Raw genomic sequence first — 144,179 nt, 5'->3', positions numbered from 1 at the left:
CAAGATTACCTATGTACGTCAGGAAGTGGTCGCTGTAGTTACTGTGGTCCCGTACTGACTGATGTCTTTTTCCCCCCAAAAAATAAAAATTCTGTTATCCAACTAATATCCACTAAGTGATGTGTCTCATTGGTCTGAGCCTTGAAATCCAGTCCCAATGTTTCCAATGGGAAGGAACATTAAGTTGTGAACATGAAAAAGGCTCCCTTGAATATTATCACAACTTCTGTAATTAAAAACACTTTTCAATTTTTCAGGGTGCTGTGGTGGCTAAATGGAACTCTGCTAGACTGAGTCAAGTTCTCAAAGGGACAGGCATGAGATGCAATAGTTTTTAGTCTGCGCTAAAGACACATTTTAGCAGCATATGGTGTTTTGGCTGATGGAAAGAAAACAAGATCACACACACATACACACACACACATACACACACACACGTGCGCACACATGGATACAGCATGCAGATGAAAAACAAATATTTTTGTAGGATGAGGAGTAGGCAGTCTGTCAGATCCATAAATACTCATTTAACCAGAATAGAAAGTAAACAAGTGGATGTATCATTACTTCTAAAGGGAACAGTCCTGTTTTGGAGAGAAAGGGGTGTTTTGGAGCCACTAGGAAATGGTTGAGGCTTCAGTACTCTTATTTCCCTTTGAATTTTGATGGCTTTCTGGGCCATGGAGTGGCACTGCATTCTAGATGATTTTATTTTGTGTCTCTGTTGTCAACCTGAGTGCAGACGTCAGGTCAAATGTCAGGTTTATTGCACCATACTTTAGGATTATAGGATTAATTGATTGATTGAACTTTTGCATTGCACTTATCATGAGATCTCAAAAGTTGTTTAAAATAAATGAGAAAACCTCAGGCAGACGCTGTAATCACCACCTCAGTCATACAGACTGCTAATTATACAACAACTGAGACAAGGACCAATTAAGAATTGAATTTGCAACGCTTTTGCTTGTTTCTATGCTGTTTAATCTCCATGTAGCAACATATAAGCCTAACTGCAGAGCACTACCTGAAAGAGTCACAATAGTAAACATTTCAGAGTCAGTTGTATTTCCGCATACATTTAGTGCCATTTACATCACCACTCCCACGGATCCTGTGCATGTTCCAAACAGGATGTCATTTATATCTAACAATCACTCAGCAAACCATCAGCCAAATTAGCTCTGCCAAGAAAAGCTGTTATTTTTTTTCTGTTTCCCTAGAAACCATTCTGTCATCTCATCAACTGCGTCACGCATGAATAGAGATATGTCTGTAAAGGCGGGGATCGGCTGTCGACACCACACACACCTTCCATTCATCAACACTAAGAGTGGCCGGAGATGCCTGCCCCCTGATATCACATCCTGAAGTGGACGACATATATGTGGTAGTGCGTGTATGTGTGTGCACGTGTGAGTTCATCTGTGTGTGTGTGTGTGTGTGTGTGCGTATGTGTTCTATGGCAGAAGGTGGTTTAATGAAGCAGTGGAAGTTTTGACCACATTGTTCCACAATGATATAGCTGAGCAGAACTGTCATTACATCAACTCCCAACAAGTCAGATAAGCCCCCACTGCATTATAAATGTCTATTATGACTTATAAATGATCACCAACAAGTGGTCAAACCTCATAGAATTGTCACTATGAGTGCCAGTCGGATTGGAGTGATCAAACATCAGTGAGCGATCAACAGTCACAGAGGGATCCACCTTTACAGAGTAATCAGACCTTTCAGAGCAATCAAACCACACAGAGCAGTCAACTCAAGGACAAATTAGTGCTCATAGTGATTAATGTTCAGAGAGGCATTAATCCTCACATGGCAGCCAAGCTGAGTACAAGTCTATGCTCTTTGTTCAGATGCCCTCACTACGTCCAGAATGCACCATGAGACTGACGTTTACCACTTACATGTATGTGGAGTGTGTTTGCCTTCTGTTTAAAGACGTTTGGCCTGCAGACCTTTCTTTGTGAATACAGAAAGGGTGCAGCGCTCATGTCTTCTGAAACAACAGCACGGATTCCAAAACACTGAGCTTTCTGGCGGGATATGCACAGTTTTTGAGGATCTATTTTTTGTTAGTTTGTGACTCACTGTTTTCCTGCTAATGCAAATATTAAAACTTGGAACACTAGAAAACTGCTTATAACCACAAGGGTTTTTTTTTTCTCAGACTAAAAATGCAACCTGCTTTCCATTACTCCCTTGCAAAGTTCCTCATGATCATAAACCAGACCCTTAAGTTCATGCGCAGACTATGAGCAGTTTTGCGAATAAACAGGTTAGTTAACTTTGACAGAAACTTTGCGGAGAGGGAGAGTGTGCAGAACCGGTCTGCGGGAAAGGCTTTGATTCAGAGCCCTCTTTGAGGCTTCAACATTCGCATGCAAACCCCAATTACGAGAAACCCACCTCCCGAGCAAAGACGCGTCATCTCCCTGATCAGATACAGGTTCAACACCAGCAATGGGTCAAAACCATGCGCAGTTGTTCCCAAAGGAACTGCAGCCTAGCAACACGACCGCAGTCATTCAGATTGCGTGTCCATGCGTCACCGTTCAGCATCCCTTCTGCATCCTCGAGTTTCTCCATTTCGTGGATCGTTATACGCCGAGCGCCTCCAGCACCATGTGAGCATATTATCTGATTGGCATATAGTATTTATACAAAGAAGCCGATTGTATCTTAACTTGATTCAATCTATGGTTTAACCAGTATAAACAGATGGGTGAGGCCAGTCTCAGTGCCATAATTTAATGGCAGACGTTTTAATTTAAAACAGAGTTCGGGATGGCATTACAGCCCGACATGCAGACTGAAGCCCCAGATACACAGAGAACAATGACTATGAGCCATAACAATAAACAAAAACTATCATTTTCATTTGCATCAGATTATTTTTTATGTATATAGGTTTTATTCAGCAGACCTGCCTGTCATTTCCTTTTAAATTGCGTTCCTTGTCGTGGTCTTTGCACTATATATTTTTTTTACTTGGCTAAACCTACTATTTATTTAGTTATTTATTTTCTGGAAATGGAATTTACTTGGATTTAAACCATTTAAACTGTATGTACTTCATGGTTCTATATGTTAGTGTTGTGGTGTGACTAGCTCCATTCATTTGTAACAGTGATTGTTTTAATTTCCCCTTACAGCTGTTTTTTTTTTTCATTCTCAGTATGACTGGAGGTTGAGAGAGCACATCCTGAAACAGGGCAAACTGAAGTTGCTTCTTCCACTGACACGCCTCAACCATAGGTCACCTGCACCCGAGGCATTTCCACACAACGCAGGCCAGCTGCATCATCCCAGATCGGGTCACCCCATGCCCAAGTGAGCCAAGCATAAAATGGGCACGCTACTCCTGTGCACGTCTCTATGTCTTCATTCCATGCTTATTTTAAGTATGTTAGCGCAAATCTTGTTCAGATACAATGAATATTTTAGGTGAGAAATTAAACATTTCATTTCCCACACCACGTTAAATCCTCGTGTAATCAATATTTTTCACAACAACTTTTGTCAATGTGGTCTCTTCTTAGCTGAAATGACAGATACAATGATCATGGTTTCTTAATCCATGGTAAATTTCCAAACAAATCTGAACTCTGACTGTGCACATTTTATCAGTAATGAGATATAGGTAGGTATAAGTGGTGCCACAAAGCTTCAGCCCTAAAGATCACCCTGGATGAGCAGCACTATCAGCGGTAGATGATATTCCATCAGCTGAAATGAAAACCCCCACACTGGATCACTTTAGAACAGCACATCCAAATGAGACAGGCCAGTGGGAACTAGGCCCCTGTGAGCACAGACCAATAGCGTGGGGATTGAAAAAGTGCTAACTGATTGACAGTGTACTGAGAGAGTGTAGGATGACAAGTGTGGAGCTGCAACCAAGATTGCACAGTCTGGAACCACAGCTGGCTGAGCTGGTGAGGTTGATTCCATTTTATTACATGCAGCCAGAGCTGGAGCATGTGCAGTTAGGCACGATAGGCTTAGGTGAACCACAAGATGTGGTGAATGGCATTGTGAAAGCCATCTAAGATGAAAGGAAAGAATACTAGGTGGTGGCAATGTTTGAGCTTGACTTGTTTTGTTTTTTTTTCTGGTGCCTACACTGACACCATTAGGTCTTATTCAGCTTAAAAACATAAAGTTATGGAAAACCACCTTGAACTAAACCTGTGCAAACTAGCTTGATTTCAGCTCAACAGTGGACTAGGGGTGTCAAAGAGCGGAGAATGAAATTGAGTTGATGGCAGCACTGGCAGCACTGGAACTTGTGTGCTCTTGGTCAAGAGAAAGTTGAAAAGTGGTGAGGACTTGCTGCTATTGGCTATGAGCCAACAAGGAGGGAGTGCAGGCTGACTGCAATTGGCTGGGAGCCAACAAAAATGGGAATCCTGATGTGTTCAAAAAAAGTTCTTCTGGGGATTCCTTGAGCCACCACACACCCATCATCTAACCACATGTGTGGATATGTGAGTGTCACTTTGTGCTTTAGCAAAAATGTGTATTTGCGTGTTACCATCAGGAAACACAGAATTTCTCTCCCTCCATAGCCTGACAAGAATGTCCCGCTAAGGAATTTGAGGTCTATTTACAGCTCATATCCTTTCATAGATGAACAAAAACCATTCTTCCAGGAGTCACACTTCACCAGAGTAACCACATCATAGCCCCTGCCATCGCCCCCTGCTGGTACAGTCCCTGCCTGGCCCCCGCCCCGGGAATGTGGGTTGTCACAGTGGCCCTGAAAGATGATGGGTCTGAGGGGCAAAATACAAAAACAAAGCTTATGAAAAAAAAAAATCATGAAATTACATCATACTATTCCCAGTACCATTGAGTTTCTTGGCACAATTAACATATGAGGAGATGGTGCCTCCATAACGCACCTTCTTTATTAGTAAATAAGGTAAAATGCCAAAATTCATTTTAGTAGTTTATTTTAGTTATTACCGAACTCACACATTTGGAGCTTTCTGTAGTCTCAAATTCAATACATTTTATAATATTATGTTAATAAAATAATAACATGAAATACATGAATGAATATGAAAATTAAAAATTAAATACATCAGATGAGTCTCAGTGGAGCCTTTGGAATTAATGTTTTATATATAGTGCCTAATAACATAGTGTCACAGGGACATGCATAGTAACATCTCATGCTCATTATCCCAGAGGTCATCTGGTCAGCCCCCCCCCTGGAAGGAGCCCTCATTACTATGGTCATGGCCCACTTACTCTGCCCAAAATGACAGTCAGTGGTTTGAGGTTTTCGCTTTAAATCAATGGGAGCCATTCAGAAGTTTAAGAGGTCAGCAGACATTTGGTCACGAATTGTCTGTTGTGTATGTTTGTGTGTTTCACTTTTTCGTGAGCCTGCTTCACTGGTGTCGTCTGTAGATTCTGATGAGGCTGTCATGTAATACAAAGACATATTTTTGCTTATGCTACTAGGTAGTACCTGTTTCATATTCACTATTTATTAAATCTTAGCATTAAAAAATTCCAAAAGGTATTATAAAGTTATGTGGCAAAAAATACAGTTTCATCCAAAAAAAAAAGAATATTGAGGAATTTTTTTCTAATATTTTGTTGCAAAACAAAAAATAAATAAACAATTGCAAAGAGACAAGGGAATTGTGTTCTCCCTCTCCTGTGTAAAATTCAGAGGAGAAAAACAGATGGACAGAAAGTAGACAAATCCTATCTCTGTGCTATTTGTCTTGTTTTGTTGGTTTTTCTTCATCCACATACACTCACTCTGAGGGTTTATTGTCACACTGTATCCTGGAGTAACTGTCTCTAGGCCTTGGTTGGAGAAGACCTGTGATGCTGGTGCATTTATAACATAATATTAGCCAGGAAATCCCTGCCACGGATGTATCGTTTGGTCTGAATGCGCTTTTCATGAATTAAATTACATTTTGGAGGTAAATAAGAGAAAAGCACAGACAGAAATGCATGCATTACACTGGCATGTGAAATTTCATTTGCTCATAAAGGAGCTGAAATTGGTGAAGGAATGTCCTCTTGATTCAGATATATGGCAAGACCGACTACTATTGCAGATACAGTTACTAATCAGTTCTGTCATGTTCCCTGATGCATATGCAAAATTTGTAACAGAAGTATTTCACATGTGACACTGTTTTTATGAATCCTCACTATATCTCCTCCAGGCATCTGTGTTAGGTTTCAGGGAAATTGCATTAAGCGGCATATTGACTGAAATATGCACTAATCTCTACCTATCAAAGCATGATGAAAATTTAGCTTGAGGACCTTCATGAAAGAGATTTGCATCACAAGCAGTCAAGAAACTAAAATGCATTAAAAGAAATTAAGGAAAGAAACATAAATGGAAATCTTTTTTTTTCCTTTCAGAAAACATGGTGTGGCTTTTATATTGGTGCCATAGCTGCTAACCTGAAGTGAATGCTCATGACTCAAGTAAATCATCTCATCAAGTGGAATTGTATTGCATTTTTAAAATCAAAGCAATCGAAAAATTCTTATTGTGAGGTAACCAAAAACATTGAAATGTTCTCAATTACGTTTAAATATTCTCTGTTACTCCTAATTACTTTACCTCCAACCCTGTGACAAACATAAGGGCTATACATATTCAAATAGAATGACAGCTTTTAGAATTCCACCACAGGAAGTCAGTATCAATATTGATTCAGCAGAGATGAAGATGAGTGTCTCATGAGATAGATAGATAGATAGATAGATAGATAGATAGATAGATAAATAGATAGATAGATAGAGAGATAGATAGAGAGAGAGAGAGAGAGAGAGAGACAGAGACAGAGAGAGGGAGAGAGAGAGAGATACTTTATTCATTCCCTTGGGGAAATTCAGGTATGATGCATTTACTAAAAGAACATATTTTTATGTCTGCTTATGGGGGGCTGGTCCTCTCTGCAGGAGGCATGAGCGGGTGACAGTGAGTAACCACACAGGAGTGACCACTACAGGGGAGGGGAAATAAAACGGTAGCAACACACAGAAGCGTCTGCTAAAGGGAGCAGGCTGCGGGGCATTGGGTCACATCTGGGTAGATTAGCGCTAACAAGCAGCGACTGATCTGGGAGGCTTAGTGCTTTCCAGAGCACCCGGCAAGGAGATTACCAGCTGCAAACATACACAGCGGCTTTGCCTGTGCCCTGCCCATCCCAGCCCGCGGCCACACTTCCCAACACCTGGATCGAAGAACAGCGCGACCCCACTCGCGTCAGGAACACACCCTATCCAATGGCATGGACTTGGACCGAAAAGCACTGGCAATCAACAGCGCCTAATCTAAACAGATGCTTCAGCACCATCAGGGTGGGTAGGGCTTAGGGCAGCTCTGGACAGAACACAGGGAGCAAATGGAAACAAACAGAGTGGCTCCAGCTAATTTACCAGCCTGCGTGCTGCTGCCTGTTGCAACAGGTAAAGAATCTGAACGCCAGAGCCCCAAGCAGAGTCATGCGCCTGCTACCGATGCCAGTGCCACTGGCGGAGTAGTTCATTATGCACCCGTGCCAGTGCCCCTGGAAGAGTTCTGTGTTAAACATCTATGCCTTGGCAGGGTTGCTGGTTGGCAGGTATCTTCACCCAGACTGGCTGCAGCTTTAGTTTCCCAATTGAAAATGGTTATGTGTAATGGATACCACATGCCGCTCCAAATTATGATCAGATATTCACTGTGTCCACGGGTTGCAGCAGAATACGACTGAGCGCACTGAGGCTGACCATGTTTAGCCAGGGGTGAGCGGCACACATGCTCACAACCCTGACACTGAAACTGTGAACTGGTGAAATATCTCATAAAAGGTTTATAAGGTTCAAGGACTTTTTAATGATCAATGACATCTACTATGATTTTTTTTAATGAACTTTTCAACATACTCAGTTCTTTCTGAGCTACACCTACTACCACATCTACTATGGATCATTCCTAGGTTCATACTCAGTTTAAGGCTCTTCTGAATTCTTCATGGGAGATCCTTGTAAATATGAAGTAAAGTTACTGAAGCATGAGTATTTCCATGGACACGCAGGATCCCTTCTCATTACCCGACACTGCAAGAGGGACAGAGTGTATTACACAGTAATTCTGAATTATTCTTTTATGACAAAAGCAGTCAAGTCAGCTGAGGGTTAGAGTCAATGCGCAAGAAAGCTGTGGGCTCAATACCCAGATGAGGTGCACATGACACAGTGCAAAGACAGAAAAGGTAAACATTTCAGTGTCAGGTTGACCATTTGGCAAATATTTCAAAATGGATTCCATATCAATGAAAACCGTTTACCATCCTCTTGCACCAAAAAGCCCAAAAAGGATGTTGCATCTATAATCTGCTCTGCAGGCATGTTCCTGAAAATACCAGCGTACAAAGCCAATGGGAGTGCTAAAGACAGAAGTAACACTGTGTAGAGGCTTAGCTGTTCCCAGGCCTATGCAGAACTACGCAGAATGACCACTGAAACACTGCTCAATGTGAACGACACCCCAGCCCCACACACACGCATACACGCTGGCATGCACATACGTCCACATGCTCCCACGGACTTGTTTTTCCTTTCAGCGTTGCCGCAGGTGTCGAGCGCATTAATCACGATATTTACAACAGCTGACAGTGCATTGTCCTCTTTTCAGCACAGCAACATCTGCAGACATACAGCAGATCTGCAGCCTTGTTTGGAAGTGGTTATGCAAACCACCAGAGAATGCATGTCTGTTTCGATTGATTAGTGCCACTGCTGTTCGCATCGTCATTGTTATTATGTTCTATTCATGATCACCATCACTGCCGTCATGGTCAATTATTTTCTGTATAATTTCATTAAATTCTGTCTGGTTGTGTCATGACTCATGCACACACAACCCCTGTCAGCCACGGCACCGGCCCATGATGACAGCTAAGTCAACAGTGTCCATGGTCCATGATGACGGCAGTCCATGACGACAGTAGTCTGTGAACAGTTATAAGTAGCATTGGTCACATTTACTGCTCTCCAATATAATATCCTGCAATCCACATTCATACACACCCACTTACATACATACGCATATGTGCACACATGCGCAGATGTAGTAAGTGCACCTGCCCAAAACATAATTTAACTTATTTGGAGAAGTGCTTGAACAGTAAAACCGCAGTGGGTAAGCTTCTCATTACACCGCATTAAAGGATTATTCTGACCATGTGATGAATTGGCTTTAGACAACATTTAATAAACAAAGATTGACATTTTTATAACGGGGCAGTCAAGCACAATAATTTGACTATCAGCTTACACAGGGTAAAGGCTAAACACGGCTCCTCGACCAGATGCCGTCTCTCCAGTCGGCCTGGCAACGACATTTAAATACGGTTTAATTTTCATGTTATGACAGGTAGAACCCGGAATCAGATGTAGAACCACAGAGTAGAGTAAAGAGACCTGGAGGGCAAAAAGAGGAATGTTCTTGTTACCAAGGTTTTGGACAATGACTACGACAGTATTGTTTATATTATGTCAATGTGTGTCAATGATCCTGTTAATGATGTCAGTTGAAATTTGAGTTTTATGTATTCCTTTAGACCACGCTTGCTGTTTTGTTGGTAAACTCTGGTGACCGAGGATTCTATCCTGTGACTTTAAATGTGTGTGTGTGTGTGTGTGTGTGTGTGCATGTGTGTGTGTGCGTGTGTGTGTGTGTGTGTGTGTGTGTGTGTGTGGGTGGGTGGGGGGGGGGGGGGGGGGGGCTGGGGGGTTCTGGGGTGTAATGAAATGGAATGTGGGGCAGTGTGATCAGTGATGGATGAGTCTGTGTCAGAGGTCAGAATTGTCAGGAGGTCAGCAACTTATAGTATAACATGTTACCTATTGTAGTATAGTCCCAAGACCTCCAGTAAAACAATGACTAAAAAACAGAGAACTTCCTACATCCCACAATGTCATGTAAAACCTCTTTTCAGTTTAAATCCTACCTTTCTTTTCACTGAAACTAGATATGCAATTGTTACTAGTATGGTACAGAAAATGAAAGCAACCACATAAAAATGTCAGAATGCTGCTCTCCAGTAAGGTAGTCTGAAAGTTTAGCATTATCCCCCCCCCCGCAACAAGTCACTGGCATTGGAGGGTTGAATACCAATACTGATTTGATCACCAACCAAAAATTCAGGAGTCTTCGGAGAAAGCAGATGCATTGTTGTGATACAGGTCAACACACACAATGGTACAAGATTCAGATGTTGGAGCTATCAGCATGTGTTTCCATGTTAGTCTAAACATTTGGTGTGGAGAAATACTGGTCCAAAAGGGACCAAAGAGAGAGGAGAGGACAACGTGGTTTCCTTACACCCGCCTCTTGGTCCAGCTCCACTTTTATGGCATAAAGTGGAAGTACGTTGTCCTGCCAGATCCTGGGTGAATTCCTTGAGGACCACACAGTCCAGTTTTTTTGATTCTCACGTCCAGGATCCAAACAAAGGGGGACTCTTTTAGCTCGTCATATGACTTGGAAGCGAGTTTATTGGCCTACCTCGAAATAACACAAGGAGGACTTGCCAAAACCAACCATGAGCAAGCTTGGGTCTCTTCACCATGACTTACATTTGAGTCACACAGAGGAAAGACTGCCATGTGGGATGTGAAGCCCTCTTTTTCCAAATAAGTGTGGGTTTTTCAGCAGAGCAGGTTTAGTGTATAGCATACATCAGTGTGACAGCCTAATCTCAGATTAGGGCTCCAGTGTACCTATTGTCATGGTGCCTCTTCCCATGCATTTTAAGCATGCTATATTACATCTCCAATGTTCGAAGCATTCATATGGGTTAAATCCCTTTGTCCTCGCTAAGATACCCTAGCGGTCCTGGGTTTTGATAACCACATAAAAAGTAGCCAGACAAGAAATCATTTTCCATCACAGCTCCACCACACAGCACATGTGGTTATGATATTTTGGATAATAACTGCATATGAGAAAAACCATGACCACTACCCCCAACCAGGCACATTAGATCAGTGTTAATATTTTACCTACACTTATTGACACAATAATAATCCAGCCAACTGTTTTCAAGACTTTTAATAATGAAGTGGCACAAACACTACTGCACAGCTTCTCTGTCAGCAAAGACAGGATTTAACCTTGTGACTGGCGGCAGCTATTTCCACAGTCCTTGGAGTAAAATGAGCCTGCTTCTTATTAGGATTGAGTTATAAGCACAGAGTTTGGCAGAATGCACACGCAGACATACACACGCGCATACACACGCACACACACATGCTCACACATCTGACTAGCATAGCATCAACCAACCCAAAAATACAAAGTTGCAACTAAAAAAAACTTGCGTATTACACCAATTTAAACAATTAACAAGTGGGACAGGTATTAATAGCTGGCACCTCTCCCCTCTCTCTGATGTGCTGTAGCACACACACAAGTCACACAATTCAAAGGATGTACCAGATATTGAGCCCACAACCACCTGCTGTCAGGGCAACACTCCCCACACGGCAAAGGATCAGACTTCAGAGCGGCAGTCAGTGAGAACGAAACATTTTCAAGAGGCTGCATAATACGACAATAATTCAGCCTTTCAAGTTCGCCACCACAGGCAATAACCTAGAGATCATTGATAGCTTGGTCAGGGGTGCTGTGGTCACACACAGCTCCCTTAGGGCAGATAAACATCTCGAAGTGGCGACAGAGTGGGTTTTCAGAACACCACATTTGTCACAGAGAAAAGAAAAAAAAATACTAAAACAGGATTGATTGTGCTTAAAAATAGTCCTTTTCTTCCCACAATTTGCTTCCTTTGGACGCTGCACTCTTAAAACTTGAGTGACGTAAGAAAGTTATGGTTTTGGGTTTGAAGCACAGAGCTTGCCATTTAAAGCACAGAGCGTACTTTGTTTTTCGCGTTATCATAGCCGTGTCGACTGCACTAAAGCGGCGGGGATTTCAGCATGTGCTACAGCTCTGTCGAATTCTGCTGAAGCACTCTGATTAATGGCCTGTCATCCTGTTACTGTGATATGAGGGAACGCTGGCAAATACTCTATTTGCATGGTTTCTATTTTGGTTGGCAGGATTAAAAGTTACATAAAGTATAAGAATTATTAAATTATTATGACATATTGCAAACCACCACTGCATAAGGTTGTCTGTAAGAAATAATGTCTTGTAACAATATCCTGCTGGTAGAAAAAGAGCAAAAAATATTAAACACTTGAAATATTGAGAAAGTAGTTTCTGCAATCAGTTTTTTCATCTCTATTAACCAAATGCTACTTTGGTAAAATTAAATTGAAATGTGTATGACAGCGATTTACATAAAATAGTCAATATTTCCAGGAATTAAGACTTTTGTTGTTCAGGCATTGACTACATTATTACATTACATGTATGCTCCTCAGGTAAAGTGTTCAGTTCAGGTCCGACATTTAACTCTGCTTTTACCTCTTTGTCAATAACTAACAGGCAGCTGAAGCACTTCATTTGTTTGCTGGTGATGCATGGTGAGATGATTAGCCTTGGGTATCTGCTTGCAGAGTGGCTTACAGATAATGGGACACTGTCCTCGAGCACCACCACTCTTTTGCATAATGGACTCCCAGCGTATCAGGAATGTAAACAGCACATGCATTGTCAGTGTTTCCCCCTCCGGTAAAGCATTTCCTACTGTGTTTATACAAGCTTGCTACCACTGGAACCAGCATGGTTACAGTTATTGGTTATTATCACCCAACATGCCAGGGAGATCACAACAACGCTGTGTCCTGAGCACCATTATTACAATGATAAGTGACATTGTTAAATCCCACAGGAAGAAATGTGTTTTTTATCAAAACAGGGTGCCATCATTACATAAATATTGGACTCTGTTGACTATTTAATGAGCACAGTCACACCCTCAGGGACAGGCTTAAGCAAGGTTTTATGGGCACATCTTTCTCCACGTTAAAATTAAAGCTGCATGTTCCTCTGGATGGGTTTCTGACAGAGTGCTTCAAGTGAGACACAGAAGGTACCTCCAATGGGTACACCAGCAGAGCCCCACCGGTGTATCAAACATTACATTACATTACAATACAGGCATTTACCAGACGCTCTTATCCAGAGAAACTTACATAGGTTACAATTTTTACATATTATCCATTAATACAGCTGGATATTTACTGAGGAAATTTCTGGGTTAAGTACCTTGTCCAACGGTACAACAGCAGTGCCCCAGCAGGGGAAAAAACCGGCAACCTTTCGGTTACGAGGCCTGCTCCTTACCACTATGCTACACTGCTGTCCCATATACCAAACCAAAGGCCCTCAGGCCACAATTCCTGCACTCTGACCATCTCTCTGCACTGATGCCTGCAGACACTGGCAAAATGTCGCAGGCTTATTTCCTTGAAAGGTTGTTTAGGGACAGGGAACAGAGCAGCAGATGTGAGCGGAGCTGCAGTCAAAGGCTATGACGTTTTACAGGAGCCAGTAAAACAGCCATTCTACCACTAGCAGCACTGCGTTCTGAAGGCTATATAGCATTCTGCAGATATTTTGCACTGTATACCAGCAACTCTATTCAAACTGTGAGGTGTTTTCTAAGTTTACTTCAGTGTCTTGTCTGTCTCTACTTTAGTCTCTTATTTGTCTTCACAGCACACAGATATGAATGATTTAGGCGTTTCCTCTTTGTTTTAATTAAGGGAAAATAAACTGGTATTTTGTATAACACCCTGTGGTAGAAGATGTATAATCTGGAATAATCTACAATATTTTCCAGTGACAGGATGAGGTTTTCAATGAAAAGGTCTTGTATCTTTTAATGCTGGAATATCAAGCTTTCCAACATGTACAGATGCACAGACAATCCCTACCCAGGTAAATATACAATCATCATCATACATATTCACCAGTATGGAAGCAACCCATACACATTCAACTGTGCTTATATTATCCCCACAAATACACCAGAACAGAGACAATCCCCCACACATTCACTGATATGGAGCCACACATTTCTCAGACTGTACAGTAAGCCATAATTTAGAACAGTTCACATTCAAGCAATCAAGTCACTGAGACAAATAATTCAATACAAAAGAATGATTTCATCGAAGGAGTCCTTCAGAGAGCCCTTGTACATGCACACACATGTTAATGTGTGCGCGCACACACACAGACACACACATGCACACAGGTCTTGCCCAGTCTCTGATAAACTAATGGGCACATTTTAGGTCAATGTGAGTGTTTTTTGACAAATATAGTAAAATGACTAATCAATCATCTTAAATATCTTAGACGGCACATTAGTTACGAGTATGTGTCTGTGTCTTTTTCTGCATGTGTGCATGTCTTAATAGCTGACTCATTCAAACAAGTGAAATAATTTATTTAAGGGGCCATTTACTGTAAATGACATCTTGGTTTACTAACTTCATGTAGGGCTCGTCCACTCATCACACCTTAAACCTTATGGTAAACAGAGTACACTGTGAGGATTTCTCTCCCGGTGACAGCAAGAAGGACTGGAAATGTTAAACTCAGTGGCTTTTTATCTGTTGGCAGGGGTGGACTGCATGGGTTCTTGTACTAAGTAAACATAAATTCATACTGCTTGTTGAGTGGTTACAGTGATATCCACTATTCAATAATCTGAAGTCACTCTTGGCTCTATCTGCAGTGGCCTTTCAATGTGACACTTTGAAATTCATTGTTCAGTATAAGTCTACCCACTCAACACACAGTAAAAAAAGATATTTATTGCCTGGTGTACCATGTGTCTTTCCCTGCTTGTACAAAAAGGCCTTTGTCCCGCGGGTAAATTATCCAGTGTATATAGGCCAAGTGATCACAGTGGGAATGGGACACTGTAGCCAAAGGTTGGTCTATTTTCCAGTAAAATCTGGATAAGAGACACATCTCAGTGTGACAGGGGACCTGCAGAAAAAGTGTCCAGGACAGGATATGAGTAATGCTCTACTCTGTGCCTGTGGATGTGCCATTTCTCTCACTTTTGAGGACACATTGATCTCATCTCTCAGAGTACAGATCAGAAGAAAGGATAAGGACAAAGCATAAGAACATGAGAAGGGAAGTCATGCGGTCCAATTCAAGCCATGCATCTTCAATCTAACCTCTGTGGTACTTTGCATCCTCCATCCAGGCATCTTCAAACTAACCTCTGTCAGAGTTTGTTTTTAAATTTATGAAACTCAGACAAACTGAAACAAGTTCACTGGTCTCTGACATGAATGGAAAATACTGTATCAGAATAAAAAAAAAAGAAAGAAACTGAATAACAAATTTTGTATCTCCAACTTTAGGCTTTTGAGACGTAATTACTATGTTCTGATCTGAATCACTGTGAAGGAAAACTAAGTGATACATTTATGTGTGTTGGTTTGAGTACCTGCCACGGCACTGCCAGACAGTCAGTCTGTAAAGCACCCTAAGAAAGATCTGGGAATAAAAACAGGTGCATAGACTGCCAACAAAACTTGGATCACTAAAGATAATTACTGCCTTCCTGTAGCAGAGGGCAAAAGGCAAAGGACCAACTCAACAATCACAGTCAATCTTCTTCTCATGCACATTTGGATGCATGCAAACACACACACACACACATACACACACACACACACACACACACACACACACACACACACACACACACACACACACACACAAACAAACAACCACACATATATGCACATGGACAGGCACGGGCAAAAGCACACATACACAAAAACACAAAACGTAGGTGCACAAAAGCCGAAAAAGGCAGAGAAAACCTGCAGCGACCACACTTAACCTCTGAACTACATTTCAGTCAATGTCACGCTGGTCACCAGGTGTTATACACAGGAAAATGTAGATCCACAAAGTAATATATACAGTGTTAAAATAAACAGAGCATATCGTTTTAAATTTAGGAAACATGGAAATATCAGAAGTGATAACTTGGCACTTTTTTGACATGCAATTTGTTTTATCAATGGAAAAATCCTTTCTAGAAATGTCTTCCTGGAAGCAATCAAATGACAATGTGACAATTGGCGCTGCATAATAATTTACTGAGTTAGACCACGAGTAGGAACTCTAGTGTATTGAGCAGGACCAGCAATTGGAATACACTGGCAAAGTGCTTTTGTCACTTGCCTGGCAACAAGCATATAAATATTTCTCCAGCCTCTGTGTTGTACCATATGGCAATGAGATGGAGTAATGAACAAATCAGGTTCTATGAATTCACAGAAAAGACAACTGGCATAGTTTGGGTATATGCCCAAACTAATTAGCAGCGATTTCAGACTTGCACCTTCCTGGTACTTCAGTCATTTTCCAGGTGCATGCCAAAGATTTCACCTTAGTGCTTACATGACTTGTTCGCTACAATGTTTTGAATGTTGCTCTGCTAAGAGACATTGTACAGTTTTCTTCAGATTTTTAAAAAAAAATCTTTTTCTTTTGAGTTTTTGCTCACCATTGTGTTAGGACAGGGTTTTTCTTTTAGCCAGGCAGGGTCTGGACAGTTATATCAGCCAGGTGGGAGTGGCTGGCTGGCTCCAACCAGAGACTATTCTCTAGAATGTTCATCAGTTTAGTAAAATACTCACATTTCACATTTAAACCAAATCCCTTGTGAGGAGCTGCATTTTAAGCATTCAGAAATCGAACGTCACTTTCTCAAATGAAGGCTACTGCCTTACATTTTTGGGAGGCTGACTGTTGCCAAACGAATTAATCTTGGATGAGTAAACCCATAATAAGACAGCACCACAGTCTGTCCCGCTAATGAAGGATGGCACATCCCTGCAGTGTTCTGGTGAATGCTGACCGCTGAATCACTAACAGCTGTCTGAAATCTGACAGTTAATGGCAGATCAATGTTAATGTGCCGATTCCCGAGTGCTGGCGCTGTCTCACGGTGTTCTTCTTTTACAGCAAGCGCTGAGAAAATTAGAAGTACAGAATGCACTCACAAATTGGCATGCATGAACACTCATGCACACATGCTCATGTGTTCACAAACAGACAACATACACAGATGCACACGCACATTTACACATGCGTAAAAAAAACTCGAAAGTAACTTGAAAGTTCTACCAAATATTTCTTTGTTATTGTATTGACTCCAGTTCGAGGCATATGCCTTTAGATAATGGACACAGATAATTACAGTAATCTAAAGCATCCATAAAGCACAAAGACTTGAAGATGCATTCAGTGAGAACACATTATTTTCAACAAATACAAAAGAAAGGCAAGTTCAGGGAAAAATAAATGACTCTCTCATGTAGGCACATGCACAGTTATGGAGGACTCTTCCTGTCCTGTACGAGGAGCACTGAACCGTAAAGGAACCCCAAAGGAATCTTTTCTGTCAAACTGAATGTATGTTCACATATGCCACACATTTTGAAGATGGAGGAGTAAATGTCATCATAACTCCTGCTTAATTTACGAACTCGCTCTAAAAAGAGAAACAAAATCTCTTCCTCCACAACACTGCTTCCCGAGTGCCAAAAAATCATAAATAAAGGGTGTGAAAACATGTCTAATATGACAGTATTTGTATTATATTTGTGCAGCATTTGACACCAATGTGGTAATGTGGTAATGGTATAAATGCTTAGTACATTATTAATGACTGCATTACTTTATTAAGTAAAATCCACTGTTGAAGTTGAGTCCAACATGAGTAAATGTTTGTGAATGTGTTATTAAGGAGAAGTCTAAGGGCTGGCAGAATGAGAAAATTCCACACAAGGTTGCAATCTGTACTGTTGTTGTGAATTACAAAGCCTCATCATGACAGTGCATATTGTGCGGAATTTCTGGCAACCCTCGCTTTTTATTTCGAAACACATTTATTAACATGTATTAATAATATTGGAAACAAACATCAATAGTGCATTTTATGATGATATTATCGTGCAGTTATTAATGTGTTACTAAACATTTATAACCTTAACATGGTCTTAACAGTTTGATGCAGAAGTCTATAGTCCTGGTTGTGTTCTCTGTCGAGTTGTCGGGTCAGACAAACCACACATGGCATGGCATGGCACGGCCTTCATTTTTCCATTCTGAGGAAACACAAAGTGAGTACATCAGGAATGTGCAGTGGCACAATGCAGGCTGAGTAAAATATTACCTCAAGAGTGCTTTTTTGCTTTTATGATGCCAGGTTGTAATTAAAGGCAAACATCGTGAATGCACAAAAGCTCATTTTGTTTAACAGTGTAATTTGAGCACCGTTTTATTTCAGCCACATGGTGGTACAGTCATTCCAATAGAGCATTCATGAGAGTTTGAACTGCCTTCCTTCCCGTTACGGGCGACTATTCAGTATGCAAACAGGCAGGTGTCTAAGAGATGCGAGGGGAAGCCCGCTGCTGAGCCATCGTTTTACCGCCCGAGGGATGATGGAGTTAGATGATGGGAGGGGTTTGTGATGAATCCGCATTTGTTCCCCGCTGCATTATTTCGCTTTGGGGCATGCTTTAACTTTTACTCAATTATGTGCATGAGGACAGCATCCTGAGCGTCGAGCGTGAGCTCGAGCGACTGCGGTTAATCTGATCACTGCGTTTGTGTCTGTAATTAATCTGAGACATTGGACTGGAGCGCAGCCAGCGGCATGAAGGCCATCTGCTTTCAATTCACGTACAGCCTGAGAAAGTGCGATTTTTAAAAGTGCAGAAAGAATATTTAAAGAATCAAATCAGAGGGGTCAAAAATGAAGCATCCAATACAGACATGTCGACACAAAATAACAAAAAAAAAAAAAAAAAAAATCAAGACAGCTTTGAAAAAGGACTTTTGCAATGTCGTTTTCAGTTCCGAAGGCTTTCTTAAACAGCATGTGGACAGTGATTCTGTCCCACAGTCATTAGAGAAGAACAAACGGTGAGACGCCACCAAGTTTATGAGATGATTAGTGAATGACTTTTAGTCACGTTGCTGTTGAGAGCAGATCTAGAGACAATGACTAAGAGACAGGGCAAAAATCAGACAGATTAGTGAAGGCTGACAAAAGCGATACACAACCTGTACTCAGCAATATGTTAGGGGCGTATTATGCATGCAAGGGGAAACAAGTTAATAAAACCAGTTCAACTACAATAGAAGTCATCCCTGATGGGAGCATAGAATGTGGGAAGAATGAAAAAATGCCATGAGAAGTTATGCATGAAAATCCATTTTTCCACGATACTGGAATATAATGAAATACAGACAGAAGATCCAAACAAATGAAGCAAATGAAGTACATGAATCAACCTAAATCTGAATTGCAAATATGCAAGGCACCATCCATGTGTCAAACAGTGCAAAGAATGCAGTTTTCATTTGGCAGACACTTACCAAGTGCCAGATGTGTGTATTTATACAATTTAAGATAATAGACTACTGTAATTTACAGTCATCCAAAGCAAGTGATTATCAAATATAAGATCATAGCTAATCATCAAATAAGACAAAAACAAAAATTAGGTATTAGTGATTGACAGCTGTTGTGAACAACTCAAAGCAAGGTATTTACTATATGTGAGTATTACTATACATGAATAAGGCTAATAGGATCATAAAAAAAGGTACAATCAACAGCTAGATGATTTAGATAAAATAAAAATAGTAAAGTTTATTTTTAGTTTTAGTTTAGTTGTTAGGCCTTTGCACAGTTACAAACACGCTATACCCCACACAAGAATAAAAGAGGGACAATTTCCCAATATCTACCATACAGTTTAATGTATCTTAAAAAAAGGAGTAGCACTTTCAATGGTATTTTATTCATGACTTTGTTTAATTGCTTTTTCTCTTCAGAATCAAAGACATGCACAGTGGCTTTGGAAAGTATTCAGACCCCTTGACTTTTTGCACATGTTCCTGCATGACTTAATGTAAAATGGATTAAATATATTAATTTAGGTATCAATCTACACACAATCTACACATTTACAATGACAAAGTAAAAAACATTTTTCTTAGAATTTTTTTTGCAAATTTATTAAAAATCAATTAATAATAGATTACATTTATAACACAACAAAATGTACAAAAAGTGAAGGGGTCTGAATACTTTCCAAAGCCACCGTACCTTCACAAAGGTCTGATTCTAAAATAATGCTAATTATGTTCACTATTAAAAAGGCCGACCTTTGAATGAAATGAACGTGTGCATGTAAATGTTAAACGTGTGCATGTAAATGAAGTGTGTGTGTACATTCTTTAATTCAGCCAGTGTGGAAAGCAGGCCACCTCTGTATGGTTGTGTCATAGCCATGGCATGAGCACATCTAATGGATGCGCGTTCTTTTTTTTCCCCACACCACAAAACAAAACAGGAAGCTGAAACCTTAGGGGGAGGAGAGACGGTTCAAGAGAGACGGCTTTCTGTGGGCTGTTTGTTTTTCGTGGGGCAGCCGTTCCCTGCTTGTACTGCCATCAGAATCAGAATGAGTCGGGAATGCCGAGAAAAAGAGCGGACCACCTTTATATAGCAACATTCATTTATATGGTAATAAGACCCGCCACACATCTGCTGCCCATTTCCTATGGCAAAGTGAAAAAAGAAAACAAAAGGTAGGGCTGCGTTCCAAACAAAGCGGTCAATGCATACGGACTCTTTATGACAGACCTTTGTTAAGGAGGCCTTTGTGGGTGGCCTCTGTGGGTAGAAGTGGAGTAAGCATGGCATTAAGAACGTAGATAAATGTCATCAGTCTGTAAATACATTACATACACTACTATTTTACTGTATATTTCACAAAGTGATACCAAAAACAAAACAACTGAAAGTCAATCATAAAGACAAAAAAATTATGCAAATTAGTAAATATTCCACTTTCAGAATTGCATTTAACATCCCAACCTATACTGCAATGAAACATGATAACAATTCAATTTGATTACAAATGATTACGAAAAATTGTAAAATGTGCTGCCATTTAGTCGTATTTTAGTAACTATATGGTATGATATCCTGTGGTATACTGTGTGACAACGACATTTCCTGTGTTATGAAAATAAGCTCACGTTTTCTAACTAAAATAATTCCCAGAGCAAGGTACTACTGACGGTAAAATAGTATCTTATTATGTTATTAAGATATGTTCAACAATTGCAGTGGTGTCACTAAATTACTAGTAAGCATGTGGTAACTGACTGCAGCTCATGAGAACAATGATTCAAGCATTTTCTGTGCAGTAAATAATATTACTGGGTGTAAGAATATGCACTCCTGACAAATGGAAAAAAATTCTTAAAAGCAGCAGACAAAGCCAACATGTGCAGCGCAATAAAGCACTAACTGTAGCTTTAATACAGTGACGTGCTGCCACCTAGTGGCTAATTCACACCTACCTGTGGGAGTAAATGCTGAAGGCAGAGGGTTGGAATCGGCACAGGCAGATACACAGCTGTATACGACGTACACACACAGCACAATGGAATACACACATCTAACCTAACTTCATATATAGTAAAATATAAACCGAACTGCATTCCATTACTGTTGCTTTCTCCAAAGCAGCCATCCGCAGTTCTAAACCCATGATCATATTAACAAAAACAGTACACACACGCAGACACCTCTTAGATGACGCATGTTTTCTGAGAAGGCACAAACACAGGGAATTATGGAAACCATATTTTAGAAATTGTGTAGAGAGTATTGCTATGTTTCCATCATTACACAGAGATATTACTCTGAATGGCACGAAGACACAGATAGTCTCACTGGCTCATAAATGCACAGAACTTCTGCGACGGTTTCATTCCACACTCTAAAAACAGAGGGTCATTGAATTCTGTATGGTGAAAATATTTAGCTCTAAGAACTGATCCTCTACTGTCTCTATTCATCTCTGTGTCCCTCCCCCTCTCTGTCTCTCTGTTCCTCTTTCTCCCCCTTTCAGTTTCAATATGCTTGTCCATGTAACACGATGCACTTCCTGAGAGGAAGTTCTGCAGAATCGTGCAGTTTATCAGCGAGGCAGCAGCCTTTCCGATACACTGCTACTCAAATACAAAGCAACCTTAATACACTGTAGCTTTTCCCACTGCACCACTGACACATAACACTTCCCAAAAAAAAAAAAACTTCAGTGCTGAAACACACAAGCGCTGAAACATTGTGGCGCTATCACAAAGTGCTAACTATACACTGAAAGCATGACTCATTGCAGCTGTGATACTGTAGTACTGCTGCTACCACAGGGTGAAAAAAGCTGACTGCATTTGTGGTTGGTCAGAGTGTTGGGGCATCATCTCCCTGCAAAATTTGAATTAAAGGAATAATAATAATAAATAAATAAAGTATTCTTCTCCCTCTCTGCTGTAATAACTACATCAATGATACTACTGCAACTCCACATTGCTACCGAAGCTCACTTTGGGTATCCCCCCCCCCCTCTTGAACATGGGTGAACATGTTAAAGAAGGTCAAAATGTCAAAGCAAAAGTAAAACTGTGTCAATCTTCTAAGATGTGGGAAGGCAGGTAACCAGCAGTTTGAGAAATAGCAGCAATCCACATAATAAAATACCCAGACTTTCTGCAGAATGTCAGAGAAAAAAAACATGTAAAACAATTAGGTCCATATCAACCCAATCAAGCTGAGAGGAAAGAATTAGGTTAGGCAATTATAGGCATCATGGTATAAGAAAATTAAGTGACTTAGTGGCAGCATGACAAGGAATGTGATGTACCGGTTGCCATTTGCTAGTTCTTTGGCAAAGAGTTTGCACAGCCTAAGCCTTAACAAAGACAGAGCAATTGACTTGGAACATCTCAGACATCAAGAGATAAAATGCCTGCAAATGTTATTTAAAGAACTAACCATGTTAAGCCTAGAATACACTGAATTAATTATGAAAACTGTACGGGAGTGTACCTGTTGATTTGTCAATGATTTATGAGGCATGTTGGGATCAGTTGCTGATGCAGCTCAGATTTTTTAAATCAGGGAGTTGTAGCTGTAGTTAACTGTCAAATCACACCATGCAGCTATGATTACTACAATTTGTTGTAATTTGTTTTAGGATAATTAAGGACAAAACATGACTCCAGGACATTAAAAATCAACGCACTGATGTTTCCTTTCAGTTATTGTGTTTCTTTTGTTTGTCATGGTAAATGTCATGGGTGTATCAAATGAATAGTTATGCCATTACGATTGGTCACGTTCATCGCGATTGTTACGATTGTTCATCACAAGCATGTTTCTTCTTTGGTTCACTGCCTCAACTTGCTACAAGAAACAGCTGGCAGGAACCATCTGCAGGAACCTTAAGTTGTTGAGAGGCCATTTTTTATTGCCTGCTGTCAGTTTTTGTCATAAATTCAGCTTGACATGATTCAGGCGAAAATGTTCACAATGTAAATATGCAAAGATGCACCTCACACATTACAAGATCATATGTATCCTCAGCATGCAGATGTAGAGTTTTGCTACAGATAACTAGTATTAGTAATAGTAGTAGCAGCAGCATTACATGTTAGTGAATAAGTAGAATATGTAGAAAGTAACTATGTAGAAAATCGGACTTTCTGTCTGCTTTTGTTTCAAAGATCATGCCAATTATTACAGTCTAATGCAAAAAACAACCATTGACAAAATTCAGTGAGCAGGCAACCTCAGTTCATTTGATGTGAAAGCATGTAACCTTTTAAATTTTTTTGTCACTACTATCCGCCCAAGCTCACTGATCTGTATGTGTTCTAGAGGTCAGGTTCTGACATGACTAGGAAGGAAAGAGCTGCTGTGAAGAATATGGCAGTACAACTGGAGAACAAATACCTTATGAGTGCAAAATCACCACAGAGTGAAGTACAGAGTGATGAATTTTTAATTACATGCTTTCAATATTTGCATTCGTTTACTTCATGTTTGTATTAATTGTAAAATGAATCATCGATCACTTCTAAAACAGAATGATAAAAAATAAATTATAAAATTTTAGGTAACACATCTTCTACATATCCCACACAGTATATTGGGGCTATAGTTTCCATAGTATTGAGCACACAATGAAAATTTGTTTTATATTATTTGATTTCTATAATTATTTACTATTAAATGCATAAAAGTAGCCACTGTTGTATATCTCTTTATATAGCTTTCATAGATGTCCACACACTGAAAAAATAATAATATACTAAGAGCATACATACACTTGCTACAATTGCCAGAGCATACACATACGTGCAAGTAGTTCCTGTATAGGATCAAGATGTTTAGTACAAAGCCACGCGAATGACATGTCACCGCCACAACCCATTCAGATGGACAGTGAATGAGTTCACGATGACGGCTTGTTTTATGTATCCTCATAACTAGTATGCTGAGTTGTTCAATTGGAAAACGAGGCCTTTAATATTGTTAGGCGTCACTGCCTATCGATCTACGCCGGGAAGAGGGTCTGACCTCCCGCCCACCCCCAAAGCTGATCACGGAAATAAGCTGGGAGTTTGCCGTCTTGCCAGTCGGACATCATTATCCGCATGCGCAATTCGCCGTCCCTGCTCTATTCAGGCGATTGGCACGGGCGTGCAGCACTGAGAGCACACTGGAGAGCACGCGTGCACTATCTCTATTTAGATATTGTTTGCCTTTGTTATTTTTGCCAAACTCGTGGCTTGTGTTCAACTACCAACAAACACTTAAATTTATTTTGCAGTTTCACAGCAAGACAGAGTAAGTGAATCACGTTTTACATGCTCGCGCACCGGGTGTCACTAAGCGGATTTTAATCGCCATAAGGTAAGAACAAACTGCTTCATTAGAATGACCCTTAGCCTGCATAAGATTGGATATCAGTTTTATCATACTGTTATGATCTACTCCGTTCTTATCTAGTGTCAATGCGTTTATTTACATACAGAAGCTATCAGGAAATTGCTTTCTTAAAGAACTGGATTCTACAAGTGAAGTGTTTTATATCCCTGATCGGTCGGTCGTAACATAATCATGTGTTTAAAAAAAACTGCAAAGAAATTGACCAACTCCATCACATGTTTTAATGTGGACTGTGTTTTCATTGTAATTTCGAATGGTATTTTCCGGGTGAAGAGGTCCCACTACAAAATATTTAGTCACCGGCAGGTTGCCAAGGCAGATGCTCCAACAGCCGGTGCGTGGCTTAATGGTGTCGGGGATTCTTTTCGACTGATGCAAAACAAAAGTTTCTGTTATTGCTTAATTAGCATGCATAAAAATACACCAGCATTAAGTTTATCAACGTAATTTACAAACGTCGCTCCAAAGAATGGCCCTCTAAATGTAGGTCGAGCAACATTTGCATTTAAGCTCGTAGATCTATTGGAATTAAGCCTCTTGACAGCTCCGCGAGAAACCTGCTGACACACGCGCCCCGAGCCTTTGTGTTCAGCGGAGCCCGGTGCACGCCCGGTCTGTTTCGCCCGGTCTAGCTTTTTTCTTATCTCCTTTACCGGTTCGAACATGACTTGTTGTTTCATATAAGCTTTTACTTTTAACATTTTTTGGGGGGTTTGCGAAATCTTCGAAGTCTCGACCCCCGTGTTAGTGCCATAGGTTGATCAGGATTTAGGATTAATTGCTTTATTAGATTCCTTTTTAAGGATGACGAATATATTAAGGCTGACACTGTTTTTCATTGTTTACTCTTGAGTACTACAAGTAAAATGAATTATTCATCTGCAAAGGAAACTGAGACAGCACAATTCATTATACATTAGCATTACTATTCTTCTTAAAGGGAGGGAGGCAACAGAGTGGGAATAGAGCTATTATGCCATTGCAGGTCCGTAATTATGATAGTGGACGGTATTCAGAACTGCTGGTTTGGTAGTTGACCTCAACGTTAATAACAAATGTTCAAATGCGTCTCTTAATAATGATTTATTAAGATTTTCCTGTTATTTTAAGGTGAAATAAAGTTGCATTAAAGTTGCAAGTAGGGTCATAACCAGTATGTTTTGTTTGTACAAGGAATGTAGCATTAAAATGTAGCATTTAAAAAATGTAGAAAATTTTAAAAAAGTACATAGTACAAAAGAGTACATACTGAAAGATACTCAGTTTAGTGATGTGCATCTCGGTATATGTGTGTCTGTGCGTACGTGTGTGCGCGTGTGTGCATGTGTGTCTTGGGGGGTGGGGGGGGGCAGCTCCTGCAGATCTTTGATCACTTATCCGATGTAATTAACTTAAACTGCTGTTACCATTACAGAGTCCTCAGACGGGCTACTCTATACACCACATACTAAATTTCACTTCTACACTTTCTTGGTTTAGCTTCTTGGTTTCACTTTCTCAGATTAATCTGTAATTCAGATCAAATAATATCTTTGATTTTATTGTTCAGTGATGGTTGTATTTGATTATCCTTTTGATGGAAAAATGAGTCCTTTGTCTCAGTTCATTCAGGTAGACCTCAAGAAATATCTGGATACAATTATGACAGAACCAATTTACATATTATTTCCATTGTAACAACACCATCACCAAATCCTGATTAGATTTATGTTACTGTGTTGCCGAGGCCACATTACGTTCACACTGCATCTCGTGGATATATAATAACTACTGCACAGATGCAGTATTTTTATTCCATTACGCTTAGTTATGCTTTATGTGTTATGCTTAGTCTGTGATGATGTGTTTAAGTGGGTGTTTCAGAAAAATACATTCATTCCCATTGGCTCTTTTCATAACAAACAAGTAGGTGGTCTTCTGTGTTCCTCTGCTATACCTGGAAAACCCAGGTAAAAAACAGTGTCATCAATAGAGGACACAGCAAGAGAATGGTGAACAGAATTAAAGATGGAAATTTGCTTGCAAAAAAAGTATCTTTACTTGAGCTGGGAACACACAAAAAACAAAAAAGGAAATACATTGGGGATCAGGATCTGTGGTGAACTTGTTTGGGGCAAAAGCTGTTATTTCAGTTTTTTATAAGTAGCTGCATATCTGAGTAAAATTGTTGATGTGTGTGAGGGAGACAAGAGTCTTAGTTTGGCTTTAATTATTGATTGAAAGAACAGCAAGGTTTGTTGTGTGCAATGTTCTCACATCTGTTTGCAGGGAGATCAAGACTCACGATCAAGCTGCAACCATGGAGACTGTAACCCATTTCCTAAATGACTCAATAGAGTTCTATAAATGGAGCCTTACCATAGCAGGTAAAATTTTCTCACTTCTCCTGATTACTAGAGTGTATTGGCAATATCTTGGCAGCGGATGGGTGCTCCCAAACCTCTAGAGATATTGCATCTCATTTAAAGGAAGTGCCTCTCTCACCATTTTACCTGAACATACTAGTGTCAACATTACAGTATGTCTCCCATTCACCTGCAGTAACTGAATCATTGAAAGTATACCACCCATTCATTTTTAGTATTTGCCTAGTATATTCCTTCTTTTTACCTGTAGTGTCACTGATAGCATCTCATTAGCAATAATAGTGACTAACAAAATAAGACATAGGGTTGAGGCCCATGAGCCTCTTAAGTCTAAAGTTCATTAATCTAAGCAGCACCCCACACTGCTACCCACAGTGCTGTGTACACAGAGCACGTTACAACCCTTACATCCAGAATCATTAGCTGTAATGTCTGCCGCCCAGTAACTTGTGAGCAGCTGTGATTATATATTGACCGTGCGATCATTCTGGCGTGTCTGTCCCTGGCCCCCACAGATAAACGTGTCGAAAAATGGCCATTGATGGAGTCCCCGTTTCCCACCCTGGGCATCAGCTTCCTCTATCTGGTCTTCCTCTGGGTGGGCCCCAAGTACATGCAGCACAGAGAGCCTTTCCAGTTTAGAAAGACGTTGATCATCTACAACTTCAGCATGGTCATCCTCAACTTCTACATCTGCAAAGAGGTTGGTTCTCCGCGCACTGAGGCAGGATGTAGCTGGAAATGTTATGATAAGTAAGAAAGGACGGCCCGAATGACAATTGGTGGGCCTTCACCTTTGACCTTGCTCCTGGGTGCGTGCTGGTTTGTTTTCACAGAGAACGCATTTTAGCACTTCCGACTGGATGAAGCGCTTATACCCCAGATGCAGTCATGCAAGAATATGGGTGACACATGGATCTGTAGTGTCTGATTTTGGTGTTTATGTCATGCTGTCTCTCCTGTTTCCAGCTGTACCTTGGCTCGCGGGCGGCTGGTTACAGTTATCGCTGCCAGCCTGTCAACTATTCAGATGATGTGAACGAAGTGAGGGTGAGTGTTTCCTACAGAGCACGACATAATTAATATAGGTGGGGACCTGGCACGACTATGACTGTACCCATGGAACGGACCCTCTAAATTTCCTTTTTAAGCTCCTTAGTTTGGAGAAGGCACATTTGCACAGTAGTGAGACCAGAATTACAATCAGGACTCTCTTTAGTACTGGCATACACAGCCCTGCAGGGCCTCAAAGGTCAGGGGTCATGCTGGGTAGCTGTCTGCGATGTAGCCTGATCAATAGTAGTTACTATAGCCTGGGGCCATGCAGGGGTTATGTGAAATTATAATAACAGCGTCATGGAGAAATAAGGACAGAAAAAGAGCTCTGTATAATATCATGCTGAAGATCCTGTTGAAGAGGCACCACGCTGAGCATCAGAGGCACGTTGTGCTGAACAAGAAATACATGTTGCGTAGATCACATACACTAGGAGGGGGCAATACAGTGTGTGCAATGCAGGCACACTTAGCTGTGTGGATATGCAGGGTAGATAAACTTTGCCGGTTGTGTTGCATTGTGTACAGTGCAGACGCACTTTCCTGACTGTGTTACCTTGCTGGCGAAGTGGAAAACGTGTCAGTCTGCAGACTGGCTTACTGCTAGCAGCACGGGCTAATTGGGATGGGGAGGAAATGCCGGCGGTGTCATTGGAATGAATTATAATCACTGGAGGACCCACGCACTTTAGTGGCTGTGAAAGACGCGCACTGCATAGAGGGCTGGTTTTACCGGGGTGCTGGGAAGAGGCCTCTTCGTTAATTAGGAGCTTTTCCATAAGCAGCTTGCAGGGCCTAATTTCTGAGGGTTTACATGTTCACTCCTGACCTCCTTACAGCCGGAGCTGAGCTGAGTTTCCTTCCATCTGGTCCCAACCTGGGCACAGCCCCGTAAGTGCTCAAGAGTCAGAGTGGTCTGAGCCAGGTCGCACAAGAGTTGAGTGGGCTGGTTCAGGGTGCCAGAAGGGGCAGGCATGTGCCAAAACAGGGTGCAGATGGCCAACCCTGTTTATAGGAAGACCGAATTGGATTTCCTTTATACTAAAGAGTTCATATCAGCAGAGTTTTACTGTCCTGTATTACTGTAAAAGGTACTGCAGGCATGGGATGTTTTTTTACAAAATTCTCTCCTACAATTATTTCTTAACCTGGTGGCTGGATCAGCGTGTGTGTGTGTGTGTGTGTGTGCGCGTGTGTGGGTGTGTGTATGTGTGTGTGTGCGTGCATGCGCATAATAAAGGGCCTGTTTTAGAATATGGGTCTGTTTCTCTGGCTGAGAAGTTTAAGACAAAGCTAATCTTATTTGGGGTATCTCTCAGATGGACTGACCATTCTCAACGCAACCATTTTGACTGGACAGTGGCATTTTCTGTCTAATTCTGTACCTCCACAACTCTGTGTTTGAACTGGGGGCTGACTGAAACAACTGAGGGCTTCTTCAGTGGTGTTGAAATGGCGTCCTCATTGATGATTCATTCTCCCTCTAACAGATAGCGGCAGCACTGTGGTGGTACTACATCTCAAAGGGTGTGGAGTATCTGGACACAGTCTTCTTCATCTTGCGGAAGAAGTTCAACCAGGTCAGCTTCCTGCATGTGTACCACCACTGCACAATGTTCATCCTCTGGTGGATCGGCATCAAGTGGGTGGCAGGAGGACAGTGTGAGTACCACCCCAAAATGGGCGGAGGAGGGGCAGCGGTACCATCCCTAAAATGGGAGGGAAATACCAACCTCAACATGGGCAGGGCAGAGAGAAGGGGGGGACGGTATAACTGTCTTCAAGATAGCTGGGAGGTGAGGGATTAGCCAGTCTCAGGTTGTAGAGAGGCAGTTTTGATTCTTGTTACAGGGTGAAGGGGAATGGGGTCACACAGGGGGATAGCTGACTTAGTGGAATAAGGCCAAGGCTGGTGCCGGGCAAGAGAGGGAGGGAGGGGGGTATAGTGCAATTGGATTATATGAGAAACCAATCCCTTCTCAGAAGAGCAAACTCAAGGCTAAGAGCTGAAGCTGCACCATGATACTATTACCTTGATGCAAAAACAGCACATTCTAGTGCACTGATATTGCTTACCTTGATGTCAGTCCAACATTCAGTGCAAACTGTCCTGCATGGAGTACATTTAGTGTATTTTTAGTAAAGGTGCCATTACACCAGGATCATTTCTGAAGTGATTTGACCTCAGTGCTTCTGCCAAGATCAATAAAGGTGGGAGTTCAGCTGTAACAAGAGTGGACATGCTGTGGCCCGCACTGTATTAACTGTTCAGAATAGCAGCCATTTCGTTTAGCTCTCTATAACTCACTTTTTTCCATAGCACGTATCATGAATTTATGGACCATTTGGATCATGTGGACTCATTTCATGTTAACATGAATTGCTGTTATGAGTATCGACAGGAAAAATACTTGAAAATCCTGGAGATTCCTCTGGTTCCCTCATGTATAAGGTTTAAAGACTGGAGTGATCATATTGTGGTCTTGTCTCCCCTCTGTAGCCTTCTTTGGTGCGCACATCAATGCTGCAATCCACGTCATTATGTACCTGTACTATGGGCTGGCTGCCTTTGGACCCAAGATTCAGAAATACCTGTGGTGGAAGAAATACCTGACCATAATCCAAATGGTAGGATGAGTATCTGAACCATGACCATATACAGCAGTTGTTGTGTTATGCCTAGTACACAGCCTGTATTTTGGTCACAGTTGTGTGGAGTGTTGTCAGATTTCAGAACAGAAATGTCAGACTCCATTTTCAGAGGGGTGGGTGAATGGCAAATTTTTTTGTAAACGTGTTCAAAATGTAATTCCTTTCCTTGCCTGTTTCCAGATCCAGTTCCACGTCACAATCGGACATGCTGGCCACTCCCTGTATATTGGCTGTGACTTCCCCCGATGGATGCACTGGGCTCTGATTGGCTACGCTGTCACCTTCATCATCCTTTTTGCCAACTTCTACTACCAGACCTACCGCCGGCACCCCCGGCGGGAGGGCCCCAGCAAAGGTGGCAAAGCTGTCCCCAACGGTATTTCCACGGCGACTAATGGCGTCGGCAAAATCGGGGAGGACCAGGCCATGTCAGAGAATGGAAGAACACAGAAGAAGGGACGGGCCAAGCGCGAGTAGAGGGAGGAGCGAGCCGGCCTTTCTGTGGACACCAGCAGAATTGCAGATTTTGGAGTGGAGGAGGCAAATGGAGGATGTGGTCAGATGCCGCACCCCTGAAGGGTTCTTTGTGAATGTAATTGTGACCAACTTGTGGAGGAGAGGGTGTGGTGGGCACTGGGGGAGCTGGGGTGGGGCATGTTTCCAACTCTTTCATGGTACAGATCACCAAAGGGCATTAGACCGACTCAAACAACGGAATTTTAAAGAGAAATTGTGCTCCCTCTCTTTATGGTGGTGGAGGGATTAGGAATAAATCACAAAAGCACTGTAAAGAGATGGGAATACAACTGCATCAGGGCCCCAAACCCAGACACGCTCTCCTCCGAAAAACCCCGCTGTCCAGCAACTGTTATGCTTTTAACCTAATTATTTTCCTCTGTCATTGTATGTATTGGGTTTTATTTTTAAGTTACTTCGCATCTAATGATTCTTGCATCTAATGAAGTCTTTTAGCGTTTGAAAGGAAATGTGAGTTGTCTCCTCAGAGAAGCTCACTGAAGACTGGTGTGGGAGAATCGAGTCACGTGTTTACACACCCCACGAGAGCATTCCATGGGCCGACTGTGCTGCTATTGGCCAACAATCAGCACCTGATCCTTGATGTCAGCAGTACGGTTCAAGGCCTGGCAGTGAAACAAGTTTCCAAAACCCCGGCAAAGGGCTTGGGCTGTCATTGATCCCAACCTCTTTGCTGATGCAGTCCTCTCAGAGAGATACAAGGCCATGGCAGTATATGGGCATATTTTTTTCATCCAGTGCAAATGCTGTGTAGGAGCTGTGAAAGTTAGCGAAAATGTATTGAAACTTGATTTGTTGAGACTTACCTGTGTGGCTGCTATCATATCAACTAACTCACTACCTTTTTTATCTGGGTGAGTTAGGTACCTCTTAATCCTATTTTAAGCACAGGTAGATTGTTGCCACCTGGTATTTTTACAAACAGTTTGCTAACTGTTGACCTTTTTGTTCAGCACCCAGTTGGATTAAAAAAAGTACTCTATAATCTTACCAAGAAACCTTGCAGTGAAATGTGAGCAGTTAAAAATGTAATTGATTACAAATTATAGCATATAAATGTTATAATGTTTCCATCTATATAGATCATAATTGGTAATTTGTTACAGAAACTGCTTTTTATGCCAAGTATCTATTTGATGTTCTTACAACTCTATGCTGGGAAAAAGAGGAAATTCATAAAAAAAATGTAAAAATTGTAGATGCTTCACATACTTTTCATCTGTTGTCCTGTCAATCAGTCATGTATTTCCCATTAGAGGTTTTGACTCAGCCTGCTTTTAATGCATGTCTGTGCTTTGGTAAATTGTTGGGTATACAGAATCATATGTAATATTATACAAATATTATATATTTGTATTTTTATACCAAATATTGGGCCAACCTTTACCTCGCTAATCGGACGTATGTCACGGATGACTATACGCCTGGTGACATGGATGCATTGAACATGGTTCAAAACATGAATTAGCTGGTATGGACCCCATTTGCAGGATGAGGGTTTCTAATTACAGATTTCCCAGTTATTCTTCCAAGGAGTCGCAGGGTTGCACGAAGGCGCGGCTTCATAACAAGGCCGCAATTCGTGCTGGAAGGGTCACATAAATGAAGTCAGACACACGCAGGATGCTTGCAGAGTGAGTGCACAGCACAGGCTGACTAAACAAGCAGACACTTCATAGTCAACAGCTGAACTACTCTCACCACCTGAGAAAAATCACTCGGTCATGGCTGTCTGAGAAGGACAACATTGTCTTACGCTATACATGAGCATATGGATTTCAGAATGATAATGTTCAGTCTGTGTGCTTTTTTTTCCGTTGGTGTTTTACTGATGTATGTTCTTTTGCAGTTTAGACATTATGGATCTGGGAAATATGCAAAGTGTATAATGAACCCAGCTGAAAGAGCTGACAATCATCCAATCAGCATAAAGAAGGGGATTTCTCAGTTTAGAAGGCTTTTTTTAACTCACTGTGTTTCAGAGGGCAGAGCTGATTGGTGCAAATAAAGTTGAAATAAACATAATGCAAATACGTCAGAAAAAGATTCCAGTTATTCACCCCACACAGTCAGCAAATATGTGTTTACAATGTATGAGTGCTGGAATAAATGATACTTATATTTACTGGATTGAAATGGCTGTATGTGATGAATTGTACCATGCCCAGGGTGGACCAGCATGATGTTGAAATGTAACTGTATCTGTAACTGTTAAGCTTTACTATTCTGAATAGTTAATGTATTCTGAGGTCATGTTTTAGGGAAACTGCACCTTGTTTCAACACAGGTGTCACTTGGTTAACTGGATCAGGTCATAGAGAGCTTTGCATTTAATCAGGCTGAGCAGTATAATAGCACCTCGCTAGGGTGTCTGATCAGACCATGTGGTCGTATTTATACCTATCCAGGGTGTCTGATCAGACCTTCTGGTCACACTAACACGGTTTCCAACAGGACTGATAAGACTCCATGGTCATACTAGCACCTCATGGCTGTATTATATCATCACCTTTCCAACTTGTCTGATCAGACTATGCAGTGATATTAACACTTTGCCAAGAGAGAGTAAGTAGAGCAGCGCTGCCAGCCCAGAGATGCTAACTCAAGAGGGCATTGCCAAAATGCAGAAGCACCCCCACATATGTGCAGCCCCACCCACACCTGTGAAACAGCACTGCATCCCCCCAAGTGAGCAGTGCTGGGGAGGCCTCTGTGAGCGTCAGCGCTTGGACTGCAGCAGACAGATTGCCCTGAGCTCAGTGCTAAATTGGCTTTCCCTGTAAATGAGCTTATACCTGCATCACGCTGGCCATTTACAGGAGAAATGAGGTCGCCGTGGACAAGGAGAGCGTCCTGTAATCTTCCATCCTGTCGCACACGGGCCCGCAGGCGAAGACCCTAAATGACTTTGGCTTCAGACTTCCAAAGAACGGTCACTGGGGGATGGGTCAGTGTCACCTCCCCTTAATGCATCTGTATCTCTTTAATACCCTCACTTTCTACCTCTACCTTTACCTCTCTCTTATAAATTCAAACCTTTCTTACATTTCCTTTCATACCCACCCTCTCTGTCACACCCTCCCTACCTCCCTCATAGGTACCAACTCCCATACGCCCCATTCACCTCCCTCACACCAGCCCCCCACCCCTTATCCCCCTACCCCCCTCACACACACACACACACCGCACCCTATCACACCCTCCTGACCTCTCATATCCCCTGCTTAGCTCACACCATCCTTACCTGTATTTCATTTTCTTAGACAAGAAATGTACATCTAGGAATTGATCTTGGCACCGCCCACAGCTGGTTGTAGTGACGGCCATTATATGTCTGAGCTGGTAGGGGCGGTGTGGAGGACATGTTGAGTAGTGACTCAAGGGCCATATCCTTGGAATGGCCATGGATATATCCTCTGAGGCGGTAATAGGATTTCGCTAGTCTAGGGTTTACCATCAGGCCCTATTAGCAGAGCTCAATAAAACCAGGGCCCACACATGTATTAGCATCCAGAAGGCACACAAATAAATATGTACACACTTCTCCTTTTATACTGTGCAAGTACTGTTAGGGTACATAGACTATTGGGCTAAACACATTGACACACAGATGCAAAAATAATACTGTGTACACACTAACACACATGACACTGAACATGCATATACATGCACAAGTGGGAACCTACGGGAAGACAGAGTTCACAGGGGTGTGAAGATGATTCTGGTTTGAAGTGGGTGGATCCTGAGAGCCAGCCAATCTCCTGCTGTCTATCACAAGGCATCATGGGAATTTTCATTACATAGGGAGGATGGGATAGAAAACAGGTCATCTCTTACGCTGAAGCTGATACTGATACCCTGTAAGAAAGGCTTGTGATAATGCAGTGGAAACTCATGCTGGTGGAATTATGGGTCCCCCTTGTGACTGATGGGAGGAATCTCAGAGGAAGAGAATAAGAAGCAAAGAGAAGACACAGAAGTGACTCATGTACACCCATCAAGGTGTCTATATGAACAGACAAACTGCTAGGATGTAGTGTATTGACTTACTCAGAAGGTGTTGTTACATACATACCATTAGGGTGTTTACATGTGCATACCCATCATTGGCAGGGTGTTAGGATCAAACATACACATTGGTGTAATGTTTACATGTACAGGCAGACACAATGGCAGGATTTTTGTTTGAACAGCTACACCGTTATATCTGCAGACGCAATGACGGGGTGTTTGTGTGAGCAGATGCATGAGCACAATGTTTGTACACATAGGAATGAATTTAGAAACTGAGACCTCTGTCCTCAGAAATCAGTGACCTGCCAGATGTGAGGGCACAAAGGCTGCATTGTTGCAATGCTGCATATCCTCTCCTGGAGAATGGTGGTCTGTCACTATCTATTTCATGCTTATCTTCTGTCCTAGGGGGCACCCTAGAGAAAATCTACTGTATCCCTGTCACTTTCCATACCTGCTACATCGCACCACACTTGGGGAAGGAAATACAGGAACACACATTTGACCCAGCTCTTTCACATGGGGGAATATATGAGTGATATTAATACAATACAATACAGATGATATTAAGACACATACTAAAAGGGTTTGGGGTGCCTTAACCTTAACGGGGTAGCATAAAACTCTCACATCTTTAACAAATTGGTCTTTGAAAAAAAGATTTCCTGTCTTCCTTTCAAATACGACACATAGATTAAAACTATATAATTTATTTTGAGTGCAGGTACTGCAAGAACATCAGACTCTCAGATGAGAATGGTGTGCCTTTAGGCCCAGCTGACATACAAAGGAAATGGAAACAAAAATTCAAACAATGAAAAAAAATGCAGCTGAAATAATTGGTTTCTTTACATTTTTCCATATATTAACAAAGTTTATTTTGAGTGCAAGTGATAGTGAGAGTGAATTAGGTGTATATTGATAAACTGGTAAACAACAGAATAAAATGGTTACTTTTCTCTTTTCTCTTCTTTCTACTCTAGGGGTTCTGCACAGTGTAACACAAGTTGTTCACCTTCCAAAAAATGTGTATTTGCTGTATTCAGTTGTATTGGTGTAAACTTGGTTATGTCTGGAAGAGAATCCTTTCTGTTGCAGAGCCTAGATATCAGTGTGAATTATTTGGTGCAGTGTAGATGTCATCCGCACACCTTCCTAACTTGATATAGTTTCCCTTGTGGAACAGGCAGATATGAAGCTATTGAATATGTTAATTAGACAGTTTCAATTATCAACTGTTTCTTACATTTAATTTTAGAACAAAGTAAACTACTTATAACTTTTATATGTTAAAAATCAGTTTAAGATGAATTAAAAGCAGTTGGATGATGAACTTATTATTGGTCAATTCATCATCTCAGTTTCTGCCTTTTGAGATATAAAACAAACAAATTCAGAGCCAGCTGTTTCTTAACCACAGAGTCTATCTGTTTGTCTATCTTTCTATCTGTCCTTCCATCCACCTTTTAAAAAGGCAACAGGGAAGCAAGGAGCTGAGCTTGCCCATACCATAAACGCATGGTTGTTATTTTACTGATTGTTCCTTGCAATGTAATTTGCTATAACTATAGCCTGCTCCTTGTAAGAGTACACAGTATCAGTGGTGAGCTGTTTGTAATAATGCGCATGTTAGAAATACTCGTTCTAAATATTCATGTATTAGCTAAAAGGCGCCTGTGGTAAAGATATTCTCTTTGTAACAAAATAACGCGTTCCTCATTGTGACAGAGGTCATCCATAAACGCGCGTTCACTTTAATTGTTTTGTCAGAATGCGTAGGGGGGGAAAAGTTTGATTACGCACCGTATAGCCGCTGGTTTCTCAGGGGATACTCGAGAAGGTACAGACGAGGGGAAACAAGAAAGCCCCGGGACACGAAATAAGCACAGGCCTCTGCTGGTGTACACGTCACGTCATAAATATTGACGCTATTTCGCCGGTGGCCGAGCACAGCCTGGTACCCTCTGTCTGCATCTCGTGCCCTTCCTGTGTGCTCCGGGATTCAGCTTGATTTTCCTCCACGGTAAGAAACAGTTTTAAACTTACGGACTGGCAAAATAATAAATACTAGCATTACATTACATATTAAATAGTTCATAGTTTTCCATTATTCAATACTCGGAAACTTTGTAGCTGGTAAACATAGCAATGTTTAAAATCAGTTGTATAAAATAAAATAATCTAGGGTAAACATCACTTACACTCAGTGCAAAGCTGTCTGAAATTAGTGTCTGAGATCAAAAGCTTTTCTTAAGGCAGAGTCAGCAATTGTCACGTGGACAGAAAGCGCAACTGTAAAACAGAATTAATTTTTAGGTACGTTGGTGTTACGTAATGTGAAGTCAATATATATAAACTATTTTGTTGTTGTTGTTGTTATTATTATTATTATTATTATTATTATTATTATTATTATTATTATTATTATTATGTACAAAGAACTAATAAAATGACCTGAAATGTGAACAGAACTGACCAGGAGGCGATGTTTTGCTGTATGATTTCAATGTATTGCTTCCGTCCATTTTAGTTAGGGAAAATTGCGGAGTTCATACAAATAGGAAAACCCCAGAAATATTCACCGATTTCTATGGCCACCATTAGCTGTTCAGGACGTTGCCAAGATAGCGCTGTGAGAAGTGTAGATATTTTTCATAACTTGTGGAAAACCTGCATCTGTCCCAGTAGTTGTGTAATGATGACAGTAGAATCACCTACTGTCCAGCATATGTTTCAGTGTGTAAAGAACATTGCCTTTCTGAAAATGGAAACATATTGTAAAACAAACACTCTCTGCTAGATAAGCCTTAAGTCTCTCTTAATCAAGCTATTTCTGCATCGTATCAAAGTTGTTCTTTACGCTGTGTTTGTTAGATAACTTGGGGCCTGTGTGGTCCTCATTATTCACAAGTCATGAATACAAGTTTCTCTTTCATGTAGATGTGTCCTATCCTACAGCTCCACATATTTACTACTGCTACTGACAGTAACGATGTAATGAATTTTCCCAGCTTCGAAAACAGTTGGATAAAGGGGTAATAAGTGAATGTTTGCTGATGACACCATGAATCCTGCCGCAAGTGGCGCTGCGCAGTCTCTACGGGCAGACAACACCTCAAAGAAGCAACGTCGGAATTTTTCTCCGGTTAGATTTGGAGACGGCACGTTCAAACCGGCTTCGAAAAACGGCATAACATCTAAATTTATCGTGTCTGAGCCACAAGGGAAAACTGTCCCGACCAATATTCCAGCATCAGAGATAGAAATTGGAAACGAGACGCAGACACGGCAAGGTGCGGCAGCTGTCCACCCTGGTGGTGCTGAAACCAATACTTTTTATGCGTCTAAGGCAGAGACGAAAAACAAAGAGAGAAACGGCCATTCGGGCATATCTAGATGCGCGGACATATCCTGCCTGAAAGGGAACAGAGATCGTTTTGTTTCGGACCAGCTCGGCAGCTCCCCTACATCATCTAGACGAAAAGGGAAACATCGGAGAGGGGAGGAGACAACAGCGAGCTGCAGCAAACACAGCGATGACAATCCTGTGGTCTGCAGGCCTGGCTTTTGGAGGGGAGGATGCTTGCAGTCTGAATTGATCCAGTTTCACATAAACAAGAGATTAAAGAAAAACAGAAAAATGCACACAAAAACACCCAGCGCTCCTGAAACGGAGCCAGAGCTGCCCGCGGAGGGAATCGCCACGGAGCCGGTGACACAGCAAGACCAGAACCTCCAGGAAGAAATCGAGAGATTGGCAGATGAAAATGAAGACCTCAGGGTGGGTTGTTGTCTTTTGTTTGCTAATATTCACAACGCAACAGAGGAATGTTCATACGAAAAGCACAAACTATTATTTAGCTCATAAGGCATTAATCTGCCATAATGGCACAATAATTTTGTCTGCTCGTTTGATCTGTTTTACTTGTTGGTTCTTAGGCAATCTACATTTTCATAAGTATTACAGTATAAAAGACTTGTAGTTATCATCGCTGAAGATGAAATCACGTTGTGTGTATTTTCTGTTTGTAAATGTCAGAATGAAATTGAGGAGATGCGGACGGAAATGGATGAAATGCGAGACACCTTTTATGAGGAAGATGCCTGTCAGCTGCAGGATATGCGTCGCGAGCTGGAGCGAGCCAACAAGAACTGCCGAATCCTGCAGTACCGCTTGCGGAAAGCGGAGAGGAAGCGGCTACGATACGCGCAAACTGGCGAGATAGACGACGAGTTGCTCCGGAGCCTGGAGCAAGACCTTAAGGTTTTGTGGACTTCCGGGATCGTGCAGGGCTTGGTGTTAATGGCACTGCATGCGTGCGTGCGTGCGTGTGTATGTGTGTTCACGGGCCCGCGGTGGGACAAGGGGATTGGGGCAGGCGGTGGGGGGCGTGGTCGTAGGGGTTCAAGTCTTATCAAATTTGAGCAAAGATTTATAATCCTCCCTTGCTCGCCTTATTTGCATATAACCTTGTCACATGAATCCAGCAGCAATGATATTTAAAACACTCAAAACCCTGCACAGCTTTTAGTGGGTGTTTGAAATACCATATTTCTTAGTGTCTCTATGAATCAGGCAAGATTATAGATAGATGCTCTCAATCTATCAGACCTGCCCTGTGGCCTGGGATACATTGCAACTCCCCATCTAGATAGAACAATGGAACTCTCACTGTAGTGGTGATGTCAGCTTCAGCAGGGCCATCTGATGCCCAAGCGGATAACAGGGTACTGTATAAACATATTCATTCCCTCCGGGCAACAGAGTTGGCCTGAAAACGGGGCTGTGATGAAATGCAGCTGGGCCCAGTGCAAGAAATGGAACGACCTGAAACCAGGCCACCGATACAGCAGAGAGACACAGCATATAGCAGAAGAAGTTGTAGTGCAGGCCCAGTTCTGTGTGTGTGGAGTGCAGCTCGAGAAAATGACTGAGTCATTGATTTTTAACACATCTCGCTGTTTTCTGATGAATGGTTCAGCGTTTGAATTGGTAGAATATTTGGTCACAAGGTATTAGGAACCAAAGAGAATGAGGGGGGTGGATTACCAAACAGTTGCTCCCGGTCTGACCACTCAGTGCTGCCTCCAGGTCGCAAAGGACGTGTCGGTGAGGCTGCACCATGAGCTGGAGAATGTGGAGGAGAAACGTACGAAGACTGAGGAGGAGAACGAGAAGCTGAGGCAGCAGCTGATCGAGGTGGAGGTGACGAAGCAGGCCCTGCAGAACGAGCTGGAGAAGACAAAGGAGGTGAGATGGTGCATGGAGAATACATTCACACACACAGACAGACACACACACACACACACACACACACACACGTGCACCTACACACTCAAACAAAAAGTATATGCTTACAGACAGATTACATTCAGACATGGACACACTGTTTACACTTTTCATGCATACACACAGGCATGCACATGCATACAATACGCATAATACAGACACACACTGTCACACACTTAATACACACACACACACACACACACACACACACACATATATATATATATATATATATATATATATATATATATATATATATATATATATATAGTGTACACAGACACACACATTTGTGGCTTTGTCAAAATGGTAGTTTTGTATTGAAAAAATAACCGATCATTGTAAATTCAGTTGACTCAGAAGAGAAGAGGAAGTAGAGATGTGCAGAAGTCTGAAAAAAAGACACCACAGACTCCAACAGAGGTGAGGGTGGACTTTATCCATGACTGTTATGAGTTCACACTTAATGATATCAAAAACCATTGACACATTTATTTCGCCATTTTCATTAACAGAAATATATTAAATTATTCAGTTTACTATTTGCCAATGTATTGCTCTCAGTTTCATCTGGAAAACACATCTGATGACCCCTCTCGATGGTATTTCTGATAATATATGACCCAAAATAACAGTCCAAAACCTTTCAAAATGACTCATTTTCAGGAGGAAAATGAGGACCTGAAATGCCAGCTGGCTTTCATTAAGGAGGAGGCCACGCTGATGAGGAAGAAGATGGCGAAGATCGACAAGGAGAAGGACCGGCTGGAGCAGGAGCTGCAGAAGTACCGCTCCTTCTACGGTGACCTGGACAGCCCCCTTCCGAAGGGCGAGGCCAGCGGCCCGCCCAGCACCCGCGAGGCGGAGCTCAAGCTGCGGCTGCGTCTGGTGGAGGAGGAGGCCAACATTCTGGGCCGCAAGATCGTGGAGCTGGAGGTGGAGAACCGTGGGCTAAAGGCAGAGCTGGAGGACCTGCGGGGGGAGGAGCTGGGGGGCGCCGCCGGCCCCTCGTGCCGTGAGCAGAGCGAGTCCATCTCCGAGCTGCGGCAGCAGCTGCAGCTGGTGGAGGACGAGGCGGAGCTGCTACGTCGGAGCCTCACCGACCTGGAGGAGCAGAACAAGAGGGTCACCGGCGAGCTCAACAAGCTCAAGTACAAGGCCGGCTCGCACGATAGCAGCCGCCACGGCGCCGACGGCGGCAAGGCCGAGGCGCTGCAGGAGGAGCTGAAGGCGGCGCGGCTGCACATCAACGAACTGAGCGGCAAGGTGATGCAGCTGCAGTACGAGAACCGCGTGCTCATGTCCAACATGCAGCGCTACGACCTGGCCTCGCACCTGGGCATCCGCGCCAGCCCCCGCGACAGCGACGCCGAGAGCGACGGCGGCCGGCGCGAGAGCGACGACGACGCCGCCACCGTCCGCCCGCCCCACCGCAAGCGCGAGGGCCCCATCGGCGGCGAGAGCGACTCGGAGGAGGTGCGCAACATGCGCTGCCTGACCCCCACGCGCTCCCTCTACTCGCCCGACGGCCGCTTCCTGTCCAGGAGCTTCCGGGACCGGCAGCAGATGGTCGACATCCGCGTGGAGGCGGAGCGGCTGAGTCGGACCATCGACCGGCTGATCGCCGACACCAGCACCATCATCGCCGAGGCGCACGTCTACGTAGCCAACGGGGACCTCTTCGGCAGGATGGACGAGGACGAGGACGGCAGCCGGATCCGGGAACATGAGCTGCTGTACCGCATAAACGCTCAGATGAAGGCCTTCCGGAAGGAGCTGCAGACTTTCATTGACCGCCTCGAGGTCCCCAAGTCCGAGGACAGGGACAAAGAGGAACCTCTGTCTGTAAGTCAGGTGTGTGTGTGTGTTTGTGTGTGCGTGTGTGTGTCTGAATCTGTGTGTCCTGTAGATACAGTGCTTCAGTTTGTGTTAATTCTTTTGTACACTTTGAAATGTAAAAACATCATTGTAAAAATGTGAGGTGAAATATGCTGTATGTTACAATATTAGCAAAAAGTCACACATGAACTGTGTATGTGAAAATGGCAGTAAATTCTTACTTTCACATTTTTAACATACATGATGTTTTTTCTTGGAACCAAAGACAACAAAGTAAGAGGGAGTGCTCCTAATAGTCAATAGGAAAGATAACCTGACTGTCTCCTCTCCCCAATCTCTGAGTTTAGCGTGTCCTTTGAGGCGAAAGCTCTTTGTGATAAACACATTGTTTTATGACAACTCTTTCTTCTTTGCTCCTCTCCCATCGTTTCTCCATCTTTTAAACCTCCCTTTGTGCTTTTTTAATTGATTCCCCCTAGATGTTCCAGCCCATCATTTTACTTATACTCATTCTTGTCTTGTTCTCCTCGCTCTCATACGCCACCATCTTTAAACTGGTCTTTCTTTTCACCCTTTTCTTTGTCTTGTAAACCCCCACCTGCTTTAGTTTACAGTAGTCCCGCCTTTCCTTTTGTTTGTTTTGCTGATTTTATACATGCCACCATGGTCACAGGAAGCACAGGAAATCCATTCTTCATACAAGGCTGCAGTCATGCCACAGCTCCCCTGTATAGGTTACACATTAGAGACAGCACACCCTTACCCCACGGGCTCACATTTCATTAAAAGGTAAGGGGACGAATATAACGAGATGTTGCCATTTATATGTTAGCAGAATGTGTTGTGCACATGTGTTATAGAAAGTGCAATGCATGTTCTATAACACACTGACAGAGTTGGGCTCCTGTGAGGTTGCTATCGTTGTTCTTGTTCTTTATGCATCACAGTATTTCAGCAATATAGCTAAGTATAATGTAATCTACACAATCAACATAGAATAAAAAATCCATTTTAAAAATGTAAATACATCTTAATCACTATAAAGCAGGCACACAAGTATCTGCATTTTTCAAAGGAGAGAGGAGAATGAGAAGGGGGCAGGATGTTCTTCAAAAGACATTAATTATTCTATGATGCCCCCCAATAAATAAATAAATGTTACATATTTTCCCATTACAGCAGTTACTTAACCTACCTTTTTTTCCCTGCCACACTATTATAGAAATAACTTACATTTTTTAGAACCCCATGACCAGAATGCCTCTTTGGTGGACCTCTATTTGCCTATCCATAACATCAAGAACACATTTCTCAGACTCCCCTATTTTTTAAGTAAGTGACTTGGCTGTGGGGTGTCTGTCTGGGTGTGGTGATCTAGTATTAAGTGCAGAAGCTTGTAGGGGTTTGGCTGACCTTTGTGGGATTCACAGACAGCTGGCTGTAGGTGTTAATGGTTGTCCCCCCTCAAGGTTGGGGGGTGATTAGGCAACTATCACACAGTATCTGAAAAGTATCTGGTTGGGCATAACAGTGGCTGTTAGGTGACAAATGTCTCTCTCTCCTCCTGTAGCTGCTTTGCACAATTAGCTTTTGTAGCATTGTTTATAACACTGACATGTTTCTGCTTTTTGCTACTTTATATCCATATGCTGCTGCAAAATGACACTCATGGATTTGCAGGTGTGGTACAACTACAGACTAACTAGCAGCAAGTGATACAGAAGGAGTAGAAGGTGCAATAGCATATATTTCATTTGTGAAGAACCGCCTGGGATATTACCACAAACGTTGACTATTTAATTACGTCATACACAGTCATTCTTTCTCCATGAGTTAAGATGGGTTATACATAGATAGCAACTAGATAGCTATAGTTAGATAGGCTTACTAGGAGTTTTCCGAGATTTGACTAGCACAAAAGTATACAAAAGCAAACACAAAAGCATGTCAAAGAATTAGTGAGGGTTTTCAGTATTAATTTGAGAAATGAAAATAATCTATTAATACTATTCTAATATAAGTCATATTGCACTTGAATTAATGTTTATCGTTTTGCAAAACAACATAAGCATTAACCACAATAAAATGTGAATAAATGAAAATTTGATGGTCTTTTTAGAAACGCAGTGAAGGATATTAAAAAAATAACACTCTCTAAAATAAGACATCAGTACCCTAAATCCTGTTTTAGTTGTCACCAGTTTAAGGGTATCAAAATGCTGTATTTTAACAGTGTCTTTTTTTTTACTTTCAGAGCTTTGCTTCCGTACTGCAATTCTGTATAAAGGTAAGGCCTTTACATTTAACTGTACTTTGTTAATATTTCTTAATGTTTGTCTCATCGATTTGAAATGCAAAAACTTCATTAAAGAAAAGTGGGAGTCGTATCCATGAACTAAAATTCGACAGAAATCAGTTATCGTAACAACATTCAACAAAAATATTGCTGCAGGCTCAGAAGTAAGTTATTTTCGTTATTTTCATTAAAGTTCGCTTTCCCCATTGGTATTCCTGTTGTATGCGTGTGTGTGGTGCGTTTTGTAACGTGCCTGTTTTCCTGTGTGAAGGTCCCTCAAGTTATTTAGGTCAATTGCCAAGTGCGCGAGGCAGGACCACATGACCCAGGGGGTATTGGGCAATCTTCACTAGCAATGACAAGCGGCAACATAAATAAACGGCAACGCTAGTGATTGAGCGATTAAACATATTTAGCATCACACAAGGCATCCACATCTTCTAGAAAACGTATTTTAAAACATAAGCTAGATGAATCGGGCGAATGTCATTTTTAACTGTTGGCATCATTGACGTCAATAATTTGCGTAGCATGGAAGTCATGAGACCAAATCTGCCAAAATCTTAATGCGGAGCAGCAACACAAGTGTGTATCCGCGCAGCGACTATGCAGCCAAAATAGCAATGTAAACACTCGTCTTTGTAGCTAAGTAAATATAACCAAGAATTCAGTGACAGCAGTTCCCACATCAGTACCGGAATGTATCTGACATTATGACACTTGATCTTGGCTCCGGTGACGACGCCGCTCAATTGCTCGACTCACTCTAAAACCTGACAGTGCGCTGGAACCAGACTTGTTTACCCGAAAATACTTGCATGGTCTAGAATAAGGGGTGGGACGGCAGCGCGGAGATCCGACCCCTATAAGTGTACGTCACGTTGAGGCCAGCCGCGAAGAGGTGTGCTGGAGTATTTCGCAACCTGTGAGAGCTCCGGAAGACTTGTTGAACAGGCAGCCAGGAGCGGAACGCTTGTATCTTGCCTCTTCTCCTGCGCATCAAGTGGTTTTTGATAATCAGGACTGAATAACTTCTGTAACTGAAGACCTGCAGCAATTCATCAGCTCTGCCACGAAAATGCAATTCAGGTTAACGGTGAACTCAGTATAAAGGCAACAGGTAAGAGATTACTTTGATGATATGGGTAGTTTCATTAACGTATATAACTTAATTAAGATAATATAATATTTTTCTCTAAAATGACAGATGATGATAATGAGCATGCATTGATATCACACGTGAAAGTCAAACGCGTGTGTCTTTTCGTGATCTGCTGGGTTAAGAATTAGCAGGTGATCACAAGGAAATATGTAACTGGAGAAATGCGCGTTAAAATGATTTATTAGGTTCACAAAGTCGTAATGATAAACACTTGAAGCCAATAACGTATTATGAGAAACCCGAATGCATTCGGCCTGTAAATAGTGCTGCATTAAATTAATAATTAAGACCACCCCTTGCCGTGTATTTACTCTCTGTATCCTGTAGCGGTTGACGTACCGGAGAAGATACGATGCATAGTTACAAGGAATAAAAATACTCCTCTGCTCTTACGTCACTGGGTGTATTTTTGGGTATTTGTACTTTGGAGGGGGACTAGTTACCGGGTGTCATCTTATGTTTTGGGCAGAACAAACTACCCCTCGCTGAACTGTGGGGTATCGTATGCCCTGAAGGTAAAGCTTGTAAACAATACAAAATATGTATGTTTCACGATCAAATCAGAATACCGAGCGGTGCACGAAACATAGACTGGAAAAACGTAAGAACCTCGGCACCAGACGTAAGATTAGTGCCAAGCGGACCTGGAAGGAATGGGTGCACGGGTAACAGGAGGAATGCTTATGTTATATAACTTGAAAACGTCCAACTAATACGACAGCAAAATCTCTCTCTCGAGCAGCAGATGCGGAGTGGTTTTGGAAACATTTAGAACGCAGGCGCAGGAGCGCAGCACACAGCTGGGAATTAATACCATGCTCCTAAAGAGGTCCAGGGAGAACATCCATAGGTCGCGGACGCACCTTTGTTATCGTCATCAGGCGGCCACTTTCACTCGGATATGGAGCGACAGTTGTTGGAACGCAGGCCCCTCAGACAGATGAATTGGATGAGTCAGTGTCCAAACGATGTGGATACGATACAAAAGTTCTGAGACACGTGGTTAACACATGTTATACCATGATCGTTTAAAAACATCATGGATTTTAACGGTGCCTAGGAAGGTTGGATTAAAATGCTCTACTGCACAAATAGTTTACAAGTAAAAATAACCCATGACTTTTCGTGGCGTGAAACGTGTACCAAACATAAGAATATGTTGTGTTTTATTTTTAAGTCGGTGAAAAGGGCGACGTGTCCCTGTCGTGGTGCCATTTAACCGAATTAGATAAACATTTTAAAATCATACGGAGCTCATAGCTCCGGATATTACGTATCTTAATTTTATATTTTTAAATGGTGGTGGTGGTTATTGAGTCATAAGGTAACAGGAGCTCTCAGGGCAGCCATTCAAGTCAACAGCCTGTTCTCCCAAAACCTTTGGCGTAGGGAGAGGGGAAGAGAAAGAATGAGAAAAGAGAGAGAACCTTTGAAGAAGAATTTTTCTTCTTTTTACTTTGGCATTTCAACAGTGTTAAAAACATTTTTCATTGGGTACATTTTTGGGATTGGGTGGAACACCCAAAGAAACAGAAAAACAGAAAAAATAAAATTATGAATCATTTTTCCTCTTGCACCTGGAGTGAAACAGTGTTAAACAAAATAGACGACCAAGCAAAGCTGTCAAATGACGTGAGAAAGGCCAATGACTGAAGGTTTCTTCCTGTCACAGATGTGGTTAAATCCAGGAGAACAACATTCATGCAAAGCTGTCTCAAAACCTTGGGACTTATTGGCGATGTTGTGTTCCCTCCACTGTTACTGGAGCTTAGCAAAAAAAGGCATACCAGATATTAAGGCCTTATAAATGCCTGTAAAGTGCTGAACTGTTACCACTGACATTTAACTAAGCAAAGCTGTCAATCACTCTCTTGTGCATAGTGTGCACAGTTATGTATGCATATGTTTTCACAAGCTTTAAATGTTTATTTTCTACATCATTGCTTTATTTAGACTGTAGTGCATATTTGTGATGGTTTATTGTGTTCATAGTCTCTGTCAGCTTGTTTACTGCATTGTTCATAATGCTAATGTATAATATATGTATAATATAGTCTGCCAGTCAGCTAGCTTGCTACAGTTGAATAAAATGGAAACAGAAACAAAAAGTCCATTTTTTATGTAGTTTTCAGGCATAGCTTGACCACCAGTGGCACCAGCAAGTCCATTGACAAAAAGATTCCAATTCCAGTTGCCGGCTTATAAAATGGCAATAGCCATGTATGACATGTTATGAAAGACAGATCCCAAAAGCTGGCTAGCTGCTTTCTGGATCTGCCTTTCTTAAAATGGCTGTGGAGGGACACCTTTCACACTGACATGACAGCAGTTAGTGTGGCATTCTAGTTAAAGCAGGCTTTGTGGCGATGTGTGAGGGAGCATATTTATGTGAAAAGGTACAGAAATATCTGAGCAGTACTTCAGTTTCTAGTGAAGTACAGGTATTATAAAACCATATGTTATTTTCAGGTCTCTAACGTGGAGCTTTCATATAAATATGGAATCAGAAGACAACACTGCTTTAACAGAGATGCTGCCAGTAAGACATACTGTATGTTTACCTTATCCAGATAAACAGAGAAACATTAAATTATCTTTTTTTCTTTTATCTCCTCTTATGAACACATCCCATGAAGTACATTTTGTACTAGCTCTCAACAGCTAAAGGTGAACCAGTGTTCACCTTTAGCATAACGCTTCCTGTAACTCCACCATAAACATAAGCATGCTGGGTTGTGTCTCACATGGCATGTCTTTTTTTGTTCCCACAGCTGGAAGCCAGAAGCAGTGAGGCCTGTACATAGACGCCGGTGACATTTAAAACATAGGCACAGGGACACAGACCCGAACCGCAGGCACAGGGACATTGACCTGAGCCCCGAGAGACTTTCATAGCAAGTGCAGGGGGAACAGACTGCTTGCTGACACGCAAATGGCCGCCACGGACCTGCAGTGCCGGCTGGAGCACGGCGAGCGGAGCTGGGGGCAGGAGGAGGCTGCGCTGCTGGAGCGCTTCGATGCAGAGAGGAAGGAGTGGGAGAGCCAGCTGAGGGACATGCAGAAAAACATTGAGGAGGTGAGGCTTCGATCCAGAGTGACACATACACTCAGTCATTACATTACATTACATTACTGGCATTTAGCAGACGCTCTTATCCAGAGTGATTTACGTTGGTTACAACTTTTACAATGCCATCCATTTACATTCTGGGTTAAGTACCTTTCCCCAGGGTACAGCAGCAGTGCCCCAGCAGGGGATCCAACTGATAACCTTTTGGTTACGAGTCGTACTCCTTAACCGCTATGCTACACTGCTGCTCCTGTAGTCCAAGCCAAACTCAGACACACTCAGTCCAACCCAGATTTAGACATAATCAATCAAGTGCAGGTGTCTGTTTGTTGTTTGTGTGTATTTGTAGCTGTGCATGCTGTGTGTGAGTGTGGTTATGCATGAAAGTGTTTGTGTTATGTGCCTATGTGTGTTGTTTTGTATGACAGGTGTTGTACAATACTGTTTCAGCTGTATAATGAGGTGAAGGCCCGTCGAGAGGGGAACACAGCTGGGCTGGATAGCAGAACCCAAGACGGCTCACTGAGACTCGGTACACAGTCAGACAGCACTGTGCCCAGCCTCCCAGCTGACTCTCCCAATCACCACAGCAATGGCTACTTTGAGCCTGCGCCCCAGTACAACAATGGCTACTCTGACCCTCCACACCAGCATAGCAACGGCTACGACGCATCCAATCACCTTGGCAATAGAAGTTCTGTCCGACCAGACCACTGTAGCAATGGTGGCTATGATACTATCGGTTATCTTAGCAATGGTCATAGCCACCACAGCAATGGCTACAGCCATCCAGCAGATTGCCACAGCTATGGCAAGAGGGACTCAGTGGAGACAGAGCTAGAGGATATCCTACATAATTGTCTGGGACAAGGGCCGGAGTACATTTCCTCCTCTGCTGGACAACACACTTCTTTCAGACCCCTTAACGGATGCCAGAACGTTGACTACAGCCAGCTGTACCCCACCAACGGGCCAAGAAAGAGCACTACTGCAGTCAACTCTGTAAGCATCTTCGTCAATATGTAGCTCAAACGCTTCTTAACTCTCTCACTTTTTTTCTAATTCACTGCCCTCACACACTCAGTATTCACTTTTTCTCTCGCTTGCTCATTTCAGTCCCAGCATGTAGGCTCCGTGTATACACACACACACACGCACGCACGCACGCACGCACACACACACACACACACACACACACACACACACGTACTTTGTCCCAAACCCTTAAAATTATGTCTCTGGTAGTGCTGCCACAGTATGAATTTTTTCAGTCTTCTCCTTCTCTTTCCTCCCTTCTCCCCCCTCTCTCTGTCCAGGCTCTGAAAGAAATTGCCAGAGTGAGTGAAGATCTGTGTAGCTACCAGGATGTGATCAGGAAAAAGTCAGGGGATAAGAGGTATTGACATGGAACTCATGAACTCATGGCAATATGTACTATTCTTATGCAGGCATACTGACAATTCACCCTTTCGCACGTACAGTCACACCGGTGTGATTAGAACACTAGACTGGAAAAATTCTTGCTAACATTAGCTTTGTGGAAACAAGGTGAAAGAGAGGCTTAATAATGCTAATGGAAACATAACGAACCATGTAACGTATCAAGCACTACATAGCATAAAATAAGTCATGTATCTACGGGTTAAAACTGCTTATATCTGCATGGCTTGTATTTGCAGTCGAAAGTGTTTCAGTGATTCAGGTGAAATACTTTATAAAATTGAAATTGTGTCTGGTTATCTCAGGAGCGGAGGAGAGTCTCTTTGTTTTGAAGAAATGGAGAATGTGAAGAACAAGGAGTCTCACTCAGGGAGCCAGTGGTGTGACAACTTCCGGGTCCTTTCAGAACAGGATAACCAGATGAACTGGGAGAATATGAGCAGAATCCCAACCAAGATGGATGCAGGGGCCAGACCGTCCTCAAGGAATAAAGAGGCCCCTCCCATTCCTCCTCGTACCACTTCCTGGTATATGAACGGTTCCACTGCTCCAGAGCCACAGCTTCCTTTCCAGGAATCCTTCACAGACAGGAAATGCACCAGCCCCTCTGTGCTCAGAAAGTTTGGAGCCATGCTGCAGGAGAATGAGGGGAAGACGCTAACGGACTCTGGGGTCGTTATAAATCTAGTGCCTGCAGATTCCAAGTGCAATATTGGCTCTTACCACGGCAAGCTTGGAAGTAGTAAGTCGCCCACGCATGTGCCTGTCCAAAAATGCCTTTCTGATGTCGGCACACTGGCAGACATGGACTACAGCCAAGACTGCAGACCAACAGATAGCCCAAAGGTACCTAGGGGACAGTTCCAGCCAGAGGACAGAGAGTTTGTGGGGAAGAGCGTCCACATGGATTTCAGGGGCTCACCCTTTTCTGTATCCTCTCCCTGCTCTGACCCCAGAGGCCAATGGAGAAACCAGACTGTTGCTCAGAAAGGGTTTGAAGAGGAAGGTTTGATGGGTGTCAGCAGCAGACCCAAAAGTGTGAACTCGTACCCTTCAGTGCAGTATGTGGAAAATAGAGTGGGAGGCAGGCCCGTTGGCTCGGCCTGGGACAGTGGGTTGCAGGTTCTGAATGAAAATGCCTCGAGGTCTACACCTCCGGCTGTTCACACTCAGCCAAACTGTAGAGTGGAGGAGACTGCTCTGAGGGGCTATGAGAGTTGTAACGGTTCCCAGCAGTATCAGAAGTGCCGTCTCTATGGCTCAGGCCGGGAAGATGACCTCATTGAACTTCTGGGCATGCTGGGGATAGAACACCAATCCGACTCCAGGCAAAGACCCCCACAGACACCCTGCCACCAGGCTACACCCCAGGTTAGTAAAGACTTACAGTGCCTCACTGTGAAATGCACACACACACACACATGCACATACACACATGCACACACGCACGCACACACACGCGCACACACACACACACACACGCACGCACACACACGCGCACACACACACACACACACACACATACATATGCACACACACACATGCACATGCACACGTGCACACACACACACACACACACACACACACACACACACCATTAGGATACATTAATTTGGACTAGAAAGAAAAAAATCTGTGTCATAGACTGATAATCTCTACAAAAATTATGCCATTCTACAAGTCGGTCATTTTATTCCTCTCTGAATTCAATATCCTATAGTCTGAGCCACACATTCCTCTCATGTCTTTTTTTTGCTTATTTTGTTTCAGGAGAGCCAAGAGTCTGTCAAAAAGGGCTTCTCTCGTCCCGCCCGCCCAGCAAACCGCCGCCCACCGTCTCGGTGGGCCAACCGCGTGCCATCTTCCCCCGCAACCCATGTGACCCGCCCCTCCGATCCTGCCCCGAAACAGTTTATCTGCCCATATTCCTACCACATTGAGACAGTTATTATGTGAGAGGCCTTTGAAACCCCGAACCCCATTTCCCCTTGTATATTAAAAAGACTGTTATTTCTGCCTAGCTTTGAAGTGCTTTTACAATGTATGCACAGTGTAAAATACAGAATGCATTGGTCTGCATTCAAGAAGCTTTATACTCTTCCTCTGTAGACACTGAATCTCCAGTGCTTCTGTGGCCTACTGTACTCCTCAACCAAACATCATTACATTCTTCATGTTTTTGTTTTTCTTCCTTTTTTCCAATCGCTTTGTATAATACGTTTCATGGTTCTGTGCATGGCTCCCTAGTTGTGGGTGCATGTGTCTGTTATTGAGTGTATCAGACATCACGTAGTTCATTTTTATTGACAAAGAGTGGTTCAGTTTATGATTAGCGGCTTTAATCAATGTAGTTAATATCTGGTGTTCTTAAAAACTTCATTCTATTAAAGAGTGATTTAAAATGTTGAAATAATGTTGTGAAATGTAAGGAAAGTGATGCCTTTTTTCTCTTTTTTTCTGATAATAAAGATGACAGTACATTTACTCAGTGTGTGCATATTACTGGGGTTTACTAGAGTTGTACAGGTGTTCTTCATAATGCTCTTTGTTCATGTGGAAAATTTACCTCAACAAAGGATCCAAGGACTCCAAAAGGGTGAGGCGGTCTCCCTTTATTGTATATAGCAGGTCTGTGTGTTTTTGTAGTTTAGACCCAACTACAAGACAAGAATCAAGGCCTGACATATGATGCAATAATATGAATGATATGAAGTAATAACATTGAATGTTTGTATATTTAAAAGTTAAGCTTTACTTCAAATACTGCAAGCCTTCCTTGAGTGAGAGTCATGTTGTCAGCCCATGGACAGCAGGCTTAGTATAGTTACACCAGTCTGTATGGCAGCAGGAACAGCAGTGTCTTAAATGAGCAGTGTGGGATGAGGGAGTGGCTGAGGGATTAAGGCAGCACTGCTGGTCTTTGTTGGTAAATTGGTTCAAGCATCACACTGGCTCCATTCCAAACTAATGGCTTGAGCTCATGAACATTACGACGTGAATATTCACCCTTTGATGTTAACTTCATCTGATGTCAACCAGTGACTTTTATGTACAACCCATGAACAAGTTCACAGGTGTCTGATCGAGAGAGGGGCTCCAACTTAGATTTCATAAATCTTTTGGGGACATTTACATGAGCACAGATGCAGTGCTTTTTTTTATTATTATTATTTCCTGTAATTACACCTGAATGCAGCCAACGAGAGCTGTGCAGAGGTAGGTGTTTTTATTTTGCTGCTGTAGACTGCTTAATCAGGATTTTCTTTTTTTTCACACACACCTTAAGTGTCATAAGTGAAGTCCATAACTACACCTAGAACAATATATTAAATCAAATATGTGTATCTGATATAGTTTCATTATCACTGATCACCTTGAATACCTTCAAATTAATATTAATACCCTCAGATGTGAAGAGTCACACTGATCCTCTGCTTCTGAGTGTAGTGCATTTTAGTTTGCTGGGGTTATGTGGGTCAGGTAATACTGCAACATCTTCTTTTAAGGAATAACAAGAAGAAAAAGGTGAGGAAGACAATGAACTTAAAACTGTAATATCACAAACTGACTTTGTAACTTACACACACTTTACACTTACATGAACTTAAATATTTTAGTACATTTTGAAATGTCTAAATAATTCACCTGACATGTAAATGTAAATGAATAACTGCATAAATACATATATTTCAATGCTGAAAAATATCTGTTGGTCTAAACCAATCATCTTGCTAGTTTGTGGTGGATAGTGACAGCCTGATGCTTACAGGGGGAAGCATCCATACCATGTACTCAGTGACCTAATAATAACCACTCACTGAACACAGTTAAGAAAATCAGGGCAAGTTTTAGGTAGCATGAGTTATTCTAGAGATCTACATCAGATCTAAACTATACTACAGTTCCACACATCTGTAAGGAACAAAGTAACCATGCACAGAAATGACATGAAGGTGCTGAATCTTTAGCAGCTTGCTAACCCTGTTGAACAATGTATTGCTGCAAGCAAAATTTTGAACCAACTCAGCTAATCATTTATTGTCAAGTAGGTAACTACCATAGCCAGGTAACTAGTTACCTAAGGTTATGGAGTAACCAGCCACTGAAGTAGTTATGAGTTCTCTAATTTAAAAGTGGGGAGAAAGAGAATAAAAGCTGGCAGGTAAACTATCCTGTTGGCAGACGTGATTCAAAAACTTATAAGTGAGGTCCTTCAATGTAATTGAATTTTAACATGTTTGTCAAAAGGAACAATAGTCAAGGATTTGTATTTTTGTTAAAATTAGGCTTCATCAGAAAAAAACCTTAAAATCTTATATAGTAGTGATAACAGTTTCTTGTGAATTTGAGGTGCAGATGGCTGAATTAAATTTCAAGTGTTTTGGACATTGGAGCTACTCACACAATCTTCAAGATGTCCATACACAAAAAAAAATACTGCAATTTTTCTGAAAAACCTCAGATCAGTCTTGTTGAATATAATGCTTGACTGTGTGTGTGGTGGTTACAGGTATTCTGTCCCTTTTGTGGCCCTTTTTTTTGGTTTTGTGCCCCTATTTTTGTGTTTGTGTTTATGTGTGCTTTTGCCTTTGCCTGTCCATGTGCACATATGTGTGTGTGTGTGTGTGTATGTGTGTGCATGCGTGTGTGTGAAGCTATGAAGGCTCATCACAGACAGGCGCCCATCACAGACACAGTGATAGACATTATCACAGACACTGTCGCATTATGGCCAGATCTGCTTTCATGGTCAGAAGCCATAATCTTGTCTCCTCGTAAAGCAGCCATAATGACCCTCCCTCGTTTGCCACTCAGCACAGAAATATCCCGCGGAAACGTTGCCTGAGGGTGAATCACTTATGGGCAGTTGATTTGCCCTCCGTCGCCATGCAGTCACCCGACCCTGCCTGACATCTGGCACCACCGACTGAAATAGCAGGCGAGGCGTTGTCGTGGAGCCAGAAATCTTATCCTGGTGGTGATATAAAAGAAGAGGTCAGTCCCGAACTCCAAGCAGCGCTCATGTGCCCAGTGGGAAGCTGGCGCGCTGGCACCTCCCCAGGGCTGGGTTTTGTAATATTTTAATTAGCTGGCCATCACTTGAAAAGCCCTTCGCACGGACATTGACTTCTGCAGGGGGGAGAGAAGCCCAGTCCCGGTGCCAGGGTTATATAAAAGGTTGTCTGGCGGCACTCTCCGCCCGTGCTTTGAATGTGTTCCACTATGCGCTACACTCTTGCAGAGGCAACGAGTCGGTGACATCATCGCGGGGGCACCTCCCCTATGACCTAGGATGAGGGCGTGGTAAAAACGAATGTGCTTACATTAAAAGGGCCGGTCTCTGGCCTTGATCTTCCCTGCGACAAAGGTCAGTGCTCATGCCTGATGAGTTCAGGGAGTTCAGGCTTCTATTCATAATCTATTCACAATCAATGATAATATCATGATGGAAGGTTCTATTCTTATGTAATGATAAAGTCATCGCTAAAGCCTATATTTGTGATAGTGTTGTGACCAAACAGAAACCATTTATGCTTACATGAAGATCAAAACAGCAATCCTGATATATGTGCTGTGAGAAATGGTGGGGACTGTACTTCACCATCTTTATACATAACATAGCTAGCATGAGCTCCCTTGTATCGGTCTTTTCTTTGTAAATCAGCACATATGTAGGGTTTCCATATGTGTGGTTTCCATACTACATACTGTTATTACTATCAACATCATTACTGATGATATACAGATGTAATAGTGTTGAAAATGTGCAGCAGGAATACTGAAATTGCCCTCAATGACATGTGATACTGCAGTCAAGTGAAAAAATTGTCATGTCTTCAAATTAACAGACATCATCCTGAAAATGAAAGCCTTTTTAAACACCCATGTAGACATGACTGTGTGCCACTGTTGCATCCACCAGCTTATGGGACACAGAGGCCCTTCATCAATACCCGTTCCAGCCCTCAGTCTCTCCAGCCTTTTTCTCATTCATTCTGACTCCAGATAAATACACATGAGTGTAGCTGAGAGGCCACTAGAGTCTCGGTTTCACACTGTACCTAAAGACATGGGACTGCAGCAACTCTTGCAACACCCTTGTGCATAATATGTGCAAGTAAAAAATCCAGTGACCCAGAAAACATGATCAGAATAAGGAAGGAGTCAGCTCAGGTCTTGGTATGGTTCGGTGAGGACGACTGTCGCAGTTTAAGGCGATGCGGATATAACTTACAAATGCAATCAAGGTGAAGAATGTTTGCAATGTTGCTGCGCAATAAGGAAGCACGGAAACGCTGACATGACGAAGGAACGAAGTACTCCTTTAAGGGTAACGCAAGTCCTGTCATGACTTTCAAGAGGCGACTCATTATAGCTGTCCTGAAAGGAACTACAGGAGAGATGGGTTTTGGTTTCACACCTATACCTGTGCTCCATCTTGAAGCACTCCATTTACTCTCCTCTTTGCCAATGGGAATGGTGTGTGTGCTCGTCTCCATAGGAAGCATGCTGTTACCCCTGACCATGTGATGGGCAGACAGCCAAGACGTCTGCCACTTGCACCACCCTCATAAATGTAATTGCTATTTAAAGAGAACACGTGTGCCTGCGCATGCAAGTGTGTGTGCGCGTGTGTGTTCGTTTATATGGCAGATGTTCTGCCACATGACCCAAGTCAGACAATAACAATGGCACAGGTACAGCACGGCAAATAACCAACGATGAAGTGTCAAGCTGACGAACAGTGCAAAGATATAAGCACCTACTAACATTTCAGTGGATATGAATTTTCCATACAATCAAAGCATGGAGGCTGCGATTGAAGTAGGTGTAACAGTACCTTTATTTGGCGTGGAGCTTGACGATAGGGTCACACCTGGCTTTGGACCAAGGTTGTTGACCCCCCCATTTGGACATCATAAACAGGGAAAAGAAAGGGGAGATGGCTTGGAGGAGGGATGCCATGAACAGCTGACATGGAAAGGTAGTGGTAAGTGGAAGTTTTATAGTTGTGAATAAAATATATATATATATATATATTTTTAGGTTTGGTTAATTACATAGAGATGAAAATTCTTAAGATTTCTGAAAAAAGTCTGAAAATTCTCCTCCTGAATCTTCATTTTGGAACTTCATATGTTTTTAGCATGGTGCAGTTATCCATAGGAAAACGTTATATAAAACACACTAACATACAAAGTTTCACTAATATAATCCATAAGAACAAATATCCATATGAGCAGCAATGAAATATACAAGTCTGGGTATGGTTTGCGTGAATAGCTGTGGTGGAGGTTACACACTGAATCTGTTTCTGATAAGGAAAACTCTCCTATTCTGTCTCACTCTGTCATTCTCAGCAGTTACAGCTTGAAGTGGAGGCCCCAGCTCTAAAATGATTACTGCCTCAGAGATTGAGGAACGTGTTTTTGAGCTGTGGATTTGGACAGACTGTCAGGTTGATTTCAGTGCCTCCTTCTCCTTCTTTTTTTCCATCAGATAAATTTCATTTATTGCTAAATTATTGTGCTACAGACAAAGAGTGGTGTTCTAAACAAAATTTAAAAGAAGAACGTTTGCTATTCTGTGCAGGATAGCAGGAACAGAGGGCTTCTTCCATGCCTGACCTCTGTACCAAAAAATTTGCCTCTGCAAAGATGCACCCTTGACTGATTTCATCATGGTAACAATAAATAATGCCATACTGATAAAAAGCCATCTTGTGGAAACAAATTACAGCACCTCCATCTCTCTGTCTCTTGCTCCTTCCCTTACACCACCCCCCCCCCCCCCTTTGAAAGTAAAAATAGAGATGCTTTGTCATTTGCAGGCCCTCGTCCGGAGGTTAGGAAAACAGTGTTGACTCCAGTATTGTGGTAGACTTCCTGTCTATGCAGAGTTCAGACTCCATGTATCATTTTGCACTGATTCATCCCAGAGAGCCGTTCCCCCTGCGTGTTCAATACAGAAGAGGCTGTTGGCCTGACCGTAATGTTACAGTCTGTAATCTAAAAGAAATCCAGAAAGTGCATGCCAATGGCTTCAACAATTCTATATACATCTATACTGATGCAGTCTTACCAAGACAACATACTTTCATACAATCTGTGCAAAACAATGAATTATTTAGCATATATTGTGTGAGTGTGTGTTGGACCTGGAAGGGGGCAGGAAGAAGGTTCCAGGCATCTTCTGTGCACTTAGCTTAAGTTGCTGTGGGTGTTAAAGGTTGCAGCATCACAATGTGATTTAACCCAGGCCGGCTGTTGGCGTCAGAGATGACGATGGTATAGTCCATCTTAAGTGACGGGAGGTAGCTGCCTTTGTTGACCACAGTGACCTTGCTGTACAGTGAGAGGGAGGCGCAGGGGGCCGGAAATTCCCAGGAAGTGTCCAATGACCTTTTGGAATGCCCACCTCTTTGAAATAGATGCTGAAACAGCTTTGAAAGAGGACCCGCCCTCTCAAAGATCTGCTTTCAAAACAACCGATGGCCCGCATACAAGATTAACAGTACCTTTCGTGTAAAATCAAAAATACACGGTTCGGTTATGGTTTGTGCGTTCGTATCCAGCTCATATAAAATGACTCACACATTCTAGGTCTAAAAAAGTGCCGTGGTGCACTCTGAGTGGAATGCCATGCTTTATGGCCCACAGGCAGACACGCGATGGCAGACAGCTCTTGTGCTGTGAGGGTTAGTGACAGCAGCAGACAGGCGGTCAGTGTGATGCCCCTCAGACAAGGATAGCTGCAGAGAATGACAGCTCTCTCACTGGTTTTGGTGGGATGGACTATAAAGCTCTTACTGGAGCCTAGTCTACATCTTGGCTCCACGTCTCAGCCAGATCACGCTAGTCGCAAACACACAAAATGTTCTGACATGACCTGGAATGTGTCAATGTAAGTTCAAAGTGGTTTCAGATGGGTATTTCTGCTAAAAAAGGAGGGCATTTCCTCAGCATCCAAATCTTTGAAGAGATATAATGTAACACTCTATGCCTTATGCAACCACAGGCTCTTAAAATACATCCAGATGCCCTGAGAAACCATGAAGAACTGTTGCAAGTGTATACAGCAGAGGTCAGAGCTGCAATATGGTGGAGTGGTCGAAGCAGCAGTGTTGAACAGTTCCCATGTGTTTTGGTTAGTTATGCTAAACGCAAAACACACAGTGCAACTGAATCCACCCATTATAATCCCACAGATACGTGCAGACCTTATTCTAGCAGTAACAGGCTTTGTCTGCAGGGTGCTGGTGAAGCACATTGTGAGTGAGCCCAACAGCTGCTCTGGTCAGCAGAGGAGTTGTGGCCTCTCACTGGAAAAGAGTGACTCCTGTGACCGACAGTGACTTTCTCCTCCTGCTCTTCCTGTCATTCTCTCTCTCTCTCTCTCTCTCTCTCTCTCACTCTGTTTAGCTGATCTGTCCATGTCACTCAGAAGAAAAGCCCAGAACACCTGATCTTTATTAATGTTCGGAGGGCAAGGTCATTACAGTAGAATGAGGTCAAGCAGACTCATGTTCGACACAGTTTGCCTGTACATGTCCAGGGACCTGGACCTACAACTGAGCTGACCACACACTTTTCTCTCACAGCCAAGCCGTCTCACCCCCTTTTCTCTCTCCGTCCTCTGAAAATTATGGCCACTAATGATTGTTCTTCTATGTTAAATAAAAACAAAATAAAATATCTACCAGGCTCTTTCAACCTTTGATTAAGCCAGCAGGGCTGTAGTGTGGAAAAGTGGCTAGAGTACAGAATCAGTTTAGTTGGACTTTGCACCTATATCCTGCTGTAGCATTCATTACCTCAGCTGCTTCATGTGTTCATACGCGTTACACATTGAGTAAGGGGGAAAGATTAGAATCCTGGTTTGATAAGGGTGTCTGATAAATGACTAAATAATCAAACAAATTAACAGAGTCATTGGCAAATGCATTCAGGCAAGCGCATTCATCTCTGATCTGAGCGCAAGAGCGTGATGTTATCCTGCTATTCCTGGATGGAGTGGGGTTTATTTTTTTTCCATGCGTGGAGAGGAGTGGACGTCAGGCTGTTTTGGGAGATTTATGTGCAGTCATGTGTCTGGTGCGCTATACATCACTGTTGTCTCCTCTCCCTGTCTGGACTGCTGAGCCAACTGTCTGCACGCAAAGATTAACCCCGGCCAAAGACTGCCGTGCCACCATGAGGCCCACGCATACAAGTGCACCGCCGTTATCTCATATGCACATCTACATCTGTGCCTTTACCCACCGATGTTCACAGCACAGATTCTGCCTATTCCACAGTGAGCCAGCCCAGTGTTCCCGTTACAATCCACTCATTATTGCTGTAGGTCCACAATGCAAAAAGGCTTTTTACTGCAGGCAAACATTCATCTAAGCAGTTTTCGTATCTTACGGGGGAAAATATTGTAATGGGTGTCTATTTATCAGGAATGAGCATTATTACTTAATTTGACATCACTTGAGCAGAAATGGATTCTTGGCACAAGAAAGCATGGGAATAAGATAAATGTGAGTTTATGATGGGAGGACTTATTTTAAGCATTGAAACAATTAATCTTACTTTGATAAATATCACAAACTTGCTGTTGATTACTTTGCATAATTAACAAGCATGTAGGTAGATGTCATCTGTTAACAACTGGCTCCTTTCCTTAGTTTACTTTTAATATTCTAATATAATATTCTAGGGCCTGTAGTCTCACCCTATAATAAGGTGTTTTTGCCTTATTATACGGTGAAACTACAGGCCCTACTTGTAGTATACTGGATTTTTCTTCACATATAAATCAACTATATCCAATATTTATTTAATATGCACCCAACCGACATGTTACCTTTCTATAATGACCACTCCTAAATGGCTCATAATTTCATCAGAATGCTGGGGTGGCCCTTTATTGTTCAGAGAAACAGCATCCTCAGGGTCCATATGTCAACTGGAGCCACTCTGTTGAAGTTCATGTAAGCCCCCTAGTGGTAACAAGACAGTAGTGTGGTTTACAAGTAAAAGCATCACTAGACACCTGTGGGAGTATGTTTAAGTGAGGAGACAGGTGAATGAGCTCGACAAGACTAGGGCTTGAAACTTTCATTTCCCACAAGGAGAGAGAGACTAAAAAATGTGGTGTGCGTGCAGAGGTGTAATGGTAAGGCCAGGTAATGCATTGTCCAGTAGAGACTCAGGTATTTGTGATGGACTGCAAGGGCATTTCCTTACTGATGTCATCCTAGGGAAGTGACAAAGAGTGTGGAACCTCTGTGAACTCCAGAACACCCCAAATTACCATTGTAGATGTGGGTATGTGGTTCCTGACTTGCATGACTGATCAAAGTTTTTTTCATTTTCCTGTTACTCAGGTGATCTTATTAATCTATCTTATCTATTTTTTACCTTCCTTTTCAACAAAGACCCTTTCACACAAAAAATAAAGTCTAAAGTAGAATGTCCAATATCAAGTGTTAATAGTTACAGTAGTTGTAGTTTTGTTCTTTAAGTTGCTTGTGAACCCTCAAAGAAGCACTCATCAGGTGCAAAATTCTTGAGCAGAATTTCATAATCTTAAATACAGTTTAGTTGCTCTTGAAGCATGTTCCACAACCACAGAGTAAATTACAATAATCTATCAATATGAATCACTGAGGCCATCTGGTGCGTTGGCGTTATATAAGACATCACTGTTTACATAAGTGATATTGACTTCAGCATGTATGCATCATGGAAGGTCGTTTAAGGAACCAGCCCAGCTTTGTGAGAGCAGTCATAAACATGACATAATCTGACAGCTCACAAAATTGACATAAGTGAGACTTCTCACATTTTCAGTTCGTTTAATGAGGGAATGATTTTCATGAGTCTTAAGTTTTCCTTAGAGAAGGATTAAAAAAATAACAGAAAATATTTTCACTGGATGGTTTCACTGGCTGGTCTCAGTGCACAAATTCTGCTTCTGTTTGGAGTTTTGGGATTGTACATGAATAGACAGGTTTGAGTGGGTAGTTTTGGGCTTGCAGCTCAATAAATTCTTAGTTCTTTAGCTGATGTAGGTTTTGGGATTCACCGATTTTGGTGTGATCTGCTGCCTTGAGCTTGCAGATGGGACTGGATGAAAAGGCTGGAAGTCACCGAGTGGCACCATCAAAGCCCCTTTGAGCCTGGGGTCACCAAGCAGCAAGCTGGTACAAAAGGAATGCTAAAGCAAAGGGCTTACACTCACATCACAGTTTGAGCTAGACAGCAGATGTATAAGGTGGATTTATGTTACATTGCCATTCAAAATAACTAAACCAAATTATACCGATTCCAATATATGTAGTACGCTTAACTAATTAAGCATATTCAAAAGCCTCTTCCTGGCACCTTCTCTAACAAAAATATGGGTCAGGATCTCAAGGGTCCGACAGATGTAAAGCTAGACACGTCAGACTAGCATTGCTTAAAAAAAAAAAGGAAAAATAAGAGCAGGAAAAACACTATTGCCTTGGAGGAATTATGATCATGTGTTTGATCACAATCTGAAAGTTTCTGAATGATGCAGAAGTTAAATTCTAGACATGCAGAAAGGGCACTTTGTCCCTCGTCGGGACACAGAATAAACAGGACAGGCACGAGGCAGTCTCTGTGTTCACAGAAAGAGGAAAAAATGAGATTTTATTGACTACGTCAAAACCCCTCACAGGAAAACCTCTGGACACAATTACTGCTTTACAGTATAAAACACTAACTCCATTAAACCAATAGACATTAATGCAGTGGATACCCTGGGATAATTGAGCTGCTGAACAGATCCTCTAGCAAACTCTACCGCTGAGTGCATTCTTATCTGATTAAACACTTCTTATTTTTGTGTTTTGCATGATTGTTCAGCTACTGTTTCACCCACCCTCTACAGCCCATTGGCTTCCGCAGTTTGTAAGTCAGCAGATCAGACAGTACAAATCCTTTCATTTGGGATGATAAATTGACAAATACTTTATTTTTCCAAGTTACAAATCATGTAACAAAATATTACAATGAAACAAAGAGTAGAGAAAAAGTTAATCTTTTTAGAGATCGAAAGATTAGAGTGGACGGGACATATGGCAATGAAATTTGGTAAGAAATGTAAAAACAATCACAGTTAAAACTTCAAATTTGCTCATGGACAGGGCGTGACATGTCTTCTGAGCCACGGTGTGGCTTCCATCTCCACCTCCTGTCCTCTTCAGGCCACACAAAGAAATAATAAACTACATTCTAAAACCCAGGCTTCACGTTTCTCCAACAGTAGTGTTCGGTACCCTTTCTCTCACAACATCATGCACAAATGGTACAGACTAGTGTATGAGGATGACATGAATTCAACACCCAAAGACCATGCTTTGCTTAGGAAACACACTGATTGAGGATACTTATTTTGGGCTCCGACTGGGGAATATGCTAAAATATTCCTTTCAGACAGAGAGAATCTATTGCAGTCAAATGGATGAGGAAATCAGATCCTTTAACTGATTGTGAGGTTTTATCTGAGGATGAGAATCTACACTGTACCTTCGCAATGTTTGGTCTCTCCCAGGCCTTGGGTTGTTAGTCCTCCTTTAGTTGATTTTGTGCCTGGAAACCCAGAAGAAAGTATCTGTAATATAATCTGGTATCTGAGCGATCTGATCCTGTTTCAGCAGGGGTGGGGGGGTTGAATGGGGTGTGAGGGGCTCAGAGTTCACACTTCAGTCACACTGCACTGACCATCAGGCCTTCTAGATCTCACACTGCTGCTGGTGGAGGACTCACCACCAGGGGGCAACCTGTCTGCGTGGCTCTCCCCGAACCTCTCCTGCTGCAGCAGTCTCTGCCTGCTCCGCGCGCCCTCTTCCGCCACCTCCTGCCCATCCTCCCCGTCCTCCTCATCCTCCCTGTCCTCCTCATCCTCACCCTCCTCCTCATCCTCCTCCTCTTCCACTTCCTCCTCAGTGCTCCTGGACTCTGAGTCATCTACGGAGGTGTTTGGGGCCGTCTGGTCCCCGTCCTCCTCCCCCTCCCCATTCGGACCGCGGTTTTGCCCGGCGGGGGGGCTGATCTGGAGCTGGGCCAGGGAGTCCTCCAGGGAGCTGGCGTCCTCGTGGGACGGGGTGGTGGGGCTGCCTGGCTGGCCCCCCAGGGTGGTGGGGGGCCGGAGAGGGGTGGGCGCGCCCGCGGCCTGCGACCCCGAAACGTCCGCCCCGTCGGCGGAGCTCTCGCGCCCCGCCGCAGCCTGCGCCCCCGCCAGCTCGGCGTCCAGCCGCAGCCCCGCCACCCCCTTTTTGGGGATGTCCACGACGTCCCGCTTCATCCGGCGCCGCCGGCCGTGCTCGTTGCGCCGGTACTGCACCATGTTCTCCAGGTCGGCCACGTACAGGAAGCCGGCGATCAGCATCTCCGTGCTCTTCTTGCCCTTGGAGAAGGCGTCCTCCAGCTCACGGCTGGTGCGCTCGTCGTACTGCCACCAGCCGTTGCGGCCCTCGTAGTACCAGGCGTGCTCCCCGGGGCCCCGCCCCGCCGCCTTCAGTTCCTCGGGCGACAGCAGCGTGGGCCGCTCCAGGAAGTCCTCGGGGATCTCCTGCCGGCAGAGGGCGCAGCGCTTGCTCTGCCAGGATGCGCCCTTCACGCACAGGAAGCAGAAGATGTGGCTGCAGGGCAGACGCACCGGGTGCACGCAGCTCTGCAGGCAGATGGCGCACTCCGGCACCGCCAGGGCGGGGGAGGTGGCACCCGAACACGCCTCAGCGCCCAACTTCCTGCCAGAGGGGAGCATGTTCACGGAGTGGTCAACCTCGCCACAGCTAGCCATCCTGCGGGAGCGGAAGGGGAGGTAAAGTCACACACAGGCTCTCACAGCATCGGAAACAGACAGGAACAACATTAAGACAGTAATAAAAACATGTGGTCAGCACACTCTCTCAAGTTGTACTGATTATTACAACAATGCATGTTAAAAAGTTATACAGTGTACACCACTAGTCAATGAGAAACACTTACTGTGTCCAGAGCTAACAGAGTGCTCTCATTGGGAGAGATTCTCAGTCTTCAGGTTTATTTCTGGAAAATAATAACAATAATAATAATGATAAACTCGATCCATATCGAAGTTTACACCTTTTTCGTTATAGCTAACGCTTCTTGGATGAAGAACAGGTCCCTTTCTCTCACCGTAATGGTAATCAATTAGACCAGTACAGGACAAAAGTACGACACAACTATACATGCTTAGATAATGAATGGACTTCACACACTTGCATTTAAACATGGCCGTCATTTATGTCATCGTAGTTCTCCTGTTTCTTTTGTGAGAAAGGAAATGGCTTGTAAAAATATGTATACATCTGTCTGCAGTGGCTCGCTAACTAACTACCTAACTGGCAATGCCATGACAAAGCATCGAATGCAGTCCACAAACAAGCTAACAGGAAAAATAAGAGTCACGCGACTTTCATTGACATGATAGCTATTAAGTGTCGATGGTGACACACATGCTGTTAGCAGGTGCGCTAAAAGGAAACACCAAGGCAAACAAGTAGTGTAGATAACGTTAAATAACCAGCTAGCTGGCTAACTATAAGTTACAGTTAGCGAAGAGTAAATAGATTACGCTCATCGGGCATGTCACAGCGCATCTAGTTAACAAACGTTAACTAAACAAAGGCAAATAAAGTACAGTTGCGGGAGTTTTCAGTGACCAGACTACGGCAGATCCAAAGGCTAGCAGGCTTGCAGTTCAGCAAGCGAAATGGATGGATGTAGCAAAGTTCGCTAGCAAGCTAAATCTCTGCTTTTATAGACATCAGCTCACCCTGACGGCGATGAATCGTATTTGGTCAGTAAACACGTTGAAGGCCGAAAAAGTCTCCGCTAAACCCAGCACCAGTCCCCAAGAGTCCGAGAGGCTCAGGCAAGGCTTACGCGCAGGCCACGATCGAGTATTATGTAGCAGTTAGCTATAGGAAGTCATGGGAGAGCGATCACCCTTATTCGTGTAGCTAGCGAGCTACCACCATAACAACAAAACCTGTTGTGTGAGATTGCTAGCTAATGTTAGCTAACTAAGGTACAGGAACCTTTGCTTCTTCGCTAACGCTAACTAGCCTGCTTGCTACTGTCATCGCAGTCGAAAACAGGGCTTCCGTTCGACCAGTTTCAGTTCTTCGGACTCCGACTCACCTGTCATAAATTCTGCACCCCTCAGTGAAGCGGAGCTCTGCCTATCTGAACCGATTTATTTGTTTGTTTGGATCACCTACAGGTTCGTCAGATTACTCACCAATCCGCTATTTTTTTCCGTTTCTTCACAGTACAGAATCATTCGCATCATCTTTAGCGTCATGACGTTCAGGACGTGCTACTAATACGTTATCACGCAGGATGGGAGTGGACATATTTCTGTAGTGATCAGAGAGGGATTTGTCCTTGTCAATACATTACTTCGGAGATTATTGTTGTGTTGTTGAATTTATATAATTAATAATTATATTATAAAATCAGCTGCAACACAGTGTATCATGTAGTCGCAAGAAGTACAATTTTTATTATGTTTATATATATTCTCTCAACATTAGGTGGGACATCCCCCTCCCCCCACCCCCTAAATCTACTTCCATAATTCTGTTCCATATCTAAGCAAATTATACAAGTGTTCATAACCCTCTATGTGAATAAATTCATTATTGTATCAGTGTGAATTTTCTTTTGAATAAATTTACATTTGAAGCCCTCCAGATCTCTTCAAAAGTAATCTATCAAATCCTGGGGCTAGTCTTGTTTCGAAAGCTTATATATAATTTTGTAATGTTGTGATGATTGATGAACACCATACTCTAAATGTGGTCTGGCTGAGACAGTACATAATTTTAGCATGAATTATTGTCTGCTTTTTGCAATATACTACAGCATGCTGTTGGTGTTTCTACACAATACTTCCTTCCAGTTCCTACTTGGAATTGTTTAATGCTACATCTGACTTTGACTCATGTGAACTCATGACTTTATGTTGCTGATAAAATAGTCCCATTACATTTTTATCAATAATGTGAAAACTTGACAATGAAGTTGCATTTGCCCTTGCAACACTTCATTTGCCAGCTGTATGCCCATTTCTGCTCTTTATCCAAACCATCTCATATTATGTAACTTACCTCCAAACTGTCTGCTTCTTCCCCACAGTTGGAATCATCATAAAAATTATTCTGATACTGATCTAAATCATATTTTTAAGAAAAATAACAAGTTCTACCATAGATCTGTTAGCCCCCAAGCCCCCCCCCCCGCAACTCTTTATTTTAGAGATGCAGTTTCTCTTCCCATTACTGTGTTCCTTCCTGAAGCCAATTTTGATCCAATGGGAGACATCCTTTTATTTGCTACATATTTCCCGTGCATACTGAGTGGTTCACCTGATACTTTGCCAAAGGCTTTTTAGTGAAACCCAATACAGCCAAATAATAAACATTCAGAATTGAAAAGCATTTTGACCTCATGGATAATTCATGCTGACCAGCCCCTATTATACCATTTACCTCAATATTCTGTACCAACTCTATATCAAAGTAGTCTGCAATGTCTTGCATTTGTGTGGGTCTTTTTACATTATGGTCTACACTGCCTCCTCTTCAGGAAGTTCTTATGTTTTTTGTGGCCTGAATACAGATTTCTGAACAATTCATAAATAATGTCGTTTATAATGGCAATCTTTATTCAATGTAGTAAAACTAGTATACAAGAATATATACTTGTATATATTGTATTGTATATACAATATATTGTATATTGTATACTTGTATATACTGTATTCATAACATCTTTACTGTATATGATGCACAGTATTGGTACCGAAAATACATGCTGAATTTGTGGTTATGTATGTACAACTTGTATTTTTTCTTTAGTTTGAGGTGTGTCAGCGTCACATCATATTATTTATTTTGTTAGCAGACACCCACATCTAGAGTGACTTGTGTCACTTACATTGTACATATTCCCAATGCATACAGCAAGATATTTCCTGAAGCAATTCAGATTAACTTGTAACCTTTCCATGGGCACAACACCATTGCCCGATCTAATTGCACACAACCACAACCGCTACTCCTCACTAATACCCAGGTAATGCATGATTGTTTTTACATCCTAATCTACACGCAATCTTGGGGTCTGCTCTCCTCTGTGAAATATGTCAGTAATGCCACCCTCTATTTAAATGTTCATGTGTAAAACTAATATTTGTTTAAATTTATGATCTGTAAATAATGTTACAAAACTTATATTAAAAACATGGAAAAAGGTGTAGTGCCAGACTTATCTCTTCAAATAATATCCTACACAAATACAACCACAAAAAATGAAAAGAAAAAAGTTCCCTTCATGTGCTTCTGTCCAATCAAAACAGCTTGCCTTTTCACAGTCCAAGTGGGAGAAAAGGGGTCAGGGCTCCTGTGTCTGCTGGTCCCCATTAGCAGTGCATACATCCACGCTAATGCAGTCAGTATGGGAATTATACATGCAGCAGTATCCCCAAGGGAGCTGGTTGGGGGGGGGGGGGGGGGGGGTTACACAGGTTACACAGTATTGTGGAGGTTGTTAATGTATAGTGATTCCTGTTGGTCTGTCTGGGTCTCTAGTTTGGATGCTTTGTTACCAGTTCCCAGTTCTCTGTATCATCCTCCGCCTTCTTTTCTGCATTCCCTTGATCCTGCCCACTGTCCTGGGTCTCCATTTCTCTGTCCCCCTGGTCATGCCAACTCGCCTCAGACTCCCTGTCCCCTCCATTGGTGACATCCTTCTGCTCTCCTCCTTTCTGTCTCCCTATACAAAGAGAGCCAAAGGGGGTTGCAGTTCAACTGTTCCACTTCGAATGCTCAGTCAGCACAAAGCTTAAAGAAGTGTATGAACTGTATTTTTTATTCATATTGTGTCTGAGATTTCTACAGGCACATATAGAGGAGTTTTGTATTACCTGGACATTTCCACCTGTATTGTAATTCCCCATACCACCCACTCATAGAATAGCTTTGTTTGTCTTTATATTTGCAGCTGTAAGACAGTTTTGTGTTTACCTGGACACTTCTTCCTTGTGATTACACACTTCTTCCTCTCAGAGGTGATGGGACAGGGGTCACCGCGGGGTGAGGGGAGCTGGAGGACCTCTCTGGTGCGGGTCTCTTCACCCCTCTTGAAGCCACAGGTCCTCTCTCTCCGAGAGCAAGGGCTCCAGCTGCCCCATTCACCCACCTCGCAATGCACTGAGAGAGGGGGAGATGGGCGTTAGGATAGAGACAAAGAAGGAGAGAGATGGACTTCCACACAGCTGCATGTGACAATAGGGAACAAATCCACTGCATGCTGGACTTCATCTCATAACATTAATGTATTGTTAAATGTACTCGTCTTGTACTTTGCTCTGAATAAGAGTGTCTGCTAAGCACCAAAATGTAAATGTAAAGGTAATGTATAGTAAACACACATCAGCTGCTGTGCTGCAGAGAGAAGAGGTGGACAATCTACACAGTGAGTAATGGAAGTTGCTACATTTTTACACAAGAGAGTGAATGCAGGGCTAGTTTTCTTCATATAGTTACATATTTTCATGTTGACAGGAAAATTTTGTAACTCCAATGTGTGTCTAGAAATTATATGTGAGGTTAAGTAGTCATACCAAGAATGGAGTACAGTGCTCATAGTCTCGAACCTTGTCAAACACCACCACATAAGTTACAGGGCCGGAAGTGTTATAGTTGGTCTCTGCTCATCAGCACTGCCCGATATTGGAAACACATGCAAACTGAGACTTTTTTCTGAATTACAACACACTTGTGGGAAAGGGGTATTAGGAATTTATGATCTCTTCTGTGCTGACGTGGGGGTCTGGGGAGGGGGAACAGGAGAGGCAACAGGATGGGGCCGTTAACCTGGAGGAGTGCACTCCATGAGCTGATCGTTAGTCTCAAACTCCTCTGGACACACATGGTGACACTTTCCAGACAGGAGGTAAAGACCCACTCTGCACCTGGCACAGGTGGTGCTGTTCATACAGGTCTCACAGTCCTTAGCACAGTCTGAGGAAGACAGACATAAAGCCAGTTACACACCATTATATCCCCTCAATACAAATGAATGGTTTTACACTCTAAGCAACATAGAGTGGTAACCCGGTAAAATACTGCCCTGCAATCACAGGATACTGATTAGTGACATGTCCACTTTACAGAAATGTTTGCCAGATAAACTCAACAAGCTTAGTGTAATGTATAAGAAGCTGCATTTAGCCTGTCCCACTGACGTCACCTGTCAAGACTTTGCTATCTAAAAAGGGTAACAGTGCTTTTGTTTTGCCTTTCACACTATGCTCTACTATTTTAGTCAAAGTGCCTGATCCATTACAGTCCTCTAGTAGGGGGCAGGAAAAGGCAGAAAAGGGTGAAATGTAGGTGTTGTGATTAAGCCATGGCTCACAAGAGTAATCCTATCATTGGCAAAGAACACCCTGAGATTGAATGATGAAGAAATCTGAATTGTGGCATAGTAATCCTAAATAAAAACAAAATGCCCCTTTCAAGCCAAGCACAGCCAAGTGGCTAGCTTTGCCGTTCAAATGCCAATGTGCTCCAGCCCCAGATGAAGAACCACAGACGCACCACGAGGGCGGCAACCATGTCAGCTCACCAGGGATGCACTCCCGCTGCGGGTCGCTGGGGAAGAGGCCCTCTGGGCAGCTTTTCTGACACCTCCCCCAGTGTAAATAATACCCTGCACTGCAGCGTGTGCAGAAGTTCATGTTGAAACAGGAGTCACAGGCCACCTTGCATTCTGGGAAAGGGGGGGGGGGAGAGAGACAGGCGCTGACTCACATGTACGATTCAATGACACCATTTCAGCATATTTTAGGTCACTAAAATGAATGCCGATGACAAACATAACACAGAAAAAGCAACATCGCTATCCTCAATTGACAGGAAGCGGCGCAACCAAAAAACACACAGACAGGAACATGCATGCATGCGCCAACACTCAAATATTCTATCAATAGCAATACTTATAGAGAAACTGTAGAGATGAACAAATGCATGCTTGACAGGATAAGGCATACACACCTTCCATTAATTAATTAATTAATCTGTAAGAGGTCAGCATTACCTACACAGGAATCTTTGCATGCATGCACAAAAAATAATGCATAGTCAAATAAATTGATAAAAAGGACCAAAATTTGATACAGGTACAACAAACGAACATTTGAAGTGATCAGATTAAAGAAAGGACATATAAGGGGCTGCTGTACACTCAACAGAATCGATTTATATTAAAACTGAGTTGAGTTGAGTTACGTAAACTATGACAGCTGTGATGTGAGCAAAGAAGATGAAACATATCCCAGTCATTTGCTCATATTACTTCAAGAATGAATAATATAGGACAACATGATATGAATCAGATACGAATATAGGTTTTGAAAGAAGCAAGCATGTTCTTTACCATTATTCTTAAAAGACAATTATTGACCTGAAAATTAAACATATACACCAGCCCCACAAACACCTCAACCACAACTAGCAACTACCTCCACCCCTCCACCACAACCCCAACTTGACCTTCGCCTCTACCCTCAATCCTCAACCACAACCCCACACTACCTCCATCAAACCCTCACCACAACCTCATGATGTGCACTCCATCGAGAACCATTATACCAATCACACTTTTCTCTGCCAGTCATTACCAGTGTTACCCAGTGACTCGGGCCTCCTGCTGTAGCGTCCTGGTGCACACAAAACAGCCTGTGTTCAATTTCATATCTCAGCAGTCTGTTATGTGGACATATCTGAACACTATGAGTATTCAGCAGAACATATTTTGAGCAGCACTGTAAGTGTGACACATAAGGTGTGTTTGACAGCTGGGCTCAAGTGAATATGTGGAGAGTTGTTAGTTGGTGTGTTCAGTATGATGTGTGCAGTGTACTTCACAGGTGTGTACAACAAAACATCTGGGCAGGGTTCAGAGGGTGGGTTCAGTGAATGTGTGGCTTGTTTGCCAGGCATGTTCAGTGTGATACAGGTGCTGTGTTTGTTGAGAGTATTCAGTACAGTGCCTGCAATGAGTTTAACTGGTGTGTGTTTAACAGTTGAATATCTGAGCAGAGTCCAGCGGAACTTACTTTGGCATGTGTTTATGTCAGGGGAGCGGACACCATAGTAACTGCTGGGGCAGGCGTGCAGACACACCCCAATCTCCCTCATCCCTTTCCTCTCCACAAAGAAGAAGAGGCGGGGCTTGCAGGTCATGCAGCCATTGTCATCTGAGCAGGTCTGACACCCGCCTGGACAGCCTGTATTCCCCCCAGTTATCTCTGTAATAGAAGAGGATCTACGGTCAGACCTTCTGTGTGTCCATGTCTATGCATGTATGTGTGCATGCAAAAAAAAAAAAAAAAAAAAAAACTGTAAAACATGTAATGTCATTTTAATCCATTACAATTGTATGTACTGTGGTGTATACACTTGCTAACTGTGTTTTTTCACCATTTGTATGTTCATTGAAGGTGACAATGACAAACAGTACATTGAAATTGTAATGCTGACACTTTTTTTAAAGAAGAGTAGAAACATACCTGTTTGGTCTTGCTTTTAAGTTGGAATAGATACCTTTTTAATTTTATTCTGTATCCTGTTCCCTTCTTCATTTAAAAATAAACAAGGACAGCATTGTAACATAACAGAGATGGTAACCAAAGGGTTGCTGGTTCGATTCGAAGTTGCTCTGGGTAACAGCATGTATGAAATGACAAAAGTCCAATAAGTATTTATTAATTTTGTATTTTATTGTGTATTTTTATCTCTCTTTTATTGTCTTTATCTTTATTTTACTGTTCTTATATTTGTTTTTACTGTGAAGTGCATAGCATTGCTAACTAGAACGAAATGCGCTATGTAAATAAATAATTATTACTTAAGATTGTCATCATATTTTACCACAGGAGGGCGCCATATAGTCGGGACCCTACATCAAAGGTACGACATAAACAGCAAAGCGCAGGAGCGATTTTGCCGTGAGGTTTTAATAGACAGAGGGATGTCGTAACGCCATAACTTCGACTGCAAACTGTGAGGATCAAATGAATATGTAAAATCATGTCTTCGTGAACTGAAGTGTCCATTTCATTTTCACATACAGTGAAAAAACAACTGATCACTGATAGAATTAAATGTTATCGTCTCTAAAACGATGGGATTTATTCTCTATGATAACAAAATATCCATGCATTGTCTGATCCAATACAATTAGTTGCATAATCGTAATTTTAACAAGCATAAACGAGAGGCGTGTTTGTATAAATGGAGTAAGGGAGATCTCCTTGGTGGATTTTGTAATGTAAGTCTAAATAAAACATTTTATGCACTGTAAATAACTTATTCAGCCTTATTCGTGAGCTATGCACTGCACCCCAAATTCTTGGACAGGGCAAGGCATGCTGAAATTACAAGAACAGTCACAGTGAAGATTACAGTCGTATAATAAAATGCGTAAAAATAACTTCTGCACTAAGCAGGAAATTCGGAGCGCAATTTACGCGTGCAGCTACGGTACCCAGATACGTTCTTATCTCAACCATTTTATATGTGTTTTATTCCGTGTCCTGCTTTATTTGCATTCAAATGCAATCTTTATTGCACATGCGTGTCCATGAACCATCAAGCCCCGAGAATACGCAATTTTACGCAAGGCAGGAGTAGAAACGGACGAATGTTCTGTGACAGGGTGAAGACAAACGCTCATCCCTTAGCACGAGCGCTTACTTACGTTTGTGCTGACTGGAGGCGTGCTGCTGGCAGTTAGTGAATTCCACACATTGCAATGTCAATACCAAAGAGAGCAGTTGCAATCGCATAGTAGAGCCCAGATTATGCTTATTTAGCCAACAGTAATATCATCCAACAATTTTCACATTTATTTGCTTGTCTCTGTATTTGTCTGAAGAAAATTGTTATTCCAAAATTTTGCCTTTCACCAGGAGTATATAAGCGAAACGGTCCAATAAAGTCAGGGCTGTTTAGGCAATAACATCCTGAAGAAATTCCACAAACTGCAGATTATCTTTAAAGAAAAAATATGTATGTATTCCATGAAGTACATGAAAGTCTTTATAACCTCTTTAGGTTGAAATGGTGAACGTCAACATAAACGAGGAGGGAGTGATGTAGAGGATGAAAGTTTGGATAATCATTTCCCCAAATTCCGACAGACAAGACTATTGCGAGGGCGCGGCCAAACGGTGCTCACCGCGCCGCGCGTTTTGGAGGTCTTTGCGTCATCGTAGCATCACTGAAAACTGACCTAGACTTTGACGGCTTTGGCTCTGGGCAGTTGTAATTCCAAATGTAGGCTATTTTTAAATGAAATTATTTGGTATGTTTTTTTCCCCCCAATAGTCAACATTCCCCTTTTCCCCTTGTTCGACAGTGTGAAGTTGGCCCAAGTGCTTGTCTTCTCTCCCTTTTCCCAAAGTAGACATGTCGGGTGCGACTTTTAGAAACATTATTCAACGCCGACCAATTGTTTATAGGCTAAATGTTGGAAGAGGGAAATGGAGTTTGCTCTGACGGCGTACATTATCCTCTCCTATACGTGAGTTTCTTAAATAATCACTTTGTTTTGCGCATATTCACACCTCGGTTGTCATGTTGTTTGCTTCATATGTTTAATTTTTACTAAACTTCACCATCGTGCTTAACAATCCCAGAACTGTATGTTGTTTTATGTAGAGTTAAAATAAAATGAAACAGTCTATGAGTACTAACACATCACGAGAAAGTGCACAGAATTTAATATGATTCCTTGTCGTTAAATAATCAATGGTATCAATGGACGAGCAGGCACAACAAGTGTTTTCCTCATCGGATACACGCGCGTGGGAGTGCACTACTGAATTATACTCTGATGCTTATTCTTCTTATTCCACTAATTCATATATAACACATATAACATTCACATTCTGTCTGAGAAATAGTCCCATTTTGATTTAACGTCCTTTCTTTGTGCATGAGAATTACATCTGATATGACCAGTGCAAAATCACAGCCAAAATAATCCTATCTAACCTGACCTGTACTTAATCACAGCCCAAACAGCTTTGTTCTGAGACTACTTAGAATGGTAATTTCCACAGCTGTTTAAAAATAGTTTGAAAATGTTATTGTGCATTAGTATATTATAGTTTAAGGGGTTCTTTTTACTTGATATAATTGAAATGTACAGTTTTACTGGGTATAAATTCCAAAGACTTAATCCCAAAGGTGATATAGTTCATATTCACACAGTTGCTTGCCTGCTCACTCCTCTTGGTCAGACCCCTTTGCTATGTCTGAGACAGCCTCCAGTTTACACTGAGCAGAAGGGCTTCAAGGACAGACAGTCCTTGTGGTCCCTCTCTTTCATTAAGCGTTTCTATCGGAGCAGGTGTTCTGTGCTCCAAACACAATCTCTGTCCTCCCAAACAGTCCCTACACTCCTTGTGGGAGGGTAGTGTTATATACTCTCACGAGAAGTTATTTTTCTTTCTTCTGTGCATTTGTCTTTCCTTGCCATTTCTGAGAAGAAAGAGATCACTTGACTTTTACCATATCATTCTTACAATAACTGAAACAAAATACCAAAATGCAGATGATGCCTGACTGAAAATCAGAAGGGACTTGATTAGCTAATTACCAAGGTAAATAGCTTGATTCTGTGGTGTATAAAATTACTCATTGGCTAGTTAGGAATCTCCAGTCTTGTGTACCAGCCAGTCCAGCCAGTGGCATGTCAGCTCTTCATCAGTTTAAAGGCGCTAATCTTATTTTCTGGTGGTGAATGGGATGGCTTGTACTGAGATACTCAATGTATTCTGAGCTGAAAATTGTTCTCAGCTGAAAAGCAGTGATCCAAATTTTAAGTGTGCCAAAAAATTGTAGACACTGTACTATATAAATTAGGATCTATATGTGTTTTCTGAATGTTTGGATACGGGATTTTGGGAAGGAGTTACTCACTACAAGTCAAGAAGCGCACTTTACATGTGGAAATGAAAAGTCTTATTAATTTTTCTCACCTGGTGTTATACAGAACTGGACAGCATATTCAAATGCAGTGGTGTCTCAGAGTTAAAATATTTTGTTTTTCTCCATTTAGTGACGGGAAATGTACTTGTTCATTTAGTGATGCTAAGGAGCAGCCAATAATAATAGCTTAGACACGCTCCCAGACAAAGAGGCTGATCGGACCCATTTCCCATCAGAAACATGTCATTTCCTTGCCTTCATGAAGGGAAATGATGGATAGGGCAGAAGAGCATATGCACAGGTGCCAATATCCCAGCCCGTTCAGCACTGCTTCAGGGCTAATCAAGGCTACTGAAACTCATCAGTCTGATCTGTTATCAAAAGTCCTTTAGGAATACTTGCGGACAGAACTCTCACATTCAATTTTGTAATTTCATTGGCCATTGCGTGAATGCAGGAGTTGTGCCTGTGGTTTCTGAAAAGCGATCCAGATGTCAGTTTTCATGTTTTAAGTGCCGCACGCATTCCAGTACACATCTTAAGTACACCGCATGCATTCCAGTACACGTCTTAAGACACATGTCCATGTATGCTGTGCTGCTACCTTATCCAGGGGAAAACCACAGGAGGCAGCAGATTAGGGGTTGTTTCAATTTTCATCCTAGAGGGAAGCTACAGTTGTAGATTGTAGACATGAGCAGTTCTACAACACTGTCTACGCATTTTTTTTTTCATTGGATAAGCATTTATTCAAATCTTTTTCCCTTTTTTATCATTGATCAAGGGGCAGGTCATTCATTCATGCCTCAGATTAAAAGTTTCCTGTCCACAGCCAAAAATGCTGATAATTGTTGATACTCTAAATGAGCTCATAGCTTTGGTTGTCTTGTCCCTCTGTAAACTGTTCAAGGTTCCAGAAACAACATAAAGGCTAATCATACTCCACCAAGCTACTGATTGCATTACCCAGCCATAGCAGGTACACTGCATGCAAATATTCACTTACCATCACACAATGAGCATACCAAAGTAAAAGTTGCTGTGCTGAGAACTACAAGTCAGCAAACCGGAAATATGACCGCAAATAACTGAGCGATGCTGTGGCATAATATCAGCACAGTGACTCTTTATAATCTGCCCATGATATATGTTGAAATATACATACACACTATGATACATACTTCACACTGTCATCTTATTTTGGGGGGGGGGGGGGGGGTGCACATGGATTAATGGATTAATAATTAACCCTGTTCCAACTGGTGATCCCTCTGCAAATAACTCTCCCCACGCAGAGAGGGTTTTGGCATGACTTTCGAAAACAGACGCAGAAAAATGCAGAAACACAATTCTGCTGCAGCCAGGGTCTCCGCACCCTTGGCCACTTCTCAAAAAAAGATTCGGCAGAGCCCGCTCCCACACAACCTGACTGTATATTGTGGATTTATTTCTAAAAGATCAGACCTGGTGTGCTGGCCAGACAGTGCTTCAAGAGCCCTGTGTCTGAATTACAAGCAGGTGTTCTGTAACCAAATACCAAGATGCTTCCAAAATACCTCCTTCAAATGGCGGAAAGTGGGCTCTTTTTAAAATAAACACCTAAGCCTATTTTTGTCCACATTGTCCATCAGAGGCTTGAAAATAATATCAAGTAAGAACATTTCTAATGGATTATACATTTCAGAAGCTGTCTTTTCCAATCATATGGAGGTAAAATTCCTGGCAGTGTGATATTTAAGGGTTCACCTGACCAGGTGGCCACTTCCCACAGTGTGTGATTCTGTGCTATTCAGTGTTGTATATTTTAGCATTTTTTAGCTGTTTTAAAATGCATATGACTCATGAAAAAAGTACAGCTCAATTTTACATTTTAACTAAAGCCACTCTGTCCAAGAGGGTTTATAGCCGGCATGCAGTCCACATCTTTTCACCGGTGTTTGTTCTACCTTAACTTCACAAGTTTGTATGAATTTCACATTGACAGCAGTTAATAGCGGTGGACTGAACAGGTCTGATGTTGTGTCTGGAGGTCCCAGGAATGTCTTGAATGGGAGAAGTATTGAGATGAAGGACTTTTTTGGGAACACCTGCACCCACCATGGTGATCAGTGACCTGCCATGGTACACTGGAAAAAATGCAACATTGCAGATGGTAACAGAAAGCTGGGAGGTAACGGCGTGCATGATCCTTCTCTCAAGCTATTTGGTCTAAATCAGGATCTTCCACACTGCGCCTGCCAGCTCCAGTCTGGGATCTCTTCCCGTTGCCATGGCGAATCGCAGAGTTTATTGCCATCAGCACGCCGATCAGTGCGTCTTACGATATCAGCACTCCGAGTTCCCCGCGTCTCCCCAAGCGCGTCGGGATTTGGGAGCCCCATAACCTCAGAACAATGGGCATCTTGTGTATGAGGCAGGACGGGCCACGCCTCCTTATCGCAACACATTCTGGAACTGCAGTCACATGTGAAAAACACAAACAACATGCCACAATGAGGTACATGGGGATGGCAGCTCAGATCACTGGGGGTGATGGCTGGAGCTCCTCCAAGACGAGGCTCGGAAGAGCAGAAGGAGAGGAAAAGAAGGGGTGTGTTCCTCACTGTCAAAATGCCAGTCCTTTACAAGGAGTTCTCCTTCGGCATGCTGCATCAACCATCCATAATGTTCAACACAAAATACAAACCACAAACAAGGAATACAATTCTCATGCTCCGTTAGCAAAACCTGTAACAAATACACCACTAAATCAAAAACCTATGAAGTTATCAATGCATAGCAAAATACTTAGTTTTGTGTGAGTGTAATTAGAATAAGTGGGAAATTTAAATATATCTTTCTGCATCATGTGTAGTATTGCCTGGTCTTTTGAAATCCAACACGGTAGCTGTTTCTGAAAGTCAAAGATGCTTCCTTGGTAACACGGGTCCTTCCAAGTTAGGTCCTTCAGAGGCTCGGCAAGACTCCTTCCTAGCATTCAGAGAACAGATAATGGAACAGTCAAACGAGTGTGCAGGTGTGTGTCATTGACTCTTGTACGTGCACATAGGATTGTGGGTGCTTTAAGAACGCTGAGGATACATGCTAGGCATCCTTGAAAATTCTCTAAACGAAGGACTCAGTCTTTGCTACAATTTGAAGGATCCTCGACATCAGAACAGTCCTTCAACGGGATTCGATGACGTAGCGTCCTTGAAATGCAGCCGTTAAGGATCCTTCCTTGACTTTGAGAAGCAGCCAGAGCTTTTGGTTGTATGAAGGAAGTCTTCTATACAACAGTTATTACAAACACATGTTATACTACACAAATGCTGGCTGCAAAATGCATAGATTTTCCTGTTGTTTTAAAAGACTCAGTGAGCACTTGTAGAATTAGCATATTTTCCAATAATATATATATAAAGGGGCTTATTAAACTTAAATATCACCGTAGCTGTAGCACGTAGGAGCAAAGCTGTTTCAGTTCTAGTGACCACCTTTAATTCGTATGTGAACATGCTTCAATCTCGAGTGGCCATCTTCCATTGGAATATGTAATAAAATGTACATCAAACTAGCAACCACATTGCACCACAACATGTGAGCAGACACATTAAACTTTAAAACACGTTAAAGCAGCTTTTGCTGAAGTTCTGATTGACACCATATCTGCCTTGTTTCATACTTGTAAAGGCAGTGGAAGTTGTTGAATAAGACTACTGTCTATATCTGTCTTTCTCTGACACTACATACCCTCCAGTCTACACGAGACATCAGAGATAAGTAGAGATGACAAGTTATTTTGAACAGTTCACTCTGAACCTCAGAACAGGAAAGGACCTTTAGTACACACATTACTGCATGCACACACACTGTGCATGTAGAAGCATGTGAAAGAGTATACACACACACACACATACACACACACACACACACCCTCAAGTCTGTGCCCCTGGAAGCAAGTAAATGATCAACAAAGTGTTAAGGTGTTAAGTTCTGCCATTTTCCTGTGAATGTCAGGCAGCTTTGCATTTTATCAGCATCAAGAAGAATCTAAAAACAGGTATGCAGACTCATTTCATTGAGATCTCTTTCAAGTACGTAGATGTAAGTGATTTCTGTAAAGTTTGTGATGGAAGAGGAGATGCATCTTGACCCCGAGCACACTCCAGTGCTGCGTTGTACTGTTGACCCTCTGAGGGCTGGCTGGGGTCCCATTGCCTGCAGCCAGTATAGACTGGAAGGGATTCTGTGGGGTGAAAGTGCTGTAAATATAGTGTTCCATTAAAAGACTGAATTCAAAAACTCCAGGGTAAGACGCATGCAAAGAATGGAAACAGTGTGCCATATGAAAGATATTGTTCAAAGCTCTTGGTTTATATGAAAAGCAGAGTGTGATTTAAATGTTTTTCACATGAATATAACTCTTTTGTGCAGTATAATACAGTCAGTTATATGAAACCATTTCATATTGAACTCATTGATACTTGCAGTTAAATCTTTAGAAATTAGAAATAGAAGTTAGTTTAAATTGTGTTGTGTGATCTGTCTTGGTCAGTGACGGCTTGTGTGTTTGTGACTGTCTTTCCTTGTTTAGCTGAAATAGAGATGATCTAGTTCCGTACAGTGATGTTCTGCACTGTTGAGTGATGGCCTGTGTGGAAGTGCCCCATGCATACAGTACATCCTCAGCTTAACGTCACCCTGTATATTGCACATTATAGACATTTTTTTGTTCCATTTAACTGGTTGTAGGGGGAAAGAATGTCTCTTTTCACATCATGCTTTCAGTATTTTGTAAGTACCTGTATAGCAATAAAGCACAATTACATCATGAAAGATGCCATTGATTTTGTTTTTTCATAGCCATGCCTGCCAGCTGTGCATCTCCAACTGTGTGGCTGTCTGAGTGAGGCAAACCTGACAGATGCCATAAAGTTAAAGTAATTCAAAACCTGTATTTACTTCAGATCAATCCCAAATTACTGATACATTGCAAAAGGCTGCTGCACATTTTTATGTAGTATATTTTATCATTTACCTGCATGAAAAGTTAAATCTTAAACAGACCATCACCTAACCCCAAAAACAATGTAGATGAAGCGTTGTTTTCAATATTTTCTTTCGGCATATTATTTTATGGCAGAGTGGCCTTGGGATCATTGCAGTCTGATCTTACGGAGTTATGAAAAAGACCACAACATACAATGCCTCAAAACAATTTCTGGAAGGCAGAATTGTGGAGCTTTTGACAAGACTCTTTGAAACCAGCTGTGAAAGACAACAGGAAGGAAGGGCACAGCAACACTAACACCAAGGCATATTCCACAGCCAGGTCTTCAAATCAAATTAAGGAAACATCAAGAATCGCTTGTGTCAATGAGAGAATAAAAAGAGTATGCCTGGCAGAAATATCTGATGAAATCCCATAAACCTATAAATAGACTGTAAAAAATGGCAAGACTGAGAAAGGATGACTATAAACAATGCCAACAGGGCAGAAAGAGCCAAAGAACATTAAAAGCACATGCAGAGGCAAGGGGTTCCTCCAACAAAAGGCTTTTCATCTGATTTAAACGTGTCATGGAAGATTAAACACCCCATCTTATGTAAGAATCTTAAGTGTATTTCTTGATGTGAGGGCAATATAACATCTGCTTAACACCCCCCAAATCTTTCAGTACTCAACAAATATACCACATCATCTGGTCCAGACTCTGACCTGGACTTTAAATCACAGTATGATCCACAAAATGGAGAGGAAGAAAGAAAAAAATAGTAATCAAACCTCTAATGACACAATGCCAGAATGACTAGGATCCAATACCATTTCTTGATGTTGCAACAGCAAACTTTAACCTTGCTCTGGAATTCACCTTTTTATCAGTCTCACAAAGATGTGCAAAGTGTTTTCTTATGGGTCATTCTATGCCACATGGAATGTAAAATGTTACATTGGCAACCCTTCCATCTTGGAACTCACAGAGAAAAATTCTCTTGGGGGATTTTACACTTTAGAGATGGGAAGTCGTAGTAATTTTTCCACAAGTTTTGCCTTCGAGGTGTGACCTGGCAAAAATCAGCCAAAGATGAAATACTGACCGTTTTTACCATTTATTAATCATGGGTAGTATGCCCACAGAATCCTTTTATCTTGAGAAACTTATTTTCTTAATCAAATCCACACCTTAAGCATTGTGTCTAGGTAGTGGTTAATTTGAGATTGGCCAAAATGCAATACATCACCTGTTGGTAATGGCCTTCAGAACATCCTGTTGGGCTGCAGAACTCCCTTTAGAATTATTATTCAGTAGAAAAATAAAAAATGAGGTGAACCCAACAATGTGACCAAGTATGCCAAGCTAGTTTCATAGTTTTAGTGAAAAACAATGGGGCAGGTGTGTCAGTTCTCCATCTAGTCTTCCAGAGGACTATAGTAGAATTCCACTACATAATTGCATTAAAACTAATTTGAAGCAACAAAGACAGATGATTCCAAAAGTTTTTTCCTCATGAAAAGAGTTAAAAAATGTCAAAAACAATGTGCATTTTTCTGATTTGTTCTTCCAGGCCCTTGCAGTTTTTTTAGTTTAGATAACCCTATCCCATCCTGCTCCTTCCTGGAAAATGGGGATTACTGGGTATCTGGTGAAGAAGTTAAAGACAAATACCCGTCTATGTCTTAAGGACTAAATTTATTGTATTTGATAAGCACATTTAAACATGTAAACCGTCTGTCCTCTGCACTGCCTGTTCATGACATACACGAGAAGCTCTTAATTGATCTATGGGCATTTCTTCTCAACAAGATGTGAAAACAATGAAGCTTTTCCAAAACCAAATTCAAGATAAAGGTTAACCATTCATAACTTTCATGTTTAGTAGTCAGCCAAGAAGTTTGTTTACATAGGACAAATGCTTTATTAAGAGGTTAAGCAATAGTTTATCTTAAAACAGATTAAATTTCTGCAGACATTCTGGGTGATATAAATCACACAGAAATCACACAAAGACATCTTACACAATCATACTTGTTTGCAGAGTGAAAGGCTAGACAACTGAAACAACTAAACAGGATGAAACAGATAATGAACTCCTGAAAGTGCAAGACATACTTTTCACTCGACTTGATGTCCTCGTAACATGTGATTGTACTTTAAAATACTACAGGTCTACAGCTCTTTGTGGAAGGTGAACTAGATTATGAATTATGATGAAACCCACTGGCATTTGTTTACAGCAAAATGACAAAAACATCAAAATACAATTTAACCAATACTGCTAGATCTAAATGTAAAAAACACAAATGAGAAGATATAAATATACTGCACAAAATTAATTTCATGAAAGAATGTTAAACTTATGAAAACTTCAATACTATATATTTCTATCAGACTGAACTTCTAATGCCATGCCCATTATATCCCAGAATGCAAAACTGAAATCAAAATCTTCAGTTTACACATGCCTGTCTATACAATTGTGATGTAGGCCATCAACATTCGCTTCTGAAGAATATCATCTCTTTCTCCTCTTCATCCTCTGGCTCCTTTTAACAATTTCTGAAAAACAAAATTACTTTAATAAAACCAGTCTGTCTCTCCCACCCTTTGGTTGCTTTCCACCAATGAGACAAGCAGTGTGCAGGCCTCCACAGTAACCACTGACATTTTGAATGCTGAACAGGAATTTGTAAACAGAACATAAGAAATTCTCACATTGCGTGTGCCACACTACATGCCATGGACGTAACTGAATGAACTGTGAACTGTAACAACAGGCTTGAACTCTTTTATAAATCCGGGCACAATTGCAGTGCTCATGGTGTTAGAGAGCTTCTACTTTCAATTATTTTAACATCTAATCTGACCCAAACAGATTTCAGAGAGTACACGATGTCCAAAAGTGCTTCAGAAATTGTCAGACCAATGACTCCATCTCAGTCCGGACATGTCATCTTAGAGCCATGTTTCCCAACCCTGCTCCTGGAGGCACACTGTCCTGCATATCTTCTATGTATCCTTCCTGCTTGACTAAATCAGGTGTGCTCAGCTAATCAAAAGTGCCACTGATGAGTTCAGTCAGGTAGGTAGAGCAGGGATAGATAGAAGATATGCAGGACGGTGTGCCTTCAGGAGCAGGGTTGGGAAACGCTGTCTTAGAGAATACGTTCAAGGAGGCTTTACAACGTGTATGTGTGACTCTGTTTAAAATTGCATATGTAGATTTAGGAAAACTGAGATACAGACGCATTCGACGAGCATCACATAAAAGTCAGAGCAATCTGCCAATTTGGCCTGGCGGTCGCGAAGCGCCCGTGGTGTGCAGAGTTGATGGAAACTATTATCATTGTTGTTATCATTAGAATATATGGCCATGTTTCTAGGCAGCGTCCAGTAGTATCTCACAGTTGAGTCTATGCGTCTGTGTGCTGAAACACACTCGGTGCGAGAGGTCCCACCCCCGATTCTGTCGAGAAATGTAACACACTCATTCTGTATTTCTTCCCGTGAATGTAGGGCATCAATTTTACACGCTTACCCAAACATGGTTGCTGACACACGTCTTAACAGATTTGATTTGATAAACAAAGTATATACCAGTACATTATGTTGTGAATCAACATATGCTTGCTCTAATTACTACATCGTAAACTGTACCAGAGGTTTTACACTAAGGGGGTGTATATTAGAGCTGACAGATTAAAACAGGTTGCCACAGTCGCGCAGTGTTTCAGATAATGTTAGATGTTTTCATAAGCGATTTCCACAGGGCTCACTGTAGTGCATACCTTAGACACAGCCTTAATGTGATGCGGTTTGATGGTGGCAGTCCTCTCCTCGAACGCTTTGGCCCTGGACTCCTCCGCTAATCGATGAAGGAAGAGCAGCACGTTCAATTGGACCTTTGAAGAAACGAGAACGATTCAGGCCGCCAGAATAACAAATTGTAAAAAGAACTAACTTATTAAGCTAATCAAAGTCCAGCGCACAGTAAGGTTGACGGCTGATGAAACATGTAGTTCAGGTAGTTAGCTACCTAGTTATTTTGTACATACAGACGTATGCAGCTGGAATGACGTTATTAACTTAGACCTTTGCGTTGACATTTGCCTGCTTGCTACCTAACAGTAAATTATAACGTTAGCTAACTTTTTTCCCATTTTCAGTGAGCTAGCTAGACTAACTAGCTTCTTTATGTTATTTCACAAATGACAGGCAGCTAGGTAACATCAAAAGAAGTCCGGAGTTATCTAACTTAAGTTGCCTGCAGCTATCCTTGCCTTTCAGATGAACGTTCGGTTTAATAATCGTCTCGGCAACACAGTATTAGCTATCTTAGCTGGTAAGATAATGTTAACTTAGCGCTAAGTTTACAAGGAAACTTGGCTAACATTGGCAAACAAGTTCAGGAACAAACGCTTCTTCCTAGATTAAAAGAAAACGAAAGCCTACAACCTTAACGAGTGTAACATGGTCTTTGAGTTAACCAAACGTTACTGGAGTCCACTGCAGCCAAAACAGGATAAAATAAACTCACCATCAAGTCTGTATTTGTACCGACTCGAACATGCGGTTTCTTCTTCGCGAGAGATTTCAGCTTATTCCGAGGGGCCTTTTTCAACATGTTTGGAATCTTTATATGACTATTTAAAAATCAAGTCAAGTCAGATCTTATTTACTGCCAAGTTATTCCCGTTTCTTGTTACAAAAAATTTGAATCATTCCGCCGTTTGCGTCACTACCGGCGCATTACGTGACGTCAGGAGAGGCGCATAACAATCAGTGAAATCAGTGGAATGATGTCTGTTAATTTACGGGTTGGCGGGGTACACATATATTTTATATTTTATTTTACTTTTGTCTCTGCATCGTTCTTTGTACTGGTCCCGGTGGGCCATTGTGCATACTGGTTCAGATGGGTTCAATTATGCAATCTTGACTGAACCATTAATACTTATCTGACGTTTAAATATGTAATGATGTATAAAAATGAGATAGGCCTATGGTTCTGCAAGAATGTAAAGTTAATTGTATTATAAAGGTAATTCTAACAATGTCATACAACTTTTGGGCTGCTGTCTCAGTTTAACGCCCTGTAATGATTGATCAGTTGAAAAACTAATTCTCTGTAACTGATTACATTTACAGTAATTCGTATTACTAATTTAACTGCTCAGATGAACATTATAAAGAATGCTGCCAAAGGCATTCGCTTGATAGTAGCGACCCCTAGTGGCAGAATGTCTGCCATAATTAGCACACAGTACAACCGATGATACCTTACCAGTTATGGCTAGGCTATACCAGTATGACTGTTAGGATGTCCCTCAACGTACTGTGCTTGGTCCCACTCTGTCTATTGTTTTCCCAGTTTTCGAAAATCTAATGTTTTCATTGTTCACTTCTTCACTTATATGCTGTTGATATTCTGTTTCATGTCAGCAAATGCATTTAAGCCTTGACCCTGAATTCTTCAATATCTTGTCTTTAGGACTCTATGATTAAAAAAAAAAACCAGATCCCAGGCTCATTGTCCTCAGAACACTTCCATCCAAAATGATTGACTTTGGTTTTACTGTTGAAGGATTGCTGGTTCTGGCTTCATCTGAGAACAGGAATCATTGTTGAGGATCATCCTTGCTCTTGCATGAAGCCCACCTGGTAGACTGAACACTATACATACAAATATCATACACACTGTGGCATTAACATGTAGTTTTTATTATACATTTTAATAAATACAGACACATTTTTCAGATAATATTTTTATATCATTCATCCAAGGTGACAGACCCAGTCATCGCCAAACCGCTTCAAAAAATCTGCGAGGTTTTGTCCTAGAAACATAAAAAAACATGCTCTGAAACCTTCAGCCTAACTTTAAAATGTATATAGTTAGAAAGTGAATTTATTTTGTAGAACTATGTGAGGGGAATAAAAAGAACAACATGTACATTTCAGTCTTTGAGTCAGAAAGCAGCTCTTGATGGCCCACCCATTAGCAAATAAAGCTATTCATATGACAACTAAATGGTAATTCGGCAGTCCTTATTGGGTCATTACAAGGCAAGAAAACATGTGAAAATGCCCAATTTGACTCCTATAAACAAGAGCACATGTTTGAGTTGTTTTTACACTGATCAAGGAGCTACAAGATGGCACACTCACGCATCTCTGTTATTTGTAACATTTTCTGTTTTTTGTAATGTTTTCATTAGCGTTACTAAGCATCAATATTTATTGTGTAGGCCACTGGCTTTGAAAAAATGCAAATGAAATGAATGCTTTAATTGGAAACACATATGTTTACAAGGTTCAGAGCTCAAAGGTCTTGGCCAGAAATGTTTATAATGTTTTTTTACAATATCTCAGCACCTCTGAAAATAAGTTTTTGAAAAGTGTATGTTTACAGTTGATTAGATTAATTACATTCTTACTGCTCTCAGATTATTGGTGCTGAGTTTCTGCTGAATAAAAGCATATGCAGCACTTTGGGATCAATGTTTTTTAGATAGGTGAAATATATAAAAATGCCAAGGCATGTCAAACTACCTCAAAAGTGGCTGACAGGCCTCAGACTCCAGAAGGCTAATAAAGGGTTACATTTTTCATGCTATGTAGTTCTGAATATTCTGGCCTTGTTCAGTCATGATTCACTGAGCTGGTTCTCCTCTCACCTGAAAGTGCTCTGTGAGTTCAGCTTCTTCAGCAAGTTGTCAGCCTGGTAGAGACAAAAAATAAAATAAATAAATGTATGACCAGGTCATTTTCACAGTAACAGAGATGACAGCAAAACCTGACTCTGAAGTGTGAGACAACCTCTCCATGTTCCAGTCTCCTGACTGAAATGAATTATTAGCTGACAGCCTGCCTGTGTGTGTGCGTGCATGCATATGATGCTGACCACACGTAGTGGAGCGAGTGAGTGTGCTTGTGTGGTGCAGTATGCGGCACTTTTTTGAGCTGAGCAATCTTAAGGGTGTCAATATGGACAGCAAAGTGCTAGGGTTGGGTTAAATCAGCCAATCACTGGGATCAGAGGATTAAAACTAGCATTAGTGCTGGGTGAAGAAATTGTTCCACACATCCTCTGAGTGATGGGTGCCATGGAGTCTTTAATGAGTCAGTGACAGACTACTGTGAGAAGGTCTCTGGCAGCCAGGTATAAGGCAGGTACTCACTGTGATGAACCAACATGACTGAGGTCCATACATGTGGAGTGAACTGGCATCCATCTGACTGGCAGGTGCCAGTGCGTGGAGGTGCAGGTGAGGCACAGAGGTGAAGGGAGGCACGTGGAAGCCCAGCCTGGGAAGACAGCAATCAAATAGACCTGAGTAATCTACCTGAGCACTGCCTTCGCATGCGAGTCATACAACAGAGCAACATGACTGAATCTTTGAGATTTATCTGAAGACACCTATATATAACCCTGTCTAAACCTCCAGGTAAACTTGCTCAACAGTCACACTGGAATAAATGGTGCTGCCTCGCTGGCTCAATTAAGTGCTTTCACCATAAGCAAAATCTGCAACTCTTACCATAAAGTTCAGCAGCACTCATGGGTATGGTGGATACCACCATCTTTATTGGTAAAAAAAAACAAATAAAAAAAACAATACACTTTATTTTACCCAACATAAGGTCCTTGAGTGCTGACCTTTATGGAGGCCGTTCACAAATGTTATAAAATGACCCAGCTATGACCCAAGTCATGAACAACTGCTAAATTAGCAAATAATGGTCATCAATAATTAACTATCAAGCTGATAATGTCCCCTACACTTGATTGCATACAATAACACTACCATTGTGGCACTCAACAGGATGAAAGCTCTAAGTTTCCCTATTGAAAATGGTAGTCGAAATGTAGTAAAACTTTATATGGATATGAGTTTGCTAGCAACAGTATGGTATAAGGCAGCCAAAAGAGTGAGAAAACAGTTTTGCACATTTTCTATGATCCTGAATAATCCTGGCAATTTCAGGATTCATCAGGAGCCATATTCAACAAATCATTTACTAGTAGCTGAGGAGGTAGGGGTTGTACCTGACGTCTTCAATGTCAGTGACATGTTTCTGCAGCACACTCTTCCCCATTTCCACCATGTTCTCCACTACCAAGACAGCAACCAGTCAATTCATACAAGGAAGCCAAGTAATAGTTATCAGAAAAAAGAAAACGCACACACAAATATAACACATGAAACTGTTTTAGCATACAAATGTAGGAATATGAGAAAGTTCATTTTTAGTACAAGTTTTTTTTTTTCTGGCACGAGTGCTTCATTCTCACTTTTCAGCTTAAACTAATCAAAGCTGTTGCAATAATACTGTCCACATACATGGGCAGAATCAATTAATGCTTGAATAACAACTTTTTTTTTTAACCTAAAGGCACATGTTCCTTCCGGAGTGTCATGCAATTCCCAATGTGTTTCTTGGGCACAATCAGGTAGTGATGTCGAGCTCCAGGTTTCACATCCCGGAAACAGGCTAACTCCCGGTCCTGTCAAAGCAAAAATAATAAAATTATTAAGAATGTTTTGAGTGTCTTCAGTTTCACGTATGTTCAATTCATTATCATTCATTTTCAAACACTTCGATCCTACACAGTTCAGTCCAAGCTAACTAGATAACCGCACTCAGACGGACTCTTAACACCTCTCTGGTTATATGTTGTCATACAGCGCAGAAGCAGATGAGTTAACATATGTTTCCGGTATCACCTGTCGTCTGATAGATATTACCTACTTACAGAGTACAATATTTCGGTGTCAGCTTCGTTGTTCGCAATCTTACAGAAAATGCATGTCTTGTCATATCCATCGCGTTGAGCTGACGGTGCGGACCCTGCGCCTTCGCTACTTGTCATCCCGGGTAGGCCCACACGCCGCTTTGAGCTGCTGGAAGTAAGCAGTCACACTCGTGAGCACTGATTTTGATGGCTATCGAGGAGAAGGGAAAAGCAAGCAATAGCCGATGATACAGAAGTCTCGATAGAGGAAGGGAAAGGTAGATCCTACTATTTTGTAAATGTACTGACATATTTATTCTCCTTTGGCAGTAGCATTGCATGGTATCCAGCAGCTTTAGCAATTTATGAAAGCATGCAAATCGCAGGATGATCATTTATAATATCATAGGCTACTCTGATATAGTTATCTGCAACCATCAAATGCAGATAACTATAGCTCTTGTTGCTTTAAATACTAAAACGCTGACGCAAAGTGTTCTTTTCGGAAACAGCGCTTAACTTGATTGCTGCCATTATGTTAGAGTCCTTCAGAACACGGGGTTTGTTTCACCAGTGACAGAGAAAACACACACGTGCGCGCACACACGCACACACACACACACACACACACACACACACACACACACACACACACACAGTGATTTCTATTGGATATCTCTTGAATCCCATTCTAAAATTTGAATTACAACATCAGCAGTCTTCCCTCCTAAGTGTTGTGTGAAAACCTACATTATTTTACTATAAATAACTAACAGCTAATTTTCCAGTCTGTTCATTTGCAACAAAACAAAGTGAATATTTCCAGAAAACAAAAAAGTAAATTGTTTATTGAATAATTTCATAAAGTGCTGTTAAGTAAATTCACATTGGACACTACAATACACCAGCTTTTCTTATAAGACTTTTTCAGGAAGTAAAAGTAGCAGACTTTTAAGTGTGTTAATAAATCCAGTTGCCAGTTTGTTACCCTTAGTGAGCATATGGGAAGTGTGAATACCATACTTTGAAAGGACAGAGAAAACAGGACAGCAAAACAGTGGTGTTTCAGTTACTTATATGTAGTTTATTTCACATTAAAACATTGCAAAAGCACAGTAAATACAATCTTGGCGATACCACAGATTACAAAGTTTTGGCTTCACACAGAACATAGAATGAAGCACTTTGCGAGTGCACTTCAAGTGTAGAGAACATACCACATATATCTACACATGGCTTTGATAATACTACATGGTGACAAGTTTCAAAGAAGCATATGCCATTTGTGAAGGCTGCGCAGATATGTAAAAGAGGTTGCATTTGTTATGAGCCCGAAGAAAACTGGTAACCATGCGGTATATATTTTGCTAAACACGTAGTACAGTTACTATTAAAATATGACAAAAATCTAAAAAAGGAAGGCGTAGTGTAAGGTTAAGGAGGCTTGGCAATGACTTGCCAATGTAGTGAAATGAAGTGTAATTAATTAAATACACATCCCTTTAGCTATCCAGCTGCTAGCAGTCTGTCCCTCTCTCAGATAGTCATGGCACGAGTTCCCTTTTCTCCTAGTGTGACAGCAGGGGTAACTATGCTCTATACACTGGGTCCCTTACAGCAGAAGAATTATCACATAATTCGAAAGCAGAGAAATTCTCTTCCAATGCTGCACAAGAAGCTTCATTCTCCATGCTTTTTTAGTTGTTTTGTTTCACTAAGCAAGTATTCCTCTCCATAGCAACATACAGCTAATATACGGATGGATATTTACTGAAGCAAACCAGGTTTCTTTAAACTCCACCCTTCTCATTACATACCCAGCACTCACTGCTCTCATCACGCTCATATCGCTTCCAATGACCCATTCACTTCTTACTGAAGCATCTTGCTCAAGACCAGTATTCAAACAGTCCATCCAGTAACCACCCAGTATTCAACCATACAACCACCGCCTGTTTCTGTGATTAGTAAGGAGTTAAGACAAAGTCCACTACCCATCTCTGAACAGTAAGCAGACTCAAAGATTCTACACTTACTAACAGCAAACAGAATCAGAATACACAAACTCTAGTAACTCTCTCTGTTCACGAATATCCACCAACCTCACCCAATCTTCAATCAAACACTAACCTAACAATACAAAACTATTAGTTCAGAGTGCTGTTATCTTGTTGCAGTAACTGGAATGTCAAAGATTGTCCCTGGTAAATAAACACATTTCACAATAAATTCCTCTATAATGAGTTTCAGATTGTTCAGACAGAATTTTATCAACTATGCCACCGATATTCTTCAATTCTATTCCTCAAGATAGAGAATTCCCATTAGAAGTACTGAGGGACAGGGGTGGTGGTGGATTGAGTAAAGGCGCCAAAGTGAAACTTAAAAACAGTAACAAATGGATTTTGATTTGCGTCATTGCACAACCCCTTTAAAAAAATGAAAACTAAAAAGCTGGCAAAAGACAAAAATAATGCTGCCTTAAGTTTGTCACCTTAAGATGCTCTAGCAAATCAGTTCCATCAACCGTAATCTAGACAACATCTTTACCTGAAAAAGAATAGGGAAACAAATCATGAGAACAGTGGCAACACAGAACACTAACAGACATACACACAAAAAATTGGTTAAAAAACAAAACAAAACAAATTGGTAAGATTGTGAATTGTATTCTTGTAAAACATTTCAGGTATATTTTAATTTAAATTGAACTTAAAAAGAATTCTGGCAAACTGCAATCACAATATATAAAAGAAAATACAAAAAATAAAAATATTTGGTCAACCCACACAATGATATCCTTTTTTGTCCTTTCTTAGAGTGCATTTGTTTGGATTCATAAAAAGACACAAAGAGTGCTACAAATAAAGGAAATGTGACTAACATTCAAGCCATTCCTTATTCCTGACATGAAATAAACAGCCCTTAACTAAGGGTGGTATAATTCTGTAAACAATTCCTCTTTACACTTTGAAGCAGTGTTTGGTTTTAACGTGTTAATTCTTGTCTCCTTTTCCTTGCTCTGCATGTAGTGGTTTGGAATTCGGGTCTGTTGACAGTCTGGAATGAGCTGCATGCTGGGATACGGGAGGGTGAGAGTAAGGCAGCCGACAGAGTGTGAGTGGCACCAGCCTGTCCTCCATGCGGCTCTCCCCATCCTTCGTTTGAAACTGGTTAAACAATGTATCGTGTGGACAGGACTGATGCCACTGTGTGAGTGAGATGGGTTTATTGGAAGGCCCAGACTTCCAGGTCCTGCACAGTGAAATCCTGCTCAGTGGATAGTGGCTGGTTGCGGAAGGTGGAGCAGGTGGAGCTGGAGCCATGATAGAGATCAGCGTCCAGCCACAGCCCGAAGTGACCCCTGAAAACACATGGCAGACAAATATTCAGGACCATGAACAATACACACACCCACCAGAAAAAGAAAAACATTCCAGCTGCAAATGCCCTGCAAGTCAATTCTGTGACTGTATATCTTGTAAAGCACTTGACGGTGACCATTATATATATCAGAGCTGGGTGACGGCACTCACCCCCCTCCTCCCAGCTGTAAAGAATCTGTGTTTCCCTTTATGAAGTAAGAGTTCTCCCCACTCCAACGATAAACCTACAGGAAATAAAATTCAGATTAACACTCGTTATTTAAATGCATTACATAATCACATAAAACACAAGTGGCGAATAAGTGAAAAGGAAAAGGACAGTGTACCTTAATCTCAGGGTTGAAGCTGAACAGGAACGTCTCTCCTGTGCCATAGCAATGCTCACTTATTTTGAATGGGTGTGTTGAGAATGCCCCAAAAACCTGAGGAGGAGAAAAACCCAGTTAAAATACTAGAGAGAAACCTAGTATTAGAAGAGGTAGAGGTAAGTAAGTGTGGGTTCAGGGATAGTACAGTGAGTTACAGGTGTGTATATGGCATGTGGTAGAAATCTGCATGTGTGGTAACGGTGTGTATATGTAATATGTGTGTTTGTGTGATATAGGTGTATGGGGTTGGCGTACCTGGTTGTCCATGTTCTTGATAACAAGCAGCACAGGGCAGTCCAGATCAGTCATGTTCCTGTAGAGCGTCTTCAGGCTTGTTCCGTGCACTGCTGTGCTGTAGACCAATTGCCATGGATATCCCTGTGTTCGTGCTGGCAGGTGATTGGCTAGCTGCAGGTACAGGAAGACAGTTTGGTAAAACCTGAAACTGCATTCACCTCTCCTGATACAGACTCACATGGATAACAACAGCCCAGGGGTCAAAACTGAGATACTGGTTTCCACCAGTTGCAACCTGTGGCCAGTTGGGACTCTTCACCCTGTATAAGCCTGACAGAAACTCAAAGCAGAGAGTAAAACGGTGTAGGTTTGGTTTTGGGGTAGTGAGCGGGGTTCACAGATCAGAACACACCTTCTCAATGTGGGTCTCCTCCAGCAGCACGCTCTGGTCAGTCAGCACCGGCAGCAGGTCCAGCGGCTCCTCATCCTCGAAGCTGCTTACGCTCTGACGCCGCTTTGCCTCATTGACCGTGATGATCTGAGCAAAGGCAACCCCAACTGCACCGTCAAAAACCAACTGAACCGAAAAACTCAACCATACAATCAAACCGAACGACACTATGAAAACCTAATTTAATGAACAAAATCAACAGTCCCAACATGTTTTAGTATGGTAGGGACCATTTAAGCTGCTGCAGACACAGATCACAGCAGGTCTAGGGCTACAAATGGACAGTGATGCAAGTCGGTTTTGGTAGATTTCAAGTAGAACCTACACTGAGTTAAAGCCTTCCTGTTTGATTTTAATATGAAACACTGTAATAATCATGTGTCAGAACTGGAAAATGAAAATGATGAGATTTTATCCCGCATGTATTCTGCAATGATGCAGTAAACCAGTCCAAACATGTCGGGTACAGCCGTGACTCACCTCCCAGCTTCTGGGGGTGGGGTCACTGAAGAAGTTGTCAATCATGTCCAGTTCGTCTTTCTCCACCACAACAAAACCTGGTTCTCTGGAGTCCTTCCCATAGACGTCCGGCGACCACTGGACGAAGAAGTTATAGAGGTGGTCCACCCTGGACAAACCATTAGAGATGGGTGGGCAGGCATTTCCACAGAACAACACACAAACAAAAATATACACACACACAGAGATACACACACAGGCACATGCACACACGCACACAGACCTGTAGATATGATTAAATATTTCAAATGTGCGCTCTAATATCAGACCAAAATATTTAGTGGAAATATTTTAACATGCATTTGAACAGGGTGCTACTTATTGTGTGTGTGTGTGTGTCTCTTTCAAAAGTGTATGCCACTTTATGAGATCTGTGGACTACATAATGGTAAAGTATTATTAAGAACACAGTCTGTGCAGGGAGATGGTGATAAAAGACTCAGAAGATGGACAGCATGGTGTAGGAAAAAGGTGTAATGACAGCGGCAGGATGGACTTTGAACTGAAATTACAACCAGCATCAGTAACAAGGTGATGTAAGGCAGCCATTTTTCCAGAATGCTCACCACACGTTAGCAGGTGCCAAGAGGCAGGGAGCTGAAAATGTCTGACTGGGAATTTGGCCATCACATAATAGAAAACTGTAAACCTGTAACCTTTTATTTATAAGGTTAGCTCTTTAGCCCCTATGCCACTCTGTCACCAGTGCTACAATTTACTTAGCAGAGCAAAATTTAACACTGCTATACCAGACACACACTGAAGGAAATGCAGCCATCAGGGATTGTGGTCGGTCATGAAAGATCCCGCAAAATTTGGTATATTAGAGCAGCAAAAGCCACCCATTTAGTCCAAGGTGAAACACTGCTGACCAAGCTGACAACACCCAGTCAGGAACATGAAAAAACTAACCAACCAAACAAAAACACTATTATATAACAAACATTCCCTTGAGGCGGGGTATGTAACCTTCGTTAGGAAGGAGTGATCTCTAGTCCTGCACGTGCAGCCTTCTTTGAATATCATCACTTGATATATAGACTCCCGTGAAAACCAGGCCATAACTCTGGCCCGTAATAACTGGATCATGGCTCTAAAGAGTCTTACCTTTCCTGAGGGACAGCAAACCAGTATTCTGGCTGTTTGCCTCTCCTGCCATACTGGTGGGCAGGGCTTGACGTTCGACCAATGGCAAAGGACTTCCTCATGGGCTTGCCCACCTTAAAGCACAGGAACATGGGTGGAGTCTTGCTCTTGTCCTCTTTAGATAGCAGCAAATCTGCAGAGGTATACAAAATGTCAGATCAAACTGGACCTCAGAGATGGAAAATGACCACACTTAAAAACTGAAAGAGAATATGTAATTACCAAAAACTGGATAATGACTTGATAGAAAATATCTCAGAACTCACACCAAATAATATGCATAATTCTTTCTGGCAAAATGACATAAGACATTTTTATGTCTCTGCTTATTTCACATGTATTTTTATTCTGAATGTATTTTTGAATTATAACCTTGCTCCCATTCGTTTTTTATATATTTTGAAGTAAGAAGCTACACACAAAATACCACAATTCATAAACAAGCTTGGACTTGAAAACACTAAAGAATGGTTCATTAAATTCTCATTTTATGTTAAACATTATAACTGGACTGATTAAGACAAATAATAAAAAAGACTGTACAATTATTTATTCTGATGTAGGTAAATGACTATAGGAGAACAATAAAAACATTCTGAATCACTGGCTTAACTATTAACCAAACTATTATTCTACTCAGCTAAATATTGTCTGGCTAACCTTAAAAAACTATTTTCCAGGCATTAAAGTTCTCTATGCAGTATGTTCCACTAGTACAGAGATATATCATTAAGATTAACAATATGTGGAATACAACTGAGGAATAGCAATTAATGTGCAATGTATCACCTTCAATGGGTGCCTGCATTCTCTTCATCAGCCAAGACTTCATCTCCTCCTCACTCTTCTGTCTTCGCTCCTCTTCCTCAGTCATCGGTGCTGGAGTGGCTCCCTCACCATTCATCACCTCCTCAGCTGGGCTTAAGCTCAGCTGACTACACTTCCCAGAAGCCCCGGCATTCTCACCTAAACTCAGCTTCCTATTGTGGTCCCCAGACACCGCCTTAGCAGCCACATTGACCGGCAAGTCAGTAACTCCATTATGCAACTTCTCTGTTCCTGCTGATCCCACATCAATGGGGTTGTCTGTAGTACAGGCAGGATGCTCACCCTCCCCATCAGATATACCAGAATTCCCTTCACTTGCTGTAAGAATGTCTCTGTGAACAGGATTGTGTGGTGACCCAGCATCCGTAGTGAGGTGGGTATCTATAGGTCCGTCCTCTTCCTTCTCCTTCTCCCCATCTGGTTTGTTTAAGACTCCACACGCACTGTCCGATGGGGAATTCATCCCAGGATCGATGGGTTTCTCAATGGACTCCTCCAGCACCTCCGAGGTGATCCCAGTTCTGCTGTGAGACTCGTCTGTGTTGCTGCTCAGCTCCACCTCGAGCTCGGTGAAACCCTCGTCCGGCGACGACTTCTCGGCGGCGTCCTGTTCGCCCGCGTCTGTGACGATGCTATCGATGTCATCAAGAATGATGGGCCCCTTGTCCTGTTTCAGGGCCTCGAATCGGCTGAAGGGGTTGAGGTCGCGCTCGGACGGCAGGTCCTCCCACGCCCCCGGCCTGTACAGGGGACAGAGATCCTGGGGTAGGTCGCTGCGGGGGAGAGCGGTGACCAGGAGGGGGGGATGGAGAAATTAAAATCCAAAATGCAAAAATAAAACAACATGGGAAAACACAAAAACTAAAACAGATACTAATGACAACAAGGAAAATAACATGGTTAATAATTTAAATTATAAATAATAATGATAAACAGATAAATAAACAACTGATAATAACGTATGATGACTTAAAGGTCCGCACACAGAAAGTGTTCCTCATGAGATAGGCCTGTTACAAACTGCACATGATGTGTAGGTCCACATCGCTGTGAATAGTAACAACAATTAAAGGAGGAGAGGGAGTGTGAGGGAGTGATAGAGAGAGAATATGGAGAAAGAGAGGCAAGATTAAAACTAAGGAGACGGAGAGGGTAGAGAAAGAGCAGGTAAAGGTAAATGGAGGAAGTGAAGAGAGGGGGAGAGATCAAGAGAGGGAGAGGGAGAGAGGGAGAGGGAGAGGGGGAGAGAGAGAGAGAGAGAGAGAGAGAGAGAGAGAGAGAGAGAGAGAGAGAGAGAGACGCCAGTGCCACGTCCTTACGATGGTAGGGCATCCTTCAGCTCCATGCGGGATATGTCGTCATACAGCGCGATGGACACCACCTCTTCCATGGGGCAGATCAGCCCGTACTCCTCACACCCGTGCTCGATCACCAGGGGGTCCGACTTGTGCGGGTCGAACATGATGTTGTTGGGCGTCACGATCATCACTCCTCCGACAACACCCTGCACACAACACAGTGCGATTACACCAGAGCAGAACCCGGTCACAACCGGTCTAACCTGATCAGAAGAAGCAGAAAGGAAAGAGCAGCTCTGTGTCCACATCATGGGAGATACTAGGGTTACTCCTTCTGCACACTCAATGTTTTTTGAGAAAAAACTGACATGCCCACAAGTAACGTTCAGATACTATTAGACTCTAAGGCTCTATGGCAATGGCTGAAAGGGTACTCTAAAGCCGGTTCATTAAAACAAGTCTCTCAGGCTCTCATACTGCTTTGTTAAAGTAACAGCCATTCAGGCCGAGGTGCAGCTGACCAGTGCAGGCTTTCTGTCCTTCTATCTCCCCATGGCCCATGGCACTATGCTGATGTCGTCACACGCACCTTGACTTTGATGTCAACACCTACCATGCCATCGGTGAAGTATCTGCAGCTCATCTTCAGGAATTTCACGGTCGGCGGCTCCTCGTCTTCCGACGGTGGAGACAGCATCCTGCGAATAGGCTTGGCCTCCCTGCATACTGAGTCAGCATCCTGCACACGCAGTCAGGCACAGTCAGCAAGCACCAACACAACACACTAAAAAAGGCCAAGTACAGGTCTGTGCATATTATCCTGTGTCACATGATGGGGCTGGGGACATTGTTCATTAAGTTTAAATACATATTGGTGGAAAAGCGAAGTTTACATAATCTTAGCTTAATTAAAACCAAAATGCAAACAGTAAACTACAGTAAAAATGTCAACTGGGCCTTTGATTGCTCTAAAGTTTAAAACTGCTAGTAAATGCAGATTGCTGTATTTTATTGATGTTCCTCCATCATGAAGTTAAATGATTTGTCTATATAATTCAACTGTATGTGATGTGCAAAGGAGACAGTTTAATGGTACATCAAGGTAGCACTGCACGTCCTGCTCACTAATACCATTTCTTCTTTTAAAATCAACATAGTACCAAATAATATTGCTATGGTTTCACATCCCAGTCCTTTGAAAACTATCACAGCTGCCAAGTTTCAAACCCTGTAAACAGCCTTAAAGGTAGCAGACCAGACCTAGTAGACCTAGGATACTTCCTCTTATTGTGTGGTATTTTCTATTCACATGTGAAACCAGTTTATGCATGAGAGTTTAATTCAATGGACATTTCAAACAAATAAACCTACTGTGGCATCACCATTTCCACTAATTCAATGTTAGTCCGTATGAATTGCCTTGAGATCACCCTTCTTTTGTTCTTGTGATATCAGTGCTTGTCAAATTCATATTTAAAAATGGGGAAGACAAAGTGAAATGTTACATGATTATAACATGAATTTTTACAAGAAAGTGAGGAAGTGGTCAAAAATGCCAGTAGTAGACATTTCCCCCTGCAGATACCAAATGGCATCAGCACATCAATGACTCCAATGATTTGGTGTTTTAAATGGGTGGAATATTTCTACCTTTATGGGCTCAGAGGATTTGTATATACTGAAAAGAGAGGAGGCTGAGTTCAAATGGACAGTAACTGGTTATGGGTGAGGATGAGAGGCTCACACTGGAGATTTACAGACACAAGCTCAGTGGTTATCCATGTCCATGGCTACACAAATCTCATAAAAATATTCTACCTGCAGCTTGTCCTCCTGTTCTGAAGATGAGATTTTGGGGGATGAGCTCTCCGGGCCTGTTCCCGCTTGGCCAACATCAGGAACAAACAGTATCTGTGGAGGCAGCCGGCAGCCTGTTAGCCCTCCAGAACATCGTATGCTAAATAAAATAAACTGTGTAAAGGCACTGGTAATCTCACCTGTCCTGTGACCACACTGCGGGAGAAGAGACGGTTGAGCTGCACAAGTTTATTCGGGGTGATGTTGAACTTCAGGGCGATACTGTTCAGGGTGTCCTGAGGTCCCACCTTCATGAAGTAAGGATGGAGAGAATGAGTGTACATGTGTGCATGTGTATATTGTGGAGGGTATAGCAGCACTTGCTGTGTGTTGTGATGTAAGTCTTGCTGGGGGTGATGAGGAATGGGCTTTGGATACTAGTATGTGTAATGTCAGTATTGGAGGGCTGCTGAGAACGGAGGATTGGGGTGTAGTGGTTGTAATGTGTGATGTAACCGGGTGATGGAGGGAAACTGAGGGTATGGGGATAAGGCACTCACCGTGTATTCCACAGTTCCTGGGGGCTTCCTCTTGTCTCTCTTCCCCTGGCCCTTAGAGCTCCCAACATCATCTGAGAGAGAGAGAGAGAGACAGAGAGAGAGAGAGAGAAGAGGGGGAGAGAGAGAGAGAGAGAGAGAGATGGTTAGTCAACAATTCTGAAAGTCTACTGAACTCTGATCCAGGAGCGCAGCCATAACTACAGGCTTTCTCACCATACACACACATGCCTCAGTAAACACTTGACACAAGTTTTAAATCATTCAATAGGGCTGAGCTTCTGAGAGTGAATTTTTAGCGCACAACAAAACATTGACATTTTTTTTCTTGAGATGTCAGATGTCAGTCTTTGTGTTCCTATCTAACAGCACAATGTGACAGAATGTCAAGAGCATGTCTATGACTGACAAAAACAAAGCATGTTTCCCACTGAAATGCACTGAAAATGCCTTGTTTTCACCTCAGAATTACTGCTAGTTCTAACTGCTGTTTTTGTTTGAATTTATGCTTACAGGTTAAAACGTTACATCTGCACCAGCAACCAATTAAGTAACTCTGTTCTGTGCTCCTGTCTGACCAAGGGATGCTTCTGATTCACAGAAGACAGCTGAAAAGTGTGAGCAAACTAGCAAGCGAGCAAGCAAGCGCTAGAATGTTATGTAGCTAGCTACTCAGCTGACTTTACAGGACGATAAGCAAATCCAACCCGCAAATCTCTACGTTACTGAATCAGATACGAGGCACACTGTTTAAATAAATGTTCAGCAGAGCTTGGTGAGTCACAAGGAACCCCAGCGTGAAGGAGATGATGCAGTGCAGATGTACGGCAGCACACTCATGGGTTAATCATGCTGTGGGTTGGCCATACGCTCTCAGCTTGCCCTCTGGACTACATCCTCTGGCAATGGGAATGGAGATGTGGCTCCTGTTATACACAGAGAAATCCCATAATCCATCAGTCACCTCTCGTTATTAGAGTTTACAGAGCTGACAAAGACTTGTGTTATCAGCATGCAATTTACCACCACTGTCTAAACTAGCAGCTGGCTTTATGTGAATGTCATTATACCATGAACCCATAAGGAAATTTGATGCACCCTGTATATAGTTCTGTCAATATCACACTGTTACGTAATATTATTGGGCCAGGTGCAGCATATGAATTATAAGGTAACACATGTGCATGCTGTCATGCGTTTCACTATTACGGTTATGTGTTTCATTTATGTCATGAAGTCGACAGGTTCTTTCTGTGTCAGCTAGGCGGTTTGGGCGTGCCCTCTGGTTCTGCTGACAGTCCCGAGTTTTCATGGCACAATAGCGTTTGCCCACATTACTGGCTGCTATCAACACAGAACAATGGAGGGATGCCAGGTGTCACACGCTGTACCGCCAGCTAAAGTAACCGAAATCCATATACTTAGGTAAATTATCACTGAAGTAAGAAATTAAATTGGCTTTTATTTGTCAATCAGTCGTGCGGTGAAACGAGCCACATTTGTTAAAACAGTACTCCACCTAATGGCAAGTATGTTTTATAAATGTTGAGACTACTAAAATCCCCCCCTCTGTTCAGATTCAACTCAATGCAATAAGTCCTTGATGAGGACTTTGTGTCCAGTGCCCTGTTTTTCAAGCCGTCGTCCCCTTCCACAGGAATTTAGAGGATGTTGACCATTCCCTTTTAAACGTGCTGAATCATCAGGATGTGAGGGCCATGAGGGTGGCAGGCCCTTTGCCTTCCTGAAGAGCAGGGTTAACAGGCTCCTGTTGAATACAGGCAGCAGCTTCTCGTCTGATTTCCTGTTTATTTCATTATCGTTACTTTTTTTAACCCCGGCCGCTGCAGTGATTCCTGGGGCGTACTGTAGCGTAGTGAGTGCACACCCCACGCATCCGTGAGCAGTGTAGCATAAACCATGCACAGTTGTTTGTGGCAGCAATGTGCAGTGTAAATCCCACACAAGCGTGTGCAGTGCACCCCCGCATAATGTAAATCCTAACCATGTGTTTGTAGCACAGCGTAGTACAGTACAAATACCAAACGCCAACAGTGCAAAGCCTTCACAGTGTTTATAGTCCTTCATAGTGTAAATCCTGTATAGGTCGTCGTCATCGTATGGTTTTCACACCTCCAATTCTAGATCCTCGATCCATCTCCTGAAAGGTTTGCCACATTCATTTACGGTGTTATATTTGTCCGTCACATTAGGTATACAGATCAAAGAAGCAAAACGGGGATGACTTTTACCTGTGTGCTGCTTCCTGTCTTGTTGGGGACTCTGACTCTTGGGGCAGCTCTCCTTCTGCTGGTCCTCACCGTGGGATTTGCCCTGCAGGTCCCCGGGCGTGGCTGCCGGGTTCTTGGACGCGTCCGAGCCTGTCGCTGCAGAGGGGGCTGTCTCCTCCCGCTCCTCCGTCGCATTTGCGACGTCTGCCAGTGATGGTGGCGATTGCTTCTGCCCTGCTGCCACAGATTGGGATTGGTCCTGTTTGATCTGTTTTCTTCTCTTCAGCCTGGGAGAGACAAGTTTAAACAAGTTGTTTTCAAAATGCTGTATTCTGATTACAACCTAATACTGTTTTACTTGTGAAAATAATTTAATTTTTAATTCATTCAACCTTACATTCTACAAACTTCTGTTAACACTGAAGTATTTCAATATTAAAAACAACAAAAGCCTCACCTTTCAGAACATCCTACTAATATGCCTGTACCACAAATATTAGCCACATATTTAAGCAGCAAGCCTTCATGACAGAATAATACCGTCATTACAATTGACATGCATTTGCATTTTATAGTTTTAAGAGAACAGTCCTTCCCCACAGTGCTTTTTTCTGGTACTCTTTGAAATTGCTTCTCTGACTAAACTGTCCAAATGAAACGCCGTTTGGTTTAAACACTTAAAAAGAAAGCAAACCTTCACTTGTTCAAGCCGCACAAATTGCACCCCTCCCCCTCCGATACAGAGAAGTCTGGCAGGCCCTTCATTACACACTGCAGCAAGATATTTTAGAGGAGTCAAAGTGATTCAGACGGGCTGAGCATGGTTCAATATGGCCCCTTCAGTAGTATGCCATCTGAGAAGATGGCAATGACTGGCTGGAGATGGAGGAACAGGATGGCATACGCGATTAACACAGCGAGAGCCTGGATCCACACTCACACTGCCAGCCTCCATCTGCTTCCCTCCTCAGCCTCCTCTCTGATAAATCATTTACAGGGTAGGGAATCCGCAATGCATTTGTCTTTCCTGTCCAGTTCTGCCTCTGTCAGAGTTCAGCAGGCGAGACCAAAGCTAACAAGCACAAGCACGCTGTCTGAACGTGGCCCTCGGGGCCAAAGTTCTTTAGAAGCACCTCCAGAGAAATTCCGGGCTCGTTCTGCCCTCTGTGCCTCCAAGCACCTCAAAAGGACGAACAATGCACCGCGTTACCGCTGCTCGCACATGCAGAGCCCGTTCCACTGTCGAGGGGGGCCTGCGTACATTTTAGGCCCGTTTCACCGTTGAGATGGCCTGCGTGCATGATAGGCCCCTTTCACTGTTGAGAGGGCCTGTATGTTATTGTCCTGGCACTGGCTGTCCTTTCCACAGAGGTGTCTGCCAAAGGGAACTGTAATGACTGACAATCCTGTGAGTTATCCGAACTCAAGTGACGCCTCCACCTCTTGTTCCCTCCGAGATCTACTAGGAACTCACTCACTCTCATTTCTGCCTCATTCAACACCCGTTAAATACATACTGAACATATTTGTGGTTATTTACCCTGTCTGTCTGCAGGTTGAGATTCAGAGAAAAGGAAGACCGAGAAGAAGAAAGAGAGAAAGAAGGAAGAGAGATATCTAAATATACAGAGAGAGGGACCGAGAGTGCCCTGCCCATCTGGCAGTTCCATCAGCGCTGTGGAACATCCGTCTGAGATTCCGTCTGCATGCCACTGTGCTCCCGTTTCAGCCCGGAACCTGCGAGCGCACGGAATGTGGACAATTTCTCCTCTCCTGGAGCTTGGGAGAAAGCACCACAGTACTCTGAGCTCTTAGGTAAACACACTGACCTATTCTCCAAGGATGGGTAACTGCTCCCTGAGAAGTCTGCTGTCTTGTTGTTGTTGTTGTTGGTGTGTGTGTGTGTGTGTGTGTGCATGTGTGTGTGCGTGTGTGTGTGCGTGAGTGCGTGCATAACACAATAAACCTAAATATATAACTAAATAATAATAACCAAGTAGCTAGGCATCCTTCATATGGATGAAGGTATCCGGTTTAACTTTTTAACTTTGTCATTGCAAAATCATAGTGTTAAGTGTAAACAAAGATGTTTGACTCTCAAACTACACCTTCTCCAAGCTTCTGTAGAGGAAGTGAAACTGTGCCGTCTCGCTGCATCAAGGCACACATGCAAAGTTTGCCCATTTACCTCCACAACGAGGTGGCTGAGGATGAGTCTTATTGAAATGAGACAATTTGCAATGACCTGGAAACACTGCAACACACAAAAACAAAACTGCCCTATCTACTGACACAGCAGCATTTAAACTGCATAAATAAACACTAACTCAGCGTCTACGCGGAATCATCAACACTGTCACAATATCTCCACTACGTAATCAATACTGACACAGCATCTCCACTCCACCATCAACACTGACACAGCATCTCCAGCGAATCAACACTGACACAGCACCTAGACGGCATCAACACACACACGACACAGACACTGTATCAACAGTAATTCAGCATCTACCCCACATCACCAACACTGCTACGGTATCTACGCTGCACGGAAAGTGACACAGCAGGCACACTGCATCATTAAGGCAGCCAGAGTGGGAGTGAGAGCCAGCACTGCAGTGCCACCGGGCTCTGAGAGCAGAACACCTACGCCGCAGTCCCTGGCACAACACACTACAGGCCACCCACAGAGCAGGCAAGGCACTATCTAACTCCCCACTGCCGGGTACTTAAGCAGGCAAGTCTGAGGAGCTGAACAATTTCCCCACGCGCAGCACGGAGATCGTCTTCACCACATCCCTTCCTACGTGACTGGGGCTAAAGCGCACGCTCCTCTCCTCGCTCCTGGTTAGCCGTCGGTGGTGAGGGGGAGCCGCCGCACTCACCAGTAGAGCGTGTGGCTCTCTGCGCACCTCTGGACCTTTTCACAGAGGCTGTAGAGGCTGGGTATTGCGAAGCTAAGGCTGCTGCCGTGGGTGGACATGCTGCTGTGGCTCTGGGCTGAGTGGCCGGGAGAGGAAAGAGGGGAGAGGGGAGGGAGACGGAGAGAGTGGGGGTAGGGGGGTGGGGGAGGGGGGGAGTACACGGGCCCAGCCACTCAGCTGATTGAGTCCCGTCCTCCGCACTTTTAAGCAGAGCCCAGTCAGAGCCAAATGAATCTCAGCATGACTCATGATTCTGCTGTTGTGGGAATCATCTGAGAGGGGCCTTACTCTAGGACTAATATCAACAAATGCAGAATGCAGAAACCAATTACCCAAAGTTGAATTAAAACAAACACAGCCTTTTCATGGCCAGCGGAAAAGCCTAGTATAAAGAGCGAACCTTGCACACGCTATTCAGTATTTGACATTTTACTCTTCCTGGCATTGTTCTTACATGCTAAGGCGACTGTCTGTCAGGATTATTTATGGCTTTAAGGGTTCCTACCAAAAAAGTTCAACTGTTCACCCTACAGCTTCAACTAAGCAACTATTTCAAAAGTCTACCTCCTTTTGCCTTCTGTAACTAATTAAGTAAGAAGTCTGGAAAACTGCAGGTAGGTAATGTGTTGACACTCACTGACTAGGTCAGTAACAATACCATTCAAGCAAACTACCTACCTTAGGCATTATCAGTTATAGAAGTGCCCACATACATTCAGCTAGTTAAATACCAATTGGCTGCTCTTTCCTTTCCATTTTCACTAATATCACATTGTACTTAAACTAGCTGTGTTACATTTCTCTAGATAATAAAGACACAGCAACATCTATCACTCTCTAAAGCTATCCAGACTATCAGTGTTGTCGCTGAGTCAATGTGCATTATACAGTGATACAGTCTCCAGAATCAAGCTATCCAAGTTAGCCAGCAGCTCTTATTTCTCATACAGTTTAAAGGCAGGAAAACAGACACTTTATGGCAAACCTTATCATTAATGTCACTTAGCTAGGTAGCGGGTTCTACAGACACAACTATCTAGTTAGAACAGCTAGACAACTAAACACCACTTACATGGAGTGGTGCTATTTACATGGATTGTTAAATCACTAGTTCATGTCCTCCTCCACAGTTACATAACCATGAGTCTGGTTAAAAGCCAACTGACAGTAATTTGCCATCTTTGCCTGAGTTAAATGTATTTGTTGACATAGCTATATACTGTCGCTGTGTACATAACCATTGACAAATTTTGTGCCGCCAGTTGTATCTTACTTACATGATGCTTCAAGCTACGTTTCCAGATAGTAACAATTAAGTACACAGTTGTAACCAATGCATTCCTTAATTGTACTAAATAATCAAAATGAGTGATAAACGCACATCTAGAACAGCTGTGAAAAACTGTAAGTTGAGGTTTAGGGGCTTGGGAAAGGGGGGGGGGGGGGGGGGGGGTTAGGGTCATAGGGGTTAGTGCCAGAGTGGAATAAGCAGAGGGAGTAATCTGAGACACAAATGGAGCCTCTGAGACTGCCTGGCCACACGGCGCATTATGAGGATCAGATCGCCAACCCCCCACCAACGCAAAGCACATCCGTTATTACAGCATGAGGCATGGCTCCAGACAAGGCTTTTGTTTACCAGGGAAATACCCTAGACGACTTTGACGTCCTATTGCCACGTGCATACCTGCATTGAGCCTGCTCAAGAGCGTAGGAAAGTTTCACGAAGCTTGCAACTGTGGAGTGAGTCACAGGAAAATACCTGGCTTTTTCTTCAAAAGCACAAGTGACCTAAAATAGCCAATCAGGTATTTGCTCCACGTTGTTGGCTACAACCACTCTGTGGATTTGTCTGAAAAAATGAAAGTGAAACATTTTAAGCCCTTGTGTTGTGTGTGGAGATAATGTTCTGTGTGTGTAAACAGCAGAACAGTGGACACAGCTCAGGAAAAATCTGCACCATCTGCATTGCACTGTAACTCCGCGTCACATCCAGAGCCATTTTAACTGAATGCTCACTGCAGGTGATCCAAGCAAATAATGGTACTTCACACAAAAGACAATACAATACATACAGAAAGATACCTCTAAAACACCACAGTACAACAGATATAGTGCCACCTGGCTCTTACCTGGCAAAGTAACCTGGCTTCCTCTCCTTCTCCATCAGACCCCACCAGATTCGGACAGCATTCACAGATCTGGTCTTTGGTCGAGACAATCAGCTTGAAGTCCTAAGCGTGTCAACGTTCAAAACCCTTGAGAAATTAATATGGAGAAAACAAACATCCATTTGATACCATCTTGAAATTCAATACTAAATCTTAAGCTTACTGCTGGTGTTTACGGCATGTAAGCAGGTTAGATTTTAAAAGTGACGGATACAGACATGGATCATAATCACATGATCACGTCAAAAAGACAGCTCAGCTGTTAAGGTGTAAATATTATGTATTCCTACCCTGTATGAATAAATAAAAGGCTTGAGGCAGAGCCATTACCCCTACTTATCACGTAACCCTTGCAGTTGAACCCTTTGTAGAGTAGAGTTATATTTCTACATACAGCCGATAAATGCAGTTTTAAACAAGACAAAAAAAAACAAAAAAAAAACACACAGGCTGTGGTAAAGCAGCAGAACTGTCAGTCTGTCTGTCAGTCAGTCATTTGGTCAGTGAGGGAGTGAGTGGTGACTGAGGTGCACGATCTCTGGGTTACAGGATGTGCAAAACAGCAAAGAGATATGGCAATGTTCTACAGTGACTCCCAAAGGTGAAGTGACGTCACTATCAGAGTAGGTCCTAGGGAGAAGCTCTCAGAATGATCTGGACATACACTGTTTGAATATACAGTTTTTCACTGCTTCCTAACCCTAACCCTAACCCTAACCCATGTTATTTTTTGTGTGAACACAGTTCTATATTCCTGTCATCAGAAGATAGATCATTAGGACATAGGACATTATGTATATTCCTTTGGATAAAACAAATTTGTTAGTTAATTACAGAGTAAATAGTTCAGGGGGTTAGGGATAGGATAAGGTTAAAGTTATGGATAAATGAAATCTAAAATCTGACCTCTACCAAGCAAACATAATTAGGAGGTGGCCCAAAAAATATCAAAGGGCAGATACCAAAATATCAAAGGGCAGATACCAAAACCATACACAACTGCAAACATATTTCCACCAACACACAAGGAATTTATAGCAAAACATGCACAGTCAAATAAGCATCGGTATTCAACTGCTCAATAAAACTCAGATGGTCCAGAAACCAGCACACATTGTGGGTCCCCTTAACCAAAGGGAAGAAACTCTCTGCTTACGCCACATCACTTACGCCATAACATTTAAGGTTATATCCATATCAAGACTAATGCTTAAAAATAAAGTATCAAAAATGACAAATGTAACATGGAAACGTTATTGCCATGACAAGCGGGAGCAACATTAATTGTGAAATCTGCCACCATTCCAAGAAAGCACAGAACAAGATTCAAAACAACATCAACAGCTATAAGTGTACAAAACGCCGGCATATGGACCGTTTACTGAACAGTCAGAACGCATTATGCAATTATACGAAATGCTTTTTAAAACTGACACTGATCAAACAGCTTCATGCACTTGGTTAATCATTTTAGAAACGCACTTAGCCAGCTAGCTAAACAGCACGCACTTAAACAATGCCTGCTTACAACCAGGGACTACATTTTCATAACGGACGGTTGCATGAGCAATGTAGCCTACGATGGACATTTAACGTTCGGGAATTATATTTGCTAACTGAATGCCACACACTGTTTACAATTTTGTAGACACAGTTAATTATCGTGATCTCCTGCTCTTAAGAGTTGCTGGTGTGCTTTCTGTCCACAACTAGCGTTAGCTATGCAGGGCAATCTTGGCCATCAATAATTCTAACCTCAGCTGGCATTCGCAAGCCATACGAAAACATTGTGTACTGATGCTTCATGGTATTAGGCTATCTATCCAGACCTGCCCATCCTACAGAGATTTTGTTTACAAATAACGCTGCTTGATTCACACTGCCTAATTTCACAAGTCAGTTGTCAAAAATGCTAAATACCGCTGCGATTACTTAACACTTTCGCAGAATAACCTGGATCTATGAAACAAAAATACGTAGCTAGGTATAGCAGCTATTGAATTCGTACACGCAGAAAACGCATGAAATGCACATTCAATGAACATGATACTCAGATAAATTGATAGCTTGATTGCTAACAAATTAATTATACACAAGACTGCGAGCAGACGAAGCTAAATAGATGGCAAGCGAACTGCAAAGCTTGTGGTGACAAAACACCCACCCAGCTAGGTGAATCTAGATACAGACACATCTTTGTTACGCATAACAAAGTATCAGGCTGGCTACAATTACAAGACGACTGTTACCTTTAAAGCATCCAACCGGACTGATATTTCGGTATCCATAACTGAACGGCCTTGTTCAGCACATATGCAACTAGCTAGTGTAACTAGCTTGCACTGATAAGACTAATGGCTATCTTAGGAACTAGGTAGCTACGTGAGGCATGTTGATAATCCCCCTATCAGAAACGTGCATGCTCAATACCGTGGTGGTTATAGGCTCTGGTCCTCTGTGGATTTCTATTTTCAATTCACATAATATATGTAGCTATTTAGGTCCCATGGAGATAGGAGGATTGTACAATTCCAACGACGCAATTCCGCACACCAGGGAAAATTAAACGTAGTTCGCTCGTACAAGGTCCACACTTACATTGCCGCAGTCAGCTACTGGTTACTGGAAAAAAGTAGCATAGTTCGCTTGCACAATCCATCCAGGTTCTCCTCCTGTAAAAGGAATCACGTGGCATAGAGTCAAAAATGCATTTATATGAAAACTGTGTCCAAATACTCGTACATCCTGCTTTAATCCGTTTTTTCTCTCGTACAAATTTCAGTCGCAACTGTGCTTGCTCCTCACGCTCCACCTCTCTCGTCGTTACGTCAGGGGGCAGATCTAACTCGCGCCCAGAATGAAGGTTGTAAGTCATTCGACATTATGTCTGTCAATCATACATTTTTCCTTAGCAAAACATGTCAATGACATATTTACACAGTACAAACCTCTCAGTGTGCTTCCCTGGTGGTCTAGTGGTTAGGATTCGGCGCTCTCACCGCCGCGGCCCGGGTTCGATTCCCGGTCAGGGAATAGCTTTTTGTAGCTTAAAGGGTTGAGTGAAAACATTAAAAAGAAGGACCTACTGAGATTCTACACATCATGCAGAATGTCATAGATAATTTCAGATCTTTAGCATTGAGTTATTATTTACGTTGAAGGAATCGAGCCATATATTATTCAAATATAAAATTAACCAAAATGCACATCCCTACTGTTCGGCTAAAATACCTGTACTGTGTGCCGGTACCATTTTGGGGAGCTCTCCCTTACGTCGGATTGATATGTGATAGTGATTTCTAAACTAAAGAATCATTCTGGAATGTTCATCATATCCAGTAGATGGCGTTGTATATAAGGATAAAAGAACGTTCAGAGTAGCCAGAACCTGACTCACTCTCAGTTCATTACATTGGCTGATTGGCAGATGCTCTTCTCAGGAAATCTTACAAAGGTAGGTTTTTAGATGGATAAAATCCATTTATGCCATTAGATTTACTGAAGAAAGTTTAGATTAAGCACTCAACAAGTGCCCCTCCATGGAATCAAACCTGCAACCACTGGGTTGCAAGCCCAACCATACAACAATCTTTCAACTTCACCACAGTTTTTGAAGTATTGCAAGGTAAATATATGTTTTTTTTTTATATAATATTCAAGCCTTTTATGCCATTCCTCTGGATACTGTTGAGGTAGCTATACTGCGACCACTTTTAGAGACCATAATGAAGGAAAGGTTTATGGCCTCTTTTTTGGCCAGCAAGCTGTGACTATAGTAGTAACAACACCAAAGAATCAATTACAATGCCAATCCTAATTATGATTAATTGGGAGGGTAGAAGGTGCTTTTTATTTTTGTTTTGTATGAGCAAAATCCCCGCCACGTCATTGTGATAGTTGCGTCAAGTCGAGTTACCCCCCCTTAAGTTTAGCGGTGGTGAGGGAAGTGGGAGGGGGAGCCCAGAGGATTAGAAGAATCTGGAGTGTGGCCCCACCCCCTGGTCATTTACAGGACTATGAAAGGAAATGGTAAAAAGGGTGAGTTGTTTGTGTCTTTCTCTGTTTCAGTTTCTGTCTGAATAAAAGTCTTTAATTGTTTAGCAATGTGAGCACACTCAGTCAAAGAATTTGCGTTTTAATTTCTGTATGTACAGTGGATCTAGAAAGCCTACACACGCTTTCATCAGTTTCTTGTTTTTGGTGTCTTAAAGGCTGAAATCAAAACAAGTGAAGACTTTTTTTTAGCTTTATTGACACATTGTAACCATCAATATCTAGGTGAAAATCAAATGCCTCAGTGCAGAAAATTATTATCGGAAGAGTATACCCTTTTCTCACCTGTGTGTGGGTGTGTTTGTGTATTTTGGCACATCACCAGATTGATCTCTCGCCCCCTCTTTTGCCTGAGCAACAAAGGCGAGAGGGTGTATGCCAGAGACAGCTGTCCTCTGGTTTGACAAAGTTCATCACTCACTAATGTGTTCCTCCACATCAGAATCATTGTGGGACCTAACAGCTGAGAGCATCATTCCCATGCCCACACATTAAGACCAGGGGCGGAGCTGATGGCTCATTGGAGAGCGAGCGAGGACTTGTAGTGGGCTCTTATACAGCCTATTCTAGGCTATATGGAGGTGCAAGACAGATCCAAGGGGAAACTTACGGAGACGGAAGGGCAGAACGGAGAGAAATGCGGATTCCAATGAGGTGTGCTATTTCAGGTGCATATAAATGGTGCGTGAGACCATTTTTAAATACCGCCGCTCCGTCAGCAGTGACAGTGATGGGAAATAAAACAAGACAGCCGATGATCGCCTAGTCCCTACTTTGGGACTCAAACAGAGGGCGTAATTTTCCTGTTTGTACACTTACACAAAGATACTGGACAGCGAATAAAGTTTTCTGTAACTCTGTTGTGTCTCTGCTCATTCAAAATAAATATCCCGATGAGAAACTTAGCTAGGGTTCGGTTGAAACCATTACGCCCTCAGTCTGACTTTTTATTTTTTTGCCGTAATCAAAACACACAAGCAAACTTTATTCAAACTTTATTCAAAATATTCAACTAAACAACAAAAATGCATGTTCAGTCAGGCAGATTGGGCCCAAGGTACGCCCCTTTGTAACTGGCCGCGCCCTCTGACCCCCCCCCCCCCCCCACGCTTGCTCCGCTACAGATTAAGACCCTAGCTGCTAGACCCCCTGGGCTGCAACAATATTTGGTATAGTTTCCATAAAACCTTCCACACTCACCTTTGCTCTCCCTCTTAATTTGTCTCCACAAATCACTCATTTCTCTTTTACTCTCTGGCCCAGTCTCTCCATCTCTTTCTTTCTCTGTCTTTCTCCCTCTTTTCTTGGATTAACCTGATGAGAAACACCTCAGGGCTGAAATATGAGCATGAGGTGTGTGATCCCTTCTACTTGTCAAGTGGGAACAGTGTTAGCGTCACAATCACTGTCACCTACCTGCTGTGGCATCGCTCACTGTTTTAGTGTCTGCTGGCCCCTCAGTCTCTATCCCTTCTGACTCCTGCTCTTTCTAACCCATGTCTCCTCAGTCTGGAATGCCCTTCTGAGATGGTTCAGGATACATCACGGGAAACAAGTCAAAATCTAGATCGGAGATGTCACACCAGAAGAGCAAACAAGCAAAACAAATGCTGGTCTGTCAGGGCCACCAATGAGCAAGTAGAGAAAGGGCGTGTCATTGAGGGAGACAGGTTAATATGGCTAGAGGGGCCTCTTCATACAACAAAAGAAAGAGTAAAGGAGGATGAAAGGAGAACCGAGGAGGTACATTATTCACTTATGTCTGAGAAAGGGGACATGAAGGTGAAAGTCCATCAATAAAATTCATCAGTTACAGGCCTAACATCATCTGATCCCAGACCAGCCTGTAAATCCACAAGATTAGAGATCCCCCATGGACCATAGACATTGCCTCTAACAGGTAGTGGGTGGCAGGTGGCTCGGGACTCAGAGAGAACTGTCTCCATATTAGCTATTCATAGGCGTGTGATAAAGACATCAATGCTCATATCCGTAGTATTCAGTATTGCCTTGGTAAAACTAACTTCATATCTGTGTGACCGAGCTGCTTTATCAATTAGCACTATCTAGAACTATCCAATCATTCATTTCAAACAGTGTTGTGTAGTGTTTGTGTACCAGCATTGAAAATATTGAATTCATTATCAGCTTTGTGTACACACTCTACATTCTACTTTCACTTTAAGTTTAAAGTTTTGTGTCTTCAAACAACGCAATAATTTTCTTTTTTACCCTCTACACTTTTTGATATTGCGTTTCATTCATGGATGTAAAAGTCTGATGCTGCTGCCATGTCAGTTCAAGTTTTCAGTATTCCCTTTACTTTTTAACATACAATAGATTCCACTTTTTTCCTTTATTGTTAAGCAAACGTCTGGGTCATCTGGTCACAGATAATTGAAGTTCCACTGTACCTAGAATTAGGTGGAAGGACAGCTCTCTGCCCTGGCACTGGCCCCTCATTTTCTCACAGTAGCTTATCCTGTCATTACATCAGGTCCCAGATTTCTGCCTGTAGGGCCACGAAGGAACTAGAAGTGGTGTGACCAGTTGGACAGAAAGGAGTCCTCTGATACTCTGTCACCTATTCCCACACCTCTCTCTCTTTCTTTCTGTGTCTCCTTTTCTCTCAACATTTGTCTTTCTCAAATTCTTCACCTGAAGACTTTTACTGCAGTTAATTACAAATTTTTTGTGCATTGTTTTTTGATTTGAATGGTGAGCACAGTTGTTGACCACTCTCAGCACCAAAGATTTCAGAGCTGGGGCCAGGGTGTGTGTGTGTTCGCATGCCATTACTGTTTTATCACCATCTCCCTGCACAGACAAATGCACATGATGAAATTTGTCTTCTAAATATTTTTGTCTGATATTAGAGCAAGTATTTTATATTATAGTTTTAATATTTAATTACATGTCTGTGTGTGTGTGTGTGTGTGTGTGTGCGTGAGTGCGTCTGTGTGTGTGTATGTGTGCATGTGTGACTGTTAGAGTCAGCATATTTCTTTTTCACATACATTGTTTCGTTGAGTCAGAATTGGCTGGGACCTGAGGTTGGCTGTTTGTGGTAGAAAGCAGAGGAGGGGTGATACTATTTCATAACCAAAATGACAGCGTTGCTACCATGTGGCTCATAAATTCACCCTAATACACACTTCAGCATCACCATGTTAATTTAACTTCCCACCATGTCTTCTCCATTCCTGTTTTAAGACGTTACACAGCATTTGCAGGAAATCAACACATGGATTATTTATGTACACACACACACCAAGTCTGTGTAATTTCCTACCAAAACCTAAGATGAACAAATTCTAATAATAGCACCAAACAAATTGATTTTTACTGTAAATATTTTAGGTTTTGCATGTGGTAGAAGGATTGAATATTTCCACTCAACTCTAATTCTTTTTGAAGCATTTTAACTCCTGATCTTAATGCTAGATCAATGTATATAATCAATCTCAATATGCAAACTGACAAAAACTGTTGCCTCTATAATTCTCAAGGATCATGAGATCATGGACAACCAGTCAAATTTTGCAAAATAATCTGGTGAATGTATTTACAGAAAAATAAATTTAGTGTATCTGAAGGTGTTACCATGAAGGTTTAAGCACTGTATTGCATTAGAACAGTACCAATACAGCTACAGGTGGATTTGGAAACCAGACAAAAAATACATTCTGCTATAGCCATATCAAATTTTCATAATTTATGAGCAATTTCTTTCTGTACTAGTTTTGTTAAACAACAACTTTTTAACCCCATCACATAATTTTTTCAGTTCAGGCTAGCTAGCCAATACAATTTCTGAGCACGTAGCTGAAAGCAAAAGCATAAACCGCTGGAGTTTATACTGTTTACCTATATATCATAAATTAGTGCTGCCAGTTAATGATAAATATTACACCCCCCCCCCATTAACAGGTCAGAGCAAAGAACCCTTATATACCCCATAACCGTTTTATAAAACACACTTCCGTATACAGCCATATTACCAAGGGGGCTTTGACCATTGATGGTGAGACTATGAGCCTGCTTGCAAACCATGCAGCGTTAACATAACAGTCTGAACATACTGAACATAACATACATAAAAAAGATAAGATTCTTGTGATTTTTTTTTTTTATTTATCACAAGATGTTAGTGTCTTTCAGTACCACATTAAAAGTAGGTTAGTGCAAAGATGTGCAGTACTTTAATAAAAATAAGTACTATAATAATAATGAAAAAAGCATTATCATTATCATCACCACCATCATCATCATAACTTGCTGCTGATCCTTTAAATAATACAGCAACCTTTTAGTTGAGACTGCTTCAGAAACGAAGTAGCTGGTCTTTCTGGACGATGCATTTCATTGACTATAGGAAGAAAGTGTTGTCTCATAAAATGCTATCGAAATGAGTGCCCACAAAGACCTTTCAAAATGACATGGCAGCGCATCACAAATGAGCTGGAGATGGCAGAGCCCGGCAGAATGGTGATTCAGCAGCAGGACAACTGTCATCGCATTCCTTCACTTAACCAGCCAGAGAAAAAGCTGTGTCATAACAACATAAGCAAGGAGGTTTACAGATTATAAAGTGCCTTGCCGTAAGTAATATTGAGCAAAATGTCAGTTTAACATTTTATTTTTTTCACTTTTAGTTCGTCAGTTCTGGTCTGAATCCTTGTGGGACCTGAATATGTACTATGTTGACATTTACTTCATAGCTTTATCCACTCTAGTCACTGGTATATGTGGTTTATCTGGACTCCTGACAACTGTGGTTTGATTTTGGTGTTACAGCACCAAAACCTGCTGTGGGAGTTTAGCAGAATGAGTTTTTAATTTTTTAATTGATTAGTGTGGTTGCTCAAAGTGTGGCTTATTATTATTAAGAATGAGGTTGTAAATCATCTCATCTGTTGTTAGGGCACCTAAACTTAGACTGTTTATTCTTTGTATTTTGCCCTGTAGTTCTGTTCACTTTAAATGACTTTTAACACACCTTTTGATACAGCTATTTCGTTACGATAATCTGCACTCTCTTCTCAGGTCTCAGTGAAATATAACCATACTATCTCAGAAAAAAAATAAGCAAAACAAAACACAGGCAATGGCTGATAGATTATTTATATCATAATTTAAACCTCTGACACAAAACTTTGTAAACAGTCATGTAAATATGAAGAAAAAGTCCTGTGAAAGGCTCAAGACAGGAGGAAACTGTGCTGGACCTTAACAATGTAGGAATTCAGGTAGGGAGACAGTCAATTTTGAGACAATATATGAAATTTTCTTGTATGTATAAATTTTATTTTATGTATAAATATATAATTTATATTGGATCTTCAAATTAATACATCACATACATTAATCTTATATAATTTCCCAGATCAAAGTCACATTGTTCCTACATAAAACATGGTCCAGAAAACATGAGGGCCACATAACCCTCCACATGAAGTGTGACACTTTTGAGGGGAGATTTTTGACCATTTCTCCAGACAGAATTGCTGCAAGTTCCTCAGATATTTTGGTTTTGTGACCTGCTCCCTTGAGTTTGAACAATATTGGATTGGTTTATAGAAGGTTTATAAAAATATTTCGATTTTGATTTTGTGCTTAATTAATGATTTCTTTGTAGATTTGGATAAATGCTTGAAATGTCTAAAATTTGGCCAAACCTCAGTTTCATCACAAATGTCCTGGTATGTTTCGGAGACTTTTTCTATCTTAACAAAGACTCCAGGACCTGTAACAGACCACAGTGAAGCTCAATTTGTAGTTCATTTGTTGACAAGTCATGCCTCCAGTTGTCTCTAGAGTCAAAGCCACACTGAAGGTGCCTCTTTTTGTGCTTCATCTTCAGAGGAGGGTTTTTTTTGTGACCTAGCTACAAATGCCACAATCATGCAAACAGTCATCTGTTGTACAGCTGTCTGTACTTTTTGGCAGTATGTAACCAGAAGACACCAGTTTGGTTTTAAGATCTCCCTCTGTTGCCTTTGGAGTTGCCTAACCTCTTGTCTCATAGGTTGTGAATGCAAGATATACTTGCGTCCTCTCCTTGTAGGACTGCTACTATACCAATAACCTTAATTTTTAAAATAATGGACAATACAGTGGAATTTGGTGAATTATCTTCTTGTTGAGAATTTGTTTTTCTGGATTTCATCTGTGGAGGACAATTTGCTGTTATTTCCTTTTATACCAGAGTTTTTGGATGCTTCTATGTACTTCAGAAGCTTCCACTGCACTTCAAAAATGAAGAATGTTTGTGTAGATATGTTTGAACAGTAAACAGTCTGAATTTGCACTGTTCAATTATATTGAGATTAAGATATAACATTTAAAAATTAAGCAGGAAACCTGATCCAATATCCAACATCAAATGACCAAAAAGTCAGTTGGTGTGGATTGTCAAGTCTCACTTCAAAATCACCCCCTTTAAGTCTCTGTCCTACAAAAATATTCTAGTACTGTTGTCTTCCTCGTCTTCTTCGAGTAGCAGTAAAGATTACAGCTGGTTCCTCTTCCCTCAACACACACACAAAACAGTAAAACAGTACATTCTCTTGTTTTTTTTATTAGACTTGAACACATGGCTGTAAATCAAGGGGGAAAGGACAGCAAACTAAAACACTTCTGCCTTGAGTTTAATAAAGTAAATTTAAACATCGAAAGACAGAAAGTCGGATGGTCACATATTGCAGAAGCATGAAAAAAAACAAATAAAACATATTCAACAACAGTAAATCATTGTAAACATTATTCCCTTATATGATTTTAGTCTGATACATTCTGTAATAAATTAAGGACAATATATAATAAAATAACTTTGAAAGACCAAACAACAATATTAACTATGGGTATTGCCTGTCTTTAGTAGAATTAGAAAGACCATGACCATTAATAGCCCAGAGCAATGCTACTTTATGTCCTGAGATTCTATGTTCCTCACAATACAGACAATAGAGGACACACATTACTGTATACACCTGAGCTCTGAGAGGAAAGAAAAACAATGAGTTTCAAATCATGGTTGGTAATAACAGGAGTGTGGAGGAGGTGGTGATTAATGGTCCATGAGTTTGAGGGGTTGCTGCTTGAACTCAATGGGGAGAAGAGGTAGAGGGCTCCTGTGGCATAGCTTGATGACCGAGGCTTCATGGCCAGAGGAGTGCAACCTTTTACTGCCATTTTCGCTGGAGCAGGCTCTGAGGTCCTTTTCTTTCCACATCATGCTGTGGATCTGCATCTCTACCAAAGAGCTCACGTTGGCGTGGTTCGCCTCCTCCAGCCAATCGGTGCTGTCGCTGAGGTCTAACTGCTCAATCTTCTCGTTGATGCGGCTCATCTCGTCCAGGGAGAGTCTGGCAGGAGAGGAAGGGGGAGCGGCCGGGCAGTAGCCCTTCATGTGGAACCTGAGGCTGCACAGGTGGATGTAGCTCCGGCGGCAGTGCGGGCACTCGTGTGGGTGGACGCGCGCGTGTTGACGCTTGTGCAGCTTTAGGTGGATGAACTGAGTGAACTTGGCCGGGCACAGCTTGCACCGGTAGGGCTTCTCGCCCGAGTGCAGACGCAGGTGAGTCTTCAGGTTACTTGTGCTACTGAAGCGCTTGTGACATACCTAGGGGTGGGGAGAGCACATGAGACAGGGGGGATGAGCCACTGTGACAGGTTTCCCTGTAACACCTCTCCATTCAGGGTTAGTAAGAACATGTGCCAACATGTTTTTACATCATTTTTTACAGAAAGAAAAACTTTTCAATGAGAAGCAACTCCATGCACTGTCTCTTTGCCCACACAGCTAGAATAATTGGGTCGTCTCAGCTCTCTGAAACACAGTGGCTATGCGTAAAAGCCATGAGGTGGACTGACAACCAGATAATCAGGTAGACGGATATAAGTGTGCATGCTGTCACCTGGCATTCGTGTGGTTTCTCTCCAGTGTGGACCAGGAAGTGTTTCTGCAGGTGAGCCAGCTGAGTGAAGCCCTTGCTACAGGTCTGACACTTGAAGGGTCTTTCCCCGCTGTGGACACGAAGGTGTACCTGTAGACAAGTAAGGAGACTGAGGGATGTCTCAAATCAAGTAAAGTCCCTTCCACACAGGTATTAAAACACAAGCACTATGTTTTTCAATACTATGCAGACACAGAAGCTTAGTTTTCTGATGACTCTAGGTATAACAATAAAATGTATCAAATTCCAAACTATTTTCTCTCATCATTAGTCATGAAGAAATGTTATAGGCGTGACAGCTGAATGCTAAAGAGGCGATTCTCACCTTTAAGTTGGAGAGCTGGCTAAAGGTCTTGCCGCAGTTGTTGCACTCATACTTGATCTTGCCGTTCTGCTTCTTGAGTGGGTAGGGCAGCGTCTTGTAGCCGCGCTTCATTTTGCTGATGGTGAGGGCATCGCTTCTGCTGCTGGCAGTTGGCAGGGCGGAGGTGCGTTTGGTGGGCACGGGGTTGGCAGAAACAGCAGAGCTGGCAGTGGGAGACCTGCTGTCGGGGTTGTGGGGAGGCTTATCATCTGGGGTGGTGGCGGAAGAGAAAGCACTGGTGGGTCCTGAGAGCCGGAAGTCCTTGCAGGTATTAGTGGGCGGGAGCAGGAAGTCTTTGTACAGGCTTGTGGGGGGGAACAGGAAACCCTGACCTCCCTCAGATGGCAGCATGTCTGGTGTGCATGACAGGTGGGGGGGCTGCATGTTGTTGTAGAGGGTGTACATGTGGGGGAAGACATTCTTGAAGCCCTTTGGGTAGTGAGGTAAAACATAACCTGGGTAAACTGGGCTGGGATATAGACGATTAGTAGGCGTGCGACAGAGGTAGTGTCCCAAACCCTGCTTGTATAAATCAGAGGAGTCCGGTATGCTGTGCTTGTGTTCCTGGAGGGCAGGCGTTGGAGAGGAGGGGAGGCTGGGGCTGCAGCCTGGACTGCTGCCAGAAATGGGTGAGCTGAGTGAAAGGGTGGAGGAGTTGGAGCTAGCCCTCCAGTAGCTGTGGTTAGCAAGGGGGTGCAGTGGGTAGACCACACGTGGGAAGAAGTTGGGCTCTTGGCTGCGCTTAACAGACAAGGGGCTGTCCAGACTTTGCGGACATATGGTCTGGGACCTGCTGGGCTCTTTGCAGGTTCCCTTGAGGATCTCAGAGATGCTGTGCTCTCTGAACTCTCTCTTTCCTAGACTCTTTTCCTGGGTGTAGATGGTTTCAGTAGTCTGCTGCTTCACATCCATCTGACTTTGCTCTGTGGGGAGAACAGAAAGTTCATCACCACCACTGTCACACAAACCCTCAGTTATTCAGGTTACAAGAAAGTGCAATTATCACCCAGCTTTAAAACTGCTAGAATCATGAGAAGGTATCACAAAAATGGCAGATAAGACAGGAGCAAGGGCAGCATTGAATTTGTTGTTAGCTAACCTTGCTTACCAGGTCAAGTCTGCTTCACTCAGGCAGTCTTAGTACATAGTCAGAGAATTAAGGCTGATAAGCAAGGTTGCCCGTTAGCCTGCACTGCCCCACCCACGCATTCAGTCCCATTTGTTAACAAAGGAGCCCTTGAGGGGAAGATTTTTTTCTCAGCATTTACACTCGACAACTGTTATCTAAGCACTTCCAGAGTGTACTGTTAAAAAGAATGTATGAAGTGTCCCTTTGAACTCGTCAGTTAGGATATCTTGGCACAGTGTTGTTTCAAAAGCTGTGTGTTTGGCAGCTGTGTGAATGGCCATGCTAAAAAGCAGATTTACACACACACACACACACACACACACACACACACACACACAGAAGAAATGAGCCCTGATGAGAGTTTGTCACTAACACAATGGCAAGCACTGCATCCCTCTCTTACCAGATCTAGACATGTCACGTTTTATCAATGTCCAGTGTGCATTTATATTACATACCCAAAGAAATCACCTTTCTGTTTAGCTAACTCTGGTGTTTCTGTCTGCATTGTTAAACTTCATAAACGCTTCAAAAATGAAAAACGTAATAGCGAGCATTACAGCTCTGTGGTATTCTCCATCTGACTCAGTAGATTGAAGTATAACAAGACACAGAGCAGAAACAACTACTGTTGATGTACTGACGCTCTCTGAAAACTAATATTTCACCCACGATGATGGAGACTGATCAGGAAGAAGATAAGGGCAGAATACAGCCAGATTTGCCTTCAAATACCTTTTTGACACATTCTTGGCTATTTCTCATGCAGACATTCTAGTTTACCTGTAAGCGTGCACCACAGACCGGAACCTTCCAGAGTTCAACCCTATCAGAGTCAATCCAGCCCTCAGCGGAACTCCAAGGAAACAAACAGTTGGCAAATACAGAGACATTCATCTGTCAGCAGTCCATCCCGCCAGGAAGTTCAAGTAGTCAAAGTAGTCAAGAGTCTCTTCCCCTTTCCTTTTCAAGGAACAAATAAATAAAGGAGTCGTGCCAAACAGCCGCAAGCACCCCCATCTCCATGCCACTCCTCCCTGTCACAGGTACACAGTGCTGATTAGGGCTGTATGTGTGTTTGTCTGAGTGTGTGTGTGAATGAGATAGAGACAGGAAGAGAATCTCAGTGTTTCAAGAGGCATATCACTGAACTATCAATTCTTCAACTCCCCAATCAGCTGCCCATCTGTGAGTCCACTCTTGGGCAGTTTCTCCCGAGAGGCTCCTGTACTTTAACGTGATGTGGCCCTGCAGCGACTCCTGCTTCCTGATAAAAAAACAAGCCACTTCCGTTGGTTACTGTTGTAAAACTGTCTATTCGTTGCACCTCGCCACACCCAGAGACAGAATTTTTCCTCAGAAATGGCCCAGGGTGTGACCTTTTGATACCAGTTGGGAAACAGACAATGTATGAGGCAATCTGTAACACTGACTCAAAATTTTACAGAATTAAATGAAGGCATTAAAGAATATGTAATTAAATATCACCACTACAAGGCCTGTCCAGAAATTCTTTTTCAACAAAAACACCACTTTCAGACCCAAGGCGCACTCACCACTAAGCATTTGCTCCATTTGATCCCACCCTATAGACCCATGGTGTCAGATACAACAACCCACACTAATGCCCCACTCATTCAGAGGCTAACACAAAGCCAGAGTATAAGAAAAGACAGACAGATGTGGATCTATTCTTTCACCAAAACTACCTTTCCAGCTTGTGCAGACAGATTTGTTCACACACACACACACACACACACACACACACACACACACACACACACACACACACACACACTCTGTTGGTTAGTGCAAGATAAAAGACTATTAAAAAGAAAAAAACAACAGCAATTTTAAACATTTTAAACATGCCAAGATCAGAGCCTTATTTGGCACAGTGGGCTGGGACAGTGCAAGCGACACACAGCCTGGGTCAGGTCTGAGAATCGAACCGGGTCGTGACTTACCGAGTCTGTCCATGGTGACTCCGTCACAGGAAGAGCAGTGCAGACGCTGGGTGAACTCAGAGCAGTACCACACGAGCAGCTCCTGCTCCGGGGGAACGGGCCTCACAGTGTAGAAGAATATGCTCATGCCGTTCTGGCAGGCTGCCAGGTTCTGATCTCGTTTGGAGCGGGCCGGGTTCACGTAGCGCATCCAGTTGCTCTTATCCTCGTTGAGCCCGTCCAAGAAGTGGTGGAACTCACCCTCCGAGTAGATCTGTAAGCACAGAGACAGGGGAGAACATGAGAATGCAGCCTTAAGAAAAAATGAGCTTGTAACTGCAGACGTATAAATACCTTTAGCTTGACTTTTTCTCTTGAATGCATGTAGATTTAATTTAGCATTTCATATCACCATGTGCTTGTTCCTCCCTCCCTGTTCATAGTCATGTAAGGTATGAAAGATACCCTTTTTTGGTTCTGCACCTACAGCTCCAGCTATGCACACTCACACAGGCAGAGTCTCATTGCTCCACACAGACGGACAGAGGACAGACACTCCTGGTGCACATCTTATAAAGTTTCAGGTGCTGAGTCACCCAATCACTGTAACATCAGCAGTACTCAAATGTAGACTCAGAAGAATCAGCATGAAACCTCATTCTTTTTCCCATCTCTCTGCAGCTACTTACAATGACATAACACTGATTTTTTTTTTTTTTCCATCAGATTGCCAGCCTTTATTGGCTGCCAGGCTGCGGTGTCTGCACAACAGGTGAGTCAAATGTAGTATACGTGAAAGAAAGGCAAAAAATCCAGAATGTCAAACGTAAAATATTAAACATTATTTGTCATTTTAACTATAGCAGTAATGTTCACAGTAACTAATATTACAGAATTTGTAGAAAAATCAAGCTGTCAGGTCATAGAAGTGTTGGCATAGTGATATAGCCAGTGTCTAACTGTATAGTTTCAGAACATATCCAAGTTTAGGCACCTGCCTGAAGGGGTGAGTCTTCAGAAGCCCACTATAGAAGTGAAGATGAATTAAATGTAGTGAAATATGGTGTACTGTTCTGTTTTTCACTGATTTCAAATGTTTCCTAATAAAATCTGATTAGAAAGGGGAAAAGGGTTGGCAGATTTACACCAGAACTGGGTAGCAGTATGGCGTAGTGGTAATGACTAGCACAACTGGTTGGCAGTGTGGCACAGTAGTAATGAGCAGGGCTCATTGCGAAAGGCTGCCGGATCAATTCCCTGCTGGGGCACTTCTGGGGCAAAGCTCCTAACCCTAAATTGCCTCTGCAACTATCTGGCAATACAGTCTACTATAGTATAGTAGTAGTAGTATACAGAAGACTGTAGTATGTTGTGTATAGTCTAGTGTAATACAGTTTGGAAAAGTGTAACCTGTGTAAGCCACTCTGAATAAGATTTTCTGCTAAATGACAATAATATGAAACAGAATTTCATCCTTTTTTTAAAGAAATATCTGACCATTTTTCTCTACATGCTTATACTGGGGTAGGAACCTGTGGGTTTGTTGTGAGGGCTTGACTGACAGGGCAGAGGCAGGGCAGGCTGCAAGTTATACCAAGAGGTTATACCACAAATAAATTATGTGAGTCTTGTCTTTGACAACTGTGAGTGATACCTGGCACACTTGATAAGACAAAGAAACAGTCAAGCAGGTCCAAAAAGTTAAAAGTTGATAATCGTCACTGTCATAGGTATTCCCCAGCTGTTCCTCAAGAACTGAATTATGATGTTGTCTGTAAGTCTGTCCAATAGGGTCATTTTTTACTGGCTGTCGATAACCCCATTCACCAGATCTGCTCATAAGAATTCTGGCTGTCTAGAAATGCACGGCTTATTGAGCTGATGACTATGCCTCACCAGACCTGAAGCATTACGCAACCCACGCAGTGTAGCGTGAGTGTGCAAAATACTTGGTGACAATAATCGTCATTAAGGTCCAACTAAAGCAGGATCCATGTCAACATCATACCCTTTTGCACAAGGCACTGCAAAGATAACGGAGCGAAGACCGTGTGTGTGTGCGTGTGTGTAGGGAGGGGGCGTACTTTGAAACCTGTCACTTCCAGTAACACCCGCATCATTACATCTCCACAAGAGTGAAGGTGCTTTCAAAAGTTCAAAAGATTTTTTTTAACCTTTCCATTTCGCGATTTACTGTAGTTACTACATTTGCCGCTCCTATTGATTTCAAAACTGATACTATGTACTTCAGAAGGGCAGAAAATCCACATCATATAGAAAGGAGCAAAAACCCAAAACACATATGCATGTTCCTCAATTGCAAAACAGGACTGAAGCTTAGTATGTATAGACTCCATCCTTTTTGGACATTATTTTGCAATTTTCTCTGGTATGGTACTACAGGTCAACATTATATTCTGATTTAGACTCTAAGAACCCTCAATATTTTTAACTTGGCATCAACACAATGGCCCTTCCCCTTTCCTCTCTCTCACGCTCATGTTCGCAAAACCACAACACAGTGCACTCTCTCCCTCTCAAGTCTTTCTCTCTCTCTGCTGAAACAGTCTACTACCTGCAGCTCACGCTGTATTAGTAGTACATATTCTACACACTCGCCTCGTCTGGCTGCCTCCAGAACTGAACCCTGGCTGAAAGCCACATCCTTGCTGAGTCAGCCTGAGATGCACAGCTCCCTCTCTTTACTGGCAGGGGAGGCCCTGCCTCTGTGGGGCGTTATCGCAGGTGGAGGAGGATGGAAGAAGGTGGAAGAAAGAGAAATTTTTCTTACCTCATAGAATCCCCCTGTGCGCTAAAGACCAACAACATAAGCTGGCTCATGAAAACAAATAAAAAAATGGAGTTCTGTTTATTTGGAAAAGAGCATTTACCTCACTCTTTCCTCTCTTCTCTTCATTCACCATTTTAAAAGAACATTTTCTGAAAAACTTGGAAAGTCCCCCAGGCTGCATCTCTTCAATCAAACGATGACAGGGGTCCTGTGCTATCAGAACCATGACAACATCTGTCTAATATTACCCCATGATTTTACTAATGATCTTTACAGTCTTTCCAATCCTAAAACCATTGACAGCAGAAATAGTTGTGCACTAGGCGATAAGGGAGAATCATAATTTTTCTCATAATAATGATGCCAAACTCATTTAGTTTTATGAGAATGTACAGTCTTTGATTTGGGTCAGATTTGATTTTTTTTTTTGGCCCTCAGTTCTCATACATTATCTTACAAAATCATCTAGTACCTGCTCATGTGCTGTCTCCTTAAGGAGAATGACAATTACAGAGCCATTAGCAAAATAAAGTATGTAAATATGCAAATATATATCTGGGACGATAACTGCTTTGATAGTCATTGGTAAAGAGAATATTACAGCGAGGGGATAGTACACATTGGCAAAAGATTGGTGTTAATGATGACAATCAGCCTTCATTTGCGGGCATGAATTGACACTTAGGAAGGGCTTGAGTGAATTAAGGAAATTAAGGAAACGAGACTGTTTTCTCCCAGCTTTGTTGAGACTGCACAAGTGTCACGATCACTCAGCTCCTGCAGTCACTGCTTTGAGGGGTGGAGATCATGACCACTTTAGCCAGACACTGTGTTTGTGTACCAACGTGGAACCATGGTGAGTGTGCTTATTTGAAAACGTGTTCTAACATACACCTTCTGGTGGTACCTGGATACATCTTCAGTGATGAACTCAGGGTCATAGGGTGTTTGGGGTCTTTAATCATCAGACAGCTTCGCCTAGGCGACCCAGCCGGGGGTGATCAAGCCCCGACTTGTGTCAAAGTGGTGCACTATTCCATGGATCCCCCCTCCAGATCCACAGCCACTGCAAGGCCTTTTCAGCAGCCTCCAGAATGTTCTTGGTGGCTCTTCTGCACTGCAGTCCTTTAACTCCAAGGAGTTTGAGAGTTCACTGTAGTGAATGGCCAGCAAAGGCCCGACACGCAACTTCGACTGGCTCACAGCGGGCTCTCCAGCCATTGCTCTAGCACTCTGTAACGAGATCTGCGTATTTAGCCCTTTTTGCACTTGTTGGCTTCTTCAATCCAGTCTTCCCAGGGGACAGTAAGTTCCAGCAGGACGTAAATATCCTGAAATGTATGGATGCTTGGAGCCACAGATGTTTAGGCAATTATTTTACCAGGCTCACTACTTCCACCAGATCTACAGCTTATATCAAACAGAAAATCACATCTCATCAGTCACCTACATGGCTCGAACAAAGACAGGAAAAGAACAGCTAAACCACCCATCATTACTCACCCTCCAGAAATACTTCCTGCTGGCATCCTTGGGCACAGTCTCTGCAGTGTACCTCTCGCCCACCAGAGGGCCGAACCGGGTCCCCTTTGGAATGTAGTCTCTGCTGGCAACTCCAATCACCTGATCAGAATGTTAGGTCATTAGTATCTGAGTTGTGACAGAGGCAACACGGTCTTGTTCAGTTCAACATCATATATGACTGCAATTGGTCAATATCATAATGTCATTTGGACACTAGCACCACATCTCAATCAAGAGGAAACCACAGCATATCCAGTGGTTGAATGATAGTGTAGACAGCATTCAAAGTACCACAAAGCTGCAATTGTCACTTCTCACATCACTGAAAATGAAAATCAAACATCATTCATCACCTAATGAAAGGGAGAATCAAGCAAACAATGAATATGTTGCCTTTATGGTCAAAGTATACAATGTGTCTAAAGAAAGGCAAATCCTAATATCCTAATAGTGAGGATGGATTTCATAGCTTGCAGTGCAAGGTTCTCATCTACTGGATATTTAATGAGGTAATTACACTTTTTAATCAAATATTGTGGCTCATTAATATATAGTGATAAAATCATCAAGGTGTGAAGCTAGAGTTTCAAGTTCATGAGGATAGATTCATATGTATGAATCATGCAAAGAGAAAGAGAGAGCCAGAGAAAGAGGGATTTAGAAAAATAAGAGAGGACCTACCTCTGTTGAACTGGGAGCATATATGAAGAGAAGGTTCCGGGGCAGAGACGCCTTCGCCTGTGTCAGATTGCCCCCCTCCCATGGATGGTCCTTCACGATGTAGGTGCACTTCTCCTCAAACTCTGCCTCTGTCCAGTTCGACAGGTCTTCATCTCGCGCGTCCATTTTCACTGTGACGTGGTCAGCGGTGCGGGGGGACTCCTCAGTGGACAACATGGCCACACTCTGCTGAGAGGGTGAAAGGAGAAAGCCAGAGGTGAAAGGGGAAAGCTCCGCTACCTTCCAGCCTGTGGGCTCTGGAGTGACATGCAGAAAAGCAGGGCTGACCTGTCCTCCTCCAGACCACTGAGCAGAAGCAGCAGTTTGAACTGCCTGCGCTGGGCGGTACTATGCTGTCACTGCCAGAAAAAGTCAAACACTGGTTGTGTACTGGTTGTGCTGCTCTGATTGTTAGAGATGCCATCATGACACAAACAAAAGCAGCAATCATTCAAAAAAGGAAGTGTGGCAAAGAAACATGTTACACCAGTTGGTCAAGGTCATTATAAACTCTTCTACAGAGCATGAAGGTTGCCGCTAATTAACGGTTTACTGTCCTTTTTTTTTTTTACTATTACCATGTCATCACCTATGGGGTATCTACACAGTGCTTCACAACAGGCCTGGGTCACTGAAAACACCAATGGCTCCCCTAGCCTCTGCCCTGTTGGCCGTGTGGACATAAACAGGGGAAGGACAAGGAAGGAAGTATCGTCTGTGTCTGAATGGAGCTAAAACTGTATGTAGGGTGGCAGCAAAGGTGGAGAGGAATTGCCACTCCCTCCCAAGAAGGAGAAGGGCATGCAAACTTTCCCACCGTCCACTGTGTCTCCAACAAGCTTCAAAGGCTAGCCAACATCCTAACCCGCATCCCATAACAAGTCCCCTGGCAAGAGGACCAGTTCCTGCCCGTTCTGTTGGAGCCAGCTCACCGAGGAAGCCGGTAATCACAGTAAAATCATAGACACTTCCTCTAACTCGATTCAGACTGACCCAGACTGGGCTCATTGTAGATTATCTGACTCGAGGACTGGCTCATTAGAGATCATCCTACCTCAGGCTGCAAGTGGACCATTTCTTTCTTCTTCTGAGTTTTTCATTTTCAAACTACATTCAAGTATGGCTCAAAAACAGCTGTGAGGTATCATATTCAGAGGAAAAACATTTTGGAAAATGTTCAAATGAATTGTCCCCACGATTTACATCACCAACTGTAAAGCATGCATCACAAATCCATAATTAAACACTCATCAAATTGTATGGGTTTATATGTGTGTGCATGTACCTTACACAGTGTCTAAATGAGTATGTGACACTCTCCTCCTTCTCTCCCCCTTTCTTTCTCACTCCTTGTTCTGTGACTCCTCCCCGGGAAAGTCATACTCTAAAAAGGTGTCCCAGATAGACAGCACCAGCACTTTCACCTGGAGAGTCACATGACAATAGCACTCTCCCCTTTCTGACAGCTCTTTCAACTTAATGAGGAATGTAGGCCTATGCCGTGGTTTGTTGGTATGCTGGACCTCCTGGGAATTTTGTGGGGGTGGTGAATCTAATTAAAGGGAGAGAGGAGTATTCTGCTTCCTCTCCATCACTCGACTGGCTATAGCAGAACATTCCGTGATGTGATGACACATCCATCACAGCTGTACAGTGTGGAGCTGCGCACGGCTGTTTCTTGTTCCTTAACATTCCCTTTGCCATCAACATGTCCTGTGGAGGGCACTGTGGTCCTCTCAAAGTCCGGGGGAAATTCAAATGCACTCTCAAGGACTCATGGGACAATGCTCAACACTGGCAAAAATGTTCTGGAGTTTTTCCGAATGTTTTAAGATATTTGCTCATGTCCTGTTTCACTCAATTTCAATTTTTAAAATGTAAATTGATTTACATTTATGTACCTGTAAAAGCTTACAAGGTACTGACATGCTAGTGAGGCACAGAAAAAAATACCACTAATAACAGGGCTAAATAACACTAATAACAGGAATAACTACCTCCGTATTGTGAGCAATTGCATCATAAACTGATCTGTTAGACACCTCTCTTCCAAACACAGACCTAATAAGATTTTAATATGTGCTCTACGTGTGTGTGTGTGTGTGTGCGCGCCTGTGTGTGTGTGTGCATTTGTGTGTGTGTGGTGTGCATGAGGTGGTCCCCCTGTGACTCCCCTCCTCTGACTCAGCTGTCAGCTCTGTGACCACATCACTCACAACCACTCCATCTCGACCGCTTCCTGTTGGCTGACGTCCGATTACAGACTCCTGCTCAACGCCTCCCCAGTCCTGGGGCAGCATGCGGGCTCCAGTCACAGCAAACCCTTTTTGAAACTAATCAGCACTCCATCATTAATCCGCAGCCATTGTCTAGCGCATGTCATGACGTTGCAGTAATGTTATGGGAACAGTAATGTTTTAGTACCTGTGATTGAATTACGAACTCAAACTGGAACCTACAAATTCGTTCTCTTTTCTGGGAAGTGTTCAATATTCAGCATTGACCATCACTGAAGATTAGAAAACTACACTAGCATTACAGCAACTTGATTTGGTTAAGGTTTTGGTTCCATCTTTACTGGTCTTCAAAGCTCAAATTTTAAAAACTAAAAGGAAACTTTCAAGCAGATTTGTTGTGGGTCACGAAATAGTGAGTGACTTCATGTTGTCATGTGTAAGGAGGCCTTCAACAATCAATGTGAAATTATTATTACCACCTCTGTACACCAGCATGTTGCATTAGTGCCTTTCTGTAATTCCCCTTGAAATGTCTTCTTTATCATTACGTAATCAGTTGTTTTAATTGATCCTTGGAAACAATGAACACTTACATGTGTATTACAACAGCTTTTAAAAATGCATTTACTTGGATTGATTGATTATGTTTTGATTAATACTTTTAAAACCACAGTTCTACTTTTTTGTCAGGGTCATGAGAATGGGGTGAACCGTTTAAAAGTCTTTGCATCTTCTTGCTTCAGTAAATAATTTCAATCTGTTAGTCATCACTGAAGTGGGAATCACATTCTTCTACAGCACAAGATTAAGACATCTGATGCATGTCTTGCATGAAGTCAGTAACTTTTAAAAAATCCAGATATCGATATTAGCTCAGTACGAAGCCATAGGACAACAAAAATATATTCGATATCAAGTAAAAACTTTGTGACCGTTTTCATATCATTTAATTACTTCGATGATTTTTAAAGCGGTTGTGAGGAACACATAAAACACTGAATGGGCGGTAATGGGATATAGCTCTCCGACAGCTGTAGTCTGAAATAATCTTATTGTAGATGTCAAGGTTGTGCTGTATGGATTGCATTGCACCGCTAAAATGGAACCTGCTAGAGCCTTTCATTTAACCACAACCCGTGTCCGGCCGAGAGTACAACCACTCAACGGATGTCAACCCAGTCGAAAAAACGGCGAAATAATTTGTTTAAAGAAACTATCAGACAGTGACAGAATAGGAGGAAGAAAACAGCTACATGCACTCGTCACTAGCGAAGAATAAGAACGAAACTAGATTAAAGTACGAGAAGTCAAAAATCATCCATCCACGCATGACTCGAGTGTTGAATACCGTAGCTGCAATAGCTCAAATCGTGTTTGACAGCCAAGGCGAAGAAAACTGCCAAACATCGGTATGCTAAATAGATTTAACAAGGGAGAGCCAAACGCATTATCAACATAAAAGAGCCATGTCTTAACTCCAGTTAAAGACGGAAAGCATCTTTCTTGCACAGCAAGAAACTAAATTATAGCTACGGATCGTCGTACTTGTAAATCAAATCATAAAGCAGGCTACACACTGCTCACAAAAAGAGTAAACTCGGTTTATGGTTTAACTCTTCACCAACAACTTAAAATATTTTAAGATTCACCAGTATCACGTGTACCACGTGTTATTTTTGATTATTTCTTTGATTACTGTTATGACGAATTTTGTGCATTTCAGGCCTTATTATATGCACTTCTGTATCTTTGCCCTGAATAAGCGCGTCTTTCAAGTCACCGTATAAAAAGACAGCAATAGTCAAGTATTCACTACTTCGAAACCAATAGTTCACTACAACAAAATGAAAAAAAGTCGGATTGGTTTACTTTGTAACATTATATAACACTTCATTTGATTTAAATCTGTTTCTAAAAATAATTGGGAATTACTCGAATAACGTATAAATCTATGCGCAGTCACGGTTATAAAATTCAAACAGGTATATTAAATATATGAATGCAAAGCAACACAAGACAGCATTCTCTTACCTGTTCTCACTTCCATGAGTATCCACCACTTCTAGCCACATTGACATCTGACTGTTTCCTGATTTTTTGACTGTCTACTAGAGTGCCCGAATTTTGAAGGACTCCTCTTCCGATAGGTCGTGTCAAGGTTCCCACCCCCAAATTCCATGTTACGATTCCTGTTAAATAACTTTCTGTATTTGATAGGGTATTTGTTGAAATAAACGCACATGGTTTACTGTGGACGTTCCCTTGCATTAAAAATATTTTCGTTTTACGCAAGCACTGAAGGAAAAAAAAGCTTGAATAACATCATCCCTATTAATCTGGTGTTTCCACAGAACAGGATAGGCTATATTGCTACATCTTATGCGGTTTTGGCAATTACTGAACACCATTCACGCGTACTGTAACGCTGTATTGAATTTGCCAGTGTGTAACACCGACACCCTTTACTTATGATTTTATTTAAATCCAGCAAATATAAGACACCCTACGAGAGAAATGTAAGTGGGAAATGGCGAGGACGGGGAAAAGACACATTAAATCTTATTATTTTATTATTTTATCTGTGACAATAAGACACATTGTTAGGGATAAATCCGATGCATAACTGAGAAATCAGATGTTCCGAGATTAACGTAAAATTACACTGCTTGAAATGTGCGGATCAAACGAATAGACCTACTCGTTTTTAAACATTTTCCCCTCATCGTTTTTCGTCTTAAATTCATTAAATCGTCTTCTTTTGGGCATATATATTCTTTATATTTAGGGGAGAGCTGCATTTAGTTAAAAATTTGTATAATTAAATTCCCTCAAATCGATAATCAAAGTGTCAAATCCAAATCATATTTACAATCCGTTTCTTTCTGTGAGAGTTGCACATAATTTTCCTTACGGCTCTTCGTGAATGGCAGTAATCAAAAGGTAGTTGAGTATTATTTTGAATATGGTTAAAAAGGTAATTTCGACAAAAGAAGTTACGATCGCCCAGAAAGCTGTTAAATATTTATTCTTGTTACCGTTTCTACGTTACCATTTTCACGTGACTGTCCCTTCACTGGCCGTGGTTTACAGGAACTGCTAAAGACTTAGAGAAAATGCATTAAAGTAGTCCAACAGAATCTGGATTCTTCTTATTATTGTTGTGACTCATACTACCAGTAGTAGTAGTAGTATTTTGCCATATCAGAGAGAGAGAGAGAGAGAGGGATCATTAATATATAAATGCATCATGCATGTAAGTCACATGAGGAAGTTTAGACATGTTAGACAGAGCGCAGCCTACTGTCCCGACTGGCTCCAGCAGGGATCCAATTGACCAAAAAAGTGTAAAGGACTGGTTTCTGTGGGCTTGTAGGTTAATGATAAACTCTGTGTGAAATCACTTCCTCTCTGTCCACTGTCTCCCTTTGTTTGGGGTCTTCTTCCAGGGCCCTCATCAAACCTTGGAGGTGTGAACCAACTTGTTTGATGACTGTCCTGTGTGATGACAATGCCATGTCCTGAACCCAGAAGCATAACCTCCTCTCCCTACACTTCTCCCCTCTCTCCACTTCACTCCTCCCTTCTGCTACGCTCTCCGTCCCTGACTTTTACTACTCCCCTTTGGTCCTCACTTTCTCACTGTCTTCCTTTCTGCCCTCCTCACACTTCTGTCTTTTCCTTCAACCACCGGGTCCAACCTCCTTCTGCATATACACTAGAGGCAAAAGTTACCCCCCCATTCATTGTGAAATTGGAGGTCACATTATATTATTGGCAATTAGCAGACGCCCTTATCCACAGCAACACAGGTTACAATTTTTACTTGCGCAGGTGTTTCAGGTTGCCAGTCGCCTTTAGACCAGGTGACTACAGTCTAACATTTTGCAAGTTTTCAGAACCTTTTACGCCATGCATAAGATGGTACAACAGATGCTGGCGCTACTGGGGCTACAGATGTTGATGATGACAGTGCTCACTGCAGGACTGAGGAAAACCCTTGTGGCTGTTGGCGCACCACTGCCACATGTGGGCAGCGCGGTGCTCTACAAGCACAAGCTCATCCAGACGGAGCCTTTAACTTGGCTGGCGTCCAAGGATTTCTGTTAGAGCAGACTGAATCGGGGATTTACCGTCCACAAGCTTGCCACGCGCCGACGAACAAAGAAAATGTGTTTTTAGTGTGTGTGCACAAAGAGAACATGTGTGTACAGAACTCAGAGAGGGTGCGCTTCTGAGATGTAACCAATAGGAGAGGCCAGGTGTTTAACACACATGCACAAATACCTTTTATATCACCTTTGTAGTGCTAACACTGAGAGCGTTTATCAGAATGAATACATGCATAACACAACAAGGTCTAAATGAATTTTAACAGCTTGTGATAGTTTGATGATAGTGGCCTGATTTTCATGTATTATATTCTTCCAAATTTGTTTTCATCTTTGGACCACAACAAATTAAGTCAAAATGTGAATAAGATGCTGTGAATGTCTAAAATATAAAGTGTTTATTTTTAACTCATTGTTTTACAAGGAGATCTACGCAGCTACTGCCATCCCTCACACATACAATGCATTGATTTTCCCTGTGGCCCAGAGCAGGGAAACAATATTACCCCCACCCAAGGCCCCATTTAACCTCTGTCACCTTAATTGTAACTACTTGAATTCAACAACTGGGTTATTATTTTGGTAAACATACAAGTCATGACATTGGAATCAGTGGGAACAGTTCTGCTGTACAGTACTTCTCTGCATCTAGAGACTGGATACAGAGAAATGTTTCTTTTGGAATCACAAGTGATTAAAAACATAAAAATATGAGCCAACAGAAAAAAAAATGTTGTACTGTTGTACTGACAAGCCTCCTTCAAGCACTGGAGGGAACTGCTGGAGGAGGAATGAACAATATCAGTCCAAGTGTGACCCCGTGTTTTGGCCCTGTTACCTATAACTTCCATTGGAAGAAATGATTGTTTATTCAGTACCCATAGACCTCTGAGTGACCCCATTCTAGTGCAGGAAGTAAACAAATTTACCCCCTTCTTCCCTGACACCCGTTTCCGAAAACAGGCCAAGGCGATCCAGAAGTTTGCTGTCACTCAGCCACCACCCCCCCAGGATACCATCAATCTTCACCAACAACCCCTCCTGTCCTTTTACAAGAGCAACACTTCCTCTCTGCGACCTCTGACCTCTGTACAGTTTCTGTACGGAAACTGTTCTTCTCAAGGGATAGTCACCCCTACCTAACCCACCTCCCCACCCCACAGGTTAAATAAGGATATGATGGGGGATCATGGAGATTTAGCAGAGGGCCCCATTCATAGAAAGTAGCTGGGGGCATGCAAAGTGCACTGGGCACAGTCACTGCCTGTCTGCCTCTTCTCTGTCACTCTGCCTCTGATTCTACCCCTGAGAAGGCAGCAGTGTGTTAGGGAACAGGGCTCGTAACCCAACGGTCGCTGTTTTGATTCCACACCGGGAATCAAATGTTGAGCTGGACTGGACCTTGGATTTATTGGGGCGAGATAGGTCCCTTAATGCAGATTCAATCCTCTGAAATGAACACGCATAGACATGGAGTAGTCTTCTCTCCAGAATGCTTCTACATGCTTGCCTGGCTGACAATGACAATCATCAATTCCTCTGTCTCCCTCTCTGTCTCCTTCAAGTTGAGATTTTTTTTTTTTAAAGCCAGTGCATTCCTCTTTGATGTCCTGTTCTGCTTGAACAATACTCTTCAATGGAGGGTACTAATTATGCCTCTGGCTGAGTGCCAAACATCTACAGTGTAATTACCTTTATCTCTGATTCCTTCCTTCTTTCTAGCTTTCAGTAGACTGAGAACTAAGTTTATACTCATTTACCTATGAGTATAAAGTGTGTGTGTTCTGCTTCATTCCATCCCCTTTTTAAACATAAAATATATCTCATCCCTTCTTGTCTCTGCTGCCTCTCACGTTTCTATCTCTGCTTCAGTTCATCCCCTCAAACTAAAAAGAATGTCAGACTTTTTGAGGCCAGAGTGAGAAAATGTCATTGCGACGTGACAGTCGCAGACTGGGTGAGAGACAGCCCTTGATCCTCTCTAATTTGTGTTGACATTAACCCTGCAATTACTGAGGCTCTTTATTACAACAGCAAATTCCACCTGAGGAGGACATGCAGGCTGTTACGTTCACTGGCAGAGGACAATACACACGAGCAACCCACAGAGAGCACCGGAAACAGACAGCACACTCTCTCAGACTGTGGAGACAATGTCGTCCTCACCAGAACCAGTTCCTCCAGATGAAATGGCTTCGCACAGGCCCCCTCAACTGTTTGTGAGATCAAATTACTGTTATTTAAGACTGAAAGTGGTCTTGATATTCTGACACCTGTTTGAAAAAGTACAAGGCGCCATACATGACACAGAAATGCTGAAGAAATAGCCTTTGGCCAGATAGCCATGCACTTGTTAACACCTATTAAAATATTAAGACTTTCAATTTAAAAATGGGGACAAATGGGGACAAAAACATTTTTGTACAATACAAAAGTAATATTGATATTACTGATATAAACCTGAACACAGAAATGAAATACCTGCTAAAATATGCCATTTTATGTCATCTTTGACAGCCCATATAAAAGCATTAACTCTGTTATTAATATATTCACTCTAGCACAGTATACTAATATAAAGACTACTGCATATTGTATCTTCCTTATGGTATACTGTAATGTTTAAAGCTGTTGAAAAATGTTTTTGAGAGAATGCTGCTGGCTGATGCTTGTGTAACTCCTCACAAATGCATATTTGTGGACGAAGCTGGTTTCAATTTGCCATTAAAAAAGAGGACGCCATGTCATCTTTCGCTTAGTTCATGTGTGTGACTGGTTTCAGGCTCGTGCACATTTCTCAGTGGTGTTTCTCCTTTCCTAATCCCGAGGAAGAGTTATTACTGAAGTTCTTATCATCAGGCCAGACATTACATTGTGGTGAATGTCTGTGCTGACAACACTGTGGATACATGCAAGTGTGGCTCCATCATGCGCACCTGCTCTGCTCAAGCTGTACACTTTTCCATGTAACAGTTTACACTCATTTGTAGATTGGTTCAACACTTTTAAAACCACTTGTAAAACATGAATACTACCGCTTCCCATGCAATTCTTAGAAAATGAATGTTGACATGAATGAGCCTGAGTAGCATAACTAGTTTAAATGCAGTGATAGTATCTGTGCAATAAGAACACCTGCTTTCATTCATAAGAAAGCTCAGTCTGCCAAAAGCCAAATATTCCAGAACATAATCACTCAATAGCCACGGGGCTGAAGTATTTGCTGGCAGCAGTCCAGCCGGTGCCTGCACGCGTGTGAGTACGTGTCTGTGAGCGTGTGTGCATGTGCGTGAGTACGTGCCTGTGAGTGTGTGTGTGTGCTTGGGAGGTGGGGCACTGTATCCTGGCGCAGTTGGTCCCAGTCCCCCGAGTGTCTGTCATCTTTCATGCCACCGGACTCGTGCGTCAGCCGGCAGTCGCTTCCTCTCTGGTGTGAAATGAGAGTCACGTCTGCAATGTGAAACAACTGCCCCACGCCCATGAAACACGAAGGGAGCACGCCGGCCGTCAAGGCATGGGGTAAAGCCACACAGACGGGCCAGCGCTGATTAGACTCCCCTTTTGAGATCTCACTTTTGCTCCTTTGATTCCTGTCCCCTCTTTCGTTTAAATGATGTAGACATCTAAATGAATGGTTCTTCTGTCACTGCTCCATGCATTGGCTAGTTCTAGACTTGGACGGCCTGTAGTCAGCCTGTCCCCTCCAGGACGCTTCAGAATGCCGTAGCCAGCCAGACAGTGCTGCAAGTCTAGGAGGGAGGACTCATCCTATTTCATGAAAGACGCGGCAGGGTGCTTTGGTCACTTTGGAGGCTGCCTGTACCTCCTACACATACTCCTCCTTTCCCTTCACCCAGACAAGAAAAATTCCAGATTGAGATACCACCACAAATATATTGCACATAATAGGGAGATGTACCAGCCAAATTTGTGTTTTTCTTCTCACCCCCCTTGTATTTCTTCCCCCTTTCTGCAATAATCTGCAAGAAGCAAAGCAAACTCTTCCAGAGTTTTAATCTACATTAGAAAATGTGGAGAACTAAATCAATGTCTGAGGAGTGCTGGATCCTAAAGTTATTTCACTCTCCCTCACACCAAAAAAATACTTTTCCCCCCACATTTACACCTCAGATAACTGTTGTCATACCTTGGTGTTGGAAAAGGTCTTTATTAAAATGTGTCTTCATCATGTGTATTTTATAAACACCCTTATCCTTGGCTACTTACCTTTCATGTGTCATGCATGCTTCTCTGAAGCTATATCATTATTAGAGCAGTTCAGGTGAAATATCTTGCTCTAGCATACAACAGCCATACTCCAGGGATTTCAGCATGTTATCTTCTGTCTAAATTAAACATGACATCACTAATGCAATTCTGATCTGTCACAGATGTACACGATAGACGGGCAAAGAGGAAATTGATCGGACTGTCCTACGTATAGAAGCAGGCCACTAATCCTAGGAAGGAGTGTTAATCACGACCATTCCATTGTTGGCTTGGGGCCATAACAGCAGCTGGAGGAGAGGAGGAATCAGGTTACAAACAGCTGCCCGGGAGATGGTGTTTATTTCTGCCCATGCCGTGCACACACACTGGTCCTCACCCTGGATCTGAGGCATCTGTGATACCCCATACACCAGCCGTGTGAGTGTATGCAGTTTACAGTATCGTTGGGATATGAACAGGAGTTGTTAAGGGATACAGTGGCGATGAAGGACAGATAGGTTGTTAATAAAACATTCTGAAATGATTCAGTGAGGCACAATAAAATCAGTATTGAATAATCCTATCACACCAAGCATTTCTAAGTCAGTCCTTCCTCCTCTCAGGTCAGATGGCCAGAAACCTTCGATTCAGCTGAGTACGACTTAGCTGATCTCAAGAGGTCAAGAGAATTAGCCACATCCAATCGGAATCAATGTCCGATGACATGATCAATGCAACCTATTGTCATTTAACGTACAAGTGTAATTGAAACATGAAATTATATTAAGCACTCTGGAAGAAAGATTCGAGGATTAGAGGTAGAGAAGGTCAGACGAATAAAGCGCATGTAAAAATTGCTGGCCTTTACCAGGTGGACATTATGCTTATTCAAACACAATCTTTTTTTTAGCATGCAGATAAATGTGAGACATTAGCTGAATGACTGTTATTCCAGCGGCCAGATAGGCAGCTTTCCCTGATTTATTTAGACTGCACTTGATATCTTTTGAGTAAGTATAGTCTGAAACAAAAGCAAATGTTTTGGCAGTGATTATTACATGCTGTTTTTTCACTTCTCTTTTCATTCAATGAAAGTTATTTGGTAACTTGGATACCTGAACATACGGACACCAGGATAAAGACCTTTGTTTATTGGGGGAGAACTTCCACTTCCTGCCTAAAATTAAGTCCTGATTGTCCTGATAAATAACAGTTCCTATATTCCATCAGTAGTGGTTGTTGTGATGACAACTAAAGTAATTATACTGGACACTTAAATGACATTTGAAAAATGGTAGTGTTTTTCACTCTGACCCTCTCAAATAAAAAGGTAGATCAAAAATGCACATATTGTTACAAAGATGAAACCTTGGCAGACTGCCCTGTGCATAATGTATAGAATTCTGCAAGGAAGACATTACATCACTAGTGGCATATCTAGATAATACAGCACTTCTTTTCAAGAGCTTGTTTATAAAGGCCCCAAACAACAGTCTCTCTGTGAAAACACCGGTTATTACCCTGAGGCAAAACCGTCTGGTTTGCAGCTGACAGAGGGTGCAAGGTGGTGAAAGTGAATGAGTGAATGCTGCTAATCAGAACTGCACATGCACACAAAGCTTTTAGTGTGATCTGTGATTGGCACGACCCATGACTCTGACAGTCATTGTTATGGTATGCACACGTCACACTCCTATCAGTGTGTTCAACCCTTAAAGCATTGGCTTTAGCAGTGATGTTTGGCAGCTGACTTTTCAGTTTACTTCCTGTATGGCTCGAGGTACGTGATTTACCTGCACTGCTAATACAATCACTCACTGTTTTCCCTTCCTCCTCCCTCCTGAGGCCAATCTGAAGCTCCTTCAAAATTTGCAGCATATTTTAAATATTAAAGAATGTAATTCTCAAGTATCAATTGCTTATGATATTGCGCTGTCTGCATATCACAGTTAGTGTGTGGTTGCCTGTGAGAAAGAATGATGGCCTTGCAAACACTGTGGTTCTAGAAGAGTTTGACTGGAACTTCCTTCTGTGTTTGAGCTGGTTCGCTCCTGACTTTCAGTTCCACTTATTGTCAGCGCATTGGGACATGAGTTCCCACAAATTTCTCAATACATTCACCTTCTGAAGAAAAATATCTCATTCTTTTGTTCTGCTTTCTGACAGAGTAATTGGTTTCCCTTTGAAAGTGGAATCTGCTTGCTTTATACATCACACTTTTTTTTTCTTTCTCTATGTCAATGAAAGAATCATTCATTTTTTTCAGACTCAAACATTGGTCAGTATATACAGAAACTTTCAGGTGTAACTTGTGCAAGTGTGTGCGTGTTTGTGTTTGTATGTGAGTATGTGTCTTTGGAGTGATAATAGCAGTTAATGTGTAAAATCTGAGTTGGGGACAGACACTTGGCACAGATGCCATAAAAAGATTGACAGAACCTCTCCTACTCTTCTATCTTTACTGAATTGTGGTCACAATAAATGTTTTGAGGTCTGAGGCGAGGATGGGCAGATGTGTCCGTCCTTTGCCTTGTTCTCATGTCCCAGCTCAAGTTATACACACCATCCGTTGTCTTCCCTCTTTTCCTTGCTCTGGCCATGTGGTATCAGTAAATTTCCACGTAAAGCGCTGTGTGAGTTTTGAATAAGGCTTATGACAATCTAGAGCTGAAGGAATGGAGAAGTGAAGGAATTGAAAGGTTTGCCAGCATAGGATGATAGGATGATGATAGGATGATAGGAAAAGAACGTCTGTGCGTAACTGCTTACAAATATTTATGCCTGAGACTATATCCTATGCAATGATTTCCTGTTTCCTCTGAAATCCTCTGGTGGGATTCTACTGGGGAGTACTTGTAGGACTACTATAAGCTACTATGGACATTTATGTGGAGGTCATTACAGCTATAGGGCTTCTATAGACCAAAGTCAATGGTCTTGTCCATGACAGCCCTTGGGGCCTTGCAGATGGTTCAATGACAAGGGACAACATATTGTTGCTTCGGACAACTCATGTGCCTCACTGCTTTGACAACTGTCCAGCGCTGACAGAGGTTCCATTGCAAGACCATTTGCATGTTTGTCCGATGTGTATCTTATACAGTAACTGTTTCTATCAATACTATATCATGGTGGTATAACAGAGACAGAGAGCAGCATGTAAACCAGCCTTAGATTCTTAAGACTGCGTATCTGATTTTTTGAAACAGCATACTTAAAACTTCCTCTTTTTTTTCTTCTAAACAATATCTGTACTCAAGCTTTCAAAATAAAAAAATAAAAATTCAGAATGTCATTTCCTTAGGTCTAACCACAGACTCCCTTCACTCATCTGTGTATTGCATGAAAAATGTGAGAGGGTCACTTTCCTTCAGTTTCATTTCCCCAGTTTACAATTCACATTATGTTACAAATGAACTGTTTTCCTGTCGGATTTACGTAGTTTTCTTTGGAAATGAATTTTATATCGTCTGTCTTAAAGAGTCCAGATGCCTCTTTAATAACATGTAAATTCATTCATTGTTCTCATGTGCAAAATGTGGAATGTGTGTACACCTGATTCATACCGGTGGGTCCTCTGGCGGTGAGTCACCTCCCCTCATGTCCTTTAGCCTAGAGATCCAGTACTTCTGGTGAATATTTTGAAGGACATCATGGCACGACTTAAAGATGACTGATACCCCCAGCCTGTCCAGAACCTCCTGTTGAAAGGTGCCTGTGACCAGATAACCAAGAGTTGATAGTACCTGTATGAGTGAAGGGATAGCATGCCAGCACTGAGTTTGTGTTGTAATTGAGGCACTAAGCCATTGTGCAGATGAAAGAGAATTTCCCCTGGTAATCAATTGCGTGTTTTCAGCCATTCCAAGTTCTCTACAAATTAAAAAAAAAATTGTCTTTGTGGTCTATTTCTCCCCTCAAATGCTGAGTTAGTTCAGCCTTATAAAAGTGCAACATTAGACATTTTCACATCTCTTTTGATTTCACAGCAACAAGGAGAGAATCTTATTAAATAATGGAGGATGCCAAATCAAATATGTAGTCCTAACTGTAGCCATGAGGTAAACGCCCTAAATGCAGTGCCATGCATAAAGCTGAAAGTAAAAGCATCTTTAGGGCTGCTGTAACATGAGATTGATTTGCAGTTGGTCACAATCACTGATTTGCAGTTGCCTCCTGAAACCCAGCAAACATAGCCCATGATGACAAGGTAGACAAGCATCCTTTCCCCGGCACAGTTTCAACTTGCCATTGTACCAGTTAGCCTTAATGTCTTAATAATGGATATTACATTAAATTATTGCCATTTAGCAGACATTCGTATTCTGGAGCAACTTATATGTTATCCATTTATATATCTGGATATTTACTGAGGCAATTCTGGGTTAAGTAGCTGGCCCATGGGTACCACAACATTGACCCAGCAGGGAACTGAACCAGCAACCATACGGTTACAAGCCCTGCTCCTTTCCGCTATGCTACACTGCTGCCCCTACAATGGAAAGTGGTAGATTCAGATTTTCAAACTTGTCCAACAAGCTGATGACTATTTACCTGCAGTCTTCAGAACTCTATGATCTTAACCCATGATAATACATGCTCCTGATATATCCTTCCTCTGTGCTGCCTCCTTTTATACAATAGGGAAAGAGCCACTGGGCCCCTTTATATAGTCCTGGATGCTTCCATTCCAATAAGCAGAATGTTGGTGTATATTTGTTACATCAAATTTTGTTTGTGAAGATTACTGGTGTGAATAAATATGACCATTGTTTTCTCGAATAAAATGTATTTTTATAAATAATCTGAAGTTGATCTGTGCAATACTAAGATTACTTTTGAAAAAATAACCAAAAAACATTCAAAATGTCTTTTTTTCTTATTTATTATTATGCAATA

The 144,179-nt window shown here is 42.1% G+C and overlaps 8 protein-coding genes and 1 non-coding gene across 15 annotated transcripts; 3 read left to right on the top strand and 6 right to left on the bottom strand.

Annotated features, from left to right (window-relative positions):
* Positions 1–27,108: 27,108 nt before the first annotated feature.
* On the top strand, positions 27,109–31,381 carry elovl4b (ELOVL fatty acid elongase 4b). The gene is made up of 6 exons (XM_036549518.1): positions 27,109–27,196; positions 27,712–27,899; positions 28,166–28,246; positions 29,743–29,914; positions 30,753–30,880; positions 31,085–31,381. The coding sequence occupies exons 1-6, from the start codon at positions 27,130–27,132 to the stop codon at positions 31,379–31,381; spliced, it is 933 nt and encodes a 310-aa protein (XP_036405411.1). The 5' UTR covers positions 27,109–27,129.
* Positions 31,382–38,458: 7,077 nt separating this feature from the next.
* On the top strand, positions 38,459–53,036 carry LOC118792156 (protein SOGA3-like). Of its 5 annotated transcripts, none has more exons than XM_036549886.1 (8): positions 38,459–39,236; positions 39,495–39,719; positions 40,548–40,706; positions 41,097–41,168; positions 41,412–42,590; positions 43,064–43,373; positions 44,839–44,871; positions 48,814–48,970. In XM_036549886.1, the coding sequence occupies exons 1-6, from the start codon at positions 38,502–38,504 to the stop codon at positions 43,172–43,174; spliced, it is 2,481 nt and encodes an 826-aa protein (XP_036405779.1). In that variant the 5' UTR covers positions 38,459–38,501; the 3' UTR covers positions 43,175–43,373; positions 44,839–44,871; positions 48,814–48,970. The 5 variants fall into 5 exon arrangements, with proteins under 5 accessions (XP_036405779.1, XP_036405778.1, XP_036405780.1 ...); XM_036549885.1 differs by having other exon boundaries at positions 41,412–42,599; XM_036549887.1 differs by lacking the exons at positions 38,459–39,236; positions 39,495–39,719; positions 40,548–40,706; ... (2 more) ...; positions 43,064–43,373; positions 44,839–44,871 and adding exons at positions 45,667–46,000; positions 49,563–50,114; positions 50,429–50,508; positions 50,858–51,923; positions 52,323–53,036 and having other exon boundaries at positions 48,814–49,118.
* A 10,228-nt stretch (positions 53,037–63,264) lies between these two features.
* LOC118792552 (E3 ubiquitin-protein ligase rnf146-like) lies at positions 63,265–66,909 on the bottom strand. Its single transcript, XM_036550431.1, has 3 exons — positions 66,840–66,909; positions 65,561–65,620; positions 63,265–65,373 (listed from the first exon to the last, which is right to left on the bottom strand). Exon 3 carries the CDS (start codon positions 65,370–65,372, stop codon positions 64,266–64,268), a length of 1,107 nt encoding a protein of 368 aa, XP_036406324.1. The 5' UTR covers position 65,373; positions 65,561–65,620; positions 66,840–66,909; the 3' UTR covers positions 63,265–64,265.
* A 2,223-nt stretch (positions 66,910–69,132) lies between these two features.
* Positions 69,133–74,705, bottom strand: LOC118792551 (R-spondin-3-like). The gene is made up of 6 exons (XM_036550429.1): positions 74,369–74,705; positions 72,726–72,917; positions 71,234–71,377; positions 70,480–70,626; positions 69,628–69,813; positions 69,133–69,376 (listed from the first exon to the last, which is right to left on the bottom strand). Exons 1-6 carry the CDS (start codon positions 74,454–74,456, stop codon positions 69,189–69,191), a joined length of 945 nt encoding a protein of 314 aa, XP_036406322.1. The 5' UTR covers positions 74,457–74,705; the 3' UTR covers positions 69,133–69,188.
* Positions 74,706–84,006: 9,301 nt separating this feature from the next.
* cenpw (centromere protein W) lies at positions 84,007–86,252 on the bottom strand. Its single transcript, XM_036549175.1, has 3 exons — positions 86,125–86,252; positions 85,376–85,489; positions 84,007–84,146 (listed from the first exon to the last, which is right to left on the bottom strand). Exons 1-3 carry the CDS (start codon positions 86,209–86,211, stop codon positions 84,120–84,122), a joined length of 228 nt encoding a protein of 75 aa, XP_036405068.1. The 5' UTR covers positions 86,212–86,252; the 3' UTR covers positions 84,007–84,119.
* Positions 86,253–87,384: 1,132 nt separating this feature from the next.
* On the bottom strand, positions 87,385–90,479 carry LOC118792449 (histidine triad nucleotide-binding protein 3-like). Its single transcript, XM_036550302.1, has 6 exons — positions 90,346–90,479; positions 89,979–90,096; positions 89,638–89,704; positions 88,769–88,895; positions 88,265–88,308; positions 87,385–87,424 (listed from the first exon to the last, which is right to left on the bottom strand). Exons 1-6 carry the CDS (start codon positions 90,460–90,462, stop codon positions 87,385–87,387), a joined length of 513 nt encoding a protein of 170 aa, XP_036406195.1. The 5' UTR covers positions 90,463–90,479.
* A 2,637-nt stretch (positions 90,480–93,116) lies between these two features.
* LOC118792503 (nuclear receptor coactivator 7) lies at positions 93,117–111,039 on the bottom strand. Of its 3 annotated transcripts, none has more exons than XM_036550368.1 (16): positions 110,839–111,039; positions 108,202–108,327; positions 103,164–103,429; positions 100,915–100,985; positions 100,555–100,662; positions 100,376–100,468; positions 99,171–99,296; positions 98,579–98,763; positions 97,221–98,032; positions 96,393–96,564; positions 95,247–95,394; positions 94,728–94,853; positions 94,334–94,486; positions 94,037–94,132; positions 93,861–93,934; positions 93,117–93,688 (listed from the first exon to the last, which is right to left on the bottom strand). In XM_036550368.1, the coding sequence occupies exons 2-16, from the start codon at positions 108,234–108,236 to the stop codon at positions 93,553–93,555; spliced, it is 2,601 nt and encodes an 866-aa protein (XP_036406261.1). In that variant the 5' UTR covers positions 108,237–108,327; positions 110,839–111,039; the 3' UTR covers positions 93,117–93,552. The 3 variants fall into 3 exon arrangements, with proteins under 3 accessions (XP_036406261.1, XP_036406263.1, XP_036406262.1); XM_036550370.1 differs by having other exon boundaries at positions 97,221–97,999; XM_036550369.1 differs by lacking the exon at positions 110,839–111,039 and adding an exon at positions 110,490–110,540.
* Positions 111,040–111,201: 162 nt separating this feature from the next.
* On the top strand, positions 111,202–111,273 carry trnae-cuc. The gene has a single exon. It is a non-coding gene; the product is annotated as a tRNA-Glu (tRNA).
* Positions 111,274–119,338: 8,065 nt separating this feature from the next.
* Positions 119,339–131,025, bottom strand: LOC118792448 (PR domain zinc finger protein 1-like). The gene is made up of 7 exons (XM_036550301.1): positions 130,942–131,025; positions 128,687–128,914; positions 127,985–128,104; positions 123,712–123,964; positions 120,577–121,538; positions 120,213–120,341; positions 119,339–119,917 (listed from the first exon to the last, which is right to left on the bottom strand). Exons 1-7 carry the CDS (start codon positions 131,023–131,025, stop codon positions 119,363–119,365), a joined length of 2,331 nt encoding a protein of 776 aa, XP_036406194.1. The 3' UTR covers positions 119,339–119,362.
* Positions 131,026–144,179: the final 13,154 nt, after the last annotated feature.

The sequence above is a fragment of the Megalops cyprinoides genome, chromosome 17, assembly GCF_013368585.1.
Source record: "Megalops cyprinoides isolate fMegCyp1 chromosome 17, fMegCyp1.pri, whole genome shotgun sequence".
Classification (NCBI taxonomy): Eukaryota; Metazoa; Chordata; class Actinopteri; order Elopiformes; family Megalopidae; genus Megalops; species Megalops cyprinoides.
The sequence above is the reverse complement of the archived record's forward strand: the minus strand, read 5'-3'. Positions and strand labels throughout refer to the sequence as shown.

Excerpts from the sequence above, each read along its gene's own strand:
- LOC118792551 (XM_036550429.1), bottom strand. The coding sequence starts at position 74,456 with ATGCGATTGCAACTGCTCTCTTTGGTATTGACATTGCAATGTGTGGAA. Across the intron at positions 71,378-72,725 it reads TGACATAAACACATGCCAAA|AATGCAAGGTGGCCTGTGAC; the intron begins GTAAGTTCCGCT and ends CCCCTTTCCCAG. Across the intron at positions 69,377-69,627 it reads CACAAGGAAGAAGTGTCCAG|GGAGACAGAAAGGAGGAGAG; the intron begins GTAAACACAAAA and ends CTCTTTGTATAG.
- cenpw (XM_036549175.1), bottom strand. The coding sequence starts at position 86,211 with ATGTTGAAAAAGGCCCCTCGGAATAAGCTGAAATCTCTCGCGAAGAAG. Across the intron at positions 85,490-86,124 it reads GTACAAATACAGACTTGATG|GTCCAATTGAACGTGCTGCT; the intron begins GTGAGTTTATTT and ends GTTTCTTCAAAG. Across the intron at positions 84,147-85,375 it reads ACATTAAGGCTGTGTCTAAG|AAATTGTTAAAAGGAGCCAG; the intron begins GTATGCACTACA and ends TTTGTTTTTCAG.
- LOC118792156 (XM_036549885.1), top strand. The coding sequence starts at position 38,502 with ATGTTTGCTGATGACACCATGAATCCTGCCGCAAGTGGCGCTGCGCAG. Across the intron at positions 40,707-41,096 it reads AGCTGGAGAAGACAAAGGAG|TTGACTCAGAAGAGAAGAGG; the intron begins GTGAGATGGTGC and ends TTGTAAATTCAG. Across the intron at positions 41,169-41,411 it reads CACCACAGACTCCAACAGAG|GAGGAAAATGAGGACCTGAA; the intron begins GTGAGGGTGGAC and ends ACTCATTTTCAG.
- LOC118792449 (XM_036550302.1), bottom strand. The coding sequence starts at position 90,462 with ATGACAAGTAGCGAAGGCGCAGGGTCCGCACCGTCAGCTCAACGCGAT. Across the intron at positions 90,097-90,345 it reads ACACCGAAATATTGTACTCT|GACCGGGAGTTAGCCTGTTT; the intron begins GTAAGTAGGTAA and ends TTGCTTTGACAG. Across the intron at positions 89,705-89,978 it reads GAAGGAACATGTGCCTTTAG|TGGAGAACATGGTGGAAATG; the intron begins GTTAAAAAAAAA and ends CTGTCTTGGTAG.
- LOC118792448 (XM_036550301.1), bottom strand. The coding sequence starts at position 131,025 with ATGCTGCCCCAGGACTGGGGAGGCGTTGAGCAGGAGTCTGTAATCGGA. Across the intron at positions 123,965-127,984 it reads GCAGGAAGTATTTCTGGAGG|ATCTACTCGGAGGGTGAGTT; the intron begins GTGAGTAATGAT and ends CTGTGCTTACAG. Across the intron at positions 120,342-120,576 it reads GCCAGCTCTCCAACTTAAAG|GTACACCTTCGTGTCCACAG; the intron begins GTGAGAATCGCC and ends ACTTGTCTACAG.
- LOC118792552 (XM_036550431.1), bottom strand. The coding sequence starts at position 65,372 with ATGGCTAGCTGTGGCGAGGTTGACCACTCCGTGAACATGCTCCCCTCT.
- elovl4b (XM_036549518.1), top strand. The coding sequence starts at position 27,130 with ATGGAGACTGTAACCCATTTCCTAAATGACTCAATAGAGTTCTATAAA. Across the intron at positions 27,900-28,165 it reads ACTTCTACATCTGCAAAGAG|CTGTACCTTGGCTCGCGGGC; the intron begins GTTGGTTCTCCG and ends TCCTGTTTCCAG. Across the intron at positions 30,881-31,084 it reads ACCTGACCATAATCCAAATG|ATCCAGTTCCACGTCACAAT; the intron begins GTAGGATGAGTA and ends GCCTGTTTCCAG.
- LOC118792503 (XM_036550368.1), bottom strand. The coding sequence starts at position 108,236 with ATGGAGAAGGAGAGGAAGCCAGGTTACTTTGCCAG. Across the intron at positions 103,430-108,201 it reads AAGCCAGGTTACTTTGCCAG|GCTGAAGAGAAGAAAACAGA; the intron begins GTAAGAGCCAGG and ends TGTCTCTCCCAG. Across the intron at positions 98,033-98,578 it reads CTGAAGGATGCCCTACCATC|CGACCTACCCCAGGATCTCT; the intron begins GTAAGGACGTGG and ends TCTCCCCCGCAG.